Below are 144,179 nucleotides of genomic sequence, written 5' to 3' on the forward strand. Positions count from 1 at the left end.
GTTAAAAAGTATCCTCAGTAATGATAGAGTAAATGCAAACCTAGTTTATCACTTTTGTCAGTTTTAACAAACACCACTCTGATGTGCTAACCTTTCCCAGGGAGGCACTCTGCGTAAGTCAATAACCAGCCACTCTTGGAGAGTTAAGGCAAGGGCAGCTCATGAACTAGCCAACATAACTTCTAGATGTGCATATGTTTTTTAATTCCAAAAATTCTGAAAAAATGCTAGAAATCCGTGCTTGACTTTTCTTTCCTCCTTCTCTCCAGGGAAAATCTCTTGCTGAAAACCTGCCAGAGCAGACTACTTTTCTTGGCATCTCAAGGGATCATTTTGGAAAATGTTTTGAGAACACTAATTTTCATAACACTCTGGGGAAAGAAAAAAAAAGAGCCATTTTTACAAAGTTAAGGGTTTCTGTACACCCCGTTTCAGCCTTACCTCTCAAAGAAAAGAGGGAGAAAGTCAAATCTCCTTTAATGTGTGGGAGCCACCCGAGGTTCAAATCAAGAAAGAAAATGTTCCTGAAGGTAGAAAGCCTAGAATGAGAGACTCTGGGAGAGCTCCTCAGCGGCTTGGGACACCCCAAGGCTCAGGTTACCAACGACCCGCGGCTGAGGATAGAGGAGCTCAGTGGTAGAGTTGTCTAGCACATGCAAAGTCCTGGGTTGGATCCCCAGCACTGCAAAAAATGAACACAGCAAACAACCAAAGCCCGTATCATGTAAGCTTTCGGTAGAATTGTATTGGAGAATTTTATCTCCAAAAGTATACTGTGCAAAATCCCTCCAATCCTTTCTAGCAGCTAAGGTCTGGGGGCTATTTTCAATAACTAAACTTTAACTCCTTTAGTTTTAAAAAAATTATTTATTTTAGTCCTGTAAATCAAGCCTTGTTTTCTGAGACAGAAGATACTGAACATAATTTAAATTTTTTTTTAATGGTCATCAGTCAGCAAGTATGACCCTGGTCGCGTATTACTTGGAACATGGAGAAGTAAGTTCAGAAATTACTAAAACATCATTAAGGCAACCAGAAAGACTTCTGAAATAGAAGGAGGTTATTTTCATTTGCATCTCCTACATCTGTTTCCACTTCTTCTTATCCAGACTCTGATTATGTCTGGCATTCCTCCCCAAGGAAGCTCCTGTGCCTGTGGGGAACCCTCCCCAAACCCTGCCTCCCACCTGACCCTGCCCTAGAGGGGACTGCTTCAGTCATCTCAGCCCACACTGGTGGTTGGTTCCAAAATGATCATGTGATAGCTCAGGCAAACGAGGTGCTGGGAAAAAGTTTCTGGTTCCTCAGAGATGCCACAGGAAGAGTCTCTCTGGACTTTGCTGTTCCTGGCTGTGAGGTCAACTGCTACAGCTGTCCTACTCCTGGGCCGAGGATAAAGCTGTAAGTAGGAAGAGGACAGAGTGGGGAGAACTGAAGTAGTTAGGGGTCTAAGTCCCCAACCCCATCATCCTTGAAGCTTGACATTCCTCTGGACTTCAGTTTTGTCAGCCATACGTGATCTGATCTCAGGCCAGTTTCAGTGCCTGTTACTTGCACATAACAGATTCTTAAATAGAAGTTCTCAATAACTAAGAACTTCTAAATAGAACTAATAATGAAGATGAAAAAAAATGTCTATATGAAGAACAAATGTAGCATGAACTACTGGGTGAAAAGGTGAGAAACTGAATTTTGATATGACTAAGCACTTCTTCAGTGTAAATAACCAAGCTGTGAAACAGTTCAGCACCGAACTTGGAGCAAGGCATTGTCACCATCCAGGATAGTTTGAAAAGGATCAGGTAAATTAACATGTTAGGATCAGGTATGACTGTGGCCGTACCCAGCCTCAGCATAGGACTTTTTGAAAAGAATGAAGTAGATGCAACCAGTTTAAAATGGCTTTCCAGAGGCCTGGACAAGAAACCAGAGACTGTTCTAGAAGCTTTAAGAATAATAATATAGTTCCAAATGGAGGTCCAAGGACTGGACAATGGCCAGTGTAATTTGTAGAAGGCAGGTTCCGTTTAGTGAATAAATAAAAGTGGAAGAATTCAAGGAATTGGCAAAGGGCTTCTTCCCCATCTGAAGTGGTTCCCCAAATGCCTGATGTTTGGATTATGTTAACACAGGAATATTTAACAAGAGATGAAAAAGTTTAAATGCAAATTTCCATTGGAACACTAATGTGGTACTAAAAATCTGGCCACTCAAAAGGGAACACGAGTTTACTTTCTGTCTCATTAGCCCCTGGATATAAAATTTCTGAGGCCAAGGTTATTTGTGTCTTATACATTGCCTTATTCCTGGCTGAGGAAATGGTGCCTAATTCACAATATATGCAAAATAAGCATTTGTGCATGAACAAAATGAATCACACATATCTGAGTTTTTTAAATCAAATTTATTGTTGTTCTTGTTGATGAAACTTTATTTTATTTATTTATTTGTATGTGGTGCTGAGAATCAAACCCAGTGCCTCATACGTGCTAGACTGCTGTCTTTTTCTACTCTAACATCTATCAGGTGGTATCAGAATAGCTGCAGGCACTTTGGGGTGCTGGATAAGGCAAGTGGAATTGGAGATGTATTATTTTGGGTTTAGTGGTATTTATTTATGTGATTCCTAGTCACTTGTATGGGTAAAGATTTCAATGCATTCTGTTGTAGGAATGGTTTTCATCAAAATTCCATGCACTCACTATGGAAACTCACCTGGTATTATTCCACAGAGTGACCCATCTACATCTTATATCACAATTGAATATTTCACAGACTCTAGTAGAAGAGAATCAAAGTTTGAAATGGATGAATCCAGAAGCTAGTCTGTGAAAAATTCTTTCCAATCAATTCTAACAGAGGATTTATTTAATTTATTTATTGATTTCGTGCTGGGAATCGAACCCAGGGTCTTGTGCATGCTAGGCACACACTCTACCACTGAGCTACACCCCTAGCCCCAGGAGATTTAATTTTTATGGACACCTAATCAAAACAGAGTTTTTCCCAATTGGGAATACATATGAAGATACAGCAGTTCATTATTGTGTTTCTGTAGCATAAAATAAAATTATTTTTTATGGATTTGCACTTAAAGGTGACAGAATTATTCTGACACCTAGAATAAACTACCTAACCAAAAAAAAAAATCATTCCCAAAGTGGGAAATTATTGAGAGATAAGTTGCTAACATAAATAACAAATAGAGCCTTAGATTAATTATCCAATCAACGAAGAAGAGTGCATTCTAAGAACATATTTGAAAAATACTGAAGTTGCTTTATAATATGGCAACAATATTCATACAAAGATAAAATAAGGGCTGCGGTGGTAACTTGGTGGTACATTGTATGCTTGCCATGTGTGAGATCCTGGGTTCCATCTCCAATGCCACCACAGGAAAAAGAAAGAAAGAAAATATAATTATTCACAATGTACCCCTTTGACAAAAATCAGTTAGTAGTTAGTGCCATCATTCAAAGCGTATTTAAGATCAGACACTGAACAACAACAATGACAAATTGGAAATGTTCTGAAATCTTATAATTCAAATATGACAAAAATTTGGTAGATGTTTCTCCAAACTGACTGTCATCCTAAACATTTGTGTGTGTGTAATGATACCAATGATGAGCTACGAAGCTCACAGATGGTTTTCTAAATTATGAATAAAAATCCAAATTCTATCAGTCATGCTATAGGAAAGACTGATTCATTTTTGTACTTTCTTGACAAGATATATTATGAAAATCTTTGTCATATGATGAGGTAATCTTCCATTATAGACTCAAAAAGTGAAGGGAAAATTATGCAGGGCTGTCAGGAAAGTAATAAAAGTATTAAGTAATAAAAGTATTACAGAATTTTTTGTTTTGGTTTGGATTTTGTGATGCTTGTGGTATTTAAATATTTTTAAATGTATAATTTACAGGAATTTCTTTCCACATTCAAAATACTCAGAGCTTAATTTTATATAAGTGATTTTGTCTTTTTCTTTGAAAAAAGCCTCCAATGATATGAGTGTCAGATGCCAAAAGTAATCATTTATTAAGAGGAAAAGATCTGGGATCTATCTCTGCTTTCTCATTCCAGCTCTGGATGGATTAAACCATCGCTCAGATTTGGAAACACACATCACACACACTAAAATACAAACAAAATTTCTAAAATGGATGAAATGAGCTACAATAGATTTTTCACATTCTCGTTCTTTCCTAAGTAGCACAGAGATGCTGACACGCCTCTGGTTTGGTGGTGGAGTGGCAGGTCTGTGCTGGGGGTTGGAAGGTAGCTAATGTTTCCAGAATTCAGAAGCCCTCTTAGGGTTTGGAAAGTAAAAAAGTAAAGGAGAATCACTGCTTCTCTCAGTCTGTTTGGGTTGAAGGAATAAAATACGATAAACTAAGTGGCCACTTAGTATTAGCCACTGTGTATTTATCACAGTTCTGGGGCCTGGAAAGTCAAAGGTCAAGTGGCCAGCAGATTCAGGGTCCATTGAGGGCCCACTTCCTTGTTTCTAGGCGTCCCCACACAAAAAGTGGAGTTCCTTTTAATAGTTTTTCTGAAATTAAATGAAGCTGTAAGAATTAAATGGTGAGGGCCATTTTAAAGAGTAAATGTGCTTAATAATAGATGTTCTGTAAATGTTCACTTCCTTCTGAAATATATAGAGCAGGGTATCCATTTAGGCAAAGAATGTAAATTTGTTCTGGTCATAAATGCCAATGCGTTTTTATCTTCCAAGGCCGGACTATTTGGGTTATGTTTCGCTTTTTTTTTTTTTTTTGCCTTACCCTACAGCCAATGCTAAATAGGACAATGACATATATGTGCAATTTACAAAAGGAGAAACAAGAGTGTTTGGCAGCACAGCAAAAAGTGTTTAACATGGTTGGTCATCAAACACAGCTTAAGCAGTCGGAAACGTTTCATTCTCAGGCTGGCAAAGATCACTCTCTGTGGGTAAGAGGGAAAGAAGAGGGCATGTCCACAACAGGACACGTAGAATTCAAATTGGTGCACTGTTTTAGAGACCACTTTCAAAGTAGCCCTTCCCCTGCCCCCCCAAAAAACATATAAAAATATTTGTCCTGCATTTAAAGCTAAACACATGTCTACTCTGTGACCTACTAATTCTAATTCTAGTCAGTATCTACCCTGTGATCTTAAACTTGATATGAATAGAGCCTCAGTGTCTTTTTTTTGTTTCTGACTTCTTAATGTCGGTGGGATTCGTCCCACTGTTGTGTTCAGTAGTAGCCCATTCTTCTCGTTGCTGTGGTGTGTTCCATTTTTAATAGACTATTCTAATTAATTTCATTTTAAAAGACATTTAGGCTATTATGAATGAAGCTGCCATCAATATTCTTAAACATATCTTCTAGAGTTCATATGCTTATAGAAAGAGCAAGTCAACCAAATGACATTAATATTTAATGATGTATTTGGTTAAAATAGTGTCTCTGTGTAGACATATGACACCTATATACAGGCTTATGCTTAAATCTGATGAGTAGGATTAGAGGTGGGTTTCCTTTTCTTTCTCTTATTTTTAACAGTGTCTGCCACAGTATAAATTTTAGTGTTCCATTCGTCTGAGACACTGGCTAAGAGTCATAGGTTACCAGCACTAACTTAACTGTCCTTGGGTATCTGTGTAAGGGGTTGTCACTTCCTCCTTTAAGGAGCAACTAGAACATTGCTATAGATAGGGTGACAAACACATCAGTTATTGACAGACACATTCAGTTATCTGCAAAATGTCATCTGGATCAGGGACACTCATTCTGAGAACCAGGTTTCAGAATTATTTTGCAGATGCATCAAATTCCAATTGTTACTGACAGCCACAAGGACACCCTTGTGAGTGTCCCTCAGAGAAGCTTGAAGGTCCAGGTTCTGCACCATTCCTTGTCACTATTTGAGACCTACACAGAAGAGAAAGTTAGGGCATGGCTGACTGTCTTTATTAGGTTTTCTTCCTATAAACTACGAAAATCTACTGCACAGTTGAGTTTCAGTTTCATTTTTTTTCATTGCATCTCCTCTTTCCTTTATTTTTGCTTCCTTGTTTTCCATTTCTGTTTTTACCCTTTTGTAACAACGTTCACGTCCAGAGCCTCTTTGGTGCTCCCTTCCGCCCCTCACCAACCACCCCACCTCCTCTCCTCTCTCCCTCCTTCTTTCCCTTTCTCTTCCTCCTCGTCTCTCTTGAGACAGGTCTAGTGGCCTGGTTGCCATCTGCTGCCTTTTTTTTTTATGAGGTTGAGATCAGATGGCATCTAATCGATCGTCATGGTCTCCATGGTTACCAGGGTGACAGAGTACTTGGGAGAGACACATTCTCCAGCCTGGGGCTGTCAGACCATTCCTGAGAGGGGGAAAGAAAATAAAACCTCTTCCATCATATTTACACATTTACATCTTTCTCAAATGCAGTGAAACACAGGCCCTGTTCGTATTTTACATAGCTACTCAGTGGCTTGAGGGTGGGGAATGCAATGTGTGTGTGTGTGTGTGTGTGTGTGTGTGTGTGTGTTTTCTTTCTACATACATATATTTTAAAAATACACAAGGACAGCTGTAAAGATTTTTTTTAACCTGAGAACTCCACCCCCATACAGATGGATCATCACCTTATTTAGTTGCCCTTTTTCATGTTTGAGAAATAATCTAATCATTCTAATAAGTGGTCATTCTTCCAATAAACCACAGTGTCGTTTTAAAACTCACAATTGACAATTATTTGCTTCAGAAAAAGAAATGTCTCCTTACACCATTACCAGTACTTTAACCTTTGGTTAGGATCAATGGTAATGTAAATGTTAGTTGTCCTTTGGTCAGGAATTATTTATAATACGGGAAGCAGTTCTTCCCATGAAGAGCAGCCACAAAAGGTGAAATCTGAGGAACATGACCACATTCTTAATGCAAAATGTGCCTGACCACAACCGGGGTCCATCAGGCTGTTCTGCCTAGGGGTGGGCCAACTCAGAAGAGACACCCAGGCCTTACTCTAATGGAATATGACGGTGTTGACAGCCCAGGTCTGGTTGAAAGAAAAAGACCTTGATATTGAGGATAGGTAACTAATGAAACAGAGACTAGATTTTGGAGTAACTCAGAGACAAGAAAACCGAACCATCATCACACCACTAAATAAAGTTCAGACTGTAAAAGGAAGACTGTCCTTGATGTATTCACATACACTAGATGTTAGACCTGGATGACTGGGGGCTACAGGCTGCTTTACTTCCTTTCTGGTAATATATTACATTTCATAACACTTATTAGAAATTCTGCCCTTTTTTGTCTTCTTGGAAAAAAAATAATTTTAACATAGGTCTGAGAAGAAAAAAAAGGTAGCAGTCCTCCCTCCCTCGACCCTCCCTCCCTCCCTCCATCCCTCCCTCCCTTCCTTCCTCCCTCCCTCCCTCCCTTCCTTCCTTCCTTTCTTCCTTCCTTCCTTTGTCTGCTTCCCTTCAGACCTCCTGCCTCCCTTTCTGAACTGAATCTCAGTAAGATTCAGATAGATTCATCTGCAGTGCTTTGGCTGTTAAGCAAATATCACACTGATATTTGAAATAGAAATGATGCCATCAATTGGAGAAGAGACTTTAATATAAGGGAGAATAATTTGTCATGGACACAAACCCTCTTACTCATTCCGCACCTCTGCATCTTTGCTAATACCTGCCTCTTCTTGCCTGTGTGCACTTCCTCCTACTCTCCCTCTCCTTGCCGAGAGGGAGGGGGGGGGATGGCCAACACAGAATGGTCAGGAAAACTGTCTTATTGAAGTCTTGCCTACCCAGAACTCCCCATCACACAGATCTGAACTCCTAATGCTCTTTGGGTCTCTCTACCTCTCATTTAGGACCTTGTCAGTGCTACCTGATACCCTAGCTTATAAATTGGTTCTGTGTGTCTGCTGCCTCTTGTTATCTATCTACCCAGAGGGTAGATAGCTAGGGTCCTTCCTCACTTTGTACCTGGTTAGCCCTCACTGAATGCTGAATAGAACAGCAGTCTGTGGTGCCCAAAAGTCTGGCTTCCCTTTTTAAGATTAGGGACCATGTGTGGTTCCTTAGCAGTTCTTCGACCAGCAGTGCTTTTACTTTCAATCAGCCAAGAATCCTTCCTTACCTCCTGTCTGCTAAAATCTTGGACAAGCATGCTTCCAGAGAAGGTGGGTTCTACCTGGGAAGGAAATGAGTCCTTTGCTCCCTTCAGGACAACTGCCACAGCATGGTGTCAACTCACGCTTGCCTTTTGCAAATTGAGTTTGTCAGTGCTCAGCCACACAGCTGAGTGAAATGTTGTGTGATGCGGGCTGTCTCCTGGGAGAGAGAAACTGGCATAAACCACATCCTAATGGGATCCAGAAACAAAGAAGCGTGAATGAAGTGTTAATTGCATTCATAAAGACATTAACAAAGGAATTAAAATGGCAGAAGCTTCCGTCCCCCACTCAGGATTCACAGGAAAACATGTCATCTAAAGAATGCTTTAACCATAATCATCAAAGTTTATTGCTGGCCCCGTGCAGAAATAACTCTCAAATAAATATTAACTTTTCAGAGAACAAATGTTTTGCGTCTGTTACCTGGAGTCTATTAACTCACATACAGCCTCACGGACCCCACCTCCGGCTCTCTTCTTGCGCTTTGGTAGGATCTAAGTTTCCAAAGAATCAAGAGGCATTTTCAACACTGCTTCATTAACCACGAGGATGTCTCTTAACAGTTTGAACCTAATCAATCCTACAGTTCTTATTAGAGCAAAAGGCTCATTATCTGGGAGATTTTTTGCTTTTTGAAGTAAAATTACAAGACTGCGGGCTTATTGCACGGTCCCTTTTGAATATTCCCAGGATAATCTGCATGGTGGGCAACCTGGGGCTCCCTCCCCGGTCCTTCTGTGGGGGGCCCCCAGCTGCTGACAGCAGGCCTGAGCTGGCAAAAGGTCAGGAGGCTGTGTTTGACTGAAGCTAGATCACCAGAGGAATATTGAGCCTGCTTAATGAAGTCAGGGCCATGGATTTGGGGCCTTTTATGATTTTTCTTGATGCACTCAATCTCACCTTCACAGACAGTGCCACTAATCCCAGCCCATATTTTGTGGCCATGTGCAACTGGTGACTAAGGGACTAGATATATGTAAGTGAATCTCATCTAGAAGCCAGGGGCTAGAAACCTCTGTGCCTGTAACAAAACTGGAACCAAAAACCGTGTGCACGTAGTGAGCCGCGTGACATTTGATCATAGAGCAGCTCTCGCTATGACTCACAAGACCAGTTCACACCAGTTCACAAACCAATTTTTGTTTGCTCATAAGCAAAACAAAAACTCAAAGCCATTAAAACAAAGTCCCAGAATCCAGATTCAGGTACTTCTGATCATCTGCTTGCTCTTTCTACCGGGGGAGTCTAACTCTCTCAGGAACTTATTTGATTCTCCTAAGAACCCTGGGAAGGAAGACAGGCTGTATAAACAAGTGGGTAGATTTTACAGGGAGCTGAAAAGCCCAGGGGAGTGTGTGCTCTCCAGCTCATCCCTAGAATTTGGCTGCTTCCTCTGGTTATCTAAAAAAAAAAAAAAAAAAAGCATAGTTTTTGCTCTTATTTATATCATATTCAATGTTATGGCACCAACTGAACAGCTGCAGATTAAAAAGCAACAAAATTCTGGCCAGTTGTGTGTCTGGGCTGACGGACACACATCAGTCAGTGGAAGCACACATTCAGCATCTCAGGAGAGCTCACCTCCTGTCATCAGAACCATACGGATGGCGTCTCTGGTTGCTTCTATCTCTATTGTGGTCACTGGGAGTGTTTCCTCACAGACACATCCTCAATGCTATATTTGGGGACATCAGAGAACCTACAATAAAAATTCCCGGATGATACACTGCTTCGTGTTGTGCTTAGTCTCAATGACTACATGACCATGTGTTCAGGCGAAGATTGTCTTTACTTCTCATTAGAAGACGTGATGGACCAAACTTCATAATTTTCAAATCATGGCAAATTTGACATGTGTGGACATGCTACAAAGTTGTTCAGCAGTCTTTGCCAAACAATATTCTTAGTTTATCTAGAGGTTGATATTATTTGCATTTACTTGACATTTTTATAATTTTTTGTCCTAATTGGAGGGTCCTTTAGGTTGATGCTAATATTAACGACTAAAAAACTTTAATCTTACTTGTCTATGACTGGGTGTGGGATGCAAAGATGTAGAATAATTGGGGAAAAAATTCAAAGTGAGCAGTTGGTTAGTTCTACATACTCAATTTAGAAGATCGAGATTAAAGCCTTACTCTTTCATTGTAGCAAAAGAGCCGAGTACTGTTTTCTCAGTATTTCCTGGATCTGAATGAATCGCTTCTTTTTGACTAAAATTGCAGATGGAGGACATGGAAATGTTTTATTCTGTAATCATCTACTGATATTCAAAGCACTGAGGTGTTTATCTGGTAAAAGATCCCGTTCTTTAAAATTATTTCTTTTCCTCTTAACATTTGGGTGTTTAGGGAACACAGCCTGAGAGGCCACCTGAATACTGAGAACAAAAGATTTCAGACTTTTGTTCATTGTATTTGTGTTGAAATGATGAGAATCCATTCATGCTTCTAAGTTGAATTTGTGTTGATACCATAGGGCAATCGTTTATTCATTGATACACATAGAAATCCTAAGATATAAAGTTATGTTCTACCTTTATGGCGGCCACTAGCCATCTGTGGCTATTTAAATTAAAATTCATTAAAATGAAATAAAGTTAAAAACTCAGTTCCACGTTTTAGGTGCTCCATAGCCACGTGTGGCTGGTGGGTACTGCACAGGACAGTGCAGACTTATAAAACATTTTCATCACAGGGAAAGCAATGTTCGAAGGTGCTGTTCTAGAGCCAAAGATGGAACTCACACCTACCACAGAGAGACACCCCACATCTGATCATATCATGATTTGTAAAACACTGCATATGGTTTCGGTGACAGTGACTATGGGGCCAGCCTGCTGGGGTGTGGGCACGGAGGGGTGGCCCGCAGCCTTCTTCAGAGTGTGAACTGGTCCTGTGTGTCATGGGAGAGGATGAGCCAAGTCTCTGGAGAAAGGGCAGGTGCAGATGAGCCATTTCCATTTTCCACTCCCGCAACTCCCACAACCTCCCGTCCAGACCTGCCGCCAAGACGTGCTTGTACAGAAGCCCAAACCGAAGCACGTTTTGGATTAATTTTCTGGCCGTTATTTTCCTGCAAATCTATCTTGTGCCTTTGATTAAGGGCTTTCTTTCTTTTTTTTTGCCATGAATTTCAATGAATCTGAACTTAGCAGTGTTTTCTACTGGCCATGACATTTAGCACAGGCATTGACCAAAGGAAATAAGGCTTCAGACGAGCGAGGATTATAGGAGACCCCGAAAAACAGAACTGAGCTCCTGCTCTGAATATCTTGAAGCTAATGACATTGGCCCATCACCATGGACACTCGGCAAGTGAAAGTGTCCAAAGTCTGAAGTCAGGTCTCTTCCTAAAAGGAAAAGGGGGATAACACCAGAATGTTCTCCACTCATTCACCACCTTAATCTTGTAAATACTAAAAAGTGTAATAGATTGCCAATCCTACCCCTTTCTCCAGCATATCTCACTAGGACTAGCTTTTATATGTTAAGAAAGAGACTGAAGCAGAATGTTATCACGACTCTGCTCAAAATCGGTCATAGCAAGGTCTTGGGATATGCAACTCATTGCTTTTATTGCTTAATTCTCCAAAGTAGAATTGGGCACATGTTTTACACGTTTCGTCTTCTTGGTAGATGGAAAGTCCCTTGAAATTGCTAATTAAGCATATTTGCGTCTCACCCATACCTGATACAGGGGGAGGTACTCAGCACTTTGGTTCAACCCTTTCAATAAATATTTATTAACAAATTAATGTGTAAAAAAGGAGAAACCAGGTAACAAATTTGTTTTGCCTGAATTATGATCTTTCAGCCAATAGCTATAGTAAAGGAGGGAGGAAGAAAGAGGTACAAAATTTGAGAAAGAAAAAAAAAACAGATTTTGGGCTGTTTGAAAGTATATAATTTCAAAGATCCCCTTGAATTTCAATAAGGACATGATAGAAAACATACTTAAGGGCAATTGTGTATTTCAATAGAATATCCTTTCTGACATCCCCCCTGGAAGGAAGGAGCCCAAAGGGTTGCAGTAATTTGTATTGTATTATTTTGTATTAATAGCCAAATAGGAAAATAATGGAGTTAACTGACACTGGAAATGACTAACACAATTGAACCCAAGCCCGCACACTTTTCTTACAAAAGTGAATGAAACTAAAATGACCATAAGAAAACCTGGTAATCCAGCCCCACGCTTCAAATCACCCCTGATAAATTAAGATCCCACCTGATCTTCAATGTTTCCAGGAAAACAGAATCCTGGAGATGTTAAAGGTCATAAAAGGAGTTTAAAAGTATATTCATAAGCTCTTTTGGGTTTTAACAATGATGGTCACCAACTTAACACACACATTTTGTGATGTAATTTTCCAAGTCACGTATCTTTAAATCACCATGTCTCATATCTGTCCCTGTTCCAAGTGTTTGCTGGTGTCTGTCTTGCTGAAATGGTTTCAATTAGAGCCTGGAAAGAGTTGATACAGAACTCTTTCACAGTGCCTGCCAGCATGGGAATTGATTTTCAACATTGCTGTTTTTCATCCAAAAAAAAAAAAAAAAAAAATTTCCCCTTCCCACCCTTGAGTTAGAAGAGATTATTCTCAGACAGGCATTTAGCTGATTTTTAATGTCAAAGAAACTTAATTTGCAAACTCGTTAGAAACTCTTTAGTAAAAAGCAGCCTAGTAAAACAGATGATTAATATTGGTAAGCTCCTCATTTGCATATTAATTAGTCTCTCTACTCAACTAATTAAAACTGTGCTGCCTGTTTGAGGACTTTCTTCTAGAATGCTGGTCTCATTTCTGTTTAAGCTTGTATTTTAACTAAATTAAGGGTTAGTGGTTATTTTGTACTTTTCTTAATGTATTAATTTTTTCATCTGTGATACTTAGGACTCCTGAAGGTCCTACTACCATCTCCAAGCAGCCACATCATTTGCCCAAGTCACTTTTATCCCTGTTATTTCTGTGCTCTTTCAGGTGTGGATGTGGAGAAAGCAATTGGATGACCCAGGGGCCGGTAAGGACTAAGAATATGTAGGAAAAGGACCAAATTATATTTCTCTATGTTTCTTTCCAGTCTTGCTCTATAGATGTACATTTCCAGTATGTGTATATATATGTACACATTGTGCATATATATATACACATACTGGATGAGCATGCTGAGCATTGAGCCCAAGTCCTCATGACTAGTATAATCTCTTTGTTATATTTAACTACTTAGCTACTCTAATAATTTTATTTTTTTAATTTTTATTATTATTTTTTAATATCTTTATTTTATTTGTATGTGGTGCTGAGAATCGAACCCAGTGCCTCAGGCATGCCAGGCGACCGTGCTACTATTTGAGCCACATCCTCAGTCCCCTAATAATTTTTTATACTTCTCATTTTTAGTAGAGAACTACTGGGTGGGAAAGTAGCCTCATCTGTTTTAGACTCCTACCTGCAGAAAGCCTAGTTGTTTGGATCATAAGAATCCGGCTCCTTAGAGGCTAGGGATGAGGGTCAGTGGTAGAACACTGGCCAAGCATGTGTGAGCCCTGGATTCTATCCCCAATAGCGAATGACAACAGTGATAACAAAAAAAGTAAAACAGAACCTAGCTCTTATTGGTGAGAATGTGTTTCCATGACAGGAAAGACAAAACCAAACTAAACAAACAAGCAAATACCAAAAATACTTATGGAAATAAACAATCTTTGAGTACAGAGTCCTCAACTGAGATTCAAGAGAAATTAGGTTAGTGTCAATAATTGAGTGACATTGACCAAATTTGAGTGTTTTATCTAAAGCAATCAAAAATAAATATGCAAAAAAAAATATGTATCAAGAATCTGCCCCAGCCATTTTCCTGTGATACCTTCTCCCCAAACTGTTAGGTTTTTGGCTCTTCCATAGTACCTGTATTTTTTTTTTTTTCTTTTGGCACTAGGGATTGAATACAGGGCACTTAACCACTGAGACACTCCCCAGTCCTTTTTTATTTATTTAGAGAGAGGGTTTCATTAGGTTGCTGAGGATGGCTTTGAACTTGTAAAACTTCTGCCTCAGGCTTGGGTGTTTACCTTTCTTTTTAATTTTTTTTTTAAGTTGTGGATGAACACATACTTTTATTTTATTTATTTATTTGTGTATGGTGCTGAGGATCCAACCCAGCACTTCATGTGTGCTAGCCAAGCACTCTTCCACAGAGCCCCAGCCCCAGCCCCAGGTGTTTACCCTTCTAATAGTGGGTATCCTACAGTACAACAAATCACATCCTTCTTATTCACACCCCTTATTGGATGCATCTCCATAGCAGGGTCTCTGTTTTATTCATCATCATATCCCCCAGTGCCTATCCCAATGCCTGCAATGTAGCAGGTGCTAATTAAATAGTTGCTGAGTAAGTGAACAATAAGCAAATTAGTTAATACATGAATAAACAATAAATAAAGCATGTATTTCAGTTGCCTATTACCACCTTTTAAAAAAGCCCCAAACTTATAAACTAAAGGCAGACAATAATTGACCATTTCTCATGATTCTGTAAGTGGTCTGGATAGCTCTTCTGCTGCTCCACCTTGGCTCCCTAATGGCATGGCAGTCATTTGGCAGGTCTCCAGGGGGCTGAGCTCAGGTGAGCAGCTGGGACTCTGGACCTCTCGCTCCATGTCTTTCACTCTCAAGTTGGCTCCTGGGACTCCCTACTATAATGGGAGCAGTATTTCCATGTACAAACTCTAGTTAAAATTATATAAGTTTGGTGATAAGGCACAGACAGGAGCAAATCAGATGACCACGCCCAGAATCAATATGGAAGAGGATGACTCAAGGGCATGAATATTTGGAAGACCATTTGCATAGTCAACCACGTCTTATTTGACCTCAAGGGAGTGGCTATTCAAGGCAGGAGAGTGAGTACACAACTAACCCAACATGATAAATGTCAGACCAGAGCTGCCAACACATTGTTCAGGAGAAAGTATAGACAGCATTAGAGTCGGATCTGAATTAGAGCTTTTTCTCTTTTGTTTAACTGCTGTGTGACCTTAGGTAAGCTTCTTTTTTTTTTAATATTTATTTTTCAGTTGTAGTTGGACATAATACCTTTATTTTATTTATTTTTATGTGGTGTTGAGGGTCAAACCCAGGGCCTCGCATGTTCTAGGCAAGTGTTCTGCCACTGAGCCACAGCCCCAGCCCCTTAGGTAAGCTTCTTAACCTCTGAAAATACCATTATGATTCTGAAATATGGAGATAACAACTCTCTTATTTTTCTCCCAAGACTAGAGTTTTCTGTCCTGATTCTATCAGGGCAGCAATGATGACTGGAAACCACTTTACATTCCTGTTTTAAACACAATTTTGAGTTGTATATAGATGTGAGTTTTAAACAAAAATTTCTTTTTGGAGAAAAATACGGCCATTTAAAATTTGAGTGGATATTATAAGTGAAGTGGCTGCCAGCTAGAATTAATAAGAAGAAAAAATGTAAATCTAAGCGATTAATTATTAAGCACCTAACAGCCAAATATAGTACCTGTGGGCACAGAGGCCCTCTTCTTTGAGGAGGCAAAAACTAATTGCAATAGCAGAGTTGCTGAGAAGTCACACTGGGAAACATGGGGTGCACATAGCAGTTGTCTTTTCCTTTTGCTGAGCCACATTAAAAGGAAAGGTGGAGATCTAAGAAGAAAAGTATTTAAAACCCCTTGGGAAATCTATTCAATAGCTAAGCATGAAAAAAAGTTAGGTGATAATGAGAGCCAGGGAGAAAGGAGGTAATGGGGCCCTGTGAATCCTGAGGCTTTCGGTTCCTGAAAGAGCACAGCTTGGCACACAGTAGGTTCTCAAAAACAATGGAGACAACCAATTAATGAGTGAACAGATGGATGGGGTTTTCTTCCTGCAAGTTTGAGAAAGGAGGAAATTTGATATTTGTAAATGTATTGAATATAGTGCCTGTTAAGGACTGAATGTTTGTGTGTCCCCCAAATTCAGATACTGGTACTCTAGCCTCTAGTGTGATGGTATTTGAAGATGACGTCTTTGGGAGACCTTGAGGACTAGATGAGATTATGAGGGTGAGACCCTGACCTGATGGAATTAGTGCCATTAAAGAAGAGAAGGCAGAGAGTTTGTGCTCCCTCACTACACGCACGCACGCGCGCGCGCACACACACACACACACACACACACACACACACGAGGGCACAGCAAGAAAGCAGCCATCTGCAAGCCTCACCAGGGACGTTATCAGTCTGCACCTTCATCTTGTACTACAAATAAGTTACTGTTATTTAAACCATCCAGTTTGTGGTATTTTATTTTGACAGCCAGAGCAGACTAGGTTAGTACCCATACTTAAGCTTTTATATACCTTTAACTCCTGCACTACTTGCATACACATGTAATTATACAATAACACACAGGTAATACATAGTGTATAAATTCATATATAAATATCAATCAATTTAATTTTTAGAAAACCATGTTGGGCTGGAGGGTGAATAGTTCAGTGGTGGAATATGTGCTCAGCATGAGCAAGGCCCTGGATTCAACTCCCAGCACCAAGAAAATGTAAATAAAATGAGATAATAAAAAATAAAAGCCAGGCATGGTGGAGCATGCCTGTAATACTAGTAGCTTGGGAGGCTGAGGCAGGAGCATCGCAAAGTTGAAGACAGCCTCAGCAATTTAGTGAGACCTTGTTTCAAAGCAAAGAATAAAAAGGGTTGGACATGTAGTTCAGTGGTAGAATATTGCTGGGATCAATCACCAGTATCCCAAAAATAAATAAGTAAAATTAACCTTTGAATATAAAACAGTTTCTTAATTGAATGAAAAATCATACTTTTTTAAAAAATGACTCAGAGGACTACAACATCTGAATGAAGAAGTCAATATTCAAATCATGGGGTCATGCCCATGGTCCCCCAGTGGACAGGTGGTATAATATCCAAAATATAAATAGCACATCAAGAGAGGAAATCAAGTTTGAGCTCACTTTTCCTTTTCTTCTCTCTCTCTATCTTTAAAAAGAGAAATTATCTCAATTCTGTCTGCTAGAAGATCAAGGTGTCAGAAAGGTTAGTTCCCTCTGAAGACTGTGAAGAACAATCTGTTTAAGTCCTCGTTCCTGGCTTCTGGTGGTTTGCTGGTAACCTTTGGGGTGCCCTGGCCTATAGACTTATTACCCAGCCTCTGTCTTTGCCTTCACATGGTATCCCCTTGTGTTTGTATCTCTGGGTCCAGATTTCTCTTTTTTATAAGGATACTGGTCATATTGCATTGGGAGCTTCCTTTGCTCCAGTAGAGCCTCATCTTAATGAATCACATCTACTTCCAAATAAGGTTCTGTCCAGAGGTACTGGGAGCTAGGACTTCACTCCATAAATTTTAGGGGAAACAGAATTCAACCAATAATACCTAGTCCCTCCTAGCTCTACTGGTAGCATGTTTTTTTTAAGTCCATAATTTTTCTTTTATTTACATATTACTTATTATTTATTTATTTGTTTATTTATTTATTGTGCATTATAGCTATACTTAATAATGGGGCTCATTTTGACATATTCATAAATGCCCATAACATGGTTTTCTCCACTTCAATCCCCAGTGGTAACCCTCCCTTCCCCTGATCCCCTTCCTCTACTTTGTTGGTTTTTTCTTCTGTTTTTATTTCTTACTGGAAGCATTGTATTTTTATATAACATTGGAATGCATGTGGTATTTTCCCATGTGCACATAGCATAATTTGCTCAGCTTAGTTCTCTAGCTCTTCCCCTTTCCCCTCCCTTCCTCCCTCCACCTTTATCCCCCACTTCTATTCTACTGTTCTCCCTTTTATTCCCACGAGTTCCCCTTTATTAAGTCCCCTTTTCTCTCTAGTTTCTGCATAGGAGAGAAAACACTTGACCTTGACTTTCTGAGTCGGGCTCCTTTCACTTAGCATGATGTCCTCTGTTCCTTCCGTTTGCCAGCAGATGGCACTTCATTCCACTTTCTCTTGTCTTCTGTTTCTCTTTCTACCCTGGGACACATAATAGAAAAATGAGCAGAGCCTAGGTGGCCACAAACTGGGGTGTGCTGGGGGTGCTGTCGGTTACAGTGAGAGTGTTCAGAGAGGACTTAAGGCCCCTGGGGTCTGTTTCCTGCAGTGGAGTTTCCGGCAGCAGGGTCTTGCTGGGAGCTTCTGACTGGATCTCTCTCTTCCAGCGATTAGGAACCATTCAGAGATTGCTCACAAGGCCCTGGTTGTGAGAGCTCACCTACCTGAGAGGGAGCCATCCCTTCCTTGCATCTACACAGACAAGGGCAGGCAGCTTTTAAAATATCTATCCTAAAGGTGAGTGTCTCCCTGGGAGCACGATGGTATGATAAGAGTACCAGGGTATGCATATGTAACAACAAATCTCACCATTATGTATAATTATACTGCACCAATTAAAAATCAACTAAAAAAAAAAAGAATGAAAGCAAAAAAAAAAAGGTGTGGTTTATAGGGTAGTAGGATTTGGGAGACTAGGGTTACATATGATCTCCATTTCTTATTCACTGTAATACTTAGTATACCATTTAATCCTTTTGAGACTTTTTCTTTCACTATAAAATGGGGCTAATAATTTCTGTCTTAACTGCTACCTCGGCGAGTTGACCTCATAAATAAGTGAGTCACATTTGGATATGAAAGCCTTGAGTAAAATAGAACATTTTATACTAGCAGTTGACAAACTGCCCACAGATCAAAACTACCCCACGGCCTGTTTCTGTATGGGAATGGTATTTAAGGTTTTAAATGAGTAACAAGAGGAATATGAGATGTAAAAAAATGTAAATGACATTCAAATTTCAGTGTTCCTATGAGTGAGCAGAAATGTTTTTTAGTTATATATTATTGCTATTTGTGTCAAAGTTGAATGTGACCCACAAAGTCCAAAGCATTTATTATCTAATTCTTTACAGAAAAAGTGTTCAATTCCTGCTCTACATAATTGTATTAGTTAGGGTTCTCAAGAAAACTAGAAACAGCCGAATAAATAGGGTGTATATGAACAGATTTTTGTTTTTAATGGGAATTGACTCACACTAGTACAGAAATGAAGAAGCCCCAGGATCTGCTATCTGCAGGGTGAAGTATCAGGAAAGCCAAGTGGCATCATCAGACTGAGTCTGAGGGCCTAAGAAGCAGGAGTGCTGATGTCCCCAGGTATCAGAAGATGGATATCTGTTCACAGAGAGAGAATTCCATCTTCCTCCACCTTTTCTGCTTTATTTGAAGCATCAGTTGGTTGAATGATGTCCACCCACACTGGTAAAACTGGATATGCTTTACTCAGGCTAATAATTCAAATGCTAATCTCTTCTAGGATGTATTCAGCATCGTCATGATGATAGAACCAGACCCCATACACTGTCATGGTGTCCCACACAACCTTGGGTTCTGACCAAGTAACGTACTGCTCTCTGAAAGAAGTCAAGCAATGGGAGTTAGAGGACTGATTACCCTTCACCCAGAAGCTGCTGACCTTATAGAAAAGCAACGGCAACTAACAGGCACATGCTGGGCACTATTCTAAGCACCTCCCCTGTGTTACGACCCTTAAACCATCTTCCAAGGTAATTACCATAATTTATAGAAATTTCCAAGAAGACAGAAGTGAGAATGGTTAATAAACTGCCTCTGGTCACTTGATTAGTCAGTGGGGACTGAGGATTGAATCTCGTCAGTCCAGCTCCAGAGCCTGTCCTCATCCTTAATATACTGCAAAATCCAGAGGAGGGCAACAGCCCATCCAAGGCCCAGTGATGGATCTGTGTGAGAAACAAAAGCCGGAGAAGGTGCAGTGAGGTCCTGGGGAAGGCAGTTTGATTCTCGGAAGCAGTGGCCCATGTGTGGTATCATTTCTGTCAGAACAAGAATACACTCATCTGGGACTCAGAAGGCTGGAAGCTGGAGTTATGACTCACTCCCACGTGGGAAATTGTGTTCCCTGCCACCCAGGGCTCCAGTCATACAGAAGTTTTAGAGTCCAAGGAGGAATAGTTCAGGGGGAGAGAGCAATCGCTCCTCTGAATCAGAAGCTGCGGCTGCCACTCGGTCACTTTAGGCTTCTCCTGTCAATGTGATCAGACAAAAAGAGGAGCTCAGGTGCAGGTCACTGACCAGGATGTGCCTCTCCAAAGGTACAGCAGCACTTTTCTTCCCTGGTACTTCCATTTGGCATGATCTGGGCTGTGAATCTCACTTCCTTCTATTTGTTCCTGGTCATGCCTGACCCTGATTCTTCTGCCTTCTCATTGACTCAGTATCTCTTTGGAATATTCTACCCCACTCCCTGCAGCTAGCAGCAAGATCTGATTTCTGTTGTTTGTAGCTAAGGTATCTGACTGATAATATGGCTCTTTAATTGATTCTCTTTATTGTTGTTGTTGGGTTTTTTTGGTGTTTTCAATGGGTTTCAAAAGATGGCCAGAGAGCAAATATACCCTTTCTAGGGTATATTTCTAGATCATCTTTATTGAATCTCTATTTAGTTTATTTTAATTTCCAGCAAAATATACAATTTATTTCAGTTTTATACTAATTGCCATAATTGGTGAGCACTGGACAACTTGCCTGAAGGCCATTAATTTATAGACTGTCCTGTGGCTTTTGCAGCCTGTCTTGGCAAGATGGACTGCTCAGATAGTTCTTGACCTAATTATAAGTGGGAAACTGGGAAATGGAGGAAGTTTTCAGTAAAGTTGAGGGCACAGGATGCTCTGTCAAACTGACTCAAAAATCCCATGAGGACAACGGAGAAGTCCATTGGTGGAGCAGGGAGCGGGGAAGAAGGATCAGGAGAGGAGGGAAGCAGAAAGGCTAAGAGAGAGACCTAGCCTTGGAGCTCCCTGGATTTCTGAATTTCTCAGGAAACTTTGGTGGATCTGTATCTTACAACCACCTGCTGCTGCTGGAAACTCTTTTTCATCAATCTTTAGAAAGAAAACTTGCCAATCAATTTGTCTTTCCTCTTTTTAGTTTTTTTCTTTTTCCCTGTGACCTAACTAATCCAAAGGCTGCAACTAAGAGAAAAGTGGAATAGAAAATGAGGAGCCTAGACAGTCTGCAAACATAAAATCCAGACACTGAAGAGTAGAACTTGATTATTTCATGGGAGCAACCAGGCTTTTATAACCTCTCTGCTCCCCTCTGTGGATACAGGCTGAATTGAGAGTATAATTCATTCTATAAATCCCCAAAGCAGAAGTAAAATGCAATTCTTTTTATTTCTTCATGACTACCAACCAAAACATTAGTATAGTTCCTTATTAAAAAACAGATATATATGCATATGTATACCTACTTGATATACATGTATATATATGTGCATATATACATATATATGCATGTGAATATATATCTCAGTGTTTCTATAAAAAATCAGTATATGTGTGTGTGTATATTCTTATTCAAAATCTACCCTACTTAAAGTCTAAGTTTGGGCTGGGGATGTGGCTCAAGTGGTAGTATGCTCGCCTAGCATGCGTGAGGCACTGGGTTCAATTCTCAGCACCATGGAAAAATAAAATAAAGATATTGTGTCCACCTAAAACTAAAAAATAAAAATAAAAATAAAATTTTAAAAAAGAAGTTTTTCAGGCATATACATACCTGGATCCTATCTGTAAAATGCCAGGCAGGGGGTTTGACAGGAAAGCAAAGTGGGCAGTGATGCTTCTATAGGTTTTTTTTTTTTTTTTTCCAATAAAGACTCTTCAAGAGAATCTCTGTCATATCAACATGGTGCCAGCTAACAAACTGACATGGAAAGGAAAGGCCAATCCCCCTTTTGCTCTGTGACAATGACCCTGATACAAGTGACAAGTTGCTGGAGGCTCTGAGGACAAGTTTATCTCAGGCTGTTCGGCTTTCCGAACCTGTCCTCACACCTGCAGAAAAAGTTCTTTTGGGCTCCTTGCTGTCCCCTGCTCTCATCTATTATTTTTACCTTTTCTGGCACAGCAAATGTGGGTTAGTAAAAGAGAACTGGGTGCAATACTTTAGCTCCTGCACCCTAGAGACAAACTTCTCAGGTTCAAATGTTGCCTGTGTGACTGACAAATAGACCGGTCTCTCTAAACCTGTTTTCTTATCTGTAAAATGTAGGTAATATTATCAGCTTCTGCCTGGAGGACCAAGTGAATGAATTCACTGAGTGAAGTAGTACTTGTAAAGGGTATAGAATAGTGCCTAGTGCTTCGAGCCCCATAATGGGTCGTTTGCTAGATCTGTACGTAAACTTACTCCAGGGAAAGCAGAGTCCTTTACAAAAAGAACAGCCAGACTGGTCCAAAGAGAGCTGAACTATGCTTCTTGTAATAGGGATTTTTTTTTTCCTTTCAGGAAACTCCAATTTTCTAATTATTCTTTACTACTCTGCTGAATATTCTAAAGTAAGAAAGTGTTCCAATTTATAGGTGACTTGCTTTTTGAAAAAATGAAATCAAACACAGAGTGTACCATTTCAGTAGAGTTTTAATTAACTGGTAATTGTGAGCCTGAACATCAGCAAAAACAAAGGAAGGACGAAAAGATTTTGCAGTAGTTGTGGCAAAAGATCAGACTGAATCCCACTTCTGCAACTTCCGATTCTTTCCACCTCTGGCAAGCAAGCCCTTTACCCTCCTGGGTCTTCTGAGTCTACAAAATGTGGATACTTGTATCTGTCTCACAGGGAGACCCTGAGGTTAAAATAAGATAACACAGCACCATGGGGGCTCCAGTGTGTGCACCTAATATGACTCAACACATGTTGGAATTTGAATTTGGAAGTGGTTCTCCTACACAGAGCCTTTCAGTATTTGGCTCAGGACCTAATGACTTCAGGCACAATTCTACCAAGCTGGGTCATCTGATTTCCCATCTGCAACCTGCCAGCATTTCAAGAATGCTACAAGAGACAAAAAATACATAAGAAGGAGAAAATAAAAATTTTTATAAAAACAAGGCAAAATCAAAGTTTTTGGTTTAGTGGTTAGGAGTCTTTTAGAGTAGAGAAAAATAGCCCTTCAGATCTAAGTCACCTTTAGAGAACTTGCTACATCACAGCCCAGTGCAATGATTGACATTCTAGTGGTCTGAAGACTATAGGTCTCTAAGAATGTACCTGCACCCAGAGGTTTCAGGTTATTTGAAAATTAATCTCAAAAAGACTAGGAAAGAGAGAAAACCAGCTCCTCACCACTGGACCTTCAGTGATTTGAAGGGTGTGGGAGGAAACTTTGCCATAACCATACAGGGGTGGTACTTGGAACCTAGTTGAAGTCTGCTCCTATCTACTGCAAGATAAGTTGACACTGATTCCCTTTGAAGAGAAAAAGGTCTGATGTAACAGAAAGGACTGCCCAGGAAGTTGGGAATGGTCAACAAACACAGGATAGGTGTCCTGTAGAGATCGACAGGACAGAAGGCAGCAGTCCTTCATCATGGGTAGCTCAGTGGTTGGCTGTTGGAGCCAGAACAAGCCTAGCTCTTGCTTTTTCTGTTTGCATGATATCCAGTTTAATCTGTCAATCTCTTCTGTGTAAAATAAATACCTCAGAGCATTGTTATGAGGGTCATCATATTAATACACCCTGGAAAGTCTGCCTGGCACACTGCGATCATTTGACCAATGTTAGTTGTCACTGAATGTGAATACTGCACTCATCTTCCTTCCTGTGCCCCTAGTGATGAAGGATCATGTGTCTCATTTCGACTCACCACAACAATGCTACAAGGAACACCTTTACACTTCTATTTAATATGCATTTATTGAGTGCCTAATCTATCCTGGGCAATGTTTCTTTTCCGACCCTGCAAAAGTTGACCAGAGGCATATGCAATTTCATGTTTCACCAAAAGACTGGCCACTGCTCACAAATTCATACGTATCCTGGCAGTTCTTGCTTTCCCACATCTTTGTCAACACCCAGTGTTGCCAGACTCTTTAATTCCTCTCAGTGGTATCAACCTCAGCCATTACTCACTGTGTCAAAACTACATATCCTGAAACACCCAGGTGGAGACCAGATGATTTAAGGTTTACTGAGCTTTGGTTCTACTGCAGAATTTGCATAGCTCGTATCCCATCGATTCATTCACTCATGATTTTAATATCCTTGACTAGCCCTTTCTATATTCTAGCAGCAAGACATGAATGACTTGGGGTTAAGGAAGAATTGCAGGAAGGAAATGGAGAATTGTTTACATTAGCCAGTCCCCCTCTGTAATGATTCATAAGTTAAATCAATAGGGTTAGGTCTGTGGAGGCAGTATATTGAGACATCTTCTCTCAGCCTCTAAAGACATAATATTTACAGTCTATAAGTTTTTAAAGAACTTTCACAAATATTTGTGACCTGAAAAAAAATTATCTCTAAAATGACAAAAGAAAATTGTTTTATTCTTTCTTTCTTTCTTTCTTTCTTTCTTTCTTTCTTTCTTTCTTTCTTTCTTTCTTTCTTTCTTTCTTTCTTTTTTTGATACCAGGGGTGCTTAATCACTGAGCCACATTTCCAGACCTTTAAAAAACAAACAAACAAAAAATAACAGGGTCTCACCAAGTTGCTTAGGGCCTTGCTAAGTGGCTTAGTCTGGCTTTGAATTCACAATCTTCCTGCCTCAGCATCCTGAGTTGCTGGGATTACAGGCGAGCACCACTATGCCCGGCACCACCATTCCCAGCTAAAAACGTTATGGTTATGATATGCTATAGGGCAGGGTAGCAGAGTATGAAAGGAGACAAGCTTAAGAACCTATGTCAGTCCTCAGCCGGCATCAAATCTCCCTGGGAATGATCTCTCCTGTACTTTGTTCTTAGTCTACAAGTCAAATTATTTAGGAGCATTTACTCACTGAGTACAATGGAGAGTGACAGAATTAGAATGTGTAGGAAAGCTATAGTGCCACGGCCATCTATTCAGGTTTGCAAACTGTGCTTCAGATGCAGAAGGAAGGCAGAAACAGTGGGACTCTGGTCCATTCTGCTCCTGTTTGTATTTCCCCCCCATAATTCCTTATTCTTACTGGTATCAGAGCAGCTCCACCTGGTTCTGGTCAAATGTATCAAAATTCTCTGTGAACTTTTGTTAGGGAAATGGGTTCATTGCTTAATATTAGAAAACCATTATCTAACTTTATCATTTTACTAATGAGGACCCTGAGGTTCCAAGAATCTGTGTAGACTGCCTAAAAGTCTCCCGACTAGCTGAGAGCCGTGTTTCCAGAATCCCAGTTCAGGACTATTTCTCCCAGTAGAGTCTGAGGAATCATGGATGTATGGAGGCAACTTTGTTCCAAAAATTAGGCCAGAAGCTTGTGAAATGTCAGGGAGGGGTCCTGACTGTTCTTAAGAGTATCTTGACTTTCCACCGGGGTTCCATAGTTTAGAAGGCTCCCGGGGTTAATGTATAACATTTTAAAAGGGGCAAACACCACTAAATTGATTTTCAAGCCGCGATCTGTGGAGTTGAAGCAGAAAAACATAAAATTCCCTGTAGTGAATTCTATTTCATCTAGATAAGTGGAAGTAAATCTGGTAAGACCAAAAACACACTGAAAGGTGTTGCTCAGCACTTTGCCAAACAGAAGTCTCTGGAAGTTTTATTTTGTGACATCTCTAAGTTTAGCTTCATTCTCGGAGACCCTTTTCAAAGGAGGCACCTGACCAAACAAAGCTGAAGTGGTTTCGTTGGCTCACAATACCCTTTTTTCTTATAAAAACAAAGTTTGGGGTCTAGGAGAAATGAAGGGCAGTCTGCTTATAGCTGAAGTTTGACTCACATTGAAAATTGTTGGAACTTTAAAGAAAACTAACAATTATAAAGCACCCAAACTAAAATCAAGATACCTGTTTTTTTGTTGTTGTAGTTTGTTTTGTTTTTGTGAGGCAGTATGAAAATCAAGCTCAAAATTGACCCATGGTAGGCTGCTAATGGCCCTCAAGACATCCACATCCTAATCCCTGAAACCTGTAAACCTCATTCTAAATATTAATTCATTTATTCATCAAATACATATTGAGTACCAAATATGCCTTGGGCGCTGTGCTAGAGCTTGGATTAAACCGCAGTGAACAAGGTAGAGGGTCCTTTTCACTATTGACCGAGTTGTAAATGAGATAGACATACATTTACCAGTTGCAATAACAGAGTCAGGGTGACTGCCGGCAGGAGAGACAGAGCTGACCTCTCCTAAGAAGAGGCATTTCTGTTGTAAAGGTGGGGTGCAAGGAGAGTCCCACACAGAAGGGAGAGAGAGAGCTTAGTGTGGTCAAGGAAATAAAACTCACCAGGGTGAAGCATGGGGAGAAGTGGGGCACTGGCATGAGATGAAGTGAGACAGGCAGACCAGGGAGAGAAGGCTTGGTGATGAAAGGGTAGTGGCTGACTTCTCTGTTCCTCTTCTCTTAATGGAGAGCCCTAAGTGTCAGAACTAGAAAGCCGCTCTTAAAAAAAATTTCCAGTAATTAGGGCTTCACGAGTAGACATGCACAGCTTCAACTACGGAAACTTTACCTGAATCTGCTCCACTTTCTAGGAAGCACTTTAAACTTGGTCAGCTCAAGTGTTCACGGGAATCAGTTTTCTGCACTCCTTTCATTCATGCCATGTGTCTGTCGTGCCGTCTTCTTGCCAGACAGCTGTGTCTGAGGTGTTGTGTGTGTCCTGGGTGTTGAGAATAGGCGAGCCCCTGGCTGTGCTTCCATGGAGCACAGATATAGCAAAGGGCTATGAGGTCAAATGACAGGGACCAAATGAGGGTGTACCCCTGGCTGCCTGTCTGACCTAGGCAAAGGATGAAGGCTTCAGGGAAGAAGTGGCACTGAACGGGGGACTGACTGATGAGTAGAAGTTGGTCAAGCTGGTCAACAGGTGGATATAGGCACAGCAGGCCTGAAGAGGGGTATTCAGAGGAAGTGGGTACACTAGAGAGGTGAGAGAAGTGTTAAAGTACTGAATCTGGGACAGAGAGAGTCAAAGTAGGAATAGAGGATAGAGGCCTGGTGGGGTCGCTGGTTGAAAAGTGCAGGGTTTTCTTTCTTTGTTTGTTTGTTTGTTTTGTAGCAGGAATTGTACCTGGGTGTTTAACCTCCGAGCCACATTGCCAGGCCTTTTTATATTTTATTTAGAGACAGGGTCTCTCTGAGTTGCTTAGGGCCTCACTGAGTTGCTGAGGCTGGCTTTGAATTTGAGATCCTCATGCCTGAGCCTCCCACGCCACTGGGAAGAGTACAGGGTTTTGAAGGCCCTAGTAAGTGAACTTGGTCTCTAAGAACAAAGAGAAGCTGTTAATAGTTTGCGTGGAGAGACATGACAGGATGAGGCTTGCATTTCAAGAAGATCCTTTACATTTTGGAGTGGCAACTGAGACTGAAGGTAACCGGGAGTCACCTGAGAGATCATTTAGGAGTGTTCACTGGCATTTAGGGAAGAGATGATATGGGCTTGGGAGGGCAGACGGTATCTATGGAGATTTCTAATTACAGGCCCTACTTAATATTTGCATCTGGGCATGTTCACGATTTGGATTAAATATAAAGTCTTTATCCATGGTATCGTTCATAAACTGAACAGGATTTTTATTCATTTGCAAGAAATACAAATTTTGAAAAGATGTAATTGAAGTTAATTTCACTTTCAAGCACCCATTCTTCTGGAAGTTACAATCTTGATTTTGGTCAGTTTGAGATCTCTCCACTTCTTTCTTGGTTTTGAATATAAATTTGGGTGGGAAGTATGCTGAGATCTTGTACAAGGTGGGTGTGGATGGACACTCCTGTCTCCTCATTTTTGTACCCGTGTGGATCCCCTGACACATTCTTAGCGTGTCACCCCTATAGGCAAAGGCTCACCCAGGTTTCTGTAGCACCATCTTGACACCTCTACAGGCCACAGACTCCTCCCGTGTCTGAAGGGTTCTCCAAGCAACATAGAAAATGTTCTGCTTCTTCTAAATAATCTGACTATGAACAACACCTTGAGGCTCTCTCTTACATCAAATGCCAGAGTTTGTCTCCTAAACAACAGGGCTCAGTGTGCAGGATCAAGATTTTCCTGTTGGATCTTGTGGACAGATTCAAGTGATATTTTGGAGGAAAACATGATTCTATATAAGAACTCAAACTGGAACTCATGTCAGGAGTGAGGCTTCAGGAATGGCTCCTGGATTGTTTTGCAGGAGGAACTGGACGCTGCCTTTTAATGAGACAGAAACCTTGGAAAAAGAGCAGATGTGTGCCAATGGCCTGGATTCATCAGAATTACATATGAATTATAATATGTGTTTGAAATATCCAAGAAAAGATATTGAGGAAGTAGTTGGTAATTGGTAGACGTTGAATATTGGGAGAATTTGGGGACAGGGAATACACATACACACACACATTTTTTTGTTGTTGTTGGTTTGTCAGTGTAAAATAGGTGGTAGTGGGAGCTGTGGGACAGCAAGGGATCCCCTGGAGAAAGAGAAAAGAATAGAGCAAAAAGAGAAGAGGGACTTGGAAAATCTAAGGAATATCAAAGGCTGAGTGGAAGAAGGAGGACCTACTTACTAGCCATGAAGGTAAAAGGAAAACTAGAAGATTCTCAGGAAACACAAGTCACCCAAGAAGAGAAGCTCAAGAGGGTGAGAGCGTTGACAATGGTAAATGCCACCACCAAGAGGCCAAGTAATACAGAACGCAAGAAATGCCCTGTGGATTTAAAAGTCACTGGTGATCTGAGAAAGCCGTTCCAGGATATGGAAGAGGCAAAAGCCAAGAAGGTGTAAAGAGTCTACAGAGGACACCTGGTAGAGTCACCATCAACCTCGAAGAGACAGGCCTGGGGAGGAGGAGCAGACTAGTGACCCTCACTTGAAACTTCAGGAAAGCTTCAAAACCAGCTTCCAAAGGCTCAAACTGATGCCCAAGTAAATGAACTACCTTCAAGGACAAAAACTATCACTTTTTAACAAACACGACAAAATCAAATGCTCAATAAAGAAAAAAAAAACCTTTACAGTTTCTAGCATCCAATAAAATATTACTCCATATGAGAAGAAGCAGAAAATTGAGACCATAACCAGGATAAAAATAAGTCAATAGAAACACACCCAGAAATGAAGAGTTGACAGATTTAGCCCACGAGCAGAAAAGGACTTTAAATCAGATACTATAAACATGTCCATGTATTTCAAGGAAAACATCAATCTAATAAGATGTGGTAAATACAAAAAGAAAGTGTAAAGAATCATGTTCAAGTTCTTTTTTCAGTAAGTCCCCCCTCCCTGTAAATGCCAGCTCTCTAGCCTCTTTTCTGTAAGTTATTTTGTGTCACGTAACAGTATTTTTGTTTCAATATATGGAAGTATTTTAAACTTATCTTGGGGAACCTGTCGCATAACCCTAAAGAAAATTTGAAGTGACCTTGACAGGTGGAGGAGTGGGTATGGCTGTGATTGAATTCTAGATGTGCTTCTGCCCTGAATTGTTCATAGAAACTGTAAGACATCCCAGTCTCCTGCACAGAGCAGCTGGACAGGGCTATAGGGATGTTCCAGGTCAGGGGTCCTCCAGGACAGTTTGGTGTTTCCGGTCCACCTGCCTGACTGGTCCATCTGAACCCCAGGTCTAACTGTACCATCCTTACTGGTACAGGTTCCCACGACTGCTGCTCATATTATTTTTTTCCTCTCTTTAATACTTTTTGGGAGCTTTAAAGACACTTTTAAAGGTACCCTTACAATGAAAAGAGAAATATTAGTTAAAAGGAAACCATTAAAGTTCAAGAGATCATTTGAAATATTTGTCTTTATCAAAACTGTGTTGGCCATGGGTCAAATCAAGCAAATAAGGGTTAATGCAGAAAAAACAAATTTTCTCACCTACCCACTCCCTCCATCTGGGAGTCTAGGCCACCTCTAAAGATATGCATTGCATTAATATTGATCTTAAAGCTAAATGTTAATTTGAAAATCTCCCATATTATCAGCTTTTCGGTTCACATGGTAGAGAACTCAGCTGGTCCATATTACTTTAATCCATAAATCACTTAATTTCCTAAAATGTTTCTACAGGTAACATCCAAATCCTACTACAGGTAGTATCCTATTCCAAAAACTAAAAATCTGAACTCTTCCACATTCCAAAACTTTTTGAGTGCCAACACTATACCACAGGCAAAAATTTCCACACCTAATCTCTTGTGATAGGTTGCAGTCAAAATGCAGGCACTCCAAAAAGATTTTATAAAATCATCTATAGGCTATGTGTATAAGGTGGATGAAACGTCAATGGATTTCCTGTTTAGTCTTTGGTCCCATATCCCAGACATCCCATTCCCTATATGCACATACTCCAGAATCTGAAAAATAGAAGTTTGAAACACTCTGGTCCCAAGTATTTAGAATGAGGGATACTCAGTCTGTACGAAACTTAAACTTCAGAATTCCAAACTCTTCAACATATTTCTATTTACCATCTTAAATGAAAACTCATTTATTTATTCACTGCCCCATGCCAGTAAGGGAAATAGAGATCATGATTTTAGTTTCTCCCTGGATGCAGGAAAATAGAAAACATAGGTCTTAGTTGAGCACATCATGCTGCCATGCTCATATTTGGGACTAAATTCATCCTTGAGACTAAATTCATCCTGCCCTTCTCTACCCAATGTCAGATGTACCATCTCTGCCAGAACATCTCCTCATGCCAGCCACTTCATTAAGCAGAAAAGTCCTCTTTGCTTAAGTGATGTTTAATTATCTGCTTGCATTTTAATATATAACAAGTTAAAAACTAACATTGAGGCAATATCTTTCCATTATATGTTGCTCTAAGAGACACCCATCTCCTCGCCACTGAGCACATCTGTTGGGGGGGCGGGGAGGGCTCATAAACACGTAGCTTGAAGAGAGCAATGATAAAAATAAAACCACAAAACCAAAATGACTCCCTCTGAATCTTTATTATCACTCCTATTAAATTATGTTATGACACAGATATTTTGTTCCTAAAATTTCATCTCAATTTTCCTTCACCTACCTTAGTTTTTCATTTCTTCCTCGATGGACTCTGTCTCCACCAGGGGAGGAAGGTGGCAAGGGAAAGGAAAGTTGGTCACCCAGACGTCATAAATGGCAAATGCCACATTGTTAGGAACATAGCCATTCAACAGGTCAGGCTGAGACACAGCATTAACAACCCAGGCAGAGAGTCCATCGCCTACCATCATCTGTCTGAAATTAAAAAGTACCTCCAGAGGAACTGCGGAGTGCTTTGTCTGTAAAAAGTGCTAGCAACAACGGTGAACCAGAGGGACAAAACAGCCTTTGGTGGATTGTTAGGGCACTTAAGGAGGGGCGCATTGTAATTAGCCATATGCCAGACTTCCATAGACCAATGAGGAACAGGCCTGGTGGTGCCTCATCTTTGTGGCCTCGTTTTTTCAGGTCAAAAGCAGAATGGCCATGGAGTGGGGAATGACTCACCAAGGAAAGCTCAAAGCGATTCCATTCTCTGGTTTCACGCAGAACAGATGAGAACTCTACTGTGTGCATGCCTTTGTGACTGTAGGCCTGCTGCTGAGCTGGGCATATGCGCTTGGGAGAGGGAGCGAAGGCCTCATTCAGCTTACATCCCAATTCTAGAATCACTGTGGATCTGGGAATGTTTATAAGGGAATCAGAGGACAGCTGTGTTTCAAAGATAATGTTGTTACATATAAATATTTCCAGAAAAGAAAAAGAGTTTCATGGATGGAAAACTACCCAGGGTGGTCTTTGGGAGCCGGGACTGGGAGAAGCACAAACTTTGGTGAAGTTGGTTTCATGTACTACTACTCTGCCGATGTATGTCCTTTAACCATTTTATGAATATTATTTAATCTTTCTAAGCCTCAGTTTATCATTTTTACAATGTAGAGGTTGGACTTGGTGATTAAAAAAAAACCAATATATTCAAATTATATTGGTGTGTAGAAGAGAGCACCCTGCACCCCCGTTTTTTGAAAACTACCCATAACTTTTATTAGATTTGCAAAAGGTCTCAGGACTAAAAGAGGGTGAACAGTCTTGACCGAGATAGATAATCTGTAGGAATGGAAAGTGATGCTGATTATATTCAGTCTCGTGTTGGAACAGATAAGTTACAGGAGGATTTGATTTGTTCTGTTTGGCTGAGAATAAGACACTCTGCTTATGCAAATGAAGACTGATAAAGACGATGAATTTATATTTTGTAACATGCAATATGATCTTTTGGCTCAAATGTGTGTGTGTGCCAGTAAATTAGGGATTAATTTGGTTCTGAAAATCAAGCAAATGCTCTTTGTGAGTTTGTGCATGAATGCAACTTTCTACTAAGTGCCACTCACCATAGGGAGAGAAGATTCGGCAGCCTTCTTTTTAGCTAAGGCAGATTACAATGCAGAGAAGAGTCACTAGACTGAGGAAGACTTAATGGGCACCATCCTCCTTAATAATCTCAGCACTTGGTTCACCATGATTTGGGGTTGATTTTATGATCAGATAACTGAGAAAGTGTGCAATTCCCACCACCTACAGCTCCCTCTTCCTCCTTGCTATTTCCCATCCCTCCCTGAACTGTTGCCAAGAAGGAAAAGTCCTACACAGGAATGCGATCGCCACTTTTTCTGGTTTAGCACAGTGTGTATTCTTAGCCCCAAACAAGGTCCAGCACAGGATAGGTGCTCAGCAATCATTTGTGGAATGAGTGTACGGTTTTCAGAATGCTTTAGTCGTCATGACTCTGTCCTTTCTGAGCCTGAGTTGACCAAGGGCATCGAATGCAATTCTCTGAAATCCACATTGGCTTCCTATTTTCTGAAAGCAATATGAGTTGCTGTTCTTAATTTGCAAAGCCCAGTGGGGTTGAGCCTCTTGAGATGTAGGTTATTATCATTGTTCTGTGATACTCCACCAACGAAAGTGGTTCAGGCTGTTCCAGGGAGCATCCGTACATAATCCCAGGAAACTGTACAGGGCAAATTTTCATCCATTGTACTGAATCATAGCCTCGATTTATTAACCCCAGGAGTACAGCAAACTCATCATTTCAGTCCTTTTCTTCTAGTTCTAGAACTATCCCATGTAAGAAAGAGGAGCAGTAACAATAATAACAAAAAGAACAATAACACCACTGACATTTTTATTAAAAATGGGCACTCAGGAATGTATTTGTTGAATTAAATGAATGCCCTATTATCTCAGCTCAGCGCCTCTTGGACAACATGTAAAACTGGGCTCTTCAGTGAGCAAAACACTGCTCAGTTCAAGCACAATTAATGGCTAATTTCCTGAATTTTAGACCCAGCTCTACTTACTTACACCCATTTTTTTTTTTTTTTTTTTTTTTGCTAAGGTTAGAGACATGAAAATGGCCAATTTCTCCATATTAAATTTGGGTCTATTTTAATATGTGCTTTTCACCACTTAACGATGTTTTCTGAATGAAAGTTGTAGCTTTGGGAGGCCCAAAGATAGGGAAACCTCCATCTCCCGGCTAATTCCATTTTCTTTTTGTTTTTCTTCCCTTTGTCTTCTTGCTTCTTTCTCCTTTCTCCCAGATACCTCCCCGGAAATACTTCTAGCTCTCCTGTGATCTGTTTATTCCCGTCCCATTGCTGAGTTTGTATCAATTTAGTGTGGACATGGGTATTCCTACTTTGGCTGTCCTTATTATGGTGTGCTGCTGTGACAAACTATCAATAAATGCACTCTCAGCCTGATGAAGGTTTACACAGAAGAAACATGGGGGTTTTTTTGTTTTTTTTTTTTTTTTTTGAATTTTTAAAAAATGCAGTACCTCTGGGTACATTTAGGCTGGGAGAAAGCATTCATTTTCAAGGATTTGAAAGAATTGTTCCTATACATAAAGTCCATTTATCTTACACATCAAATTTCAGTAGCCATCTGGGTCACCCAATTACCATTGAAGCAAAAGACATGGCAGTGGGTAGTAGGTGCACAGGGTTTGTAGTTAAAAAAAAAAAAAGATAACAATTGATTATATTTGCTTCCAAGCTTTATGAAATTTAGCAAGTATAGTTATTTTTTTTCCCCTTTCATGAACCAAAGGGTGTTTAGGTGATGCTGTATTCTAAACATTGTTTTAAATTTTTATTATTAAAAAAAAATGTGCATTACTCCTGAGTTATAAAAGAAGGATGTAGAGACTACAAAACCACAGTAGAAAAAGACTGAAAAAGAAGAAAAATGAGAAAAAAAATGGTCAGATGGGGGAAAACATGCTCTCAAAATGGAACTCTGCTAAGAGACACAGATGCAGTACCTTGAACCTCAGGAGAGCTTTAATTAGTCTGGTTCTTCCTCCAGCGCATGCTCAGATGCTCTGCTGCAGACTGTAAATTAGGGCATGGAAATCCAGCAGGGGCCTGGGTGGGTTAAGGGGGAAGGGCAGGATCTTAAAGGGGCAATAGCTATTTAAAAGAGCAATGCCTTTTGGCCCCACCATTCCTGTCAAAGGCCCCTCCACCTTCCACCACAAACCTACTCCACTGTTGTGTTACTTATCTCAATTAATAATACCTCTACTGTTTCTGTTTGGCAACCATGACCAAAAATGGGAGTCCTTGCTGATTTCTTCCTAATCTCTAGTTGCAAAATGCAATCACTAGCAACTTTTGCAGATTTTACTTTTTAAGTATGACTTGACTTCTCCATTCCTATAGCCATTCTTCTGGCTTAAATTCTCATTGGGTCTTGCCGAGGCCCTTATAATAGTCTCTCAACAGGTGTTAGATGCATTTTCCATTTCCACTGCTGCCAACTTGTCTTATTTAAATCACGTCACTCCAACTTAGAACAATACCTCAGTGATTCCCCATTGGCTGCAGGACAGTGTCCAGCTTCTTAGCACTGCATATCTGTCCTCTGTCAACCCTGAGGCCCCATTTCAGATACTCCCCAGATTATACTTTCTGTCCTCACCATATGCATCTGGTATATATATGTCTGAGTATGAGTGAATAAAAATTGATTTTTTAGTTCACTTAAAATATACACAAAATTTTAAGGAGTAATGAAAGAATCTAACTTCAAATTAAACAATGTATTAACTATGTGTCATGTAAAATATTAATTTTAACAACTGATTTTTTCACTTGATGGACACATCATGATGTAAGGGGGAAAAATTTTTAAAGTTAAAAAAAAACATGACTCTTTTTCCAAAGCATAATGAACTCAAGTAAAGGATTTTATTCAGTTCAATAATTGATGAGGGAACTAATAGAGTAAAGCTGATTCTAAGAGCATTTCAGAAAATGGTTATTTACAGGAAAAAAAAATGTTAGATTGCTAGATTACATACTCAATAAGTTAATGCCCACCGGACAATGAAATGATAGATTATCTTTCCCATTGAATGTAAAAAACAATCTGCAAGTTGACCTGTCACTTCTGTGTCTGGGCTCTTCATGCACCCTTCTTGCTTTCCTATTATTTCTAAGTTAAGAAGAATCTTTCTTAACAATGGAAGTAACGGAAGTTTTCTTCCTAATCAAACAACTTCCTATAGATCTTCCATGTAGGTACGTTCAGCATCATTATAGTCGCTTCTTAACTAACAGAGTTTTCCAAAACAAAACACATTTATGTCTTTCTTAGTTTTTCTCAGTTTTTCTTTTAGTAGTTAAGTGAACCCAGGTCACTTAACCCCTGAGCCAAGTCCCCTGTCTTTTTATTTTTTATTTTGAAACAGGGTCTTGTCTACGGCCATACCACCCTGAACGCGCACGATCTCGTCTGAAACAGGGTCTTGCTAAATTGCTTAGGGCCTGGTGATCCTCCTGCCTTGGCCTCTAGAACCTCTGGGATTACAGGCATGCACCTGTAATAAGAGAGAGTTATTAAATAACAATCAGCCTTGTGGAAAAGTGTATGGTTATGTGGACATCAAAAATGTAGGAATAGGGGCTGGGGATGTGGCTCAAGCGGTAAACCGCTCGCCTGGCATGCACGGGGCGCTGGGTTCAATCCTCAGCACCATATAAAATAAAAAATAAAGATGTTGTGTCCACTGAAAACTGAAAAATAAATATTAAAAAAATTCTCTCTCTTTTCTCTCTCTATATTTTTTTAAAATGTAGGAATAATAATAATAATAATAATAATAATAATAATAGAGCTCTCCAAAATAGTAAAAGAGAAGGCAGTATAAAAATAGTTCTAACAACCCAACAGATGGACAGAAAGTTAAAAGAAAGAAGGTGGCAAACAGAAAACACAAAACGAGAGGATGAAAATCATTTCAATGATATCACTCCCAATAAATATAAATGAATTTAACTCTCTTATTAAAAGATGGAGACTAGCAAACTGGATGGGAAGAAGAAGACCTCTTTCCATAAAGATGCCTAAAGCAGAATAAAACCAAAAGGATGAATGTAGAATGATGAAACAAGAATCAAAGGTGACAAGGAAAACACGAATAACAACAAAAACAAGGGGATGCAGCAAGGCTAATATCAGACAAGATAAAAATGAAGACAAAAAAGCATTAAAAGAGAAAAGAGCTTTTCATCATGATAAAAAGAATGATTCAGTTAGTACTTTTATGAGCTTATAAAGAAAAAAAGATAAAGACGCAGAGTGATGATTGTGGAAGGTTTTGATACGTTTATTAAAAGCTGATATATCTATCTTACAATTCAGTAATAATACAGACAACTTTAATAAAATTAGCAAGCTTTGTCTATTAGATTATATAAAATTCTGCACCGAAGACATGGAAACCATATATTATTTTCAAGACATATAATACATTTAAAAATGACGACATATTATTGTTTTAGCTTTCTTATGAGAACAATTTCCAGTATTTAATATTAGCTTTGTCCATAAAACATTTAAATGGATAAACACCAATCAAAAAGCTAAAAAAAAAATAGTAATGACCTTTAACTGGAAACTATTTTTAAAACGCACTAACCATAGTTAATTAATTAATTTTTTGGTACTGGGAATTGAACTCAGGGTGTTTAACCACTGAGCCACCTCCCCATCCCTTTCAATATTTTATTCTGGGACTGGGTCTGGCTAGGTTGCTTAGGACCTCACCAAAGAGCTGGGGCTGGCTCTGAACTGGTGATTTTCCCGCCTCAGCCTCCTGGGCAGCTGGGATCATGGGCACCTGTGCCTGGCAGTTTATTGGTATTAACCAACAAATTACGGTCATGAAAGATTAAAACTATTTACACAAAAGTATCACTAACAAAACTAGTGAGACAAGTAGTTCTTAGAAGTGTATATCTTTCAATGGAATTATTCTTTAAAAAAAAAGAATAGAAAGTAAATAAGCTTTCAAATCCCTTAGCTAGTGTAAGAGTTACAGAGTATCAAAAGGCAATGAAAAGAATTGACGGAATCCATGAACTATATTCTATTAGAATTATATTCATATATTTCTTTATAGAAAGAGAAACAACACAAAAGTTGGTTGTTTAAAAGAATTACAAAGTAGACAAACCTCTAGACAAGACTAATAAGAATGCGACAATAAAAATGAACAATATTAGGGACTGGGGATGTGGCTCAAGCGGTAGCGCGCTCGCCTGGCATGCGTGCGTCCCGGGTTCGATCCTCAGCACCACATACCAACAAAGATGTTGTGTCCGCCGAGAACTAAAATAAATAAATAAATAAATATTTAAAAAATTCTCTCCTCTCTCTCTCTCTCTCTAAAAAAAAAAAAAAAAAAAAGAACAATATTAAGAATGAAAAACGGGACATAAATACAAAGAGAGCATGATTCTTACAAACCCTAAGAGAAAACCGTGAACAAGCCTATTTCAAAAGCAACAGAAAAACTAAACAAGCATTTATAGAAATAAATAAGTAAAAGTGGTATTTCCCTTTCCCTCTCCCAGCCCCCACTAAAGAGCATCCCTGCCCCCAGAATAGACTAAATCTATATGGTTCAGAGAGAGCAGCAAGGGCAGCAACCCATAAACTACAACAGACATAATAGTTAATGGATAATTTCTGAAGCATAACAAAGATGCTGGCAAGCCAAGGACAGTCCCAGGTCACCACTTCTATTCAATACTGTATCAGGGTCATTGTAGGGACAACAGAATATTATACAGTTGTTAAAAAGAACACTTTGGCTTGAGAGGGAGGCATCAGGGGACTAAGATGGGCCATCAGTGTCCCTCGGCCCTGCCCTGCCACGTCTTTCCCTACCTCTCCAGCCCCGCAGGCAACCTTTAAACACCTGGGTGCCCATCACTTGCCCTACAGACTATTCTTAGCTCTCCGTGTTGACTTTGCGCCTGCTGCATACTTATATAAGCGAGTGTATCTCAGGGCTCACGATCACTGGCTGACGTGTCTGGGCACTTCACCCAGGGCCAGCACAGAAGAGGGTGGGAATTCCACCCGGCCCCGCGCCCTCCCACCCGCGCGCTCCGCTGGTCAGTCCAGGCCCCCGACCGCGGCGGCCCGAGAACCGGGCGGCGGAGCGCGCACGATGCCGCCCCTCCCGGTGTTTCTCCATCCCAAAGGGCGCCTCCCGCCGCACCCACTTCCTCTTTCCTCTCGCTGGAGCCGACGCACGCAGCGGTCGCTCTCAAAAAATTGTTTCTGACAGGAAGCCCGGAGGCCCGCGGGGAGGGCCGCCAGCCAGCCCCGCATCCCCAGCGCGCGGCGGGGTCCCAGCCCCCGGTGCGCCCCTTGGCCCCCGAAACCGGCCTCCGCGCGCCGCTCCCCGCCGCCTCCACGGCTCCCCGGGCTCGCGCGGCGCCGGCTCCGGGGCGCGGGGCCATGGAGGTGGAGGAGGCGTTCCAGGCGGTGGGGGAGATGGGCATCTACCAGATGTACTTGTGCTTCCTGCTGGCCGTGCTGCTGCAGGTGAGTCCGCAGCCCCCACCTCTCCTCGAGGCCGGCCCCGAGGCCCGCGCCCCGCGTCCGCTCCCGGCCCCGCCCGGCCCAGGCCCGCGTTCTGCTCCCCGCCGGGGTGGAGCGCGCGCTGGGGCGGGGCAGGGCGCGGTGGCCTGGGTCCCGCGACGCCGCGGTCGCCTGCCGGCCGCAGAGCCTCGCTGGCTCGACTCCGGCTCCCACCCCGCCACCTGGGGCGGTGGCTGGAGGGTTTAGGGGAGGCACTTGAAGCCCCCAGGCGCTGGTTAGTGAGGGAAGCCAAATACCAATACCTTCTGAAACAGGCTGCAAAAATGAAAGGGAAATGTTACTGTAACCTGTGGCGCTGTCCCCTTGGCATCTAGGACACAGAGAAGGCTCTGATGACAAACACACTAAAGGCTGGATCTAGGGTGGCCTCCTTCAGCTCCGGGCATCTACTGACCAGCCTTTTCTGGGTTTCAGGGGGTCTTCCTGTTGCAGGGGCTTGCATGCATAGGGTTTATTTCTAAGTTCTGCTGGATCATTCAGCCCTCAGGCCAGCCTTGGGTTGAGAATTTTATAAGCCAAATACTGCCATCTGCAATATGTGGTTACCAGATGGAATCCCTTCTTTATTGTATAGAATTCTCAGAACCTGCTTGCACATCCCAGCTTAAAAAATGTGGGTTCCATATGCTTAAAAGATCACTACACATTAGCTTCCAGGCAGGCATTTACTCCTCTCTCGCCAACTTAAAGGGCCCATTTGACGTCAGTTGCTTCTTCCAATATTCTAAAGGCATTTCATTCAGATTCCTCTATTAGTACCTACTAGAGCCAGCCACTTACTTACTCATTCTTGCAGTCAGAACATTGAACCGTGCGCCTTGCAGGTTCTAAGCACAGGAACACAATGCTGAACAAATCAAGGCCCCTGCCTGCAGGAGGCTGGCTTTCCAGCGGTGGTGGGGTGTGGCAGGCTGACAGTTAAAAAGCAACTAGTTAACACGTGTTGGTAGTTATTCTGCAGGAAGTACAGGCTGATCATGGGCATAACCTCTGGTCCACCAGTTGCTTAAGACTCACCTAAGGCGGTGGCGCAACAGGAATATGGGAGGAGGTAAAAGTTGACTTTTCATCCTCTTTTTCCATTAAAATGTTCAAAAGTTCAGTTGATTTCAACACCAGCAGGGGGGAAAAAATGGTTCCAATGATGGACTGAGTGGTGGAGACAGTTCTTTCTTGTAGTAGAACAAGTTTTCAGCTCCCAAATACATGGCATTCAGAAGTTCTTTTAAACTTGTTTTAGGTTTTAATACACTTTTTCTGTGGAAGAAATATTTTTATGCTGAATCATGAGAGTAATTAATACAGAGAAAATAAAATCACAACCATGATATCTGATCTTAGTTTACAAAAAAAAAAAAATTTTTTTTTTGAGAATATTCTTGTTCTAACCAAGAATTCCGGGAACATATTCCTTCTCTGAGCAATCCCACCTCCCTATCCCTACCTTCCACTTTCCTGTGTTATCCTCTTCTTACCAAGCTAGCCAGGTATCCACTGACTGAGAATAAGCTAGTCTTGAGTGGTATTGTACTGAAAAGGCGAGGATTCTGGGTCAGGACTTGTTGAGTTTCTCTTATTTACTTTTATTTATGGTTGACCTAGTTTGTTGAAGTTTGCTACCAAAAAGTTCCAAGCCCGTGGCCATGATGGTTCACTAACCCTTGGCTGACATATGATCCGTGTTTGCCACACAGGGATCAGGTCCTGGAGTGTTGTTGGCAATAAGTGACTGTTGATCTTGTAGGTGTGGGCTGGGCGGGCACCTGGGGCGGGCACCTGGGGCGGGCACCTGGGACGGACACCTGTGCCACTGGAGGAGTTCAGGCCGGAGCGAATCCTTCACAGTCCCCACATGATTGTGAGGACTTAACTTCCTCGTTGATGTGCATGATCCAAGTGGCCATAGGTCCACAGAAAACAGTCCTGGATATGAGAAGGGATTTCCCCAAACACCTCTCTACTGAGACTGTGGCTGGAGATTTTTGGGGATAGAGGAGTTGGCCTGTAAAGTGGGAGTGCTGGGAGACCTATGACACAGTTGTATCATGGATGAATTCATCTTTCTGGTGGGGGATGGGGAAATGTTCCCCCACAGAGGAAAAGTAAGAAACCCTTTTCACAGAATTGCCTTAAATGGAAGGAAATTGATGTTTGTCTGTTTTTAACACCAAAGGACTTTTCTTACCATGGAGCAGGGAAGGTGCAGATCTGCGGAACAGAAGCTCTGATAGAGCAGGGGAGCATCACTTCAGCCTTTTCGCCTCTGCGATTTGATAACGACTCACGACAGCCAGGGCGCACAACACTAGAGGGACAGAGATGGACACTTGATGGCCCTTTTACGTTTTCATCCTTGGGGAGCATTGTTTTTATTTTTAAATTTTTTTTAAACTCCCTTTGCTTCAAATACATCAAGTTCAGACTAAGAGAGCAAAACCATATCCCACAGCAACTCTGAAGGTCCTAGGCGAACGGCTTTCTTGAATTACCAAGAGCATGGTGTATATTATCAAAAGCAGCCACACTCTCCAGTTTCCTTGGCTAAGAGACTTCCCTTCACCCGCCTTGCAAACACAATCTTGAATCTCTGTAGTGGTCAGCTCTCAGACACATAAAGAATAGATGAAGATTTTGTCGATTTCTCTTTGGCACGATTAGATGCGGATGCCTTCATGACACACGTTCCTGGTTTGAAAGTACATGAAGAAATACGAAAAAGATTGCCTTATATAAAAGTAGTCGACTTATGAATAAGCAATAAGATTTACAATTTTAACAGAAAAATTCTTACTATCAAAATATACACTTGCCTTCCCTAGGGGAAGAGTTATTTTTGGTATTCAAATATGAATAATTCTGTTTAGTTTATGCTGTTCTCTTCTCCAAGGTGTGTTAGAGCTGTTGCCATCATCACCGTGCGGTATTTGCGTTTGTGTGTGCGCATTTGCCACGCTGTCTGGAGGAGGCAGGAGGCAGTAAAATTCTTGTTTTTTTTTTTTCCTTATCTTACACATAAAACAAAAATGGATCCTGCTTTCTTTGTTCTAAGCCAGAGGCTCCAGCCCCTTCATTTTCCTTAGGATCATGAATCTTAGGTTGTAGTATAATCTGCACAAAATTGGAACTGTTCATTGACAAACAGGAACATGTACTCTGTAACATGCCTTAGTTTCAACAGCCAAATTGTGATGCGGGGCTGTGAACCTTGTCTTGAGATACGGTATTCTGATGGGCATGAATGCATTGATTTTTATGTAAACCCTTAAAACTCTCAACCTTATTTTTCAAACCCTAGCACTACCAAGGCATTAATGGTGCTGTGCAATAAATATACTTTTTATGGCATTTTAGGAAGTGAAATGAGTGAGTCGGTATTTTTCAGGAGAGGAACCTATCCTAGTCAACACACGAAAAGATGTTTACCTTCAGTGGTCATCCAGGACGGGTGTATTGAATGACTGTGACATACCATTTCACACTTCTTATATTAGCAAACACTAAAAAGTCCATCCGTGTGATGAAAATGAGCAGAAATAGGAACTACCTAGTTTAGAGAACAATATGGCACCATCTAGTAAAATTAAAACCCGGTGTTTGCACCAGGGGCATGCCAGTAGTGTATCTTGAACATGCATATAAGAGTTTATTACTGCATTGTTTTTATTTTTATTTTTTTGCCATGATGGGGATTGAACCCAAGGCTTCACATATTACCACTGAGTGACACCCGCTGCCCAGGATTTCTTTTTTTCAATTGAGGTGAAATTCATATAACTTAAAATGAACCATTTAAGAAAAACTGACCATCTTAAAGTTAACAATCCAGAGACTTCTAGTGCTTTCACCGTGTTGTAAAACTATTATCTCTACCTAACACAATATGTGACCACTCTAAAAGAGACTCCTCAACTCATCGGACTGTTAGTCCCCATTTCTCCTCCCCCAGCCCCTTGCAACCACAAATGTGCTCTTTTGTCTCTATGGACTTATCGATGTCGCCTATTTAATATTAATGGAATCATACAGTGTATGACCTTTTTTAACCTGGCTTCTCCTGCCAGGTTCATTCACATTACAGCACATACCAGTATTTCATTCCTTTTTATGGTCAAATAATATTCTTATATCTACGTGTACCACAGTTGTTTATCCACTCATCCATTGGTGGACATCATTTTTTAATAACAAAACCCAAGAAATACTTTCAAAGAGATGTTAAGGTGTGATATATATTTGTTAGACCACAGCAACTAAAATGAAATAACTAGATCTTTATGTAACTCTACAGATGGACCTCTAAAACAATGTTAAGTGCAAAAAAAGGCAGAGATAAGTACAATATAAATTTTAATGTTATTAATATATCAGATATTCTTAACATAAAATTTAAAGCACATGAAACCATATTATATATGGCTTATGAATGTATAGAGACCATTTAGACCAAGTCATGTGATTGGTTGCCTCTTGGGAAGGAAAAGAAGGGGTGGAATTTGGGTGCGGTATAAAGGAAGATTTCATCTGTATTTGTAATACTGCATTTAAAAAAAAATCTGAAGGATATTTGATGAAGTTTTATCCTTTGTTTGTTGTCATGGTGGGTTTGTGAGTCTTGTTTTGTTCAATTTGCTATGTAAAGATAAGAAATTATATAGAAGTGGGAGAGAATGCTCCAGTTTTCTGGGTGAGTATAGTGTTTATTCTTTTGTGTTGCTATCCCTTAAGTCTTTTTCTATAGTGAGTTGTCATTTAACACAGGAGGGTAGGATGGAGTGAGTTTTGTGCAAGGTGCTTTATTAAACTTTGTGTTGAACACAACTCACCTTCCCTTCCTTTGTCACTGTGTCCTTCCCTCCACAGGAGATTCCTAGGTAGACCACATTCTTGATGAGATATGACTGAGATGATAACTAGTTCTTCTAAATTCAGTGCCGTACCCCAGCGACCGAGTTCATGCCATAAACAAGTGAAGATCTTATATATGACAGTCATTGAGACCAGCCTTGGGCACCACCAGGGTTCAGCCATGGTGGGAACCTGTGGCATGAGTAAGAGCTTATTCATGGTGACTCTAGCGCATGTTGCTGCTCCTACCCTCACAGTTTTCTTTTGATCCTCAGACAGTGACCTGGAGCTTGGATCCCTTGAGAGTTTAGGATGAGTTGGGGAATGTTTGCCTGGTGTTCCTTCCACCAGTTCAGGTGGGTGGGGCCACGCTGCCCCCCTGAGACTCCTAGGAAAAGTTGTCTTTAGGTAGGCACTGCCCCCTGGTGTAAAGCAGATGAAGCTGCACATCTGTCAGACATTTCCTTCCAGGGAGGCTATGGAGATGCAGGAGGCCTCCAGAAGATGTAGAGGGCTCCTTGGGTTCAGAATATTTCAAAATGTGGGGCTATGCTTTGAAAATCAGATAGTCTTATTCTTTTGAAGCACCCAGACCCCCAGTCGCATGCCCGGCAAGGCCCCCCCCCATAGCTCTCTGACATGTACCTAGAAAAAGAAGGTATTACCTTCCAAGTTAGCACGAAAGAAGACTTAAAAATATAACAGCCATGTGAATAGGGCAGAAAGAACACTGGACTTGCATGCTGTGCCACTGTGCTGCAAGGGGGCTGGTGACCTTGGGCAAATGACCCCTCCATCAACTGCGCTCTTGGAAATGGCTGGGCCGTGAAAGTTTAGTTTGTTTTGTGGGTTTAAGATTTCTTAAAGTTGTCTGGTACCCTGTAACTAATGGGCCTCGAGCTTGGTTCCTCACGGTCGTTAGAGGCTGCCTTAGAAGAAAGAGGTCATCAAATCCAAAGACATATAGAGGTTGGCAGCGTCCCCTCCGACTTCTTTGCCCTAACACTCAAACAAACAAGGGCCTGCATTCTTGGGAATCCTACAGTACTCCGCAAGCAGTAAATGGAATTGTAGACTTAATGGAAAACAGAAAAGAAAAGAGAAAGGGATCACCAGAATTTTGTACCACCTGGAGGTAAAATATGCTCACCTTTTTGGTGTATAGCTTTCCAGACCTTCTATCATATAAATATGCACCCTTGTCTCTTTTTTTGCAGAAATGTGTATTAACACGCAATTTTGTGGCCCAGCTACATTTCACATGCCTTGCTGAGCTCATGGATGAACTCCCTTGTATTTTTTTAAAGGCTTATATATAGCATATTATTATTCTTTGATTACACAGGTTGTCCCTCTTTTTCTCATTTCAGAATCCCACTTGGCCTGTGGTGTTGGGCCATTCTTTTGTTCTGGATTCACTTCTTGCCTGTGGATAGATTACTACTGTCTTTAAATCCAAATTTCCAGTCCTCTCATTCCCCTGATGAGTACTGTTCCCACATCATGAATAAACATAGAGGTCATTTGATATAAACTCTCCAAATTCTTTGCTTCCGAATTTATTTTTATCCTCACCTAGCAGGTTTCTCCACAGAGAAGTTCCTTCCCTGTCAAAAGTCAGCGTCCAAGAGGAAGACATATTTCTGCCCTCTTTTCAGTGATACCGTCTCACCATTGTTCTTGATTCCAGGTTACCCCCTCTGCTATTTCTAATCCCATCTCCAGCTGCATTCTCTTGATGTCCTAAAGAATAGCCTGTGCAGTAGAGTTGGAGGCGTATGGATATTGTATTAAGTAGCGTTGACCTATCATGTGAGAGGGTGATTTCTTTTCCACTTCTTCAGTCCCTTATTGAAGGGGAAAATCTCATTTGGCACTAGCACTTCTCAAAACATCCACAGATATTTCTATTTTAACAAAGGGAATAAGCTAGAATGGAAGAATTAACGGAGGTTCAGACTTTGGCAGAAAACATGACCTAATACCATCATTCTGTTTCATCCTATTTGTTATTCATTTTTAAACCAGGAAACATTTCAAATGGAAAAATACAGAGATTAATGTCTGTCTCTCTCTCTCTCTCTCTCTCTCTCTCTCTCTCTCTCTCTCTCACACACACACACACACACACACACACACGCATCTACTTCCAGATTTAGTAAATGCAAATATTTTACCATATATGTTTAAGGTTGTAGGAGTCATAGCTCAACCAGAGAGGCAAGGAGCAGAACCCTAGAATGGAGATGTGTGCGTGTGTGTGTGTGTGTGTGTGTGTGTGTGTAAGAGAGACAGAGGGGGAGAGAGAGAGACATTATGTATATACTGATGAGTGATACATTATGGAAGTTTGACCTCATGCTCTTGTGGCAGCTGGTTGAGCAGCTCCTTTAAGGCTGTGGTCTCAGCATGTGATATGGAGCAGGACGCCTGCAGGGCAGGCTCCTGGGAGGATAGATAGGAGCTGGAGTCCATCCGAATTGACTGGCATTGGTGCCATTCTCACTGCCTCCAACCTGGATGGAGTGAATGCCTTTTAGACATACCTGGCCCAGGAGTCAGAGAGGCAAAAGGAGGATACAGAAGAAGGGGGAGGAGTTGTAGGACCAGCTTCCATGCCACACCAACTGGGTGAGCCAGCCAATGAATGACAGAGTATGGGAGGCATGAAAGCACCTGTCCCGAACTTCTGAGCCTGTAAACTAAGAATAACCGCTCCTTCAGTTTCACATCCATCTTGCCTGCAGATATCTCTTAGGGCCAGCCTTAGATGAAAACATTCTAGCCAGTATGTGGCTTTTTAACCGTGGGTTTGTTGTTGATAGTTCCATCTGACAACTGATATCTGTATTGACATCAAATCTTATTTTTATGTTAATTTACTTAAGTTAAAAACTCTGAATGATTTGCAAGAAGACTAGTGGGCTGGGGACACGACTCAGGGGCAGAGGGCTTGCCTAGCATTGTGAGGTGCTGGGTTCAGGCCTCAGCACTGCAGAGCAAACAAAAAAGATTAGTAAATAATATCACCCAGAAGATGGACATCCCAGTCTCTCGTAAAGATACGTGAAGAACTGATTTTGGAAAAAACTGAGCTGGCCCTGTCATGAGACATAAAACCCTAAATATGTGTTCCTTACTCTCCTGACTCTGATTAGGTAGTTGCTCTTGCCGAAGAATTCCTTCCCCTGAGTTCGGTTTTAATTAATTCCCCAGCAGTCTTCACTACCTTACTCAAGTGCGACATTCACAACTTGCCCCTACTTCCCGTGGGTAGAATTCACATCTCCTTTTTCCTGTGCTCTCTTGAACTTGGTTTCTATGGTGGCTCACTGGGCTCCCATCACAATCTGCCCTGTGTTTACAACTTTGGATGTATTTGCTATCTTCACTGGAAGGTGTGTGCCTCGAAGGAAGGGACTGCTTCCAATCCTTGTTGGTTATCATCTGAGGTGCATAATACAGTGTGTTCCAAAGTGTTGGCGCTTGCTAAAATCAAAAGATTTCAATTAAAATTAAATAACAGAAGGAGGGCCAGGTGCGGTGCTGCACACCTGTAAATCCCAGTGACTCAGGAGGCTGAAGTTGGAGGATTGCGAGTTCAAAGCCAGCCTCAGCAACTTAGCAAGTTCCTAAGCAACTCAGTGAGACCCTGTATCTAAATAAAATACAAAAAAAAAAAAAAAAAAAAGTCTGGGGATATGGCTCAGTGGTTAAGCGCCCCTGAATTCAATCCCCAGTACCAATAATAACAATAACAACAGAAGGAAGGTGGTCAGGTGGTGATATTCCCATTTTACTTGAGATAAACAGATGTGTATAAAATAATTTGTCCAGTCTTAGTTAGTGGTGGTAACAAAAACTAGGTTCAAGAACTACTGGTTTTCAATGCACGATTTTTGTTCCAGCATTCTATGAGGGGTTGGTTTAAAAAATACATATGATAGGCTGTTATATATGATTGGTGTGTTGGGTGTTTGGAATGGATAAAGAAGAATGTTAAGGTTTTTTCCTAAAGGACATAAAAAGTCATTAGAAAATTAGAATTTGACTCAATCTACACAAATAATGACAGAAAACAATATTTTGCCTATTAAGTAATCCAACCAACTGATGCTTCAGAAATTAAGAAAGGAGACTGCAGTCTAAAGTGGTTATTGGAGACTTCAGAAAGACAGGTGAGATTGAGATGAACTTTGAACCTTGGGTTGAGAGGGTTTGAAATTAGGAAGGTCATTTGAAGTGGAAAAACAACATTGGAAAAGGTATAGAAGAGGGACTACCCTATACCCTGGCCACATAGAATGTGGCCCAGACACATTGTTGGATGTGGTTAGAAATGCAGGGTCTCAGACCCTACCCCAGACTTAGTGAGTCAGACCCTGCCTGTTAAGTTGAAAAGACTGGCATATACTATTTGTATCATGCTGTACAATTTCCTGTCAATTAGAGAAGCATCCCATTTGACCCTTAGCAGGGGATAGTTAAAATGAAGGCTTTAGATTAAAAGGTACCATTAGCATCCATTCTTATTCTAAGAAAACCTGAAGTTAGAGAGGTTTGAATTTGCTCAAGGCTGGCTGGAGCTGAGGTTTAGACTCAGGTATGCAGATTCACATGCTTTTCACCTCTCACAGGGAGTTAAGTCATGTTTGGGGGATTGAGGAGGTCTGTGCAGACAGCTAGAATGTGGATTAATTGGCAGTTGAGCCATAGGAAACTTATCATTTGTCTGTTAATATGCTTTGACCAGAATAGTTTCATGGGGTGTTTCAGGGAAGTTGATTCAGTGGTGTGTTGTGGATGGATTAGAATGGGGACGAGAGAGTACTCAGAAACACCAGTTATTGGGAGTGTGAAAGTACGTTCCAAATTTTAAACACAAAAAATAGGTACTAACAGTAAGTCAGCCAAGCAGAATTTATCAATGTCCCCTTTGTGCTGGGCACCGGGCACGTGGTCCTGCCTTCGAGATTAGTAGGGTCTTGATTACGTCATGCTTTTAGGATTGGGTCAGGTGGATAACTGAGAATAGCAGAAAAGACTAATAGTAATGACTACAATAAAATCATCTTTGATTTTTGTCTCCTTCATTTCCCCTGAAAAAAAAAAAACGCTCTGGCCTCAAGGTCAGTTAGCTCCCATTCTCACCCTGGTTCAGCTATCGGTGTTAAAGGAGATCGTGAAGGATCCCTTAATTGCTCTGTGTCTCATTTTTCCTGCCTGCAAAACAGACATCACACCTGACCATGACTTTACATTGAAGCTGTTGTGATGAGATAATTTACAGGAGATGCTTCCTCCCTTCCTTGGGAAGCATGACAAAAGCTCATAATGGTGATAATATAAAATTACTTTTCAAACCTTCACTTTTTTGAAACTTTTAAAATTCCAATCCCCTGGTGCATTTTAGTCATTTTTCTAATTATAATTACATTGATAGGGAGGGGGAAAAAAAATCCAGCCATCTGTGGCACTTGTTCTTCCTTCCCTGGAGGTAGAGAGCCGAGAAGATAATGATTTATTCGAGATGTTGTTAGTCCTACTCGGAAGGAGAATGGATGGTGGTTTCTTATGGTGGCTTTAAGGCCCATCTGCTGTGGGTTGCGATTTCATTAGACAGAAATATGTGGGTGAATGTGTACGTGGTCGTGGTAGAATGATAGTAGAGAAAAGAATGAGAGAATTGTGGTGGTGGTGGTGGTGGTTGTTCTCTGGGGAAAAGGAGCAGGATGTGTGAGTTGTGTGAAATTGTCATAGCAAAATTAAGGAAAAGAACCCTGTGTGAGGGTGGTGCATCCCCAGGGCTAGTTTAGTGCCAAGCCATCTTTGACTTCCTGTGACCATATGACCCATGGATATAGAGGCTCTGGTATTAAGGACTTGACATTAGGCTGTGATTGGAGGTTAAGACTCTCCTCTCTACCCTAATCTCACAGTGCCCCTTGGGTAGCATTATCATGCAGTCCCTTTCCTGCGTGCCTACTCAGTCTCCATTATGACCAGCAAGACTGAGCAGGACATGGATTTCGAGCTGTCACTGAGGCGGGCACTGTCTAGAAAGGTTGCAGGTTTCTGACCTTTTTGGTGACAGGAAACTGTGGCCCCGTGTGTTCTGCTGAGGACCTTGGATGTGCGTGTGGACACGTATGTGTCTATGTGAGTGCCCCCAAATACACACACTTGTGCATTGGGTGGGCCAGAGGGACACTGAGAGTGGTAGGAGGAGGGCAGAGAGGATGAGATAGGTGGGAAGTGCTTAATCTGCCTGTAGATTGCTAGGAATGAAACTGGGTAAAGCTGGTTAATACAGATAATGCTGATTAATTAGGTTTCACTGTTCCTTTTATTATAATTTTTTTTTTGTTTGTTTTTTTGTTTTGGAGATTGAACTCAGAGACACTCTACTACTGAGCCATGTTTGCATCCCTTTTTTTTTTTATTTTGAGATAAGGTCTCACTAAGTTTCTTAGGTCCTTACTAAGTTGCTGAGACTGGCCTCAAACTTGAGGATGAGGTCCTGCCTCATCCTCCCGAGTCACTGGGATTATAGGGATGCCATGGCGTCCACCTTTTCTACGTTATGACTAAAGTTGTATGCTAGCACCAATTCTTGGTTTTTGAACTATTTTCTCCAGATTGTGATGTTTACTAAGAATGGGGCCTTCGTAATGAAACATGTCTCCAACTACAGGACCGTGTTTGGAGCATTTTCCCTTCTACCTAGAACATTCCTTATCCTGGGACAATCCAGATAAAAATGTGAAGTGCTAACAGATCCTCAACAGGAATTGACCCTAGTGGTGGCACGCAGTTAGCATTAGAAAAGTGTGTGTCATTATCACTAGCATTCTCTCGGAGCCATTTTTCCATTCCCTTGTTAAATGCGTAGGTCCTGGGTTATTTGTTTTGGAAGCCCAAAAGGTGAATCGGCACATGAATGTGCAGTGAAGAAAGTGATATGTGCTCTAGAAAAGTCTAGATGGAACTTTGTAGGTGAGCAGGAGAGGACATCTGGAGAGGAAGGCAAGAGGCAAGGGAAGGTGTTATCCGAAGCTGCATCTTGGTGGAGGGGGAAAGTTCAACCATTCAAGTGCCTTCCAGGTGAAGTGAATGGTATGACAAAAACAGAAAAGGGCACACTCAGAGAGGACACGTGGCTGGTTTGCTTTGCCTGATTGAAGGCTGCACGTTCACGGGCACATATGTTTTGAGTCATCTTCTCTGTGTTCCTTGCCCTGTGTTTTTCATTTCTTTCTACCCATCAATTAAATTTCAGCAGATTGTAATTGGGGTGGGGGGGCAGTTACTAGGTGGACGAAAGTGGCTTTGTAATTTTAGCGATTGCAAAATGTGTAATCAATGTGTTTTTGCAATGATGAGGGTCTTTATTTTTATAAACTGATTGCCTCCTATTCTAAAATGTCCTTAATAGTACACAAATTGGGACTAGGATGCATGTAAACCTAGGGACATGTTTTTCTTTGCATCTTATAATAAATCACCACATGCACCAACTGACTTGGGGCTGCTTTGTGCATCTCCAGAGGTCCCCACAGTCTACCCACTCAAAATAGATTGGGGCTTCCTTGCATCTTTTCAGCTTTACCAAAAGAATATTAAAAAAAAATCCATCCTGGATTTTTGCATTAGCTTTCTGTTATAACGCCTGCAATGTCATGACTCCTTTTCTCTTCCTTTGACAGCAATCCTGTCATCTAGTGGCGATAGACTGCTCTCCTTCTGATTCATTGAGCTGATTGGGGCCACACCATTCATTTAGCTGAATATGCCCCTACAGAATGGTGTACAAGGGGCCCCAGGCTGGAATTCTCTGCAGACTGGGGAGGAGATGGTTGGGAAGTCTCTCCTGTGTGTGCCTCAGTCAGCTCATCCATCTACTGGGCACAGTACCACATGCCAGAGAGAAATCACATTTCTTCATGGTTTTTAGACACTTGCTTTATTTAAAGATATTTGAAGACATCAAGTTCAAAGTTAATGGGGATTGTTTCTTAAATAAGATCATCACACTGTGAAGCAGACTGATTATGTTTTCTTAATAAATGTTAAGCTTAAAATAATTGTCCAATAATGAAAGCCAAGACAAATGGAAATCTATAGCATACAAAGGCTCTATAGGACAGCTCGTAAACCCCGTTGTAAGTACAGAGCCTAGCACAATCAATGACAAATGACTTGTATGCTCAGTAAATATTTCTGGGATGAATGGATAAAATATCTTTTCTTTGGTAGAGAACAATTATGATTAGATTAAGCCAATATTAAATGCAGGTGAAGGTTGTGAAATGAATATCTACACCTGGGATTTTGAAATTCTTTAAATCCTGAGTTGTATGTCGTATCTTCCATTAGTATCTATGGAAGTACACATTATGCTTTGCTTTAATAAAGCAATACTATATATGCTGTTTTCTGAGACATGCAACTGTGCCACTGGGTCTTCTTTAGATCATGAGTCCACGGCCCGGTGCCTGGTTATCTGAGCAGCAGATACAGTGTTGGAGAGGAAGTAGCAGGGATGTTGGGCTTTTAAGTCAGAGCCCATAAAGTCGGACCATATCAACAGAGTCCTTAGCATCAGCTCTGTCTCAGAATAGATAGGAAAACACCCTGAAGAAGCATAAAGTGCTCTGTAAGTGGGCTGCTGTTGGCCTTCTTCCTTGCAGAGGACGAAGCTTCCTTTTCACACGATTCTCCTTGGTTTCTGATGTGGCCCATTTCTGATGTGGCTCCTAAGACCACAAAAGCAAGAAACAGACCCCTCAGGGTTTGCAGGCATCCTGAGTTTTCCACCTACATGGCCCATCAACAGCGTCTGCTTTTGTGTGTTTGCTCTTTCAGCTGTACGTGGCCACGGAGGCCATCCTCATTGCACTGATCGGGGCCACACCGTCGTACCACTGGGACCTGGCGGGACTCCTGCCCAACCAGAGCCACGGCAACCACTCAGCGGGCAAAGACGAGGCCTTCGGGCAATGGCTTCTGACCGCCAACGGCAGCGAGATCCACAAGCACGTGCACTTTAGCAGCAGCTTCACCTCCATCGCCTCTGAGGTAACCTCAGGCCACGCCGGTCACTGAGGGACTGCCCTTCCTCCTGGGAGGGAGCCACTCTTTTTTGTCTCGTTGGTTTCAATCTGAGCCACCTCTTCAAGTAACTTTCTCATAAATTAAAGACGTAAGGTTTTTATGTTTCAAAGGAGAATATACTATAAAAACACATTCTTTTCCCTTCTCCCTGCCCTTGGGAGAAGTGTGCATCTCACCAAAATTAGACGGAATAAGATAGAAGCTCCAAAAGAGCTCATTTCAATGATGGCGTCCAATTCGAAAGGGAATTAAAACTTTCATCTCTTTTCCACCTATGCAAATGTTGGTAAAGTAAAGAAAGAGAAAGGCACTGGCCCATCTGCAGCATCCTGCTTTCTTTCATTTTTAAGTCAGTCCCGTGGGTAGGTTCAAGGGGGCACCCTGAACGTGCCGTCTACAGTAGAGATGGTGCTCCCAGGGCAGGCAGGAAGCCCTGCCGTGAAGGAAGCTTTGCTAGCCAAGGGGAAGGCTCCGGCCCTGAGCCAACCAGAGATAAGCTGAGGGCAGACAGTCTGGAGAGGAGAAGCCCTGGGATGGAAGGGGCTGGAAGCACGAGCACCGGTTTAAAACTGTTGAAATGCTCCTGTCTTCTTTGCCTGCCCCACATAAGCCATCCAGATGCCTGTGGCTGCCTGCTCTTAGGCACAGAGTCTGACACGTGCCTTGCTGTCATCACCCGTCCAGGCCTGGAAACCGCCCTCCTGTGCCTGACCGCCCCACCATGACCCCAGCCACACTTTCCTATTGTTGGAATTTTTGATTACCATCTGTTAGGTGATGGGGCTGAGTAAAAAGAGACAGCCCCGAGGGTGGTGTCTGCTTGGCCTGTTCTTAGGAGTCCCCCAGGAGAAGGGATAGATTAACTTCTCCAGCTATAGTAAAGCAGCATTTCCAGCAAGAACCTGGCCATGTCACTGCTCAGTCAGAAACCTCCAGCGATTCTCCCACTGCACACAGCACAGAAAGACCCTGAGGCCCGGCCCACCTCACAGGTGGGTCAGGGTGGACTTCTCCACCTCCACTCTGTGCCTCAGCCCTGCCCATCCCTTTCCCGGGAATTTTTACTGTGCACCCCGCATGCCCTGGGCCCTTAGCCTGAACCTGTTACCTGGGGCATGAATGCCATGACCACTCACCCTCGCCTCTACCCAGAGGTCCCAATCTGCCACCTAAGGGCCCACTTTCATTGTCACCTTCTCTGGAAGTCTTCCTAGCCCCACTTCCCAGGAGTACTCTCCTGTTTCTGCTCTAGTAACATTTTGAGACTAATATGTCACCGACTCTTATTTTTGGTTCAACTCTTTATTTTTTAAAAGGTCTTTGAAGTCAGAAATCATGTTTTGGTCATCTTGGAATCCCCTGGGCTACTCACAACAGCAATAACCATGACCACCACTAATCTATTAAAATAACCAATAGCATTGCAGAACGGTGCTGTCTGCTAGGCATTGTGTTGTTTACAGCCCTTACCCTACTTAATTCTCACAATAATTATGCAGGAGGCATTATTTTCTCCATTTTACAGATGAAGAGGTTTGAGACTCTGGGAGGTCAGGGTTAGCTAATAAGGGCAACGCTGGTATTTGAACCCGAATTCATCGTAACTCAGAAGCCTGTGCTCTTCATTACTGTACTTTCAAGAAACTTATCCCATCCAAATTGTATTCACATTTCTTAGGTTTGTTTTTGATAGCTAACAGTAGCCAAATAATTTTTTTTCAATCTTTAATTTTCAACTGATAGGAATTTCAGGAATACTGTGACTACCCTTATATCCTTTCATTTCTCTGTGAATATTTTGCTTTGATAGCATTGTTTTTCTCTAAGCCATTTTAAAATTGCATATATCAGTCTTTTTTTACACTCCAATACTTCAGGGTGTGTTTCCTAAAAATAAGGAAATGCAAGAATGCCACAGTACAGTTTACCAATTAATTAAGTTTAAGTTTTCCTTAAACAGTCGTCAATTTTGATTTACCACCAACATCCAATTTTTGTCGCTTGACCCAGTATTGTCTTTCATTGATTTTTTTGTTTCCTAAATGTATTGAATCTGGTTCAGGATCATGTATTACATTTAGTTGTTTTAGCTCTTCAATGTATATATGTATATATGTGTGTGTGTATGTGTGTTTGTGTGTTCGTGTGTGTGTATACACACACATACACACTCTCACATACCCCTAGTCCTAGGGATTAAATCCAGCATGCTAGACAAGTGCTCTGTCAGTGAGCTATATCCCCTGCCCTTTTTATTTTTTATTTTGAGATATGTTCTCTTTAAGTTGTCCAAGCTGGTCTCAAACTTGTGATCCTCCTGCCTCAACTGAGTGGCTAGGATTACAAGCAAGCCTCTTTGTGCCCAGTTTATGATTTTGGTATTTTAAAGAATCCTTACCCCTTTCCTGTTTAAAAATAGCAATTTTTATGGGGGGGGGGAGGGTCTATCTGATGATGGCTCATTCTGGTTGGTTATGCATCCCTGGTCAGAATAGTCCATAAGTAACATTGTGTCCTTCTCAGGTGTCACATCTGGAGACACACAATATCCATCTGCCCCTTTTTGGTGATGTTAATTTGGATTATCCATGCTGGGTGTCAGCTGAGTTCTCCCTTATATAGTTATATATTGTTTCATTTCAAGGAATAAGTACCACTTTTAGATTGTGTAAATTTGCTGTTCTTTATCAGATCTTAGTGTCTATTGATGAATCTTGTGTGAACCAACCTAGACAACGATGGTGGCAAAGTGATATTTCTCAACCCAGCCCTTCCCACCCACTACTAGTCGGCATCCTGCTTCCTGCTGCAAGCAAGAGCCCTTTCTTTCTCCCTAGTGTGTGTCTGTTGGCCTATACATCTATCTGTCACGAGTGTGTACTCAGAGATGCCTGTTCTTTTTAATGATTTATAATTTATTATAACCCTTAATTATTTTGCTGCTCAGATTATCCCCAGTTTACCAGTGGGAACTCCTTCAAGCTGGCTTTTGTGTCCTTTTTACAATTTTTAATTAAATTTTTTATTTTGAAATAATTATAGATTTACATGCAGTTGCAGGAAATAATAAAGAGAAACTCTGTGTACATTTCCCCAGCTTCCCCAGCGGTAACATCTTTCCAATAATATCGTAGCTCAGATGCTGACATCGATACAGCTAAAGCACCAACATTTCCATCACCACAGGGACCCCTCTAGTTGGCCTTGTGGAGTCATACCCACTTCCCTCCCATCCCTCACCCTTTTCCTAACTCCCAATCTGTTCTCTTAAACCATACTTTTGTCATTTGAAGAATGGTTTGGAAAATGGGATTACATTCTTGGATCCTTTCTGGATTGGCTTTTTTATTTATTTATTTATTTTTTACTCAGTATAATTCTCTGCAGATACATCCAGATTTAGTAATATTATTTAGTTACTTAACAAGGCTTGGACTAGGGTAGATTGATTTTTGATTTATTTATTATTGTTTTACTGTAACTATTTTAGAACCTTTTTTAGTGATTCTTTCGGCATGACTTTACATATACATATTTATCACAGTCTACTGATGCAGTCAAATTAACAGGTGAAAGAACAAATAGAGACTCCGAATCACCTAAGGTCCCTTTACTCCTACAGTTCATAATTGTCTTAACTACATTTCTTATGTACTTTTAGAGCCACACTGTACAGGATTAGAATTTAACATATCAAATAGAATTTAGAAGAGAAGGAAAGTCCATTGTGCTTACCCACATTTTTGCTGACAGTGTTCCTTCATCCTCACTGATATTCCAAGATCCCTTGTGAAATGTTTTCTGTCTTTTTAGAAACCGAATAATTGTTGTTTTATTTTAAGGTAGTTCTGTGGGCACAGAAGTCAGGATGTCTAGACTTCTCCTTCACTTCTCGTTCTCAGAGGTTTTAAAATTCCTGATTCCTATGTTGCTTCCTTCTGGCCTCCTTGGTTTCTGATGAATAAGCTGCCTGCTATTTGAATTTCCCCCCATACCACCCCAGTAGAGGGATGTCATTTCTCTCTTGCTGCTTTCCAGATGTTTTAGTTTTGTTTTGTTTTGTTTTGTTTTGTTTTTTTGGTCTTTAGTTTTTAGGATTTAGACTATGGTGTTCCTGGGTGTGGATTTCTTTGGAATCTTCCTCTTCATTGTGTTTTTCCGTTCTAGAAACTTCATCTTGTTCTTTTATTATAATTTTCCCTTTCTTTACCAAGACCTTTTCTACCTTTGGCTGTCTTTTCATTTTGTAACTCATTTCAAACATTTTGTAAATGCTCATTGGAGCATTTTTTTTTAAGAAAATATTGTTTTTAGTTGTAGTTGGACACAATGTCTTTATTTATTTACTTTTCTGTGGTGCTGAGGATTGAACCCAGTGCCTCACATGTGCAAGGCAGGCGCTCTACCACGGAGCTACAGCCCCAGCCCATCATTGGAGCATTTTTATGATAGGGCTTTCACACAATTGTTAACTAATTCCAGCATCTCTGTCATCTCAGTGATTTTTTTTTATTCCATTGATAGAGTTTGAGATTTTTCTGATTATTGGGGTATGACATTATTTTCATTTGAAAACTATAGATTTGGGGTATTATGAGATTCTGGGTCTCATGTCAACTTTCTGCTTTTGTCGGCTTTCTGTGACACTGTTCTGGTGGGGAAAGAGCAGGGCTCCTGGTTACCACCAGGTGGTGGTGGAACACGTCTTAGTGGTCCACACTGACGCTGGTGCTGCAAGGGTGGCTGCTTGGCAGGAATGAAAGTGTGGCCTTCCCTGGCACCTCCTCGGTGAGCTTGGGTCCCTTGTCAGGTGGCCAGGATGGAAGCCCGTGTTCCCCACTCGGCCCTGGCTTGTGTAGATGGGATTGAAAACGTGGTTTTTGTGTGGTGATTAGAGTAAGCAGTTGCTACCTTCAGAATCCTTTTGTCTGTTCCTTTTGGAATTTCTCCAGCACCTGGTCTTGAATATGTGAGGCCATAAGGAACCAGGGAACTCACCCCTGGGTCATTCCTAGGGTCCTAGGTCCCCAGCTGGTCTGCTCTCTACCTTTCAGAATTGTCCCGTGTTGGCTTTATATAGAAAGCCCCATGTTTTTAGTTAATACTGAGTGGGACAAATCAGGAAAATATGCCTGCTTTGTCCTCAGGAAGTGATGCCTTCCAGTGTCCTCTGGATCATTTTTTTTTTCCCTCAGCACGTCAGAGAGTTTTGGCATGACAAGCTACCCCAGGTTCATCTTGCTCCTGCCTTCCCCAACCATGGCCTTAGTCATTTCTCCAGGAGGCCCTGGCTCCATTTAGTACCTCCTGAGATTGTGAAACGGTGAGGGTTAGTTATAGGTCTTCTTTCCGAGAACTCCCTTACCAGACTAAATTCCGCTACACTTATAAACATTGATTCACTAAATCCTTACCATCCACAAGCACACAGTAAACTGTATTATAGCCTCGAGAACCCCAGCTCTTTGGTCTCCTAGGTGTTCTGAACATGGTTTCCATGACAGGTCCCTAGAGGAGAATTCCAATGTTTCATAAGGTGGGATACTGACACCACCCTCCCTCCTCCTCCTCCGCACACCACTGCCCATGTCAGGAAGAGAGAAGCTTTCAGAGTTCATGATGGACCTGGGAGGGGTTTTTACCCCAGAATGGTATAGACCACCTTGGATTGTCTCTGGCCATGCAAGGGTGGGGGTCTCCAAAATACACTGAGCTTATCCATGTGTCTTGAATGCCTTTATTTTCATCAGCAATCACCCACTTTTCATAACACGGCTAGTCAACAGACCATTGTTTTTGTGGTGAATTTGTGAAGTGCCCATTGTTGATGGAGGTGATGATTACAGAGGCCCTTGTGCAGATGGCCTTTCTGAAGTGAAGACCAGCTGACCACTACCGGACAGTGGTCTTGCTCAGACTGCTCATGGTACTGGGGTGAAAGTGTGACCTGGGTAATAAGTAAGCAAGTCCCACTGTACTTGCTTAATACTCTGAATTATTTAACATAGCAGCACTCGACTTCAGCAGAGCAGGCCCTCAACAAATTTTAATGGGATTTGAATGAAATTAATGTTAATGACATCCAAATTTAGGATCCCGTTTAGGTGTCACAGAAGGATATCACTGTTAGCAAATGTTCTTGGAGCAACTGCTGCTCACCTCATGCTAGAAAAGTCTCCACCGAAGGAGGGAGAGCTGTGAGATGCTACACTTCAGGACAGCAACGCTTGTCCCGGGCTGCATTGAAAGCTCACAGTAAACAGTACATGCTGGAAGACTGAAGACGGGGAAAAGGAGAATCAGCCAGAGGGAGCCCAGAGAACCCCTTCTCCCAAGATAGAGTCGGTAGATGGAGGAGAAATGGGATGTAATGACTTCCCCAGCAAGTGTTGAAGATCTTTAAAGTGGCTCTGAGAGCCAAAGAATGAAGGGCTCAGATGGGTCTCACCTTTCTATGTGGGATGTAGCTGTGTATTTTCCTATAAATTAACACCTGAGATAGAGAACATTTAAAGAATTTGCCTTAAATCCTGTCCCTAATAAGCTACTGTTCTGGGACTCAATGAGTCCATCTTCTTTCTATTACACTATTTATTTATTTAGGTATTAGGACTGAACACAGGGGCTCCTAACCACTAAACCACATCCCCAGGCCTTTTAATGTCTGAGTTTGAGACAGGGTCTTGCTAAGTTGCTTAGGGCCTTGCTAAATTGCTGAGGCAGGCTTCTGAATTTGCAATCCTTCTACCTCAGTCTCCTGAGTCGCTGGAATCACAGGCAGGCGCCACCACCCCCAGCTTATTTTTATTTATTTATTTTTTTAATAGAGGCTTTTAATTTTAAATGGTATCTTAGATGGCATGCCAGTGTGTGAAAGAGCTACAGACTTTGCTGTTGTCATTGGACAGGGACTGGGTCCAGGCAATCCTGCTGCTGCCAACACTTTGCAGAGTCCCAGAAACACAAAGACAACAGGGCAAAGAACTCCCTCTGACTGGGCCGTGTGTTTGTTGACAATAAAGTGACAGGGAGTGCCTGATGGAAGTATGTGCCAGGGGCAGATTGGCAAGAATGTAGGCTAGCACCATGACCGTGGCAGGATTGTTTATGGTGCTTGCATGTTGGGCTGAAAGCTGGGTTAAAAAAATAAATAAATACTCACCTTCTGGCTGCCAGCCATGCTCTTGAGAGTGCCTTTGCCAGAGAATCCTGGGGGAGAGGGAAAGACACCACTAATGTTGATGTTGTGGCTTGCAGATTTTGGAAAGGACACTGGCTCATAATTGCTGGGTGACTTGCCTAGTGTTCCCTAGCTGGTGAAAGTAGGGGCCTAGCCACTGGTTCCTGTGACACTTCTACTGTGACACAAAACAAGCAGGAAGGGAGACAGGGGGCTGTCCTCCATGAATGGGGTCATGCACTTGGCTGCTCTAAGGGGTTGGGACTCAGGATATTTGTATCCGACTTGGGAGGAGCCGGGCAAGTGGTTCTGCACACACAAACTCAGGGACAAAGGAAGTAGAAATGATTCAGTTCAGCTTTATTAACTGCTAAGCCTAAACATACACCTTTCCTGATAAAACCGAAAACAACAAAGGGGCACTAGCTAAGTCCTCTGCTTCTTAGCAGGTCACTGTGCAGCCAGAGCCCAGCGGGGATTTGCCCAGTGGCAATGTTGTCACCCATTTTTCCTCTTAGGGAGACCTAGTAGGGATCTAGCTTCCCATTTTTAATGCAGAATTGCTTGGTTTTGCCTGAAGTTCTTCTGTTTTATTTGGAGGTACAAGTGCAGGGTCCATGCCTTGTGCCCAGTCTGCTCATGTGAGTTACCTTTGAGTTCTTACTGTCAACACCTGCCCTGGATGCTGGAGTCCTGATTAGGTGGTCTTACAGTGGCTGGTATCAGTGGCATCCAGTTTTCCTGCTGCTGCTGCCAAAACCACAAGTCAATAGAAACAGCAGCAGAGTGCAGAATGACAGTAGTGCCCAAGGATCAGCCAGGGCCAGCAGTATGGCAGGATGGTGCATCAGCCACCGCTTGGCCAGTGTCCTTCAGGAGCTGCTGGCCTCTGCACGGAGTTGAGTTCATCTGCATCTTGGTGAAATGCAGTTTCAAATCAAACTCCCACTTAACTTCTTAGCATTCATTCAATTTTGATTGCCTCTCTGGTTTTTCAGTTGATTCACCAATCTCCAAAGTGGGAATGTTGAGACAATCTTGGTATATGGGTAACATAATATTTGAGTCTTACTGAAATTCTTTAAAAAACCAAAAAAAAAAAAGTCCTCTTTATCTTTCTCAAAAAACTCCAAAAATAAATATTAAGACAGTCTCCAGAACTCCCTAGTTAGGATATTGTCTTTAAAATACACATTTTAGAACTTCTGCCTTGCATTTTATTGCACATGGGTCAGGCCTTACAGAACTTCTTTATGGAGAGTTTTGGGAAAGGTGAATAAGAGGTGAGGTAGATGTGATTAACTAGGTATTCAATGCAAAAAAAAAAAAAAAGAAACCTTTAATCTAGGAGTCTTGACTATTCTAAAATGAGCTAATAGCCATTGGGGTGAATTTATGTAGCAAATTGCTGTCTGCTGTATTCAAATTATTCCCTGAGCTCTGACTCATACAGAAAGCACCAAATATCATGGAGACACACAATTACCATGCTTAATTAATGTTTGCAACCAAAAAGTGTAAGGTTGGAATCTTTAATATCATTGTGGATATTGAAGAGCTGAAATTGACTGACTATTATCTTGAGATTAATATATTTTTCCCAAAGCCATACCCTGGGGTCAAAAGACGAGAGTATTAAAACTATTTGAAAAATTCACTGCAATTAATTGCTTTAGGGGCTAATTTTTTAAAATGTCTCGCTTCCTTATGCCTGAACTACTGATGGCTATAGCCTGCACACTTCACCCATTAAGTGGTAATTCAGAGTGACAACTACATTGAAATGAAGCAAGTTAGTTAATCACCATGAAACTGTTCCCAAAATACCCTGTCCACGTTCTCCCTCATCACAGGAGGACTTTGATTACCCAATTTTCTCCTGAAGTGACATTTTTTTTTTCCTGTACAAAGCTGTAAATAATTTTTATGGGAAATACAGGACGGGTATCAGTACCGCTCAGAAGTTTTCACAGCAGAGCGGTAACAGGCTCTGTACTTGTGTACAACCCTCAAGGTCACGATCAGGGGTGTTGGGGAAGCCTCTCTTTGTCCCAGTACTGCACAGGCTGGGAGTCTGGGCTATGCTCGTTGTCATGTGACCTGATTTTCCCCGAGGGTCTCAGTGCCACTCGGACCTGTAGTAGCCTCTGCCTGGCTTACAGGTTCACTGATATGCTTTGAATCATCCATGGCCTGTTGCTTGTTTCCCCATGATCATAGGTGTTTCCTCTCAGGAGAGGTATTTGTGGACCAATTAGGTGCTTTCAGTGGCTAAAGATAAAACCACAGTCTTCTAGATGGCAGGTTGGCCGTAGGAAGAAGGAAAACCCCTCAAATTCCCAATATCCTTCTACTTCCTTTCTTGAGAATGTCCTTTGGTAGCTCCAAGGAGAAGATGGGCAGTTCAGTAGGTCCCTGCCCACCTTGTAAATTTACAGCTTGATGCTTGAGGTCGTGACATGGAGATGCTGTCCGTGAAGATGCCTGTAAGACTAGGGGATTCACTCCTGTTAACATAAATAATTCGGCAAGTGTGTAATGAGTTCTGGCAGACACTGTGAGATTAGCACCGGAGATACAAATACGCCCTTAAGAAGCTCCACGCATCGGAGGGAGAGACCAGTGGGCGCAGGGTTCAACACACATTTTATTAGAAGCAAAAGTAGGAAATGTGGCAAATAGGAGAGACGGTCAGCTCTGGGGGATGAGCTGGGCAAGATCCAAGGAGTGTCTTGAGGATGAGTAGGAGTTCCTAGGGGGTGAGGTGGGGTGGGAAGTAGAGACCCAGGGCATGGCACATATGAGGAATAATAAGTTCTTATCAGGTCAGGTTGTCTGGTAAAAGTGGAATGAAAAAATCTGTTTTTTTCCCCTTTGGTAGCCAGGCCCTCACCTGGACTTCTGCAGGCTGTGGCCCCATTTTTTTTCATTTGTAGGTAATGCAGGGTCAGTCACAGGCCCTGAGCCAAAATGAGGAGGGAAGACAAGAATGAGCAAAGCCCACATGTGGGAGGAAAATGGCCCAATGCTTGTAAGAGCTGAGTGCCAATCATGTTTTAGGTACCATCACTGCTCCATCTATTACAGTGGTCTGTGCTTATACCACGTTCATCCATTTTCATTGCATGAAATGTCACCATAAACCAGAAGAATAAGTAAAATGGAGAAAATAATGGGCAATTTAAAGTAAGGAGAAAACTGAAGCAGAGACAAACTTCTGATCTTCACCGAGCCAATGAGAAGTTGCTCAGACACAGGCTGGGTGTGGCCTCGATTTGGTATAGGAGAGGTGCCTCCTGCTCTTCCGTCTTTCTGATCCTCGTGATCATCTTAAGAGACATCTGTTATAGTCTCTGTGTTCTGGTCCTGTAGGGAAGGATGAGGCCGCACAGGGTATTCAGGGAAGAAGGAAAAGAAAGAAACCTGTGGTCTGTTGCTTCGTGTCATGTGGGTACACCAGAATGTCACACAAACCCTAAAGAATAATACAGGTACGGTTTAAAAATTAAAAAAAAAAATAATTATTAGGTATTTGTATTTAAAACACATGCTGTGGAATGAAATAAACTCTGAGACAAAAGACCAGCCAAATATGAAAAAGAACCTTGAAAACCACTTTGGAAGTTGACTTTGAAACATTCTCTTCTCCCTCGCCCCAGCCTTCTTTGCACTGTTTTCCACATGCACAGGCCACGTGGAAAGACCTTCACTTTCTGAGTGATACCCAACCTCTCCCTTTTCTCCTCCTCCTTTCCTAGCAGCATCTGATTCTGATACTCTAAGTCAAGGATGAACTTGTTCCTGGTATTCCTTCTGATGCTGATATTTTCCTATAGTTTCCTGAATGGAATGTGTGCTGAAGATGAAAAGGAGGGTTTTTTTTGTTTTTTTTTTTTTTTTGCATTGATGGGAATCGAACCCAGGGCCTTGTGCATGCTAGGCAAGCACTCTACTACTGAGCTACACCCAAAAGTAGCCCCCCCAATAGCATCTTTACTCACTCTATTGTACTTTCTGTACAAAGGGAGGCTGTGAGGATGGGAGGGGTGTGAGGTGTGCAAGTTGGTCTGGCTGCATGATGCATCTACATTTTTCATGATTCAGCTGCTCATTTTGCTTTCAGGATTATAGAAACACACAGTCCTTTATTTTTTCATATTATGATTTTTCTGCCAAGTCAAAAAAAATGATTGATTGGATTTGGGACATTCCCATAAAGCTTGAAGTTTGATGAATTCGAGAGGGATGCTTGACTTCCTTTAAAGCTCGTCTTCAAGCCTCACTCCGCCTGTGGTTGAGCTGGTCTATTCCAGTGGCTTCAAGTAATTCTTATTCATGGACAACTCAGCAGCACAGATCTCCCCTCTGAATTCCAGGTCTCCGTGTCCAGCCTGAATCCATTCTGCCCTTGAACCCCCAACCTTCCCAGGGCTGCCCTGGGTCACTAATGGCCTTTGATGAAAGGCCTTTTTGCTGCTGGTTGCCACCTGCATTCCATGCTCTGCATTGCAGCCAGAGCAGCTTTTCTTAACAGGCACCGGTAATTTATCCTTACTGGGACATGCCGTTTATGCTCAGCCTCTGAGCAGTAGCAATCCAAAGATTAAACAACAACAACAACAACAAAAAACCTTCCCAAGTGTCTCACTCATACCCGGCCAATAGTAACTCTGTCTCAGCTCTCCTCCCTTCTGCTCGCCTGTTTTTTCCTCTTTTAGACCTGGAAGGCTCTGTGTACACCTGGTGCTGTGCTCACACCTGTCTTTGCCATATTTATGTTCCTTTCATCTCCGATGTGAGAGGCACCTGCTGTTACTTCTGGCCCAGTTGTGCCTGATTTCCTCTCAGCTCTGTTTCTTTAGAGGAGGGAATGATCGCATCAGAGCTTTTAGTGGGATGGCCCTCAAATCCTCTTTGAAAACGGGATACGATAAAAATGCTCAACTCGTGAACTCGATTTAGTGATTGTGGTGAGCCCAGGAGCAAAAATACAGATGTTGATGATAAAACGAAAACAGATTCAGATAGGTCAGCCTACGGGACTTTGTCTTTATATTGCTGCCTTTTCTGTCAATCTAGGTGAAGAGTGGATTTTTTTTTTTTTTTTGCTTTTTCAATTTGCAAGTGATTTTTCAATTGGAAATTAATTAGCATAAAAGCTTATTCTATGGCTTTAGAATGTGGCCTGCCATTAACAAAAACTTCAAGAGAGACATCGCCTTAACGACCTCTAGACGGTAAGGGCTTGAATGATTGACAAGTTTGTGCTTTTAAAATCTAAATCCTCATAAAAAAAAAAACCAACAACATTTCTTGGGAATGACAGTCATATTTAGGTTTATTAGGCTTCAGTTTCTAGTGTGCTGGTGATATATTGATTCAGATTTTACCCTGGCACTAAACATTGACCGACGGGACAAGAAAATGAGCTAGCGATTGGGTCCACTCTGGTAGGTTAACCTCCTTCCCAAACTTTAAAAGTAGATCGCTCCAATACATTTTCTTTAAGACTGTAGGGATTGCCGATGTAGTATATTTTGTCTGAGCCTTGACAAAATCAATCCCTTTAGATCACATAGTGGGTAAACATTAGTAGGATCAACATCAAAATGGCATTTTATTTAAAAAAAAAAAAAATATTTAACTTTGAAAACAAAACATTCAAACCGGAATCTCACTCGCATGTTGTGTGTGGGGCTTTGGAAAAATAGTTGTCAACACATAGTTCCAAATCCTCGAGTTGGCCACCCTGCACCAGCCACCTCCATTCATTTAGCTAGATCTGGTCGGGAGATCTCCTGGGTTCAGCTTCCCATTCCCTGATTTACTTTTATTCAGGCCAGCTGTGGCCTCCACACCAGTAATCCCAGCCCCACAGGAGGCTGAGGTGCAGCATCGTAAGTTGAAGGTCAGCCACAGCAACTTAGTGAGACCCTGTCTCAAAACATAAAAAATTAAAAAAGAGCTGGGAATGTAGCTCAATGATAGAGCTCCCCTGGGTTCCATTCCCAGCACCACAAAAAACAAAACAAAATAAAACAAAAACCGAACAAACAAACAAACAAAAAACACTTTCCCACTTGTCTGTCACTTCATGATCGTGCTCCAGGAGAAATAGGGAGATGCATTCGCCCAACCAACACGGACTTGAAAAAAAATCATTAGAAATTATTTTTGACACTTGGGAACTGGCAGCCTGAAAATCAGAATTTGGATTTTGCTGGTCAAACATCTCAGGGGCTATTTCTTCCTAAAACTGCTATCCAAGTTGACAGCCATCCAGTTGCTGGAAGAGTGGCATTATAGTCTTTTTGATGGATTTGAGAAATTCTACAAATGTGGCCAATAGAATAGTTGACGATAGAGTAGCCAAATTAGCCACTTCTTATTAAGCGTAAAACAGATCAGTGTGAGCCTAAATACTTGGCCCCAAAGCAGACTAGCAGAAATTGAAGTGCAGAATAATCAAGGCTAAAGTTGCAGGCCAGATTTTAAAAGCACGAAAACATCAAAACAAGCAGTAAGAACATGAAAGACATAAAAGCATGGACATCTTGAGTTTTAAGGTATTAAATATGAGTAACGTTAGGCCTTGTTCATTGTCCATTGTAAGAAACAGGACATCCCTGTAGCTGACACAATCTTTTCTAGGACAACCTGATATCTTAAAGCAATTCATTTTTAGACCTGGAAAAACGTCACCGTATGCATGCCTCTCGAGTTGAAAATTCTTCCTTGAAACGATCCATGTATCCAGAATAAAGTTTTTGTTTATTTATTTATTTTTCATTTTTTTTTTTTAACAAAACAAAATTTCTCCTTCAGGTGCCAGAACTCTTTTCATCTCTTTTATATGAAACTTAAAAAATGTGCCCTTTCTTTCACAGATCTTTAAATCCCAGCATGTTAACATGATTGAACCTTTTTGGTGACCCAGGCCATACTTAATATGGTATGGTAACTGGAGGCCTTGAAGAGGTGAGAGAATGTTTGGAGTAGAGGCACAGAGAGGAAGGGACGTGGATGATAAGGGGTGGCAATCTGAGAGTGCGGAATCTTCAGAATCAAGATTTTTAGAAGTGATGTTGTTATTGAAGGTGATAAAGCCCAGTGCTTATCTGACTGCCTGTGAGAACCATCTGGAGAACGAGGGCCTCCCCCAGGTTCTTAGGAACTCAGACTCCTTTCCGCTCTTGATTTCAAAATTGCTGTTTTCTGGCCGCTTTGTTATGTTCCCCAGAGAGGGCTCCAGCTTTCTCCTGGACATTCCAAACAGTGGGCTGGAAGAAGGGGGAGAGGCTAGATCAGCCGACTCACAGACAAATTCTTGGGGGTTGTCACCCACTCCCGTTGCCCAGAACTTGACAACATGGCCATACCATCCAAAAACTGTAAGGCCTTGGGATGTCTCGTCTTCATCCTGATTGGGCATCTGCCCAGTGACACCTGCTGTTAGTAGAGAAGAAGGGAAGAATGAATGTGCCTCAGGAGGGTCGTGGGTTACACAGTCTGATCATCTGAGCTTCAGAGGAGCTGTTAATTTTGAAATTGTATCTCTCCTCTCCTCCCCGGCACTCAGGTCCCTCGATGGGAAAGGAAAAGCAGCTTCCAGCTGAGAAGGATCCCGTAGGAGACAACCAGGTTTCAACCAGGGCAAGAATGGGAAATGTAGAGAAGTTAACAATAAAAAGGATGATTTTAATGGCAACAGTTATTTACTGCCCACCCCCATAGCTTGTTTTGTTTTTGTAGCCACCGTGGATTGCATTATCATGATAATCACTCCTTTGCAAATACACTTAGTTGGTACCTTCTGCATTCCATAGTACTCTTGGAAAATCCCCAACTCTGAGTGAGCTCAACTGTCTCTTCCTTCTCATAAAATTAGTAGCTACAGAGCTTCAGTGAGTTTTCAACATGGTCTGAGAACCCTGCAAGGTCTCCCTTGGGCAGGCCATGGCCCACTCCTTAGAAGATCATGGTTCCCATCTTCTTCTAACTCCTTCTCTGAGTGCAGAAGTGTCCTAAGCCCCAGCCCTTCTAGCTGACCTCTCCTGTGACCTCAGGAAACAAGTCCCCATGCCTGCCTGGCATCTCCACTTAGGTGTTTGTAGGCATGCTGTCCCTGAGCACGTCCAAGCAGGGCTCTTGGTTTCCCACACAGACCCAACATCTCTTGCAGCCTTTACCATCTCTGTAAACGTCACAACCACCCACTGGACGGCTAACATTAAAAGCTCAGGTGCTGCTCTCCCCACCCCACGCCATCACACCCCAGGCTTCCCCAAGTCCTGTCGGTTCTGTCTTCACGAAGAGTATACCAGTGCCTAGGTCCTCTCCCAGTTCTCAGGGACTTGGGCTCCTTCCAGCTTGAGCCCACCATCCCTATTCATGATGCAGCCCAAGTGCTTTGCTGCTTTGAAATTTTCTCCACCAAAAAAATTAATCCAACACCTTTAAGCTTGACCTCCTGCAAAGAATCAGGACATGGACAAAATGCATCCATTTTTTTTTTTTTCTGCTACATTCTGACAGGGGTGACCTTTTCAATTCCTAGTAGAATCTTCATTTCCATCTGAAACCTCATTAGCATAACCTTTGCTCTCTAGATCAGCATTCTGGTCTTCCACATCCTCATCCAGTTCACCCATTAAGCTCTGCTTGCAGCATTCTAGGTGTTCTCTAGCCTACTTCTCCAAATTTTGCCAAATTCCTGTCAGCTAGTTCCAAAGGCTCCTCCACATAGGCAAAACTGTTAAAAAGTGGAGAACGGCTCTGCTTCTCAGTATTATTTTTCTTTGTTAGTCAGCTTTCTGTCACCATGACAAAATATCTGAGATAATTAACTTATTAAAATAAAAGGTTTTGGGGGCCTGGGATTGTGGCTTAGCGGTAGAAAGCTCACCTGGCACGCGTGAAGCCCTGGGTTCGATCCTCAGCACCATATAAAAATAAATAAAATAAAGGTATTTTTTTTAAAAAGAGTTTTTGGCTTGTGGTTTTATTTTTTTAAATTTTTATTTATATTTTTATGGGGCTAGGGACTGTACCCAGGATCTCACACATGCTAAGTAAGTGCATAGAGTTACACCCCAAGCCCTGACTCATGGTTTTAGAAATTCTAGTCCATGACATAAGCTGGACTCATTTCTTTTAAATCTCTGGCAGGGGTGCTCAATGACAGTGCTAGGCACTTCCCCAGTGACTTAAGACCTCCTGCTAGGCCATATCTCCTAAAGGTTCCACTTCTTCCCGGTATCTCCACCCTGGTGACCACGCCTGTGCACCTGGGTCTTTGAACACCAAAACTATAGCAAAAGTCTAGGAGAATCAGCTAATTCATTGAACTTGCTAGAAATTTCATGTGAAAAATGGGGGATTTCAGAGGCAAGCCCAGCATTAGGGAGGCGGCATCATCCTTATCTATGTCCTGATTCCCGACTCTTGTCTTTTTTTGCCTGTCTTGTCAAGGTCTTTATCAAACCAGGCTTATAGGAAATACAAGGGAAGGAGAGAAGTCAAACGCGCTTTGAAGTCATAATAACTGGTTGTCAGAGCGTAGAAAAGGGGTGGTTCCAAGGAAGGAGAAGAGCAACCAAGGAGGGTAGCAATGTGCAAGTTCTCCCCAAGAAAGGGCTCTGCACACACCTGTCGTTGCTGGTCTAGGAAAGGGGCTGGGTAGAGGAAAGGTGAGCAGTCTCTTGGTTCTCTGAGGTTACTTCTGTGACAACGTTGGACTCTGATGCTTATAACCAAATATCCCAGCACATCCCTAGGTGGGGCTTCAGATAACTAGGTTTAAGGATGATGGCTTTCTCTTGAAGTTCATAAATTGCCCTCAAGTAGAAAACGGTAGAACTTAAGGATGTATTGTTGTGGTGGTAAATACATGTGACATAAGCTGACCCTTGTAATCATACCTAAGCCCACGATTCAGCCGCATTCAGTACATTCACATTGTTCTACAACCTTTACCTCTATCCAGCTCCAGGATTTTCTCATGGTTTTAAAGGGAAACTCTGCTCCCATTACACAATGACTCCCTGTCCCCACTCCCCTTAGACCCTCATTACCACTATTGTACTTTCTGCCTCAGTGATGTTGACTCTCAAGGTACCTCATATAAGTGGAATAATGTAATGTTCATCCACTTGTGCCTGGCTTATTTCACTTAGCATAATGTCTTCAGAGTTCACCATGAATGAATCAGAACTTCTTTCCTTCTTAAGGCTGAATAATGGTCCATCATATGGAAATAGCACATTTTCTTTTTTATCCATTCATCCATGGATAGGTTGCTTTCACTTTGACTGTTGGAAATAATGCTGCTACAAAGTCGTGTGTACAAAACATCTCTTCATGCCTCTGATTTCAATTCTTTTGGATTTATACCCAGAACTGGAATTGACGGATCATATATTTTGTGTTTAATTTTTTGAGAAAAATACTCAAGGGATTTCAACCCTACTAATCTGTGGAACAAAAGGAGCTTTCATTTATTTCTTTATGCCACGTGATGTGTGGGTAGGCATCCGATAAATGGAAATGAAAGGAAGGAGTCTCTTCCTCTTAAGAGACATGGAGGTTTAAGATAAAGAACAGATCCAACAGTTATGTAAACAATTAGCGCTTAAAGGCTGCGTTCAGTTCCTTAAGAAGGTACGTGTGGGGTGCTCTGGGAGCACATTCTACCAACAGTGTTTTCTAGCGTTCCTTAAGATGCAGTCTCCTTTAAGATGTCCTTTAAGATGGTGTTCTACAAGTCCTAGTTAATAGTGGAGCACGTGGTGGAGAAGTTACAGTGTGCAAGTTTTTGAAATAAATTTGGTTTTGCAATAGCTAACTCAATCCATGTGTTGTTTTTTTTTTTTCTTATGACCTAAATGTCTCTTCTTGTCTCTTCTTCCAGTGGTTTTTAATCGCCAACAGATCTTACAAAGTCAGTGTGGCAAGTTCCTTTTTCTTCAGTGGGGTGTTTGTGGGCGTGATCTCTTTTGGTCAGCTTTCAGATCGCTACGGAAGGAAGAAAGTCTATCTCACAGGTAATCTATCAGTGTTCATGAAATGAATAAGAGGATGGGTTTCCCGGAGACTCTTAGGGAAATAAAAAGGAGGCTGGTTTCTCAGAGTTCTCAGGGCATTGACATGGGGACACAGATTGTATGTTTATTATACTGGCAGAAGACCAAACTGCAAGCAGAGTGAGTTCTGGCTTGTCAGTGACTAATCCCCCTGGTTAAGCCTAGGTATCAGCGTTAAAAACTTTTGTGGGTGATGTGTTTCTCTGCAACCCCCAAATTGCAATGGAAGCCATATTTCTCAAAGAAGCAGTGAAAGATTTGAGACAGTCTTCCATATCCATTTCCTCATCTCTCTCTCTGTTGATTCATTTCAAATGAGCTCTACAGGACTTGGCATAGTCTCTCAACAAGCTGAGTATAAGCAAATATTTTTAATTTCTAGCATTTTTTTTTAATTTAAAAAATTTTTTTAAATAAAAAAAATTTCTAACATTTATTATGAATAATTGAAAGCTGTGTGTGATTGACAGAAATTATGTCACCAAGCCAGTAAACCTCTGTTGTTTTTTTCTGTCGTTTTCAAGAGAAACTGTTGGGAAAAAAAAACATGGCTCAGAAAATTTAAGTTTACAATGGATTACTTTACAGACTAATGGATATAATTTATTACTTTCATCAAATGCTATTTTGCCTCTGAATCATTGAATATTATTCCTTTTTTTCTAGGTTTTGCTCTTGACATCTTATTTGCTATCGCAAATGGATTTTCCCCTTCATACGAGTTCTTTGCAATAACTCGATTCTTGGTGGGCATGATGAATGGAGGGATGTCGCTGGTGGCCTTTGTCTTGCTAAATGAATGTGTGGGCACCGCCTACTGGGCACTTGCAGGTACTGCCTAAATCCTTGCAGATCCGAATGTGGTGAGTTGCTCTGCAAAACCTTGCAGAGAACTAGTTTAACCCTAGAGTCTGAAAATGCATTTGGACTTGAGGCACTTAATCCAACTACAGGTTGAGTAGCCCTGATCCAGAATGCTTGGGACCAGAAGTGTTTCAGACTTTTTCAGATCTAGTGGTATTTTTGTATTTATAATGAAACATGTTGGGAATGGAACGCAAAGTTTAAGCACAACGTTAATTTATATTATACTTTATATTCATAGCTGAAGGCGATTTTGTTCAATATTTTGAGCATGTCTGCATTTTGACTGTGACTCCTCATGGGAGATCAGGTGTGGGAGGTATCATGTCAGTGCTCCAAAACTTTTGGATTTTGCAGTATTTTGGATTTTGGATTTCCAGATGAGGAATGCTCAATCTGTATTAAATTTGATTTTCTGAATTTGTTTTGTATAACATCAGATAAGTCATTTTATTCATATTCCTTGGTAAAATGTCTCTCCAGGGCTTGTACCACAGATGGTGACCTTGGTACTCAACTCACAGCCCGTCTGCATTTTGTTGTGGAGAGTGCTCAGAACAGCATTAAATGCTATTTAGCTTAAAGTGGGAAATACTGCAGAGATAGAAAGTACTAGAACTTCTTTTCTTGAAGCCTTCTTATTGTATTTTGTTAAATCCTATTTCGTAGCCTTTCTCATTTTTACTGTTCTCTTCAAATCAATAAATGATATTGTTATAGAATTTCTTTAGTTACAAAAAATTGCAAAATGAGGTTCTATTCAGTTTTATTTTTAAAAATTCCATCATTTCCTCAAGAACTAATATATAGTTAAAAATGATTTTAAAGGATTTTTTTTTTTTTTTACTTAAAATACAGTCTTGGATAGTGTCTAAGACTCTACTTTTTGGATTATAGGTTCACAGTGATACCTCTTTGCTTGTTTCACTTTCACTTACTTGACCATCACTAAGTACCACTGATATTCATAAACTGATAGTGACTCACAGCAGTGTTTCTAAGTGAGGATGTCTTGAGAGAATGCCATTGTCGCTCCTTAGAACTCACATGCAGTGCCACCTTCCATTTGTTGAGTGCCTGTTACAGCCAGGTGCCACCCTAGGCATTTGACATACATCTGTAATATTTCCAGATCTTACCAATTAAGAATTTCTACCGTCATTTAACGCTTTCGGTTCCACCTTGTCTGTAGCAGCTGCCAGAGTGTACTTATCCCCTAACCCAGCTCCTAAGCTAGGACCAGTGAGAAACTTCCCTCTGAGTTTTCCATTTGTATTGAGACATTGATATCATGGGGGTGGGAGGATGAGTGAAGACTGAACCCAGGGCTTTGACCTGCTGAGCAAATACTCTACCAGTGAGTTGTAACTCCAGCCCTAATGGCATCTTTCTAAATAATATGGTCAGACTAATTCCAAGGAACTAGTGAAGTGATTGCAGCTGTATGCAGGGCAGGAACAAGGGCACTGTCTCTGGTTTGGGCTGTCCCGGGGCCCAGGGTCTAGTTCTTGCTCACCTAGAGCATCATGACACCATGTTTGTCACATGCCTTGTACTTTGCTCTGAGAAGAATCACATTTAACTTGAGCTGTTCCATGAAGATGCTCTTGTGTGAAAGACATCTACTGCCCTCCCGCTGCCAGATTATCTGATTATTCCTGTCCTGTGGCCTATGTTGGTTAAAAGGAAAGACCTCCTGGACTCTCGTTTCCATAACAGTCACCTAAAGCCCTTGAAAAAAATTCATAACTAAGTGCTTTCACCTCTCATTCTTGTCCTTGAAGCAGGGTTAAGATGAGGCAATTAAAATTTTTGTAGCAAAGAAAAAAGGAAGGAAGGGAAAAAATAAAAAAATAAATAAAAATCAAAAAACTGTAACAGTGGAGCCAGGTGGTTGCCAAATTCAATGTGAAATTCAGAGTATGACAGAGTTCCCTGGAGGCCAGGACTGGGACCTGCACCCAGGACAAAAGGAAGGCTCATCTAATGGAGCCCGGAATGCTTTTGTGTACAGCTTCCTTTTTCTCCCATGAACCAACGTCTTTCCCCAGAATTTTATCCTGGACCCTTCTTTTCAAGTTGGTTTCTCTCCAGCACAACCTTACACACCCCTATGACTTCAAATATGCTCATGAACTGCAAGACGTTGGAAAAATCGGTTAGAAAAATCAATGCTTGATAGCTAAATAGTATTTTTTAGTATGTATAAAATAGCGTGTAAAGTATGTACAAAAAAGGCACAAGTACAAACTGAAGGGATCCATTTCTGATCAGTGTTGAACAGCCTACGAAGAAGGAAACTATGGATTATGGTAGTTACTGAGAATTGAAATATGAAGTCGAGTACTAAAGCTATGAAAAGCCTGTGCTAGAACGTTGGTTATTTGTTCTCTTAATACCTTCTCAGAACAAAGAGAATAGATCCACACAGCAAATGTAAAGAATACTACGGTCCCACCTGCCCACCGACGACGGTGGCTCACATTTTGCTGAGTGTCCTTCTGGAGCTCTTCCTGTGCCCACCATTCCACAGCACTCACTTATGAAACAGACCCTGCCACGTGTCAGACACAGCTTTTTAGAGCATTTTAGATCAAATGGGTGGACCAGATAGGGGGTAGGTGGGGGAAGGTCCTGGCTGTTAAGAAGCTGATCCTGTAATTTGGAGGCGATTTCAGATAACTCTAAGGACAGTGAAGAATGTTAAACAGGGTAATGGGCTAGACAGAATTGGGGGACTACTTACGTGAAATAGAATGGTTAGAGAAAACCTCTCGTAGGAGTTTGATCTAAGATGTATGATGAGGAAGCCCTGGACATGCGAAAGTCAAAAGAAGAACATTCCCGCCAAATGGAGTGGCAAAAATCATGGCCAGAGGCAGGGAGGAGATTGTTGGGGGGTCTGAAGAATGCGTGGAGCTGCAGTGTGGAGAAGTAGGGGGTGGACAGGAGTGAAGTGAGCAGGCTTGGGGGGCACCTAGGGCCTGGGACCTAGGGCCTGTGATAGGCCAAATGAGGATTTTTTTTTTTTAACTCAAGGCACAGCCAGAAGCCAGCAGGGTGTATTAAACAAAGCAGTGATAGGCTCCAATGTACTGAAAGGTTACTGTGGTCGGCGTGTGAAGAATGAACGAAAGGGGAAACGAGGGGAAGTAGAAATTGAGGGGTCACCTAGGAGGCTGCGTCGTTGACCGTGTAAAACAGACAGCGACTCCGAGGAGATGTGAGCCCTGGAGGAGGAGGAAGAGGGGCATCTGAGCTGGAGTTGGGTGGGACATAACGTCCTGAAGGCTTCACAGAGATGAGACAGAGAGACTCAGGGGGACCTCGGAGTTTGTGTCTGGAAACTGGGAGGGTCCTTGGTGCCATTTACCAAATGAAGTCTCATCTATTTTCTAACCTGCCCAAATGAGCTCTTGCTGAGTCCAAATTGAGCAGGAGTGGCAGACTTGAAATTAATTAGAAGCCAGCAGAAAAGAAATCTGGGAAGTGTGCATCAATACCCCCAAGGTCCAGGGATAGTCACCGAACCACCCGTGGTGCTCCAAAACTGCCATGGGCAAAAGTGGTGATCTGAAATGTTTGTTTTTAAAATATTAATCATTTGAACGAAGTAGCTGAGAGTTTCATTGCATCTTCAGCTCCACACCTTGTCTCCACTGTCATTTCCAAGCACACACGTGTAGCTTCTTGCTAGACATCAGATGTGACTGTCTGTTGTCCCTCTCTGCCTGGGGTCATGTCGTCACAGTATTTAAGGCCACCAGCTAGATACCTTTGAATATCATTTCCTCTTGTTTGTCATATCCAGTTGGTGCCAGTTCTTACTGATTGTGACAGAGACTCAAATCGTAAGAACCTGTGTATGGAGGGAAATCATTTGATTAACCACCAAGCCTTGGAGCCAGGCCTTGGAGATGCTTGGAACCAGGAAGTGAGAGGCTTCTCACCTCTGCTCCTTATCGTCTCTGGAAGCTTCCTCTGCTCAGTCAGAGATGGGTCCCAGCAGTTCCAAGTCCAGTATTTAAAATCCTGGGTAAGAGCTCTGACTGGTCCAGCTGGGGTCACCCTGGACTAGATTGACCCTGGCTGGCAGTACCACAGTGGAGATGAAGTGGTAGGATCAGTTCTCCAGTAAAGTGAGGTGGGGGGATTCTTGAAATTAGAAATGAGAGCTAGATAGAAAATATTCAAAGCCAGGTGTGGTGGTTCAGGCCTGCAATACTAGCAGCTCCAGAGGCTGAGGCAGGAGGATCACAAATTCAAAGCCAGCGTTAGCAACTTAGCAAGACCCTGTAACTAAATAATATATAAAAAGAGTTAGGGATGTGACTCAGTGGTTAAGTGCCCCTGGATTTAATCCCTGGTATAAAAAAAAAAAAAAGGAAGAAAGAAAGAAAGAAAAGAAAATTCTGAAATAGCTATGCACAAGAGACTTCCAAATATATTTTTTTAAGTTAATTGACACAAAGAGCTAAACCTATATTACAACAGAACAATAATTGTACACACTAAAATTTGTCGAACATGTATAATTTCATCTGCAATGAACAAAAACTACCATTTTTTTTAGGTATTATTATTTATATCTTAACAATGAGGAAACCTTGGCTCAGAGACATTTAGTGATTTGTCCAAAGTCACACAGGAATAGTGGCAAAATTAGGGTCCAAATTTGGTTCCTCTGAAAACATCCCATGCCTTGGACTGTCTTCCTTTTGCCGACATTGTTGTGAGTGGGTACTGCGTGCTCAGGACCATTCTGAGCCGTGACAAGAAGCCTTGTTGTTGGGAGCCAGGTGCTCTTTGACGCACTGTAATGAACCTGTAATAGGTATTGATTGTCTTAAATTTCCAGGGAAATAACACTGTCGCCATTCCCTTACTCACTGGAGTTTGAGCACACTGCACAGACTAGCACATTAGCTCTTCTTTGTGGCTCTCTCTTTTCCTTGCTCAGGCAAACAGTATAGAAGTCAGTGTTTGTTTTTTTGTTTTGTTTTGTTTTGTTTTGTTTTGTTTGTTTTGTTTTCATGATGAACTATGGACAGAAATCAAAGAAAACATTTGTTTTACAGGATTCTTGATGAAATTTTTGTAATAAGCTCAGCAAAGCCCTGTGGCTACAGATGTCCACAGAAGTTATTTTTCCGTAGAAGGGAGACAGTAGAGAGGAATGGTACAAAATGCAGAACCACCATCCAGACAGACCTGGGTACAAGTCCTGGCCATGCCCTACTCAGCCCTCTGTTCCTGGACAGTTTCCCTGTACCTCTCCGAGCTACTTTCTCAGGTTAATAATTATACCTGCTTTGTAAAACAATATATGCAAGACCATTAATGTTCAATAAATAGCAGCTCAATAAATAACTAACAGTGATCAAAGCAGTTAGAGAAGGTACATCAGAGATATAGATTTTGTGAGAATATTGGACAAGCCGGCACATTTAATACCCACCTCAATACTCATTTCAAAAAACATATAAGATTTTTAAAAAATTCTATGGCTGGTATTTTTTTTTATGTTCTGGTTAGTAGAGACAGATAAGAAACAAATAAATACAAACTGTCATGCATCTGATGGTGATGAATTAAGTAGGGAAGGGTGATGAAAGAATAGGGCACCAGGCTCTGGTTTAAGACAGGGACTTCAAGGGCATCCTCTTTGATAAAGATGGAGGCCCAGCATTCCAGTCACCATGTGGCCTAAAAACCTGCTCACCCACACACTGCCAAGACTCCGCCAGAGGCTCAGGCAGATGTCAGGGTAACTCCCAATACCAAAAACATTTGGCCAAACCCTTCAAACTCATCCTGTGTACATGTGGTCTGTGTTCCTCTCTCCTTCCTCCATTTCCACTCATTTTCTGGCCTCTCTTTTTACCTTTTATCCTCTGAGGCTGAACATTGGTGTTGGTTTTTCTCTTCTTCTGTGCCTCTCACACTTTTCAGGCAAGGGCTGTCATCTCGTGAGTACAGTTGGCTCTGGGACTTGGGGTTGGAAATGGGACTGCAGACCAAGCTTTCTCTGGTGACCTTTCTCTTTTCCCTGCATTAGGATCCATTGGCGGCCTCTTCTTTGCCGTGGGCATCGCCCAATATGCCCTGTTAGGATACTTCATCCGCTCCTGGAGAACCCTAGCCGTCCTGGTGAACCTGCAGGGGACAGTCGTCTTCCTCTTATCTCTGTAAGTAGCTCTTCTTCCCAAGAGTTTCAATCCAGTGAGCAGAAGGGATGTAAAAGAGGATGCAGGTCAGCGCTTGGCGTACACTGACTTTGGGGGAGAACTGACCTCTGCAGGTGATCCAATCCTTGGCCGCTCCTGGCATGAGAGATGGATGCCGCTTAGTTAGTTCAGAATGCAGGTACCTCTGTTTTAGATAACCACTCAATATGCTGCCTTTAAACTTCAGATTGTTGGCATAGGGTACCAGTTTTGTTTTGTTTTTTTAACTCAATGCCTCAAGCTTAAAGATCTTCAGGCTGGATCAGACCATGGGCTAGGAGTGGCCCTGAGGTATGATACTGTGAGCCAAGTATTCAAGTTGAATGTGTTTGCTAAGTGAACTAAGCCAGTCCCCCCCAAACCAAAGGCCCAATGTCATCTCTGAGATGCAGATACTGACTCAAAAAATAAGGGAGAGGAGGGCAGCATAGAAGTTCAATGGATTAGATAAAGGGGAATGAAGGGAAGGGAGGGGGAGGGGAATAGAAAAGACAGTAGAATGAATTGGACATAACTCTCCTGTGTTCACATGTGAATACACAACCGGTGTAACTCCTCATCGTGTGCCACCACAAGAATGGGATCCTAATTAAAATAAGTTATGCTCCATGTATGTACGATATGCCAAAATGCACTCTACCGTCATGTGTATCTAATAAGAACAAATACAAAAAAAAAAAAATGTGGGGGGAAAAATTGTGTAGTAGCAACTGTTTAACCTGAAGATGAGTCTCATTTCAGGGTCCCTAACGTGCACTCTGGAAGAGTCTCAGACGTGGGGGATGCCCTTAGAGTGCAGAGCAGTACCAGGCTGGCTCCCTGGTCAGGGTGGGTTCTATAAATAATGGCCCAAAGGGTCACACTGTGACAGTGGTGGGCCACCCACGTTCGCCCATTTCATCAGAAGTTTCAGTGTGTCCTATCAAAGGTCTTTCTTACCTGAGGGGTCCAGTTTCTAAGTTTACTCATTAAAATCCTTGGCATGAACGAGGTTTTCATCCCATGGTACCAGCTTTCTTCTGTACCATAAGACAAGAGAGAGAGAGAGAGAGAGAGAGAGGTGATAATATTTTAATTCAGGTGGCTCTTTCATTTAGTAACTCTGCACCCTGGTTCTAATTTGACCTTTCATGGGGATCCAACTAAAATTTGCTCTCCTATGCAATAGTCATCGTTAACCTGGACTAAAGAAACAAAATTCATGAAAACTATTTATTTATGTGAATTAGAGTGAGGCAATTTTATTAGAAAGGGAAACCCAGCAGTATTTTATTAGCTTCTATATTATACATCTTTGAAAAACAATAAGTGGGTGCCTACTACAGGACGTAGATTTAGTAAGAACTCATGTAAATATTTTTTTTTTTTAGATAATTTTGGCTTTACTATAAATTACTGCAAATTCTTAATATTTATTTTTAGTTCTCGGCAGACACAACATCTGTTGGTATGTGGTGCTGAGGATTGAACCCCGGCCACACGCATGCCAGGCGAGCGCGCTACCGCTTGAGCCACATCCCCAGCCCTCATGTAAATATTTATGAATGCATATGCTTTCAGCTGTAGGAGCTCGGGCTTCCCCATGCAGTCTGGCTCTCTCCTCCAACAGTCGTGTGAATTCCATGGATAATCTACACCATTCTGCTCTCATTTATCTGAGTGAATAGTCTGAGTTGGTTTCTGCTAGTGCTAGGTAGGGGTATCTCCCCACCGGAAAATGAATTCAGGTCGAGAGCAGTGGAAAATAGAGGGAGGAAGACGCATGCAATTAGATATCGACTTACTCCAATCCTGGAGCACCCAGCGTCCCACCGATGGCCTCCCGTGTGTTTCCCATCTTTCTTTCCTGAATTCTCCAGCACATAACCGGTCTCTTCAGGGGCCTTTTATTTCTGCCTCATCCTTGCCTCTCTGAACCAGGAGTCCTCAGACAGAAGCAGGCTCAGCTCCACAGTGCATTTCCCCCAGCCCCAGAGCCCAGGGCCTTCCCCTCAGTACAACCTTGCTGTCCATCGGACAGACACAGGCACAAAGATATCCATAATGACTTTCACAATTGGCCATCATCAACATTATTTTAGAATCATCTGTTGCTTGTTTACCAGAAACATTTTTACCTAGCTTAACATTTCCTTATTTTGCTGGGCACCATGGCCCACGCCTGTAATCTCAGCGGGCTTGGGAGGCTGAGGCAGGAGGATCACAAATTCAAAGTCAGCCTCAGCAATGGCGAGGCACTAAGCAACTTGGTGAGACCCTGTCTCTAAATAAAATATAAAAAAAATAAGGCTGGGGATGTGGCTCAGTCAGTGTCCAAGTGCCCCTGAGTTCAATTCCTGGTTGAAAAAAAAAATTATTTCCTTATTTTAAAAATATTTGAATCTAAGTAATTTTATTTTTGCTGAAAATGGGTGCCTTCTTAATTTACAAAGATTTGCCATCTTGAAAGATAGTCACAGAACATTTTTTGAACAAAAGGAACATTGCTGCCTTAGCCTTTTAACTTTCCAGTGTGACCATGGCACAGGTGACCATGCCATCAGGAAGAGGGCAGTATGTTCAAAGATCTGCTTTTCCTTTTAAAAACATGTCTTACTGTTTTGTTTGTAGAATCTGCATGTGTCCAAGCTCATACTCTCAAATATGTCCACAGCAAGTCAGTGACCCTTCAAAAAAGTGAGCTATTGGCCTCTGAAAATGCAGAGAAACATAAAGTACTAAATTTACACCATCAAGATAAAATTTTCCAAGTAGAAATAGTTTTGTTAACTCAGAGTTAAATTTCCAAAGCCTGAATGACTCACACATATTATCTTCAAAAAAATGCTTTTTACACTTTTAAAAGTAATTTCTTATTGTTTATAAACAATTCTGAATATACAGAGAGGCTTGGAGGAGAGGAAGACTTACATTCCCCAAAGACAATAACTGTGAATATTGTTGGTATATTTCCTGCTGGTTCTTCTTACTCCTTCCAATCCTGTACCATTTTAATTTTTATCATCTTTTACTTTCTCTACATAGTTTTCACAATCTTCTTCTTTAGACCTTTTTCTTTGTATTTAGACTGATCAGTTAGTTTTACTCAGTAGCTCATACATGACCAGGTTGATCCAATTTATCCAATCAGCAGATTAACATTCAACAGAACAATTATTCACTTGGTTATTTTCTTGCATGTCAGTATAATAATCAAATGGCAATAAAGAAGTAAATAAAGGAATTTTACAAATTGTCCAAAATAGCCTTCAATCCTGTTTTTATTGACCATCAAGTGTTATGCATGAATATTCTCTTCCTCGGTTGCAAAACTGCTGGGAAAATTCCTATTTTTTTCCAGTGTCTTTCCTCTCAGCACCTCTCATGTCAATCTGAATAAAATTAAGACTTTTTTTTCCCCTTCAGTGCTGGGGATTGAACCCAGGACATTGCACATACTAGGCAAGTGCTCTCTCACTAAGCTAAATCCCCTACCCCTGAAAATTCTTAATAAATGTTATTGACAGAGTAGCCATCTATTAAGCTTTTAAATCCTATACTGTTTGTTGCCAATTCACCATCTTATTGAAAGGCACAGGAAATTCTAAAAATCACCTTAAATACCTAATATTATTCACCCAAGTTTCATCTTTGGCAGGAAATGTCAAATTCGATGTAAATAACCTTGATGTTGTGTTTAGTAAACAAGGCTTCCACATTCCTACAGTGGCATTGTTGTCTTTGAGAAGTTTTTGGAAAATATATTCATGATTGTGAAGAAGCAAAAAAGAGCTACGTAATATTGAAGTCTTGAAACTGTGTAAGAAATATAATTATTCAACACTTTGTGGTTATATTAGAAAATAACTGTTGTTTGGTAACTAGAAGTGAACCTGAAAATAACTTTTTTATTCTTTAAGGCTTATGTAAAGATCAAGAAGTTCCTCAGGTGTGTTGGATGATTTAAATATTTTGAAACAGTAAACAGTCAAAAGTAGCTAAGATGTAACTGTTTCATTTTAAAAAAACATTTTTTTTTAGTTGTTGATAGACCTTTATTTTGTTTTATTTATATGCGGTGGTGAGAATCGAACCCAATGCTTCACACATGCCAGGCAAGTGCGCTACCACTGAGCCCTAGCCCCAGCCCTCACTAACCGCTTCATTTTTATGTGTGGTCTTAAAATAATGTCTCCCTCATAAATTGCATATCATGATGTTAGAAACACTCCTTTTAAAAAATTTGTTTTCCTAATGCAATAATGAAGATTTCTGTCTTCACGTAAAACTTTTTTAGAACTTAAAAAAAACGCACCATCTCTAACTCATAATTCTAACAACTCTTGTCCCCTGATCCACGAAGAATCTGCTTTATTCAATACTAAGGAATTGCCATTCACTTATTAAAATTGATTTAAAAATAAATGCAAGCTGGTTACCTTTATTATTGATATTTTGAAAACACACTCTTGGTTTTGGTTGATAGAGTGGGCCCCCCTAATGTTGGTGTGAATGTTGAAAACAGCCCTTTCTCTCTTTCTCTCGTATGTCATCAGGAGAGCCAAGCTTTAAAAACCTAAGGCAGAATGCAGCTGAGGTGAGGGACCTCGTGTTCTCATGGGTGATTTGTGTCCTTCCTCTGCCCATGCACCTATATGAATACACAGCCTTTAATGACGTCTCTTTCAGATTCATTCCTGAATCACCTCGTTGGTTATACTCCCAGGGTCGACTGAGTGAGGCCGAAGAGGCACTCTACCTCATCGCCAGGAGGAACCGCAAGCTCAAGTGCACGTTCTCACTCACGCATCCTGCCAACAGGAGCTACAAGGAGACTGGAAGTTTCCTGGATCTGTTCCGTTACCGAATCCTCTTAGGACACACCCTCATCCTGATGTTCATCTGGTAATCTCACATAAAGGGGTGTTTTGTGGATCTTCAACCCGAGGTTGGGTAATCTGTTCCTTCTTCAGGTTTATAGAAAGCTTTACCTCTTGACAGCAGGAGGTTGTTTTCCCCAAGACAGGACCTGTCCCCCGGCACCTGGTATGTCCCACTCAGCTCTGATTTTGCAGCCCCATCTCTGAAGCAAGAGATGATGGTACCTGCTGGGCATCGTCCTAAATTTGAGTAATGCTTGCTGATGAGGCATTTAATGTGACTATGTAAGCCCCACCCTCAAGAGAAAGAGGGCTGGAGAAAGCCAGCAAGCTCAGCAGAACCTGAAGAGTTCTACCAGCATTTAGCCTACCTGTGATTCTGGCACCAAGGGTGTTCCAGCAGTGCCCTGGGCCCCATGTTGTGTGGCAGTCCTGCTCACCCCCTCCCTGAGATGGGTGAAATGCTATCCCTTGCGTAGATGGGATCCCGGACAGTGGAAGTGAGGGATCCAAAGCCATGTATCAGATCAGTGAACGAGATGATTAGTACTCTGTGCTCCTGAATTTCTGATTCCTTAGCTTATTCCCATCTTAAAATGCCTCTCAAAATGCTCTCAGTGTTAACGTAAGTTCATTCAGTAGTTGAAGATGGTTCCACTTAAAGAAGGAAGGGTTAGAAAAGCAAAAAGTAGATGGGCACTACCATGTGTGTTTTGCACATGTGTTTTAATATTGGACATTCTGCTGGAATTTGTTTTAATATTGTATATTCTGCTATAAATTTGACCCTGGACTGGGCATGATTATTTAAAAAAAATTTTTTTTTTTAGTTGTAGCTAGACACAATAACTCTTTTTTGTTTATTTAATTTGTTTACGTGGTGCTGAGAATCAAACCCAGTGCCTCACACATGCTAGGCAAGCGCTCTACCACTGAGCCACAGCCCCAGCCCTTGGGCATGATTATTATACATCACAACTAAAGGATGATTGTGCTGTTTATAAGCATTTGCCATGAAGGGTGCATAGAAACCCACATTTTCATGGAAGAATAAAGGAAAGTGACTTTACATAAAAGCAGTTGTGTGTATAAAGCTGAAAAGAAGAGTTGCTTGAGAATAAGAAGCTGAGAAGGTGTTTTTCTGTATACTGAGTCTCTTTTCCTACCCAGACAGTGACTGCCCCCTGGATGGTCAGGGGCCAGGTCCTACCAACTGCTGCCTTCTCCACAGAACCAGCACAGTGTAGGGGTATCACAGATCCATAATGCTGAATGGAAGATACAGCTTAGAAACATGAAAATCAAGAGAACCTTTGAAAACCAAATCTGGTTAAACACCAAATCTGATTTGGTGTTCACTTATTTAAAAGCAAATATTTATGAAGTCTGTTCAAGTTACTTGGGGCTCTACAGAACTCTGCATTTGTAAGTCACATAGATAGTCAAAACCCTCTGCATTGGAGGAAGCCCCTATTTGAAGATTTTTTACTGTTTTTTATTTTTGTTTAAGTTTTTTTTTTTTTTCCTAGTTATATTAACTTCTAGATTCAGGCCTTCGCCAAATTAAAACAAACAGAAACCAAGCTAAGGGACAGGGAGCCTGTCCCAGTTTATTTTATTTCTTACACAGCCAAAGATACTCTTCTCAAATAAACTTCTTCCCCCTGGGCTTGGAATGTTCAAAGATGCAATAATGGAGCCAATGTCATTTGACATACTGCCATTCTTTTTGAGGATGTTGTAAAATTCGTAAATCTTTTCTGTGCCTCTGTCATTGAAGAAAGCCTTAACTAGGGAGTAAAATTATACCTCTGTATTTAACATCTGTTCCTTTGCTTATTTCCTGTGATAGTGCCTTTTAAAATGGTTCTTCAATGCCCTAAATATACTGTTAAATATTATGCAAGGATCTTAAATTTTGTTTGGTGCACATAAAGAGGATTGAAATGATTTTAATAGCTGTAATTATGGATCCCAACGACCAAGTCTGCCATGAAGGCAACTTGCATAGGAGAGGCCCAGCCTCGGGGACTTGGGGATGATCAGGCCTTTCATACCTCATGTTCTCCTGTTCTCTTTCACCGCCAGCTTGTCACTAAATTCCCCTATTGTCCTGCACTGGTTTTGTTTATTCTTGTTCTGACTCAATACCATCCCCAACTATGGCTAGAATCACTTCACTGGAATTTCTATCTTAAATGCAGTGTAGACACATTAACCCAGACCACCCACAAAGAACATTATGTGAGAGAAAGGTCTCTCCTACGGGTGGGAAGCATTTAAAGGGTATTTTAGAAAACTGCATGGATTTAAATTTGTTTAGCCTTTTGCTCACATGTGCGATGCCCAGAGTAAAAGGAAAGTGGGTAAATGAGTGTCCCTTTGCATCTGCTTCTGTGATGTCCTGGCTACGGGACTGCTCATCTGCCTTCATGCATAAGGGAGAGGAGCAGGGTGCACTTGCTCCAGGGCTTCCTCTCTCCCTTCCTCCCCAGCCTTTTCTCCTTATATCTACCGCAGCCTAGTAATAGGCCAGGGCACTTGGCCCCTTTCTCTGTTTTATTGCTTACATAGCAATTTATGGTTTACAAAATATATTCAGATACTAGTAAAGCCCAGTTTCAGTTTTTTTAAAATTTGTTCTGTTTTATTTTTATTTTAATATGCAGTTTGCTAGACACAAAAGTTCCTGTTACCGTCTTTGCTATTTGGAGCTTCAGGTTGGCACTCTGATTGGCCAAACTGCCTAGCTTTTTAGTTCCCAACTTCAGGGATACACTTGGTGCCTAGCACAATGCCTGCCATCTAAGGAGATGCTCCCTAAGTGTGTGTTTCAGAAATGATATGCATCAGTAAATTAGTAGCTTTTCAAAGGGCTCTTCCCCAGTTGATCCTTCTGGAGGATCCTGCCTCTGCTGTGACCCCTGAGTTTTCTTGCCTGTTCTGAGTCTACAGCATGTGCACCTGCTGAATGCAAGAAGAGTTAATACCCGGGGTTGGAAATTCCTATATCCCAGTGGGGTGGAGTGCCTGACATTTCTGGCCTACAGGTGACCCACTGAAAACCCATCACTTCTCAGTTCACGCTCTCCAACCATCCTTTGTTGATTTTTCTCCATGGGAAGACTTTTCCAGAGTCATTCTGATAATATCACAAAACCAGCCTTAGGCAAGTGTTCCATACATTGTTGAATTAAATGAAGGAAGAATGGGGTCATTGTTTTCTACTCAATGCAAAAATGCTTGAGAAAGCACAAACAATATCTTTTCTCTTGCAGGAGCTAGGCCTCCATTTGCTTTATATAGTATATAGACATAAATCATTTCCAAAGCCACATCATGTTTTTGTTCTTTCCTAAGATAGAAATTTACATGAAGACAGAAAGCTTTGCAGGAGAGTCAATCTTTTTGTGTGCAGCAGTTTGCATTATATTGAACCAATTCTATTTTAATCTTCTCCAGCAAACTTTGACATGTTTTCTGTTGTCTTGTCTTTTCACTTTCCTGGTCCTTTGACACCCCCCCCCCAAACTGCAGGTTCGTGTGCAGTTTGGTGTATTATGGCCTCACTCTGAGCGCAGGTGATCTAGGTGGAAGTATTTATGCCAACCTGGCTCTGTCTGGCCTCATAGAGATTCCATCCTATCCTCTGTGCATCTACTTGATTAACCAAAAATGGTGAGTATGGATGAACATGAAGTGCACCATAGAGAAGGTGTATGGGTGGCACACTGACTTGCTTATATACATACATACCTAGATATTATCATTTTTTTCTCTGTAGATAGTATCTGCTAATCACTGTGGTGATTAAAGTTTCTTTCAGGCCAAATGCATTTAGAATACGTTTTTTGGTGCAATACTTCTTTAGATTCATATGTGTGAGTTTTTATATAAGGCTTTAATGCATTATTGAAGACACCATAAGATGAGGGGGGTTTTAGTAGTCTCTAAGTACATTGTTAGGCCTAAGAGATGGGGTTATCAATATAGCTAGAATTTCATCAACCCAATTCATAGTATTTATGAGGTTTTGTAAGTAGGAAGAAAAGTGAGGGAACTAGAAAGAATTTTCTTACCTCTTAAGACCCACTTTGTTGAGAGGAAGAATAAATACCATCCTGCTCTGGCTACTTATGGTCAGTGGGCACAACTTTGAAATATATTTAAAAAGTTATTATGGAGCTCCCTTTCCTTGGGTTTTGTAAGATAATTCCTATTATTTAGCCCCTGACCATAGCAACTAGAACCCTTTTTTTGTTTGACCTAGGGATCATTTGGATCGTACCATTTCTCATTCTTTGGAAATTATCATTGTAACTAAAATCGGGGGTTGGCATGGCCCCGATGCTGTTGTCATGATGTCTACAAAACTATGAAGGGCAGGTCTGGGTCTGTTCAGTTGGACCCTTTTCTCACAGGCAGCATTCCAGATACCTGGGCTGCCTCCTGCTGGTGACTGCGGCTTACTCTCATGGTGGTCCAGGAGGCAGATGAGAGAGCATGCTGGGGAGTCTTTCCCTAGCACCCCCCGTGCTGCTGTAGCTTCCTGTGCATGCCTGGCAACCACTGAGTGTTACCAGGAAGCTGTCCATGGGCATGTCCTGGGTCTTTGCAATCCCTAGGGCCTGTCATGGTACATGTCACTTGAAAGACACTCAGTACTGGCTGTTACATTAAGCAAAATGATGGAGAAAAGAAGACTAAAGACCCTTCCAATTTCCCAGCAACTTCCACCCAGAGCCAGGATTTAAATCTGAAGCCAAGGGAAGGATGCTGCCTTTGGGGTCAGGCAGACCCAAATTCAAGGCAAGGCTTCACCAACTGTTAGCTTTATGACTTTGGCAAGTTCCCTCACTGAGCCCCCCACTGTAGTCATTCTCAAACGAGGTATTATAAAATCCCCCTGGAAAACTGTTATCAAAATTACAATGTTGACATTCTTAGCAGGGTACCCAGTATGTTCTAAGTAAATCCCCCACATTCTGGTCAGTAATTTATACAATGTTCCTAGATGCATATTCCCTTTTTACCTCTATGGGAAAGGTAGCCAAAGTTCAGATACATTAAAGTTAGTTTTAGAAACCTGATGTGATTTGTCTACTAGATAATTATTCACTAGATAATGGATTTGTGGTGTGAAACAAACAGATAACGGAGCCAGAGATTACAACAGACTCTTCTAATGAACTTGGAGTTCATGGCATAAAATTAAAAAACAAACAAACAAACAAACAAAAAAACCCCCTCACATTTTCACTGTCTTTCCAGAAATGAATAAAGTAAGAGGAGAAAGGTAAAATTTTTTATACATAGATAAAGGCCATTCAATAAGTAGAGTTAATAGATCTACAACACACAGCCTAAACAAATAGCCACATTTAAAATCTAATTTTGATTCTTGTGTACCTAAAACAATTGACTTTGTTTAGGTATCTGTTTTCTGCTTAATTGCTCTCTCTCTCTCTCTCTCTCTCTCTCTCTCTCTCTGACACTATGTGTATTCTGTGTGTAAAATATGTCAGCTCATCTGTCCATTTTTAATTTAGACAAAAACATGGTGAAGGAAGATCAGTATCGAAAAGAAACCATGAGAGAGAAGAGGGAAGGGAATGGGAAAATACTGGGGAATGATATTGGCCAAGTTACATTGGTATACTGTGTGCATGGACCACTACATAACAATAAATCCCACCATTATGCCTAACTATAGTGCGCCAATAAAAAATATGGGAAAAAAAAGAAAAGGAAGGCATAATATCTTACTTCCAAGACTAAAGCTCTTCTTTGAAAGTGATTTTAAGGTGTTCATTCCATTTCACTTAATTCTAACCCACGAACAAGACTTTTTTTTTATTTGCATTTTGAAGAGAAAGAGACTTTTCAAAACATTGTTTAAAATTGTTACTTAAATAAGATTCAGGTAACCAGAAAATGAAACGAAATAAAACATTTCGTTTTCTTTTTCAGTTTCATCCTCTAGAGGATGAAGAATGTAATTGTGTGCCTATGGTTTTATCACTGGGATTATATAAGATACTATGTGGAGAACATTTAAAATAGCATCTAGAATATAGTAGACACTCATGGAAATAGAATGATTGTATGTCCTTCCTGTTCTGTGTCCCCAGCAGACTCACATTTGCAACCTATTCCTTTAAAAGAGTTGAAACTGAGGACATTTAGATAGGAAAATTGGGAGGAAGGAGCAGATGGATTTATAAGATTCTTAAGAGAAATGTGTGATTTTTCTATTATTTAGGTTTGGTCGGAAACGGACATTAGCAACATTTCTGTGCCTAGGAGGACTGGCTTGTCTTATTGTAATGTTTCTTCCAGAAAAGAAAGGTATGCCTTTCAAATTTCTACAAGGGTTTTGAACAGCACTTTTATTACAATGAATCTCAATATAGTAGAGAGATTACCATATGCCATGCTTCATTTCTGTGATTGCATATTATTTAGCAATTGTGTAGGGTATAATGGGCCAGATTCTTTCCATTCCCTAAACTATTCTCTGGGTGAATAATGTGCTTAGAGGTGCACTATTAATTCTCTCAGGCTATTAAGCTACCATCTGGGGTGTCTGGGATGCAGTACTGGTGATGTTAGAGTTGTTTATTTGATGAGGAGGAGGACCGGTTAGTTCTGCACAGAAAGAAACTCCATCCAAGGCTGCAAGTTACACTCACTCCAGCCAGTCCCGAGACTGGAGATTGGAGACAACAGTTCTCAAAGGTGGCTTTGATTTCTCAGTTTCTCTATCAGTATACCACAATAATAATAACAACACAACAGCCCCAACAGTAATAGTCCCTGTTGGTCACAATGAATATGCTCTTGGTCTTTTGTGAAGGGTGCATATGACACCTTCAGGACCCTGTTGTATTTTCTATATTCATAGCTTTGCTATGCAGACACAACTGCAAAAAAATGTCTCTTAGCTTCTTCATCTAACCTGATTACTGCTTCAATATAGAAATTCTGTGGATACTGCAGATTTTTTTTCTTTCTTTTGTCTTTTTTTAGGCTGGGAATGGGGTGGGGGCAGCTTGCACACCTGAGGCATGCCAGTTGCTGGGAACTGTGGTTTTAGCTGCAGTTTTCCATAAGTACTAGTGGGTCTCAACAACTGTCTTTTATGGTGCTTATGGTATAACCAAAGCCCTGTTTGGGGAGGGGGGGGCTTTTGGATTTTGACAGGGCTATATCCTGGAGCTTGCACCCCAGCTAGGAATGATTATGAGATGGTTTGACAGAAAGTTTTGACAGCTACTGGAAGTGCATGGAGAAGTCATGTCACCATCAGAGCCTATCATGTATAAAATGCTCCTTTCGTAAATTGCTTCTCCTTGAACTCGGGTTGTGCTGTTGTCTCACGGGGAGGCCTGTGAAGCTGCCTCTTCTCCTTGTTCTCTGTTCCTACTCTGCTCTAGGTCACCACTGGAAGGTCTGAGCCTTGATCCAGAGTGCAGGTTGTTTGAGATTTTATGCAGTGTTTAGTGCAGCCTAACAGTGGTTTTCATGAAATCAAGGAAACTAGAGAATTCAGCAATTTTGCCCATTTCTTAACATCTAGCCACACCAGTGCCTCTGTCCGTGTCAGGTTGAGGGGACACTCTTCAGCCCTGCTGGGGGCTGTGGGAACCAGGTGCCCTGTTCTGTTTATTTGGGGCAAGAAGTGATGGGTTTCAAATCACTGTGGCCTTCTGCTCAGCAGTTTGTTTGGGGGAGGTACCTTGGGAACTCAGCCTGATGTTCCATTTATCACTTCATAGAGGAAAACATTTTGTTGTTAGTGTAAACACACCTGTAACCGTCACACTTCCAAGAGCCAAGCCAGTCAATGTCTTTCTCCCTCCCACTTCTTTGCACTCTGTAGGTAATCCACCCTCTAGGACTGGCCCTTTCTTGAAATTATCTCTTATTTTAAATAACAAAACAAAAATCCAAGGTGAAGGCAGATGGCTAGCCTCCCCTCTCTGCTCTGTTCCAGTCTGTTTTAAGAAAGCCCTGTGAACCCTTTGTTGGTCACACCCCTTGGTGGACACCAAGTGAGAAACAGTGTAGCAGAGTGTCTTTTGCAGGCTATTCAGGTGCCGCAGGAATAGGATACCTCTATTATACTCAGGAAAAGTGGATATCCAGTCTATTTTTGAAGATTTTTCTGGGGAAGAAATTCTGTAATGTCCCTTATTGAATTATTTCTATTTTTAATAACCATTACTGTTAAGATCATCCTCTTCCACTACACTTGAGCCCATTTCCTTTCACTTGATTCATCACTGGAGATGCGGAACAGATGGTCACCTTTTTTTTTTCTTTCCTGCATAATCCTTTCTTTATTTGCAGAGTCCTCTAGCTAGGCCTGAATCTTCTTTGAGCTAAAAAAAAATTTTTTCTTTAAGCTTTCTTTAAATCATTCATATTTACTCTTGAAAATATGCTGTCTGCTATCTTTTAATCTGTCTTTTTAAAGTTTTAGCTACATGTTCTGAAAATTTTGATAAATACATATGATGAAAAAGAGTCAGCAGTTTTGGGGACTGGAATTGTAGCTCAGTGGTAGAGTGCTTGCCCCTCATGTGTGAGGCCCTGGGTTCGATCCTCAGCAGGTTTAGCACTTTTAACAGTTCTGTTAACCAGTTTTAACAGTTCTGTTAGCGTCTTCTGTGACTGGGAAACATTGATTTTTCTCATTACTTCAAGTGCTCATTTACCCTCACCTTTCCCCACCAAATATGCCTACATTCTCTCTTTTCTGCCAACTCAGCCTTCTCTGTCAATGGTGTGCATGATGGTGGTACTGTATGTCCAAGGCATTTGTGGATTCAGTGACAGTATATCTGCAGGGGAGACAATTAGTGAGCTAAAAAGTGAATTGTCTGGCATTTTGAGAACTGTGGTTCACAATGACAAGGTGATCATCCCTAATCCAAACATTTGAAGTTTGAAATGCTCCAGAATCTGACACTTTTGAGGACTGACATAATGCCACAAGTGGAAAATTCCACACTGACCTCTTTGTAATGAGCAGTGTTCGAGATACATATGATTTTTGTAAAAATATTGTATAAAATTATCTTCAGGGTATATGTATAAGATGTATATGAAACACAAAACTTGGGTCCATGCCCGCAGTCTGGCTGGGCACAAAATCACGAGCCACTCAAGCAGGAACAAACTTTATTTCCAAAACTTCCGCGAACACCACGCACGCGGCCTTCTCCCAGGCCACACCACACCAACCAGAAATCCCTCCTACCGCACTTCCCCAACCAATGGGAACTCTCCGGGAGTCCCCATCGTCATGGTGTGTCCCCCCCTCCCGAGAGCTCCAAAGTAGCAGGCCAAAGTAGCAGGCCAAGGCGGACAGCAGGGGTCTAATATCCAATTGAATGCACATCTTAACATAATCATTATCATCTCAGTGGCTTGCTGGTGTCACCTTTCAATCAAAAATGCCATGCGTCATTCCAACTCGGCTATGGCTCTTAGCAGGTCTATCTCCAAGATATCTCATTATGCACAAGTAAATATTCCAAAACCAATTAAAAAAAAAAAAAACAACAACAACAACCTTGAAATACTTCTGGTTCCAAGCATTTCAGATAAGGGATGCTCAGCCTATACTAGTCAAGTTCCTTACCAGGTATATACTTGCATATTGATTAGCCTCCAAATACATGTTCTTGTCTAGGAATAATGTTAGCTAATATTAGCAGGTAGTCACTAATTTTTTTTTTCCCCACAGATGGGTCAGCAGATATTTTACCTGATCTGTGTTGCTCTTTGGAGGATCCTGAGTGTGTTAGCTTTCTGTTGCTGTGGAAAAAAAAAGAAAGAAAGAAAGAAAGAAAGAAAGAAAGAGAGAAAGAGAGAAAGAGAGAAAGAGAGAAAGAGAGAAAGAGAGAAAGAGAGAAAGAGAGAAAGAAAGAAGGAAGGAAGGAAGGAAGGAAGGAAGGAAGGAGAGAGAGAGAGAGAGAGAGAGAGAGAGAGAGAGAGAGAGGGGAAGAGGGGGAAATAAAAGAAAAAACAAAATGAGAAAAACAATTTAAAAGGAGGAAAGATTTATTTTCACTCAGGGTTTCAGAGATTTCCATCATGGTCGCTTGGTTCTATGACTTTGGACCTGAGATAAGGCTAAACATCATGGCAGAGAGTACGTAGTGGATCCAAGCTTTTCACCTCATGGCTATTGGAAGAGAGAGAGACAGACAGACAGACAAACAGACAGAAAAGGGGCTGGGAACAAGATATATCCTTCAGGGTCCCCAGTGTTCTACTTCCTTCAACTAGGGCCCAGTCCTAAAGTCTCTACCGACTCCCAACAGTGCCGCCAGCTGGGAACCAAGCTTTCCATGCATGGCATTTGGGGGGGGCATTCCAGATCCCAACTAGAACATTCTACCCCCGTCCCCAAATTTCATGCTTATCTCACAATGCAAACTGCCTTGGGTCCACTTTCAAGGGTTCCCCATAGTCATCAACTTTGTAGCACTGCTCAGAAGTCCAAGTCCAGTCTCCTCTGAGACTCGAGATAAACTCCTAGCTGTAAATCCTTGTAAAAATAAATAAATAAATAAAATTTTCTTTTTTTTCACAGTGCTGGGGATTGAACCCAGGGCCTTATGTATGCAAGCAAGCACTCTACCAACTGAGCTGTGTGAGTGTGTGTGTGTGTGTGTGTATTTTATTTTCTATATATAATATATTCTTTGAAAAGAAAGTTCTAGGGCTGGGGATGTGGCTCAAGTGGTAGCGCGCTCGCCTGGCATGCGTGCGGCCCGGGTTCGATCCTCAGCACCACATACCAACAAAGATGTTGTGTCCGCCGAGAACTAAAAAATAAATATTAAAAATTCTCTCTCTCTCTCTCTCTTTAAAAAAAAATAAAAGAAAGTTCTAAAATGACTATGTACATTATATATAACAATTTGCTTTTGATAATTGGGATAAGGTAGATAAACGATCTACAAGGTCCTTTCTTATTATATTTAAGTGCTATTAAAAACAATGTGTTTGAGAAACTCTGCCCTCGAGCCTAGCTAGATTCACACCCAGGTTTTTGTAAGAGCAATTGTTGATGGCATCTGTGGGCAAGAAAGGACATGGTGGGGAGGCCCTGGTGCAGCCATCTCTCAGGTGAGGTCTCCTGCAGTTTGTGGCTCCAGAGCCTGTTCTCCACCTGGAGGGCATTCCATCTTCCTGGGAGGTGGGACAACACCTGGGGGCTCCTGGAGTTTACCATGTAAGCCCTGGATATTTTCTGTTTTCCTGAATTCTTGCCTTAGTAACAAATAGCTACTACCCTCAAGACTTTTAAATAACATCATATTTCTCATGGAAAATAATAAAACACTATGATGAATGACAAAAAAAAATATGAAAAACCTAGTTAAATACTTTCAACATGCAATCGTGGGACGGGCACAGGATCAACTTCTCATTCTTACAGGGAAGAACAGTGGAGTAGAGAGGAGGGGGGGGACCAAAGCGAGACTGAAACCCTAGCAGGGCAAGCATTAAATCCCGTGGCTCTGGGTCCAATATCTGGGGCACGTGGTAGAGAGATATGGACCCCAACAGTCTAGGGCAGCCTCACCCCCTGAGTCCTTGCTGGTTGAAACCCTTAAAGCCTCTTTCCTAGACTGACTTTTCATGCTGCCAACAGCTTCCCATGGTGGGTTTTCGACGTTCCTGGCAACTGTTCACTTCCTGGAGTCTCCACTGCGGTTTTCGCTTCACTCTGAATAGCATAACACATTGCCCTCTCGGGGGGCTTCCGGCCCCTGCACCAGCTCTGCTGCACACTGTCTGAGATCCCAGGTCTTTCTCTGAAATCCAGGTAGAAGTCTCTGTGACCCGACAACTCTTACATTCGGTATGCCTGAGAAACCAGCAGCAGCCAGGCCCTCTTGGACCACAGCTGCAGTAGCCTCTGGGTGACTGGATGGCTGAACACAGTGGAATTAATCCTAGGGAGATAGCCTCCTAGGCAGCTGTGGGGGAGCAGGGCTCTCTTCTCAAACCAGTGTCTTTCAAACACATTGGTAGAGTCTGGCAAATTCTTGAGATGTCCTCAAGGTATCTTTCCAATTTCCCCCAATGCAAAGCTCTTGGTTTCTTTTTAGCTGAGTTGATATCTTCAGCATCCACACCCTCTTCAACTCCAGTTTTACTCGCCCAAACTGCAAGTTTTTGAAATCTTCTTGCTCTGCCTTTTGTTCCCAATTTTCTGCATAAATCTGTCTGAAAGCAGCCAGCAATACCCATACCACAGCCTAAATATTGTGCTGCCTTGAAATTTTCTCCACCAGGTTAATTAGTAGCTCACCCTTAAAATCAGGCTCGCACAGAGTCTTAGGACATGATCAAAATATAAACAAGTTTTTTTTTTTTGTCAGAATGTAACACAAATGGCCTATCGTTCAGTTCCATAGAGTCCCCATTTCCACATGAAAGCTTACAAATGCAGCCTTCGAGGTCTGTGTTCTTTCCGGTCTTCTGAGCTTATGAAATTCTAAGGTTTCTTTAGCCTGCTTCTTCAGAAATTTTCAAACTTTACCCACAAACCAGTTTCAAATACTTCATGGTCAAGTACAGTCATGACAATGATGCCACTTCTGGGCACCCGTTTTCTGTGTTAGTCAGCTTTCCATCACTGTGACAAAATATCTGAGACAAACAACTAAAAGGAGCAAGGATACATTTTGGCTCACAGTTTCAGAGGTTTCAGTCCACAGTCTCTTGATTTTTATCACTTTGGGGCCGAAGGGAAGGATGAACATCAAGGCAGAGAGCTTGTGGTGGATCCAAACTGCTCAACTCGTGGTGGCCAGAAAGGAGAGAGTGAGAGCGAGAGTGAGAGTGAGAGAGAGAGAGAGAGAGAGAGAGAGAGAGAGGAGGGGGACTTGAGACAAAATAATATACCCTTCAAGCATACACCTCCAGTGACCTACTTTCTTCAGCTAGGCCATATTCCCTAAAATTTCTACCACTTTCCAGTGCCACCAGCTAGGGACTAAGCTTTCAGGGCATCAAGGACATGAGCCTTTGAAGGACATTCCAGATTCAAACTATAACACTAAGCTTCTTCTGAGGATTCTTTGTTCTGAATTCTTTAATGTCTGTGATGTTCATGAATAGCATCTACTTCCTGGCCTCAGAGAGCCTACAATGTAATAAGGGAAATAACTAATCCAATAGTAACAATAACAGAGACAGTCTCAGAGGAGAACTAACAGCAAATGCGGTGGGAACTTGAACCTTGGGCCATCATAATAATGAATCAGCTGTGTTCCTGCTTTAAACAACTGTAGCATCAGACCAAAAATACTTAATGATTTAATAAATGTTGATTTTCAGATATTGGACCACAGTCTGCAAGTGACAGTGATCCCTGAGAAAAGACAACTCACCAAAGTGAGCCCTGAGTGTCCTAGCCCAGGTTTCCAAGACACAGTACAGGGATGGACTACAGTAAATCCTAGCATTCTTACTGAACGGTAGAGAGATTGGTTGAAGCTTGCAGTTGCCAAAATGGTTAAAGTTGACTGGGCAAACTGGGTGCAGCGGCTCACAACTGTAATCCCAGCAACTCAAGAGGTTGAGGTAGGAAGATCATGAGTTCAAAGCCAGCCTCAGCAACTTAGTGAGGCCCTAAGCAACTTGGCAAGACCCTGTCTCAAAAGACAATACAAAGAGGGCTGGGAATGGGAATGTGGTGCCCCTGCGTTCAATCCCTGATACCAAAAAAAATATATATATATATATATATTACTGGGAACAATACTGGAGAGAAGTAAGATACACAAAGGAATACACAAAGGAAGACCTTCAGAGATCTGCAGAAGGAACCTCTAAGTTTATCTGCTTACTGATCTTTGCATTCACTGAGATGAAGTCCTAAGGCAAGGGAGAGGACACCAGACAGGGGCAAGCACAACCACAGAGCCATGAATGCTTTGGGTTCTCTTTAGCCAGACATTAAGTATTGGACAAGACCTGCTGGGTCAAAACAACCCTAAACTACACACTGTTCTGATTCCAATTAACTTAAGTGCATCAGAGAACAAAGACCAAACAATATTTAAAGGACTGCAATTAACTCCAGCACCCAGCAGTGTAACATTCACAATGTGTGGCCTCCAGTCAGAATTACCAGGCACGCATGTAAGCGGGGAAATACCTCCACGCTAGAAGAAAAATCAACAGAAACAAATCTAGAAGTGGCCCAGATGATAGAACAAGGAGATAAGAACATTAAAGCAGTTATTATAAATATGCTTCGTACATTTTAAAAAATACAGGAAAACATAATCAGAATGAGCAGGGAAATTGAAGCCATAAAATGCATGCCCTTTTAGAGATAAAACATAATATATATGGAAAAAAATATAGTAGATGAGACTAACAGCATATTAGAAACTACAGAAGAAAAGATTGGTGAATTTAAAGATGCGACTGAAACTAAAAAATAATGATTGAATAAAAAAGCATTCATTTAAAAAGGCTGTCTTTTCTCCAGCATGTATTTTTGACACCTTTGTCAAGTATCAGATGGTTGTAAATCTGTGGATTTGTCTCTGTGTCTTCTGTTCTGTTCCATTGGTCTTCTTGTCTTTTTTGACCATGCTGCTTTTGCTACTCTAGCTCTGTAGTATAATTTGAGATCAGGGATGGTGATGCCTCCTGCATTATTTTCTTATTCAGAATTGTTTGGGCTATTCTGAGTTTCTTATTCTTCCAAATGAATTTAAGGACTGATTTTTTTCTGTGAAGACTTCTGGGAATAATTTCATTGGTATTTGGATGGGGATTGCATGGTATCTGTACATTGCTTTTGGTAGTATGGCCATTTTGACAATATTAATTCTGCCTGTCCGTCACTATCTCCTGTGGTCTACTTAAGTTCTTTTCTTGGTGTTCTATAGTTTTTACGGTAGAGATCTTTCATCTCCTTGATTAGATTAATTCCCCGAGTATTTTATTTTAGGTTATCGTGAAAGGGATGATTTTCCTGATTTCTTTCTCAGCTGAATCATTGTTCAATGATGCTGGGAAAACTGGATATTCCTACATAAAAGAATAAAATGAGTTTTATCTCTCACTGTGCACAAAAGTTAACTAGAAATAGATCAAAGACTTAGGAATTAAACCGGAAATGTTTCAAAGCTAGAAGAAAACAAAGGGTAACACTCAGTTACACAGGTGTTGGTACTGACTTCCTCAACAAGACCCCTGAGGCTCAAGAAATAAAACCAAGAATCAGTAAGTGGGATGCCATCAATTAGAAAGCATCTATGCAACAAAGGAAATGATTAAGGGACTGAAGAGAGAGCCTATGGAACGGAAAAAAAAAAATATTTTCCAGCTACTCCTCTACCAGGGGAGTAATATCCAGAATACATAAAGAACCCCAAAGACTCAATGCCTCAAAAAAACAATGACCCAATCAACAAATGGGGAAAAGAACTAATTCTCAAAAGAAGAAATACAAATGGCCAACAAATATATGAAAAAAATGTTCAACATCTCATTTTTGAAATGCAAATCAAAACCATACTAAGATTTCCTCTCTCTCCTGACAGAGTGGCAATGATCAAGAACACAAATAATAAAAAGTCTTGGCGAGGGTGTGGGGGAAAAGGTACACCAACAATGGTTGGTGGGATGGCAGATGAGTAGAACCATTCTGATGGGAAAAAGTGTGGAAATGCCTCAAAAAACTAAGAATGGAACTACCACGTAAACCCAGCTATACCACCCCTTAGTGTTTATCCAGAGGAACTAAAATCAGCATACTATAGTGGTATAGCTGCTTCAGTGTTTAAAGTAGCACAATTCACAATAGCCAAATTTTGGAATGAACCCAGATGCCCATTAATAGATGAATGGATCAAGAAAATGTGTGGTCTATATACACAATGGAGCTTTACTCAGCCACAAAGAAGAATGAAATTATGGCATTTGCCAGTAAATATATGGAAATGGAGAAAAACATGCTACATAAAATAAGTGGAATAAAAAAAAAAGAAAGAAAGAAAGCCAAAGACCAGCAAAAGGGATTGTGGCTTTTTGTCCAGCCTGTGAATTATAATAAATGACGGGTAGCTATCTTAAAGATTTTAAACATATAAGCAATCAAACTTTTGCTTATGATCATCTGGTCAATGAACCAAATGAGTAAGCTGATTTTTTCCTATTTTGGGTCAGTGAGAGTCCTATAACATATTGGCACATTTTGTTCTGGGGACCCAAAAGGGCTCTCAGAGAACTAGTCATGAACATGAGGTCCTCAGTACTTGCATTATTAGAATAAATTTCTAACCTCACTGAGTTCAGGACTTTGAAAGATATATAAGTGCTTGGGGAATCCCCTTTATAAAAAAAAGATATTTTCACCTTGATTTTTTCCTTTTAATTACTTTTTTTCCTAAACCATTACTTTGAACATGGATGAGGGGCAGCCAGTCATATCTGATGTTCTGTCACCCAGGTGAGGAATCCAGGGGAACACCTGGTAGCTGCAAGCCTCCCTGAGCCAAGCCAACAGCCCTGCAGCTGCACAGGCAGGATCCGATCCACAGAGCTGCCTGGAGTTGACACAGCTACTTTGGGGAAGAAGCGAATTCCCCCAGGTTCAAGTAATGAGTGCAGATCTGTTGGCAGGAACATAGGAGAGAAATCTCAAGCAGCAGATGGGGTGTGAGACTGATGGGGACACTCTGTGGGCGCATGGCTGTAGCCAGGCTCCCCAGATGTGCCACAGCCTCACACAGGAGTCTTCTTCCAGCTTTGGGTCTTGTGTGGGGGTGTTCAGAAATAAAGTTTCTGTGTTCCACCATTGGAATTTAAATTTCAGGACAGTAGTCCTTTTTGTGTGTTGTTAAAGATGTTGTCAAGTGCCTCTGTGTGGTCGGAAAGATGACATCCCCTGAATGGAAACCCATTTCAAAAATCATTTGTAGTCAAGCAGATGTGCATATTTTTCCTTGCTTCGGTGGCACCAAATACCTTTTTTTTTTTATTGTTTTCTTTTTTTTATTGGTTGTTCAAAACATTACAAAGCTCTTGACATATCATATTTCATACATTAGATTCAAGTGGGTTATGAACTCCCATTTTTACCCCAAATACAGATTGCAGAATCACGTCGGTTACACATCCACATTTTTACATAATGCCCTATTAGTAACTGTTGTATTCTGCTACCTTTCCTATCCCCTACTATCCCCCCTCCCCTCCCCTCCCATCTTCTCTCTCTACCCCATCTACTGTAATTCATTTCTCTCCTTGTTTTTTTTTTTCCCATTCCCCTCACAACCTCTTATATGTAATTTTGTATAACAATGAGGGTCTCCTTCCATTTCCATGCAATTTCCCTTTTCTCTCCCCCAAATACCTTTTTTTTGACTCAGTTTTCTGGAAGACAGTGATAAATTTAATTTGCCCTCATTCTTGGCTTCAATTAGATCTTCAAAAGTCCATCAACAGGTCTTTGGGTAAATGCAGAAGGGCCTGATTCTTCTTCCCCCAAGACCTTGTATCTTAAAAATACAGACTACTTAAAAGAGCTAACATCTTTTCCTAAAAATCTTGGCAGAAGAGGAAAAAACAGCCCCAGATGGTCAAATGGGGCAGAGGGACCACTGTATCCGGATTCCATGTTAAAGTTGATGAAGATTTATTTCGGTCAATCAGGGAAGGTGAAACTTATTTTTTGGAGCAAGGCATATTATAAACCTTCCTCCCAAGAAGTCGGGAGAACATGAACTATCGTAGTTCTGCCACTTGTCAGTGCAACAAGTGTTTAATGAACAACAATATACCTAGTCCTAGGCACATGCAGAGGAAAAGAAGAGATTCCAATGTTAGCCCGAGGTGACTCAAAAAATATTTTTGGACCAGCGAGATGAAAAAAGTAAGTAACCACAAGGTAGTCTCTGAGGCACAGCCACAGAATGAATCAGAAGGTAGGGACGGTGGAGGTCAAAGGATGGAGAGAATATTTTATTGGAGCCATTTAAGAGAAGAGTGGTTTATAGGAGCCACACAGTCCCAAGGAAGGGAACAAGGGTGCTCCACTGGGCAGAAATGTCAAGGAGAATTCGAAGCAATTACCTACTGTGATTAGAACATTGCTATTGACCTTCCAAAGTAGGAACTTCGGGAGGGGATGGTATTGGAAACAGATGGCTGTGTGTTTTAGGGCAGGTGCATTTGAGGATATGGAATGGTGGCTACTCCGTGGTGACATTTTGAAAGGGAAAAAAATCATTGCTTCTCAGAAGGAAAAAAAAAATGACTATTTGGAAGATAGAAGCAAATGGATTATAGGAGGGGAGAGGTTAAATTTGTTTGGCAGGCAATAATTAAATGGTAGACTCTCAGAGAGCATACATGTTAATAAAGAGAAGAACCACAAGCTAATTGATAAGATACTTGATAAGAAAATGAACTGGCATAAGATATGTTTTTGCATTTTATGCAAAAAAACAAAACATCAAGGAACTTAAATACCATTACATGAAGTCCTACCTGGCCACAGGCCCAGAGCAACAGGGTCAACTGATCATGGCCTGAAACCTCCCAAACTGTGAGGCCTAGTAATTTTTTTTTTCTTCTTAATAAGCTGATTGTCTCAGGTATTTGTTACAGGAACAGAAAGCTAACCTACCAAGGAATGGGAACTGTTCCGGATCTTCCGTCTGTCTTCCCTCTGTCAGGGCGGGTCCTGCTGACGCGGTGTTACATCACTGATTGAAGAAGACCAGGAAGAAGAGTCGAGCGGCACCCTTAGTAGATGAGCTTACTTCCTCCAGGGCAGAAGTTTTCAGGGGCTTTCAGGAATGAGTGCAAGTTTTATCTCACCAGTGTATCCGATCCCCAGGGGACAACCCAGGCATGGAGGAAATACCGAGTGTGTGTTTGTGACCACTCCACCTTCCCAGTGGGTGTTCAGTTTTGCTGCCTCTTTGCTGCTGGAGTTTTCCATGCAGGCCTCTCCCTCCTTCAAAAGGCAATGTGTCCTTTGAAGGGATTGTGGTGCGGTGGACCTCACGGGTGTGTCCTGTCCTCCACAGACACAGGTGTGTTTGCAGTGGTGAACAGCCGTTCCTTGTCCCTGCTGGGGAAGCTGACCATCAGTGCTGCCTTTAACATTGTTTACATCTACACCTCGGAGCTCTACCCCACCATCATCAGGTACGCGTTAGGTTCGGCCAAGCCCCCTCCAGACCTTCTGGGTTTGCTTACACCAGACTGACCATTCATTCCTCGCACTGGGAGTCTGTGGGGCAGCAGCAGCTCCTCAGAATCTATGGGCTGCTCTTCACCTGTGTGGCTTGGTCCCAGCTGAACTCCCCTCATGTAAATCATAAGGTTTTACATGCTCCACACTAAACACGTCCCGTCATCCAAACAGGGCTTGGTCCTGGTTTTATTTTGTTGAATCTGGTTTATGCATTCACCCATCCAGTGTCAGGCATATAAGTGACAAGCAGACAAGGTTGCTGTTCTCACAGAGGCTCTGTTTTAGCCCAAAATATATTAATTATGTTTAAGTGTACATTTTAAAACATTATACCGATCATCTCATACAGTCGTAAGTGAATGTTAGATTTCTTTCCAACGTTCATTGTTACAGGTGGTTTTAAATGAGTTGGAAGGGAAGATGTCAAAAAGAACGTATTCTGTCCTAAATTTCCCCTCATAAAATAAGTCTGAAAACAAGAAACTAATTCAAATTTAAAGGGTGGCCTGGGATGCAGCTTATACCTTTCAGAATGACCTCAGGGGGCTGGGTCAGGTTTTTCTCAAGCAGTCCTTTCCCAGTCTTTTTGAGGATCATTCTAAGTGGATCCTTCTCATTCCCTTAGCCATGCAATAAGACCAAGGGTTCTTTCTTCCTCTTAGTTTAAAATCCCTTTCCCCAGTAACAGATCATATTTCAGAGATTGGCTGCTCATTTCCTGATTATTCCCACAACCTAGTTTGTCCGGCTATTGGCCTTGAAACTAGAATGTTATCCAAACTAGGGCAACTTGAAAGCAAATGTGGACATTATTAACAATGAGGCTGAGACTACAGAGTGGTGTATGGCCGGCCACCCTATCTAGAACTTCTGCCCTTCTCCCTCCCTACCATCCTCTTTTCTGCCCCCTCCCAACAAAAGGAATATTCTGGGTTACCTGACAGTGTACACACAATCGATTCCTATTTATGTTCTGAATTTTTAATACTTGAATTTAAATAAATGGTCAGACTTTTGGGAATATGAAGCCCTGGCTCTCTACGGCTATATTAACTGATTGGAGACTCCAGACACAAAAAAACATAAAAGCATCAGATAACAGATGTTCATTTCTACTTCATCCTCTATAGATGCACTAATATAGTAGTTATTATCCTCATGTGATCATTTATTTTTTAATTAATTAATTATCATTAGGTCTATGTGTCAGCAGAATGCATTTGGATTCATTGTGCACCACTGCAGCACAACTTTTCATTTCTCTGTGCACGATGCAGTGTTGCACCATATGTGCAGTCATATGTGTACCTGCGGTAATGATGTCCATCTCCTTCCACCATCTTTTTTAAACTAATTAAAATTACGTAAACTAAAAATTCATTTTCTTGTCCTCACCAGCCACATTTCAAGTACTCAGTAGCCTCATGTGTTCAGTGTCTTCTGTATTGGACGTCGTAATTACAGAACACGTCCAGCATCACAGAAAGTTGTAATGGGCAGTGCCGCTCTATAGGATACTGTGCTTCCACTTGGGTATACACTGTTCTGGGCCTATTTTACTCCCCCAGCCCCTATACACACACCACACACAAACACAAACGTGCCCGCACATGTGTATATACTGTCTTTAAATTGTCCCGCTGGAACCAACCTACTGATATAATTTTTATTTTCCTTTTTCTTATGCTTTCAGGAATGTTGGGCTAGGAACGTGTTCCATGTTCTCCCGAATTGGTGGGATTATTGCTCCCTTCGTCCCCTCACTGGTTGGTTTGTACCTCCTAATTTTTCTTGATTCTCTGCTTTGGAAATGCTTGTGCTTTTGCATAGAGAGAGAGGTAACACACAGATGCCGGTTAAGATCAACAGACACAAAAATGAACATATGCCTTTTAGATTAAGAACCCAGTACTCAGTCTAGGCAGAATGGATTGGTTTGCTTTTACCCATGAAGGATCTGAGCTTTTGTTCCTCTGATTTCATTGGAGGGTCAGCTGATGCTAGGTCGTCTCCTTCCTGTGTCCATTCATAAGTTAATCAATTAGTAAGTCTTCATGAAGTGCCTGCTTTGCTCAGGGCTCTGTGCTAAGCCCTGGATGCATGTCATCACGTGTAACCCTGACGATAGCTGTATGAGGTAGGTGTCATCGTCACCCCTGTATTAAAGATGAGAATGCTACAGAAACAGATTAAATGTCTTCCTCTCACACCATCTGGAAAAGAAAACTAGAGAAATATGCCTAGCAGTCTTCAGATATAATATAATGTATTTGTTAATACACACACACACACACACACACACACACACACACATTTACACACACACACACAATTTTGGGGGCATTTTCTAGGTTTCATAGTGCAAAAAAAGGGGAGAGACTGAATGACAGCCATAAAATCCTTCCAGTCTTATAATGCTCAGGTTCTGGGTAGGAGCCCCAGGGCCCCATGCAGGTCTGTCCTTGGTCTGATCTGTGGAAAGGTAACCAAGGTTTGATGTAGGGCTCCTAGACCTTCTCTGCGGACTACTGTTCATCACTCAGGCAGCTTAACCCCCCACTTCCTAGTATGGGGTGACTGAAATGTGACCCTTATCTTTTTTCTTTTCAGAGTTGCAATGTACTTCCTTTCCCTGAATATATCTTTCCATGTCCCATGCGCAACTTTAGGTCACGTAACTCTTCTTACGGAGGAATCATGTTAATTCCATAGTTGTATTAGGCAGAACACCTGTGGGACGCGAGGCGTATATTTGGTAAAACGACCTGACTTTGGGTGACTGTTCCTGAACATTGTAATCCCCAGCATCCCGTCTTCCCCTTCCCGCAAGGAGGAAAAGTGCTGTGTTCCCCTTGCCGGGATCCCACAGTGCAGGCCCTGGGTTTGTGTGCAGTAGGTAACATGTGACGAGAGATCTCTCTCCTCCCTCTTGTCCCTATCCTCTCTCCTAACTCTGTTTTCCCCTCCCCTCTCCTGCTTCTTTCATCCTCTCCATCACCTCTTCACTTTAGAAAAATTAGGAAAAAAAAAATGGTCTGAGGGAGAATCCTCATTAGTGCCCACCAGAATTTGCAAGTCCAAACCAGAAGATCATAAACCTTAGCACATCTGTACAGGAGGAACTCTAGAATGTCACTAGTCGGCTCCAATGGCGGCGAAGCAGCATCTTGCCATCTCTTTTTTGTGTGTTTCTTTGAACCTGTTTGTATTGAAAGAGAACATTAGCTTTTCCTAAGAATATCTTTTGAATCTCTGAAGCAATTGCTTATAGGGCCAGCCTTTTACCGTGTTCAATTTTAGTAGTTTAAAAATCCTATGTAGGTAGTAGTATTCTTTTCAGGGATTTTATCTCTTTAATCCCTGGGTCCCTCCATAAGGGGTTAAAGTATATGGCATGGTTTGGCTGATTTCAGAACAGAGAACTTTAAAGTTCATCCTCAGCAAATATCTTGGGGTGTCTCTCCTGTGAAGAGCACGTGGAGATCACTGTTAGGAACCACTTTTCCAGAGAACAGAAGCTGGGTACCAGATTTCCTGTGAACCCTTGCATGGCCTGCCCTGGCCTCCTGTTCCACCGTATCCACCGCTGCGTGAGGTGGTCCCATGCTGTGGGTCCACATTCCTTTGCTCCCTCTTGATTTACCTGGCCCCGTCTCTACATGCCAGAGGCATCACCCAGTGATTTCCCGGAAAAATTCTCTATGAGCAAAGAAAAGGTGGATTATGGTGTAATCTAGTGGGAAGCCCAGACTGGATAATTAAACATGACAGTTTCAGTCACGAGACTGCTTGATGTCATGCGCAGAGGAAACTGACACTGAGTTTCCTTTGTTCTGGTCCCACTCTCTGCCCATGCAGAAATATGTGCAGTGGTCTCTCCCCTTCATTGTATTTGGAGCCACGGGTCTGGCCTCGGGCCTCTTGAGTTTGTTACTGCCAGAAACTCTAAATAGCCCGTTGCTGGAGACGTTTTCTGACCTTCAGATGTACTCCTATCGTCGGCTGGGGGAGGAAGCCCTGTCCTTACAGACCTTGGATCCTCCGCAGGTAGGGCTGAGAATCTTTATCTTAACTGTTCGAGTCTTCTGCTTGGATGATGGTTGTTGTTAAAAAAAAATAAGAAGAATGTTCCAGTTAGATTCAGTAGAATGGAAAACAAAGGTGGGATCTGATAGCAGCTGATTTTCAGAAAAAAATAAAGAGGTCTGATGATTCGTTAGCTTTCTTAGAACACTTCGGGGACTACTTAAGGGAATAGATGTCATCAAAACACATGTGTTATTTGGAGGGCTAGGTGATAATTTTCCACTCTCGGAATGTCATGACATCATTTCTCTGCCCTATCCCCGTTGTTTCCTGTTTCAGCCTGCAGACAAGGAGAGCCCTGTAGGGAGTGAGAGTGAGGAAGAGGAAGAGTTTTACGATGCAGATGAAGAGACTCATATGATAAAGTGAAAAAGAGCCGGGACCGTGCTCAGAAGCAAAGGTTCCTCCTCTTGTACACCTCTGGCCACAGCGGGTTCCCAGGTGGGTCCTGGGAGAGCCGTACCAAGACAGGCTTGGCTTGAACAGGCACAGCTGGGTGTTCAGCATGAACTGATTCTTTTCAGGCACAAAGGAAGTTGGAGAAGAAATTTCATAAGAGAATACCTCACTGCACCGAGGAAATCGTTCTGGTCTAAAATTCAAGTTTGGTTCAGAATCCTCACCTCGGGCCACACAGCTCCAGTAGTGCGCATTCCAGGGTGACGAGGCTGACTGGTGTCTAGAAGTTGGTTCATGCTGCTCTTCCTTCGGCATGATCTGGAAGCAGATATGTAAAATGTCTCACCATTTGGGTAGGATTTGATAAACTGTCTAAACTGTAGTCTTCATATGATCTTCCCACATCGGCTCCTATGACTTGTTCCTCCTCCTTAGGAATATTCTGATACAGGTTATTTTAATTTTGTGTCTAAGGAAAAGCTCTCAGAGGCCATATGGTGTCCCAGCCGCCCTGCCGCCCCCCCCCCCGTGTCCCCTCCCCCCATACCCCCCTGCGCCGCCCCCCCCCCCCCAGCTTTACCTAAACTGATGAAATTTGAGTCTTCAGTTTGGTTCTCTCAGCCCCGTGGTTGACTTGGCTCTTTGTGCCTTAAGTCCCTGAGATGATTCCCTAGTGAAAGCCCCACAGCTCCAGAGCTACTGAGGATAGTCAGAGGTGTGGCTGTGGCCTGGTAATGACCTTTGTGGCTTCAAGGAGCTGATTTCCCACTTACAAGCACCTCCAGAAAAGTTTCCTTCTGGGATTCGAGTACCAGCAATAACTCCCAAATCAGGCACAGTCATCAAAGCTTCCCAAAGGCAGAGGGCAGTTAAAAGGTGGATTGTCGAGTATTTTCTTTAAAAAGAAAGATGCGGCTTTTAATAAAGGAGCCAGGAAAATTATCTTTCGAAATTTCTATTTGTTTTCGCTTTCCGTGTTATGCAATGAGGAACTTGGGCAACGTTTACTATTTGAACTCTTGACCTGGATAAGCCCTTACCTGTTCATCAGAATAGAAAGCACAGTAATCTCATAGGAAACTTTGTTTTTTTTTTTTTTTTCATAAAGTGATTCTCATTTTCAGATGAATTAAAATCATCCTTGTCCTCTAAAGTCACATGCTGGAAATATCTGTTCCCCATATAACTTGAGTATCATCTCTATCATCTCTAATAAGAGTATAAGCCAGGAGTCAACAAGCTTGGAGAGCATTCTTTATGGTACTTATGGTACTTTTTTTTTTTTTAAAGAGAGAGTGAGAGAAGGAGAGAGAGAGAATTTTTTAATATTTTATTTTATTTTTTTAGTTATCGGTGGACACAACATCTTTGTTTGTATGTGGTGCTGAGGATCGAACCCGGGCCGCACGCATGCCAGGCGAGCGCGCTACTGCTTGAGCCACATCCCCAGCCCTACTTATGGTACTTTCCCAACCAGAAAAGTTTGTGTTTTCAGAAATTCAAAAATTTCATTTCTGCCAGTCTCTTGGAGAAAGGGAAATTGTGTGAGAGGCAGGGGTGTCACTCTGGGTGCTGCTTGATGAAGTCACTTTCCTCCCAGTTGGCTCCAGATACACTTCTGTTCTCTTCCACATGGACTGTCGGCTTCTTGGTTTGTGCTCTACCTATCTGTACCTTGGGATGTGTAAAACGTGCTTTTACAAAGTTCTCTATGTCCTTGATTATGTATTGGGATCTTCATAGACAGGCATCCTCTTTACTCTTTCTCCTTGATATGCTTAGAACATTGGCCTAGACAGAGTAAGGACCTGCTACATCCTACTGTTTCTAGCCATCAGGGAGATGATGGGACTCCTCCTCGAATCAGATTTGCAAATCCCAGGCAAATCTGACTCACAGCACCAAATTGTAGAATCCTGCTTCTCTTTCTCTGGAAAATGGAGAGCTGCCCACCATCCAGGGAGGGAGAAAGAACGAACTTACATAGACACTTAGAAGTTCTTATTAAATGGTCAAGTATTTGAAATAAAACAATAAATCAACATATATATGTATATATATATATATGTATATTTATATATGTTTTTGTTGGCTGGAGCTGTCTTTACATCATAAGAACAATGTATCTCTTTGTAGGAAATTTGGACACTGGAAGTTATAACATGTATTACCCATTGGCCTGGAGACCATCCATGTTATGGCTTTCTCCCGTGAAGACTGAGAGTCCATCTCTTTATTAGCACTGGGGTTCTTGCTGCTTCTAGCTAAACAAATGGGTTCAATTAATTCCATTTCTGGGTTTCCTCTTCTCCAGGTAGGAGGTAGAAGTAAGGAGGGAGGGATCCACAGTCCGAATATATGTTGTTGAAAAGGCTGGGTTGGCTGTCTCATGTCAGAGGTATTACTAAATTCTGTTTCTCTCTGGATAATCCTTAAGCAAAGTTTAATAATTAATATTTGTTTTTTGTTGTTGTTGTTTCTACCGACTTTAAAATAATAGATTTTTCTGCATTTGGTAATGTTGAAGAATATTGTTCATAAAGAATGTACACACGTATATCTGTACATCAGTTAAATTATTGAAAATTGGTGGTAACATATCATTTACACAGATGATTTGTAAAAAAAAAATCATGCTTTGTTTTTAAATTTCATTCAAAATTAAATTTCTTTTATCCTAAAAAGTAGCAAGAAACAATGTAAGACAAATAAGAAATCTAAAGGTATTTAGAGCCAAAGATCTAACTGATTAATGTTGTAATTTCCTGATTTTGTGAGTTAAAACCATGGCCCATTGAAAAGCCAGTGCTTATCTTTTGGCTGATTTCAAACAATGTAGACATTCTTTAATATTTATAAATGAGCAATAAGCAAAATACAACAAATAAGAAGAAAACAAAAGTTTCTGGGTCACTACTTACATTACTATAACCTGAACAGACATTTTATAGTTGCCATCGATGGAGATACTTTTAGTAAATGATTTATATTATAAACAAATGGATACTGAACTAATTGTCACTATTATATCAGAATAAAATACAGGTTTTCAGTAGGACTGACTTCTTCGTATAGATTCTTTAAATCATAGATCCTTACATTGAAAAGATATCTAGAAAGGATTAGATTTTTTAGGGGCTTTTTGTGAATTTAATCAAGGATCATGAAACAGAATTGTTCTTTTGTTCTTACAGGATGTGTCAAGATGTGCAATAGCATCTTTGACAAATACAGAACTTGCTAGAAATCATGAGCAATGTTTGGGACAGGGATTATAGCAAAGCTGGAGAGTCATAGTACAAAAGACAACTATAAAAACATTTTTAGAAAGAGAAGAATGCAAAGATGATGCATTGTGGAGAATCCAGCACATCAGAGGAGAAAGACCTATTATCATATCAATAGATATGTAAAGATTGCTGACAAAATTCATCACTCATTCAAAATAAAAACTATCAACAGACTAGGAATATAGGAAGTGCCCCTAGAAAAATAAGGGACATATGGTAGTAGCTATGGTGAATTGTCACACAATATCTGTTCACCCTGCTGATACCTTGCCTTCAAATTTTCTTGATTCTGACCCACAATAAGAAATGCTTTTTTTTTATATATTCATTCTCTATTTCCTTCCCCTTACAAATTTATACACATATATAAAATATCCTTAAAACATTTGTGTGTAAATGATATGTGTAGCTTTCATAAAACAATACTTATTCTTGCTAGGCACACTGATAATTTATAATTTGTTCTGTTTCATTTTTTTAAACTGCCATTTGTGATCTACCCATTAGATCAATTTCAACTGCAGTCAATTAGACTGCAACCTGTAGTTTGAAATCTACTGTTCTGCTCTATCTTCTTGTATTATAGATGCTTTAAGGCTAAAATGTCCATTTTCTGAACTCCCTTGCAGCTAGGTTCTCAGTGCAATTTAGTTTCAGTTAGATACAGATAAAATTTGGAATGTGGGCACAACAGGGAGTCTCTTCTGCTGGGATTCACAGTGATGAGGCCATTTGGTTTCTCTGAGGCAGGATAGTAGAGATGTTGACAGGAGCAATGTTAATTAAAATTTTAACAAGATTTTTTTTTTTTTTCACAGAACTTGGAATAACAATTCTAGTATTCACATGGGAAAGCAAAATATCCCAAATAGTTAAGACAACCCTGAAAAAAAAATGTAAACAGAAGGAAATACATTTCTCAGATATCAAACATAAAAAGCTATAGTTTTGGTCAGCAATAGACAAGTAGATCAATGGAACATAGAGAGCTTCCAGAAAAAGGCCAAACCCATGTAACAATCATGCAATTTTTAAATATGTATCAGTGAGAAAAGAGCAAACTATCTATAGGGGAACAACTGGGTTTCCATATCAAAGAAAATAAAATTAGATCCTCCTTATCATAACGACAACAAACATTCCAAGTAGATTGAAGACCTAAATGAAAAAAACAAAAAAAACTTTAAAATTATGAGAAAATGATGTAGGGCAATAATCTTATGACTCAGGGGGATAGGTGAATTTCTCAGATAAGAAGTGAAGAGTCAGTCGGGGGTTGTAGTTCAGTGGTACAGTGGGTGCTTGCCTCTCATTCATGAGGTACTGGGTTCGATCCTCAGCACCATGTAAAAATAAATAAATAAAGATTGTGTCCATCTACAACTAAAAGAGATATTTAAAAAAAGAAGTGAAGAATCACAAAGCCTTGGAAAATGATATATTTGCCTCTCTAAATTTAAAACTCTTTTTTTTCTACATCAACAAAAATACCACAAAGTTCAAGAAAAGCACTAGATTAGGAAAAAAAATATTTGCAACCTCTATAACAGACAAGGATTATTATACTGAATATATAAGAATTACTGCAAATCAGAAAGAAAAGTGATAGGAAAGTTTACAGGGAATATGATTAGACAGTTCAAGATGAAAAGATGTTCAATCTCACTGGAAGATCAGGGAAATGCAAATTGAGACAACATTAAGACATCATTTAAAATCCATTAGGCTGGGTAAAAAATGAGACTATCAAATGTTGAAACCATGAGGTAAAAAGAATTAACTGACATCCTGAGAGAACCATAAATTGATTCATCAACTTGATTGTCATTAGGAAGTCAAGTAGAAAATGTGCATATTCTATGGTTCAGAATTTCTGCGCCTATGTATATGTAACGGAACAGTGCTTTTAGAACTTTTTACTGTAACCCATTGTAAGAAAAATGTTTTGCACAGGGACGCCCAGTCCACCCACCTACATACAGATTCATATGTATCTCTCTCTACATGTAACTGATTAGTTTTGTAAAACAATAAACAACCTGTAGTATCTGTACTGTTATATTTTCTATTCCATTTTACTTAAAAAATAAAAGAATATTGGTGATGACTCCCTAACATGATTTCACGGTTCACAAATGAGCAAAACATGCAGTTGGGAAAAGTGAAACATGAAATTCTTATTTGCTTTAGTTCTTGCCTAGTACTTGAGCAAGGACATGTGGACAGAGTCCATTGCAGCTTTATGAGGTGTGAGAGGATGAAATTACATGCACATTTCTGTATACAGCAGAGAAATGGACATGTACAGTTTTATGTTTATGGAATGGAATGCAAACATAAAAGTTCTATGTATTATTAAGGTATTTGGGTCTCAGCAATGTTGAACAATATGTTGGCAAATTTTTGCTAACTCCAAATCATGTCATGGTTAAATTCTCTACTAAGTGACTGGAAATACTTGCTAAGTAAAGAGATTCAGTGTTTTTTTGTGCCACACTTTATGGTCAAAATGATATTCTGGAAGTCTCACTGTTATTCCCACCTGGATAAAGAGGTATCCCTCTTCATGGAGAAAGTCCGCAGATGCAGCCACACGTTGGTCCAAATTTCTCCTAAAAAAGAGCTTTGCATTTGTAGAAATATCTGGACAACTCCTAAGCCAAGACTCCTAAAGCTCTGTGTTTTAAAGTTGAAAAAGACATTTTGCAATAAAATATTTTTTTATTCTTCAATAAAATAGTATTAATAGGATCTCAGTCTAGAACTGGCAGAGCAATTGGTTATGAATAGAATTCTTACAAAATTGCTTTGCTTTGCTTCAAAACATAACTTCAGGATGCTGCCTGAAATGATTGTGGGTGGTGGGCAAAAACTACACACACTCAACTTAAGAGTTCAATAAAAAATTTACCTAAGCAGATCCTCTAGCAACCATGGAGTAGCAGGGAGCTTGGGAGAGGAAACTCACTGAGTCTGTGAGGGTCAGCCTGTGAGGAGAGTCAAGCAGCCCAAGGACTGGATCCAGATGGGGCTAACAAGATACTCACCACTAAGGAACACTTAAAAGTTGGTGAGTATCTGTCGCATCCAATGAATGGGGTTTTAGAACTATTGAGACTAACCTGTTTTTGATTGTGATAAAACAACAGATTCATTTTGTTTCCCAGTAAATATAGATGCTGTTTACCTCAATCCATAGGATATTTGTCTTGCTGTTGTAGGTGGTATTCTCCCATTTAATTGTGTGCCAGGCTCAGATTATGCATATATGATTAAAAAGATGAGGGACTTTATATTGTCTGCAGTTGGAGCATATGATCTGCCCAACAACCCCCCCCCCCCCGCCCCACTTGCCTTCTGTAGATCTTTTGCTGGGTACTGAAGAAAGCACTAATAACCTGAGGACTCCATCTAAGATTTTATTGACTTGACTTAGCAAATGCTTTTTATGAAGCTTCACATGCACACCCATTTCCTTTGTAATACAAAATAGGAGCGGTGACCTGAAGTGAATTATTATGTCTGTAATGTGCTTGCCTCTAATGCAGCATAGTTAGATTAGAAAATTTAATTCTGAAGTTTATAGGGAAAAATTGTCAGAAAACAAGCAGTTTGATTTCAAATAATATTCTTTTCAAATTATTTATTGAAATTAGTTTTTCCATTATAGTTTACTCTGAGTGGACATCATAATCAAGGAAGAGGAGGAGAATGAAAAGTAGTTTGCTTTGATAGAAGAACCGTTGCAGAAAATACGTGGATATGCCAATCAAATCCACTTTTCCTTAAAAAATGCTCCCAAGGGTCTTTCTAGTTCTCATAAGTAATAGGGTATTGTATTAGTTTCCTATTGCTGTTGTAACAAATTACCACAAACTGTGACTTTGAACAGGACATTTACTCTATGACGATTCTGGAGGTCAGAGTGCAAAATGAGTTCTAAGACTTTCAAAATGAAGGTATCAGCAGGGCTGTTTCAAGATTCTTCAGGGGAAAATTCATGCCTTGCCTCTTGGAAGTCCCTGGAGGATGCAGCATTCCTGAGTCCTGACATATCACTCCTATCTTGGCTCTGGGATCACGTAGCCATCTTCCTACTGTGATCTCCTGCCTCCCTCTTAGGTAGATACTGTGATTGTTATCAGGCCACCCAGATCATTCAGGCTAATCAGTGAATCTGAAGATCATTACCTTAATCACATCTGTGAAGTACCTTTTGCAATAAAAGGTCACATTCTTAGGTTCTGGGAGTTAGAATTCGGATAATTTTGGGAGCTATTGTTTAACAGATGTCTACCACAGATGTCTTAAAGTGTGTGTGTCACTAAGATAGTCTCGATATGAAGAATCTGGCAGTCTTTGATATATATGATAAGTTGAATGGAATGATTTAGCCATCATCTAGAGAAGCCAGACCCAGACCATGAGAAACTCCCCCAAATCAGCATTTATTATTGATCTTCTCTACCCATCTGGCTATGCAGGAAGTTTCTCACAGAGAACTATTATTTCTTACAGTTTGAAAGAATAATATGCCTAACAAAAGAATATGAACCTAGTAAGTCTTTGTTTCTAAGTTTCATTTCTTGTTGTATCTTTTTTGCTTTGTTTTGTTTTCGTTTTTTGGTGCTGGGGATTGAACCCTGTGCCTTGTCCCTGCTAAGCACATGCTTTACCACTAAACTACACCCCTGTCCTTAACATGTAGCAGTTGCTTTATCAAAATCCATTCTAATATTACTTATACTTTTGTTATGTTCTCTTAAATGATCCTGTACTTTTCCACTATAGCATTACTGAATGATTTAATAAACAACCATGTCTTTCTTCCTGGGCCAAAACCTCTAAGAAGGCAGGATACATGCCTTTCTTTTTTCTACTACATTGGAGCCCATAACAGTGGACCAGTGTGTGCTAGGCATTCCTGTATTTTTGAAGGAATGCCTGAATCTCTCACTGTTTTTTCCTAGGAGTTCTAATGCAGCACTGATCTAAGAGGCAAACGTGGACTGTATCGTATCCATCTTAATAACCCTAAGAATTCACAGAGTACAGGAGACACGATGAACATTTGATTTTTAAAGGCATTGATTTAACTGATCTATCTAGTCCTATATTTTCCCAAAGTCAATTTGAGAAAAGCCTATGGGTAATTTTAGCTCTTAGATAACTAGAATGACCTCATTCCTCCTTAATCTTATCATTAGGCAATCTCACCATTTTCGGCAAGGTCATAATCAGGATTAAAATACATTCAAAAGAAATATTCTATTTTAACAAGGTTGAAAATGTCCACCTCAAAAACAGAAGTAAGCAAAGAAGGATTAATTCTTAAATAATAACCTTGTGTATGTACTTATAAATTTATCAGCAAAATACCATGTGGTTGGGCTGGGGATATGGCTCAAACGGTAGAGAGCTTGCCTGGCATGCGCGGGGCGCTGGGTTCGATCCTCAGCACCACATAAAAATAAAATAAAGATGTTGTGTCCACCGAATACTAAAAAATAAATATTAAAAAAAAATTCTTGGGGCTGGGGATGTGGCTCAAGCGGTAGCGCGCTCGCCTGGCATGCGTGCGGCCCGGGTTCGATCCTCAGCACCACATACAAACAAAGATGTTGTGTCCGCCGAGAACTAAAAAATAAATATTAAAAATTCTCTCTCTCTCTCTCTCTCTCTCTCTCTCTCTCTTTAAAAAGAAAAAAAAATTCTCTCTCTCTCTCTTAAAAAAAAAAAACATGTGGTTCACTGAGTGCAGAATAAATGGATTCTGCCCACATGGGTGTGCATGTGTATGTAAAGCTGATATCTCTCTGTCTTCACAGACTGTCTGCTTTAGAGGAGTTATTGGCATAATCACCAAGTTTGTCATATTCATGTCTCTTACAATAATTCATCTAAGAATAACTTGTAAGAAGTTCAGCGATGCTGTCAGTGTGGTTCCAGGCATTTGAGGATCAATGCATTTAAGAGGAATCATTAGGCGTTAATGCAGGCGTTCATACATTTCTCTGTCTGCTAGCTCTAGTAGTTTAATTAGACTACAGGTCACCTTTGATGTGCCAGAGGAAGGCTTGGTCAGAGGAATGAATTCCTACCTGAAAACAACTGGGGAGGAAGCCTCAGGGAAAGTCGATCGACTGGTTATGTCCATTTCTTCATCCTGCGACATCCCCAAAAGGTATTTATTAGTTGGGAAGTAAGTTCCAAAACATCTGTAAAACAAAGAAAATGCATCTCAATGCCCTGGGGCTGTTGAATTCCACAGCTGTTGACTCACAGATGTAAGCAGAGACCTAACACAGCAGACACTCTTTCTCAGTGAAGGAATTTACAATCTTCTCATCTAGTCCACCCGGAGAAGGAAAGGCCCTATTAAGGAGTCAGCTGATGGAAGAAGAATGGCAAGCTGAAGGGCTGGAGGGTGGGGCGGGGGCAGAGAGCCTTTGGGGACCATGTGATGGAGGAGCAAAGTTAGAGGAATAAAGTATTCCAGCGAATCAAGCAGAGGAATTAAGTCATTAATTAATACGCTTAGCCGGCAGAGATATCTATCACTAGATGATGCCCAGATGAGAAATAATAGGACAGTCTAGGATTTGTTTGTCTTGGTTCCCTTTAAGCATTTCAAACCACCTCACAGCGCCGGAAGCTTATCCCTAGGTAGAGATGCATAAAAGATCAAAAGATTTATTGAGCTCGTTTCTAGTATTCCAGAGATTATTTCAGGAAAAAAAATCATATTTATTTATTCATCAGCTATTTTGGGTACCCACTGTTTGCCAGGACTTTTTCTAGGTACTGGATTTAAAAAGATAACATGTATTTTTGTTCTCTTGGGCTTCTTTTTCCTTAGGCTCTGTTTGACAGGGAGGACAGCGGCGTCATCACTGCCATGCACTGGGTGCCAAGCATCATGTCACCACATTAAGTACTCTCCGCGGTTGTGTGATATGACCCTCACAGTCCTGTTAAGTAGGTGGGTAATCCCTGCTCTGTGGATGAAAGGTGTGGAACTCAGAATGACTTTCTTGGGGGTCAGAGCTAGTGAGTGGCCGTGCCAGGCCTAGATCCCATTTTTCATATGACAAGTCCCATACACTTAATTACCCCTTCTACCCCGCCTTCCGTGGAAGAATCGACTCAAGAGCAGAAGGGCCACTTCTATTTCAAACAATATCAGAAATGGCTCCAACTCCTCCTCCCTGGCTTTTAGGACAAGACTAGACAATATTTTCAATTTTAAAAAATTAAAAAATAAGTAAATAAAAGGGAAAAAAAAGGCAATATTGAGAAGCAAGGGTATTGGTGGAATCCTTAGTAAGCTGTTTTGATTAGGCTCCTGGAGGCAGACTATTTTTTAAGAAGAGTTGTAATTATTTAAAGATTCCCCCTGTTTTTTTAGAAACATGGAAATTTTATTTTTCCAGAATTAGAATTAAATCAGTACAAAAATAACATTTGTCATTCGATAGCATAGATTGACTGAGAAGCTTGTCAAGATTCAGATTCCTCAGGAAGGGTCGAGTCCAGTTAGGATCTCCTAGAGAAGGTGGCAGAATTCCCCGTGGCCATCTCTGGGGTACCTTTGAGACTGCTCTCACTCTTCACTTTGGGGAAACAATTGACCTACCATTCTACTGAGTACATTCAGGGAAAGCTCACTGAGGGCACAGTAGTAGGCTCAGGACTGTCACAGATCAGTGAGGTGTGTTTCTCCAGCGGTGAGCCTTCCCAGGGTTGGACCTGAGTGGGATGTGTCAGCGTAGGAGGTGCGGAAGGCTAGGGGAAGGGACTTAAGTAGCACAAAGGTGAAAGGCCATAATGAAATCAGAGAAAAGGCTCAGGTCTCCAAGTTTGTGGGACTGGTTAGTAACGGAAACGTGTTTGCTTTCGAGGAAGAATCTCTTGAGAAATGAGATCTCAGGCTGAGATTTCTGTCAGGCTTTCAAGGCAGTCTAAGTCACATAACTTCTAAAATTGTACCGCACCCTGTGCTTTGATCATGCCCCTGCCTAAAACCTGTTACTGACAGAGAAGAAACACCTGCTGTCGGTCATTTCCTCTGGTAAAGCCTCCCCCCTTACCCATCAGCCCCATTTCAAAGCCCTGGGCCAACAACCAGGTCTTCCCAAGTGCCTCCCATTTTTCTTTCTTTCACGTTCCTCATTAGATATCTTTATTTGATACTCAATAACTTTTAGCTTTGGATTTGTTCAAGATATTCCCAAAAGGCATTTTGAGTACTTTCGGAACTCTTCATAATCAACAAGGTGGAAAAATAATGGGTTTCAGAATCAGAGAGACATCCTCGCTTTTCTCAAACACAATATAAAATGTTAATAATGCCATCTGTATTCTAAGTCTGTTTGGTGGATTATGAAGCAATGTGTTTGTTAAATCCCAACTGTCACATAATACAGCACAGCTTCAATAAGTGGAACTATCAAAGATCTTTTTTTTTTTTTTTTTTTTTGACACCAGGATTCAACTCAGGGACATTTAACCACTGAATCAACATCTCCAGACCTTTTAATTTTTTTTTTTTTTAATTTTGAGACAGGGTGTCAACAAGTTGCTAAGGTTGGTTTTGAACTCGTGATCCTCCTGCTTCAGCCTCCCAGATTGCTAGGATCACAGGCATGTGCCGCCACTCCCGGCAAGAATTTTTAAAGATTTTTAAACAAGGCTTTAATGTACACATATTTAAAAGTGAATTTTGTTTTGCTTTGTTTTTTGCCCAGGCACAGGGCATACACTTAGCCCCAGGTACTTGGAAGGCTGAGGTAGGAGGAACACAGAAGTTTGAGGCCAGCCTGAGCAGCTTAATGAGACCCTGTCTCATAAAAAAATATTTTAAAGTATTCTTTTAAAGTTACAGCTTATAGGATAGTGCTATACTTTTCCCCCCAAATGCAAATTGCTGTGAAATATTTTAAGAAAACATATTTCTACTTGATCCACTTCATTTGCCAACTAATAATGGAGCTGAGGAAATAAGATTTGTATCTGATCCTTGGCCTCCTCTTTTTTTGCCCTTGAAGATCTGTCATTTTGGGTGGAGGAATGTCTGTTAACTGCCTTTGCCCTGAGGGAAGCCGACTTCCCCTCCCTTTTTCCTGAGGAATCCTTGTTTGGAGAGGAGATTGCAGCCTCCTGGTGGGGAGGAGTGGAAGGATTATATAAAAAACAACTTTCTTGGGCCCTGAATGACAACAGACCTGCTTTCGTTGTCTTGGGAAGCACGTTGGAGGGGTAAGTGTGGGAGAGAGGTAAATGGGCTCTCTCTCTCTCTTTCTTTCTCTCTCTCTCTCTCTCTCTCTCTCTCTCTCTCTCTCTCTCTCTCTCTCTCTCTCTCTGTGTCTGGGGGAGAAAGCCAGAAACAGAAGCACTGGCTGCATCATACTCAGGAGAGAGAAGGACCCTTGAAGATTCTCTCTAGCTACCGTGCGCTCAGGACAGGTGATCTATCTGTTCAAAATACCATCTATATTTAAGTTATGGAAATCCCAGGAAAGTCTTAGGCGAATGGACAGGAAGCAAACTCTGATACACATCATAGACACATCACAGAAGGCTGATGAACAAGTCTCATTTTTTTTAGAGACGAAAGTACGTTACCAGACTTGGGTTTTTCATCCAAGGGTACTTTTCCACTGAGCTCCATTCCAATCCTTTTACATTTTATTTTGAGACAGGGTTCTCTCTAAGTGGCTCAGGCTAGTTTTGCACTTGTCAACCTCCTCCCATATTGCTGGGATTGTAGGTCTTTTCCACCACGCCCAGCTCTACATTATTTTGAAAGGCTTCAAAGTCTTGTGTTATATGGTTGGATTACAACTTATTTAGCCAATGTCTAATGGTTGCATGTTTAGCTTTGTTTTCCCTCCTGTAATGAGGTAGATCATACCTTCAGGGTTTCCTCCAGAGAAATTCCAAAATGCAAACATGGGTCAATGGGCAAAAATTTTTAAAAGTTCGTTGAAAGTCTTTATTATCAGATTACACTGTCGTTGTTAATACAGTCTCCTAAATGCTGGGAACTTTTTCTGATCTTTGCCAGACTCAAATAATGGAAGGTGGGGGGCGGTTATTTGGTTGGATGAAGGAATTCTCACTGTTGGGACCTTCATATGCACCTTGCTGGTTACTAGAGATGTAACTGCCGTTTGTGTTTTGTAGCCATTTTTACTTTTCATTTTCTGCTCATTCTGTATTTTGAAATTATGTTGTCTAGTTTTGAAGTTTGAAATTCTTATTCAGTGAAGTCTTTCTGTACCTTTAGCATAAATTTCTCATACGGACAAGTTCAGATAAATGTTCATTCTTGTTTTCTTTGTTTTGACTTGTCCTGATATTTAACTTGTGAATTTGCTTGGAATTTGTTTTGGTGTATGGTGCTGTATGGGGGCCTGGATTTCCTCTTTCTGACTGGGCTGAGCATTTTCCCTGGCAGGATTTGCTCACCATCTCTAGTCCCACCCATCAGGAAAACCCTGCTCATCTCAGGTCCCTAAGGGCCCAGCTCTACTGGATAGTCATAAAGGTTTAGGCAGAAAAGAGGTGGGGTGGGAGGAAATTTGTCTTCCACATGATTTTCGTAATGCAGATTCTTTTCTGTTCTTAATTCTGTTTCAAATTCCTTTTGGATTATTATTACTTTTTCTCATACTCTCTCTTTAACCAAGTTCAGCCAGATGCCTCTTTATCTCTTGTCTTACAATGCCATCATTCACCTGTTTTGTTTTTTTTCCCATTGTTTTCCTTGGATTTTTTTATATTCTGTGAAGCCAAAGCTGCATACATATTCTTTCTCAGAGTAAACCTTTCATAAGCATCCTCATATCCCACCACCTTTCTGTGTTTTAGGTTATATGATATTTTCATAGTCTCCTGTTAATTGTTCACTGATTCATGAACCAAAAACACAAATCCAGCTCCGATGTTTGCCAGAAAACTTTGTTGGATTCTTGTTGGGTTGGTTTGTCTTGTGTGCTGGGCATCCAAACCCTTGGCCTCCCACTTGCTAGACAAGTACCCTACCACTGAGCTACACAGCCAGCTCAGATTCTTGTTGGATCCCCTTACCTGGAGGTTTAGACGTCTACTCCCTAGATTTTAACTTTGGAAAGTGGTTAATAGAAGTTCCCCTGTCCTCCCAGGGCTTGAATGGAGGACTTACAGAGCTGGGGCGGCAGGCCAGGTCAGCAGGGAACCTTCCAAGCCTGGACAAGCCACTGAACCAGGATCTGGTTTGTAGCATTTAATTACCTGCTTGGTCAGCTGATGAGTGGTTGGTGTGGCTCTATGTGGGTTCTTCCTAGTTTATTCTCCCCAAATCTGGAAGGATCACTGTCTGGCTGGGCTTTCTCCTTTCTAGGCATTTCCAGTGCAGCAGCTTCTGAGACTGGTGCTTCCAACTGTGGACTGTGAATAGGGGTGATGTACTTCTCCTGGACTGGATCCCACCCTCTCTTTCCAAATTAAGGGTTACTAAAGGTTTGGGAAGAATTCATACCAACCTACTATAACACATATCCAATTCTCACTTTTTCAGTCAGTTGACCTGGGTTGAGAGTAAAAGAGATTTTGATGCCTAGACTTATTTTGCCATTTAATTTAAAGTCTGCTGTCATTCAATGGCCTCTGGCCTTAATATCTTTACTCTCCTTACATTTTTTTTTTCTGCCATCAGAAGGATTTGTTTCCAGATGCAAATGTTATTATTTTATCCCCCAGCTTAAAAACTTCCAATGTTTAGAGGCGGGAGAAGAGAGAAAGAGAGGAGGGGAGGGAAGGGTAGGGGGAATGGGGATTGAAACCAAATTCCTTGCATAAACCCAACGACTATCTATAATTATAATATTTTAATTAAAAAAAAGAAACTCAGCAGTGGAGCTAGTTACAATTGAAGGATCAGAGGATAATCTGAGCCTCTTGAGATAGCCGTCAGTTTGCATAGGAGGCAAGTTTGGTTTCATTCGGGCTTAACATTAACATTCCTGGCAGGCTGTCTCTGGGTAGGTGACACCAAGGTCCTTTATCTCTTGGAGGCAGGCTCAGCCCCACCCTCTTGCAGATACTGGGGCGTGGGGGCTGGGGGGACTCCCATTGGTTTCTTTACCTAAGTTACAAAGTTCATGAACAAAGTTCATGTTACACCCAGCTATAATTTGGATGCTGCTGATCTCCAGAGACTCAAATCATTTCATGTTCCCTAGCACAACAGTGGCAACAAACCCCTTCCAATTTTTAAATATCTCATGTTGTATTCATTTTTAATTTTTATGAAATATTTGTGGAAGAACATTATGCAGAACTGTAGGAAAAGAAAAGTCTCTCTGATACGAAAAGTCTCTCTGATACGTCCGACCTTTAAGGATATAAGGCTGGTCCAGGAGACAGAAAACCGTAATTGTCATGAACAATTGCAATCCAGTTTCGGCAAATACTACAGTATAGGTTACTAGAAAACAGAGAGAGTGCTGTAGGAAAGTTATTAGGCCTCCATTTCATGGAGACAATAATTCACAGGCCTCAAAATTCACTCCTTTAAAATGGTTTCAGTATACTCACAAGTTTGAGCAGCTTTCACCACTAATTTCAGAATGTTTTTGTACACATACACACACACACACACACACACACACACACACAGGACCAACTTTGTACTCATTAGCACTCTCCATTTCCACCTGTCCCCAGGACCTGCCATTACTAATCTATTCTCCACCTCCATGAATTTACTTATGCACATTTCATACAAATGGAATCATACATGTAGACTTTAGTGTCTGACTTCTTTCGCTTAGCATAATATTTTCAAGGTTTATTCATGTTGCAGCATATATCAGCACCTCGTTCCTTTTTATTGCCATTTTACGAGCATACCACATTTTAATTTATTTATTCACTAGTGAAAGGGCATTTGGATCATTTCCACTTTGAGGGCTATTATGAATAAAGCTGCGTTGAACACTCATGTGTGAATTTTTTGTGTAGATATATGGTTATAATCTGAATATTTGTGTACCTCCAGATTTATATGTTGAAATTTTAATTATTAAAATGATGATGTTAGGAGATGGGATATTGAGAAGGTGATTGGGTTATTAAAATAGAGTCTTTGTGACTGAGATTAGTGCCCTTGCTTCTTCTGCCATCCATGGGCACAACAACAAAAGGGCCATCTATGAACCTAGAAGTGGGTCCTCATCAGACATCAAATTTGCCAGTCCCTTGATCTTGGATTTCCCTACTTCCAGAACTGACAGGGATAAATTTCTGTTGTTTATAAGCCACCAGGTCTGTGGTATTTTGCTACAGTATCACAAACTGACTAGGGCAATATGTGTTGCTGCTTTATATGAGAAAACCTCTGTGTAACTTTTTGAAGAACTGCAAAATTGTTTTTGCAATGCGGTTTCACCATTTCTATGTTTCCACCAGCAATGTACGAGAGTTCTAATATCACCCCATGCTCTCTAAAGCTTGTTGTTGTCTTTTGGATTATAACCCCTCGTGGGTATGAAGTGCTACCTTGTGGTTTTGATCCATGCTTTCCTAATAACTGATGATGTCTGGCATCTTTTCATGTGCTTCTTGTGCATGTCTATGTGTCTTTTCTGTTGACATATATATTTAGATACTTTGCCCACTTTTAAATTGATTGTCTTTTTAAGTTGAGTCTTAAGAGTTCTTTATATACTCTGGATATCAGACTCTATCAGAAACATAATGTGCAAGCATTTATCCCATTACATGGGTTTTCATAGATTGCTCATGTTTATTGAAGCACAACAGTTTTTCACTTTTGTGAAGCTTGATGTATCTGTTTTTTCCCCTGTTTGGTTTCTTGTGTGTTGGGTGTCATATATAGGAAGTCATTGCTGTTCCAAAGTCATGAAGTTTTGCACCTATGCTTTCTGCCGAGGGCTTTATAGTTTTAGTTCTTAGATGTAAAACTTTGTTTCATTTTTAGTTAATTTTGCATATGGTTCAAGGTAGGGACTAAAATTCATCCTGTTGCATGTGGAAATTCATTAACCCAGCACCATTTTTGAAAGGAATCTTTTTAAAAAAATTTTATTTATTTATTCATTCATTCATTCATTCATTCATTCATTCATTTGTTGGTACTGAGGAAGGAAACTGAGCCACATCCCAGCCCTTTCTTTAAAAAACAAAACCAAGGGGCTGGGGATGTGGCTCAAGCGGTAGCGCGCTCGCCTGGTATGCGTGCGACCTGGGTTCGATCCTCAGCACCACATACCAACAAAGATTTTGTGTCCGCCGAGAACTGAAAAATAAATATTAAAAAAAATTCTCTCTCTCTCTCTCCTCTCACTCTCTCTTTAAAAAAAAAAAAAAAAAAAACCAAAAATGTATTTTTACTTAAAGATATGGATCTTGCTAAGTTGCTGAGGCTGACTTTGAACTTGTGATCCTCCTGCCTCAGCCCCCTGAGCTGCTGGGTTTATAGGCTTACACCACTGTACCCAGCAAAAGGACTATTCTTTCACATCAAATTTGACACTTTTGACCATAGATATTTGTTGTTGTTTTTTTCCTGGAACTTGACTTCTATTCCACTGTTCCATTTATCTGTACTTATGCCAGGACCACACAGTCAGGATTACAGTTGGTTTGTAAGAAGTTTTGATTAGGAAGCACGAGTCCTTTAGCTTTGTTCTTTTGCAAGATTGCACTGACTATTCTTTGTTCCTTGTATTTTCACATAAATTCTAGAATCAGCTTGTTAATTCTGCAAAAACAAAAAAAAAAAAGAAAAAGAAAAAATAGCAAGTTGTTGTTGTTTTGTTTTTAGATAAGCATTGTATTGTGCTTTACCTATAGATTAGCTTGGGGAGGATTGTCACCTTAAAAATAGCAAGTCAGTCTTCAATCTATAAGCAGAGAATATCTTTGTACTTATTTAGGTGTCCATTTCTGACAATGATGTTTAAGAGTTTTCCATCTACAAGTCTTATATTTCTTATGTTAAATTATTCCTAAATATTCTTTTTGATGCTGTCATAAATTGTTTTCTTAACCTCAATTTTCAAACTCTTCATTGCTAGTATATAGCAATAAAGCCAATTTTACTGATTTTCTTATATTGATTTTTAGTGTTGCATCCAACAACTTTGCTGAACTCATTTGTTAGCCCTAATAGATTTTATGTGTGTGTGTGTGTGTGTGTGTATGTATGTATTCCTTATGATTTTCTTTATACAAGATCACAAAAATAGAGATAGTGTTACTTCTTCCTTTCCAATCCAGATGCTTTTTCTTTCTTGCCTAATTACCTTGTCTGGAATCTATAGACCCAGGGAGAGTGACCATCTTTGTCCTGTTCCTGATCACAGGGAGGAAGCTTTCCGTCTTCTCCTATCAAGTGTGTATTAACTGGCATTTTTCTCAGATGGCCTAACCAAGTCACCAATTTATTGATTTTTTTCAATTAAAAAAAAAGTTGCTATATTTTAATCTGCATTTTTTTGAGAGGATCATGTGGATTTTGTTCTTTATTCTACTTGTATGGTGCATTATACTGATGGATTTTCATTTCTTAAAACAAGCTTGCAGTCTGGAATAAATCCTATTTGATCATGGCATATGGTCCTTCTTATATGACACTTGATTTGGTTTACTATTATTTTAAGAATTTTTGAATCCATATTGATAGGGGATATGGGTCTGTACTTTTCTTTGATTTCAGTGACCTTTGTCTGATTTTGGTGTTAGGTTAATACATGTCTCAGAAGATAGGTTGGGAAATGTTCCCTTCTAGTCAATTTTTGGAGAGAGTTTTAATGATTCGTGGGTTTTCTTTTGAAACATTGGTAGAATTCATCTGTGAAGACTACTGATTCTGAGCATTTCTTTCTAGGAAGTTTTTTTGATTATTAATCCAATCTCTAATTGTTACTGTTATTCACATTTTCATTTCTTCTTGAGTCAGAATTAGAAGTTTGTATCTTTCTAGAAATGTATCCATTTTATTTAGGTTTCCCAATTGGTTGGCATCCGATTGCTCCTATCATCCTAATGCTTTGTATTTCTGTGAGATCAGCAGTGCTGCCCTTTCACTCTTGATTTTAGTATTTTGAGTCTTCTCCCCTTTTTTTTTCTTAGTTTTTTTAGATAAACGTTTGTCAATTTTGTTGTTCTTTTTCAACAGTTTTTCTTTTCTTTCAGCTCTGTGTGTATATCATCTCACTGGCTCTTGCCTCCATGCTCTCTGATAATGGTTGTTAATCTTACTATGAGTCACCACTCTTGAGACTTTGAAGATCTCTTTGGGTTTCAACAGTTTTATCTGTGTCTACGTATGAATTTCTTTCAGTTTTTCCTAGTTAGTGTTCATTGAGCTTCTTAGATGGGTAGACTAGATTTTTTCATCAAATTTAGGAATTTCTCAAATACCCCTAGCCCCCTTTTTTTCCCTCTCATTTCTTTCTGAAATTCCAAGTATGGATTTATTTATATGCTTGATTGGGTCCTACAGATCTCTGAGGCTCTGTTAATTTTTACTTACTCTTTTTTATTTTTCATTTGTCACACTTGTTCATCTCAATTCATCCATCATAATATAGTTCATTAGTTTTTTTTATTCTTCCTGCTTAGATCTGATGTTGATCCCTCAGTGAGTTTTGCACTTTAGTCATTATACATTTATCTCCAGAGTTTATATTTGGTTCCTTTTCACAAGTTTTGTCTGTTGATAATCTCTATTTGGTAAAACATTGTTCTCATAGTTTCCTTTATTTCTACTTAAAGTAGCTGATTTAACATCTTTATTATATATTATATATTACATTTAATGTAAATAGTAATTTACTATATATATTATTATATATTATACAATATATATTAATAATTTATATATATATATATATATGTATATAATGTAATAAATAAGTCTGCTATCCCTTGGGAAAAATTGATACTGAGAACATTTTTCCTGTGTATGATTATCATATATCGTTTCCTTGCATGTCTTATAATTTTTCGTTAAAAACTGGACATTTTAAATAATGTAACATGGCAACTCTGGAAATCAAAGGCCCCCCTTCTCCACTGTTATTGTTACTATTTATTATGATTAGTTGATTAGTGGCTTCTAAACTAATCTGCAGGATTATTTTTGGTTGCGTGTGAGTACTGAAGTCTTTGTTAATTTATTTTAATTTATTGTCAGCTAATAATTAGAGATGTTCTTATCCATCAAGAACCAGTTAGTTTTCCAGGCTTTGCCAGGTGACTCTGTCATGTGCTTTTTGGGGGCATGCCTTTAACAACTGGCCAGGCTGTTGGCAGTTCTGCCTTAGTCCTCACTTCCTGCTTATGCAGAACCTGAAGTCAGTAGAAGTGAGAGCCTGGCATCTCCTCAGGTCCGTTCTGAGCGTGTACAGCTCTGGGCCTGTGCAAACCCCTGTGTATATTTCCAGAGATGGGAAATGTAGAAGCTTTTCAAAGTCCCCGTGGACGTCTCATTCCTCAGCTTTTCCTCTTAGACTCTGGTTAATGTTTTATTCAACCTATTGTCCATTTGTTCGGGCAGCCGTGAAGTTAAACAGTTGTTTATAATTGTTTTTTTAAATGCCCTCATTGGAATACTGTTCGCACAGGGGAAGAGGGGCCATGAATCAGGTAGAACATAGACAACAAATGTGGTCTCCTGGGGGTTGACTAGCCAGGTCAATAATGGTAATTCTATGAAGAACTCAAGTCCTTTTTTTCTCCTCTGGTGCTCCCAAGATGCTAGTTTTCACCACAAGTAATTTAGGCTACTGCAGAGCGGGAGAATGAAATGTGGAACAAGTTAAAACACCACAAATATCATTCTTCTAATCAAGATCCAACTATATTTCTTGAACAAATGCTTCCCATATTATTATAAATCTTTAATTTCCCAATTTCTAAAAAAATATGATTCTGTCACTTTTTGCCAGTTTTCTCATTACTTCTATGGATTAGGGAAATTTTGAAGGTCTTTCCTCTGCCATTCTTATTGGCTTCTCTGACCTCCATGCTTTTGAACCTGGTTCCTTTCTGCAGCACCCTTCTCTTCCTAAGCTCTCTCATGAATTCTTGCACTGATTATTACTCAATCTACATGTTCCTAATTCAATGAGGTTTTTGTTAAAATTCCAGCCAATATTTATTTCACTTATACTGATCGTCAATCCCAATGCATTCTCCCTTATCACTATGATAGCCTTCACAGTTATTGCAATTAAGTATCTGTGTCTTAAAGAGAATTCTTTTCATTAAAAAGAATTAAAGAGAATTCTTGTCATTAAAGAGAATTAAAGAGAATTCTTGTCATTAAAGAGAATTCTTTCTGCTGCAGCTCTTCAGAATGGTACCACATTTAATGTAAAGAAAAGTGTTGCTGGGTGTGGTGACACAAGCCTACAATCCCAGTAGCTTGGGAGGCTGAAGCAGAAGGATTGCAAATTTAAGACCAGCCTCTGCAATTCAGTGAGCCCTAAGTAATGGAGCAAGACTGTCTCAAAATAAAAAGGGTTGGGGATGTGACTCAGTGGTAAAGCACCCCTGGGTTAAATCCCAGGTAACAACAACAAAAAAAGAAAAAAAGAAAAGAAAAGAAAAAGAAAGAAAAAAAGAAAGGTGTTATCCATGTTCTGTAGCTTCGCTTAGATGCACACAGCTATCCTTAGAGACTTGACTTAAGGCCTTAAAAGAAAATGTAAAAACCACTTACCAAGAGAATAAAACCAAGTTATTGGTAGACCTGCAAATGGCAGACAGATATGTAAATTATGTATTCTTCTGTCTGTCTACCTAGCAGTCTTTCTGGGTGCATTTGGCTCTTACCCAACTCTTGGTTATAACCTATGTGAAGAAGAATTACTTTGTTCCCATCTTTGACCATAAGTACTCATTCTTTAGTAATTTCGACCATGGCTTGGTATATCATCATCATTAACCTGAAATGGTTTAAAAAGATGTTTTGGTTGTGGAAGCTTCTAGCAGTGGCTAATCAAAAGGAATTGTATGCGCTGTACTGGGCACCCAAGCTAAGGTACAAGGAACTGCGGATTTGGTTGACCAATGTGCCATTTCTTTCATTTACTTTGTGATAGGGACTCTGTATGATTAATTTGCTGCCCTGTGTCATTCAACATTGCCTTTTATCTTAGATCATTCTAGGCTCATTTAATGATTGAGAGAGACTTAATAGAGAAGCTGAGGATTTGTGTAAGCTTACTCTTAATTGGATATTCAAAAAGAAACCAGAATCCAAACAGGCCTTGTTGCCAAGAGCCCTGGAACCCTTAGATCCCTCTAGGGCTAATAACTGGCAACCTAGAGTCATAATATGACAAGAATTCACCAAGAGACGAGATCATTATTTGAAATAAGGCCACATGAGTTAGAGATATGTCTTCCTTTTTATTTCTGATTGACAGGGGCCTCACTGCTTATAATTAATAAAGGCTGTCACAGTGATAAGGGAGAATGAATTGGGAAGTGGCTGTGGTAGGCAGTGTATTATGGAAGAAGGGAACCTCACCTACATATTGTTTGTTAATAGGACTTTGTGGATAGCCTTTCTCTGAATAGGGCTCAGCAGGTCCTGTTGTCCCTCCTGATCCCAGAGTGCAGCCTGAAGTCAGTAAAAGTATTCTACAGCTCTGCAAGTCAGATCTGTCCCTGACTCCTTGTTTTCTCCTGACCCCAGAAAGCTTAGGTTCTGAGGGCAGAGACTCAGTAGCAAGAAAAATTTGGGGGTTTTTAGGACAAGTTTAAGAACTAAAGCCAGATGGAAAACAGCTGTTTCAGTTGGTACTGGTCACTGGGCACTGTGTTCCGCTACTTACCTTTATGAACTATTTAAAAATAAAGACTAATTGATGTTTAGGTATCCAACATCATTCATTGCTTTTCTATTCTTTCCTGTCTCTGTTGTTGTTTTGTCTGAATGAGCTGACCTTGATCACTTTTATTAAAAGAGTCCCTGCCCAAAAGGCCAAATCTTGTTTTTTCAACACTTGTTGGAGATGACAAACTCCCTGAAGCCTATGGTAAAAAGCCACATTTTCCTTGGCATTTGATTTCCTCAATCATGTTTCAGGAACAAACATTGTGGTTTCTGAGTGGTGAAACTGAGAAGTGAGGTCTGAGTGTTCCCTTTGGTGATGATGGGAAAATGAGGAAAACTACCCCATTCTCAATAGCTTCAAAAAAAATAAAACACTTGGGAATCAACTTAATGAAAGAGGTGAAAGATCTATACAATGAAAACTACAGAACCCTAAAGAAAGAAATCAAAGAAGACCTTAGAAGATGGAAAGATCTACTTGCTCTTGGATAGGCAGAATTAATATTATCAAAATGACCATACTACCAAAAGCACTATACAGATTTAATGCAATTCCAATCAAAATTCCAATGACATTCCTCATGGAAATGAAAAAGTAATCATGAAATTCATCTGGAAAAATAAGAGACCCAGAATAGCTAAAGAAATCCTTAGCAGGAAGAGTGAAGCAGGTGGCATCACTATACCAGACCTTAAACTATACTACAGAGCAATAGTAACAAAAACAGCATGGTATTGGCACCAAAACAGACTGGTAGACCAATGGTACAGAATAGAGGACACAGGGACTAACCCACAAAATTATAATTATCTTGTATTAGACAAAGGCACCAAAAATATGCATTGGAGAAAAGACAGCCTCTTCAACAAATGGTGCTGGGAAAACTGGAAATCCATAAGCAACAAATGAAATTAAACCCCTGTCTGTCACCATGCACAAAACTCAGCTCAAAGTGGATCAAGGACCTAGGAATTAAACCAGAGACTCTCTGTCTAATAGAAGAAAAAGTAGGCCCTAATCTCCATCATGTGGGATTAGGCCCCAACTTCCTTAATAAGACCCCTATAGCATAAGAATTAATGTCAAGAATCAATAAATGGGGTGGACTCAAAGTAAAACATTTCTTCTCAGAAAAAGAGACAATCTGTGAGGTGAACAGAGAACCTACATCTTGGGGACAAATTTTTACCCGACATATGGGTGGAGAAGTTTTATCTTTTTCAGGAAAGAGAGAGTATGATGTCCACTGAAGTCTTTGTGGACTTTCTTAGCTTCCCTCAACCCTTGGAAGAAAGCTTTTACTTTGGTAGATGTTTAATTTGGATGCTGTAGTAATCCATTTTTCATGATGGTAACAAATCCCTGAGGCTAGGTCCTTTGCAAAGAAAAGAAGTCATGGGAATGGAAAGGGCGACTAGATGGGATGTGCAAGATGAGCAAAAGACAAAACTCCACACCAAGGAAGGAAGAACTAGAGGGAAGAGATATTCAGTGGAAGAGGAAGAGACATTGCAGGTGAAAGAGATGGAGAACCCAGAAACACCACAGAGACACATAGTTTTTCTGAGATGATGGTGAGTGGCCTGGGGTTCAGATGGACCTCACTCTGGTAGCAGTCTGTATTCCAGAAGCCTGTCAGAGAAAGAAGTCCCTCCCCCAATTTCCTTTCCACCGGCAAAGGAAATGATTGGCTCCTTTCTAGGACAACCGAGGTCAGGTACTTATAAGAACTGTTAGCTCTCAGGCTCACACACCATCCACTGGGAATGGAAGACACTGAGATCAATCCATGGAGAAGCCAATGCCACAATTTCCTATCAGAAGCATCATCAAGGAGCTGAATGGAGTGGATCAATCAGAAAAGCCCGTGCTTGGGTAGACAGTGCTCAGAATCCCTGAGAGAAGTTCATTCCAGGTAAAGTGCAGGAAGAGGTGTTTCTTAGACCTCCCTTCTTCTTTGTAGATCCACTGCTTTCAACCAAAAATTAGTGTATAATCTGATCACCTCTGAACTAGCCCCCCACGTGGTTGCTCCAGGCCTCTACCTGTCGCTCAGGCTGTGTCCTGCACTCATGCCTCGGTGAGGGGCAAATTGGGCTGAAATCTCACGGGCTCTTCTCACTAATCCATGTGCACTGGTGTGGGCTGCTTCTTCCTGGAAGATCTTTCTCACACAGGTGTGGTCAGCTTAGTCAACCTGGGCCCTGGAGGAGTAGGTAGACCCAGAGAGGCTGCCTTGTCCCCTGACAACCTTGAGCCAGACACAGTCTCTGTCCTCAAGGTTAACAGATGGATAGAGATGGATAGTTCCATAGACAAATGCAAAGTAAACACTTCAAAGAACAATTACTATCATGTCAGCTTACCCTTCAACGTCCTTCAAAAGCTCCTCTTGCCTCCCTTGCCTGTCCACCACTCCAAGCTAACCTGTTAGCCTCCAGGTGTACTTCTTTGACCACTGTCGCTGAGCATGTCTCTAAGTTGTTACCTCTGCACAGAAGTTGTCTCTGTCTGGGGACACCTTTCCACTTACCTCCCTTGACACTCACCTCTTTGTGCTCAGCCTTCTCTTCCAGGCTTGCTAGCAACTTGTCTGGTGCATCTGGGACTTGATCCAACCAACCCAAGGCTAAGCATGCCCCCTCTTTCTGCTTTGGCCTTGACTCAAATTTTACCTAAGCAAGAAACCTATGGGATCATTGCATTTTTCAGCTCCTGCACCAAACCTGTACCAGGTGAAAAAGTGCAATGAGTTTGGTTGTATTGTCTGAAAATTATTTTAAAATTTTCCAATGTGTTTTCAACTATTTCTGTTAAATGCTTGCCCTTGAAATTGGATAGCAACCTAGAAAAGTTAGATGTGAACCGAGAAATGATTTATGAGTTCTATTACTGCCTCTGACCTACATATATTTTTGTTTCTTTTATATTTATGTCTTTCCTTCCTCTGCATGATACATCTTCAAAAGGGAAAGCAACACCAAAATACATACTTCACAGTCATATTAATAATATTTTCTTACTTCACACATTTATATACTGATTTGCTCTATTTTCTAATCATGCAGACTAATGTCGCCAAAAATAGAAAGCAAATTAAAAAGAAGCATCAAAAACAAGTGCAATTTTGTTGTATTTTTAATAGCATTTGTAGCATTCACATCTTGTTCTAATTATAAGTAGAACATGCTCATTATAGAAAATATATAAAAAGAAAAGAGCCATAATTATTCCACTATCCAAAATTAACAACTTTGATCTATCTATGTTGTCTCTCCCTCTCTCATGCTCTCTCTCTCCCCCCTTCCTCTCTCTCTCCTTTTTCCTCAAATCCCTAAGAATTTCCAGAATGCCTGTTTATTAAAATGTATCGCTCAGAAAGAGCACCGTTCCAGACAGTAACAGGACATTTTCCTATCTAGATTGCTCCTCCAGGTTTTTCATTTACAACATTAGACTTTACTTCTCTAACTATGTGAGCAGTCTGATTTTAAAATCATCATTAACATTTTAATTAATAGCAGTATTTCATATCTAATGAAAATTCGAAAGAGTGACTATTTGGTTGCTTCACACAGCAACCAAATTGTATTACTCGTTCCCTCCTTTCATTGTTGAGTAGTATCCTGTGGTGTGGTATGGAGGTACCATAGTTTGTTTATTCATTTGCTGTTTGAAGAACATTGGGGGAGTGCCTAGCTTATGACCATCAAAGAGTAAAACTGCTATCAATGTTCATCTATGGGTTTTTGTGTAAACTAAGTTTTCATTTCCCTAAGTTATATACTTCCCTAAGTTATATAGTGTTTATTAAAATGTATCTCTCAGAAAGAGCACCGTTCCAGACAGTAACAGGACATTTTCTTATTCAGATTGCTCCTCCAGGTTCTTCATTTACAACATTAGACTCACTTCTCTAAATATGTGAGCAGTCTGATTTTAACAAAAGAAATCTTTTGTCTACATGTTTATTTTTATGCCAATATCATGTTTTTGTTGTTGTTGTTGTTACAACAGCTATATAGTATATTTTGAGTGGAGTTGCTATGGATCATGTTAAGTTTATATGTCATTTTGTAAGAAATTACCAAACCATTCTCCAGAATGGTTATGCCATTTTGCAGGCCCATCAGAAATATGTGGGTATTCCAGTTGTTCTATGTACTTGTTAGAACTTGGTATTGTCAGTATTTATTTTAGCCATGCAAATGGGTATGTAAGTACTAGTATCTTATGTGTTTTTAATTTGCATTTTCCTAATGGCTAATGTTGAGCATCTTTTCATGTATTTATTTGTTATCCTATCTGTTGAAGTCCCTTACCAATTTTTTTAAATTATAATTGTTAACACATATTAATTATACAAAATAGTGGGTTTCTTTGTGACATTTTCATAAATGCATATAGATCTATCTATCCCTTTACCCATTTTTAAATTGGGTCATCTGTCTTCTTTTTGAGTTTGAGTCTTTTTTTTATATTCAAAAGACAAATCCTTGTTGAATATGTAGTCTTCAAATATATTCTCCTAGTCTGTACTTTGTCTCTTTGTTCATTTGATTGAAAGAACAGAAGTGTTTTGTTTTCTTTTACCTCTTTTTAAAGGTATTTGAAGACTTTTATCCATTTTCATGAAATCAACAATTTTCTATTAACTATCTACTGATGAGATTAGTAGTAATATTAACAAATGGGATTTTAATATAGTATATTTATAAGATATGTATAATTTGGTGGACTATATTTCCAGAAATAAAGCATGATACACAATTATGCATAAGTAAAAGAGACATTCAAATAGAAGAATGGATCTTAATATAAAGTTGCTAAAAGTTCATTGATACAATTTTAGATTACATATTTAAACTAATCTTTGGGAAACTACCACATTTTGAGATTTGGTCTAGTTTCAAAGATTAGCCAATGATCTTAAATCACTGAATAACTGAAATGATATAAAAAGACTGTTTAAATAACATTCTTCTCCTTTTCTTATTCTTTTAAAATTATAATTGTTAATGTATATTAATCGGAGAAAATAATGGATTTCATTGTGACAGTTTCACATGGGCATATAAAGTCCTTTGATCATGTCTACCCTCTCTCTATTACCTCCTCTTACCTTCCCTCTCTGTTCCTCCTGGTCCCTACCCCTTCCCTAACAGTTCTCCTAATACTTTCATATCATCTTTTTCCCCTCTAGCTTCTACATATGTAGTTCTGATTGACGTTTCCTGAATATCTAAAGAAGTTGTATTTTTTTCATATATTTATTGGTTATAGTTTGCACATCTTTTGAGAAATGTCTATTTAGCTCATTTGCTCGTTTATTCATTGGATTCCTTGTTCTTGGTGTTACTTTTTGTGGAGTTATTTATATATTCTAGATAACAATCCTCGTCAGATGAATAGGTCACAAAGATTTTCTCCCATTCTATAGGTTTTCTCTTCATTTGTTGTGTGTTTCCTGTGCTGTGCAGAAGTTTCTTAATTTGATGCCATCTAATCTGTTAAGTCTTATTTTTATTTTCTTAAGTTATTGTAGTCCTGCTCAAGAATTTTTGTTCCCTGTGCCGGTATCTTGAAGTATTTTCCTCTAGTTTTTTCAAAGTCTCAGGTCTTATGTTTAGGTATTTGATTCTTTGGTGACTTAATTTTTGCACATGTTGACAGAGAGGGCTCTAGTTTCAATCTTCTACAAGTGGAGGTTCAGTTTTCCCATCATCATTTGCGGAGGAGACTGTTTTCTCCAACATATTTTTTTGGCTCTTTTGTTAAGCACCAGATGGCTATCGATGCATGGGTTTATTCCTAATCCTCTTTTCTATTCTTTTTGTCTACACGTTTATTTTTATGCCAATACCAAGTTTTTGTTGTTGTTGTTGTTGTTGTTACAATGGCTCTATAGTATATTTTGAAATTGGGTGTTAAGAGGTGTCCACCAAAAGCTTATTTGTGAGACAATATAAGAATCTTCAGAGTAAGATGATTCGAGTATGAGGTTTGTAACCTATTGATGGATTAATCCACTGATGTGGATTAGTGGGCAGTAACTGTAGGCTGGAAGGGTTTGACTGAAGGAAGTAGGTTACTGGGGATGTGACTTTGAAGTTTAGATTTTGTTCTGGTGAGCAGGGCATGCGTGCATGCACGTGCTCTCTCTCTCTCTCTCTCTCTCTCTCTCTCTTTCTCTCTCTCCCTGCCCCTTACCTCCCCCCCCTCTGTTTCCTGATGCCATGACCTGAGCTGCTTTCCTCTGCCCTACCCTTCTGCCTAACCTTAAGCCCAGAGCTATGGAGTTGGCCAATTATTGACCGAACATCTGAAACCATGAGCCAAAATAAACCTTACCTTCTCTATGTTGTTTTTGTCAGATCTTTTGGTCATATTTTGATGAAAAATTGACTAAAACATTGGGTATTGTGGATTATTCCTTTTACTCAGAATTGCTTTGGCAGTTCAGGGTCTTTTCTGTTCCCATGTGAATTTTAGGATTGGTTTTTCCTAGTTTCGTGAAGAACATCACTGGTATTTTGATAAGGATTGCATTGAGTCTGTAGATCACTTTTGGGTATATGGCCATTTTAACAATAATTAATTCAATCTATGAACATGGGATATCTTTCCATTTTCTATTGTCTTGTAGTGTTACTTTCTGTTTTCAGTGTTTTGTAATTTTCATTGTGGAGGTCTTTTACCTCCTTGGTTAGGTGTACTCACTCCCTGGGTTTTGTTGTTATTACTTTATTTTTTCTTTGTTCATCATTTTGTTTGTTTTGAGGTTGTTGTGAATGAGATTGTTTTTCCTGATTTCTTTCTCGAAGAGTTCATTGTTGATGTTTAGGAAAGCTAACAATTTTGGTATGCTCATTTTGTATCCTGTTACTGCTGAATTCTTTTATCAGTTTTAGAGGACTTGAGAGATTCTTTAGAGTTTTCTAGGTATAGAATCATATCATCAGCAAACAGGGATAATTTGACTTTCTCCTTTCCTATATATTCCTTTTATTTATTTTCTTTGCCTGATGGATCTGACTAAAGTTTATAGGACTATAGTGAATCAGAGCAGTGAGAATAGACACTTTTGTCTAATTCCTAAATTTAGAGGAAATGCTTTCAGTTTCCCCCTATTCAGTATGATATTGGTAATGGGTTTGCTATATATAGCTTTGATTATATTGAGGTATGATGCCTTTATATAATTTAGATATGTTTTTTATTGTAAAGCAGTATTGAATTCTTTCTCCTATTGAGATGAGTGTGTGATTTTTATGCTTGATTCTATTTAAAATGTGAATTACATTTATTAACTTGCATATGTAAAACCAACCTTGCATCCCTGGAATAAAACCAATTTGATCACAATGTACAATATTTTAAATGTGGTGCTGAACTCAATTTGTAAGTATTGTGTTGAGGAGTTTTGCATCTGTGTTTATCAAGGATATTGGTCTTAGTTTTCATTTTTTGTTGTGTCCTTATCAGTTTTGGGTTTCAGGGTAATCCTGACTTTGTAAGATGATTTTGGAAGACTTCCTTCCCTTACCACTTTATAGAATACCCTGAGAAGCACTGGCATTAATTCTTCTTTAAATGTCTAGTAAAATTCAGCTTTTCTTTGTTGGGAGAGCTTTTGTTATTTATTCAATCTCATTGCTTATTATTGACCTGTTTAGTTTTTTTTTTAATCCTCTTGGTTCAATTGTGATAGATCTTATGGGTCTAGAAATTTGCCCATTTCTTCTAAATTTTCCATAATATTGGTATATAATTTTTTCAAGGTATCTTCCAGTGAGCCTCTGGATTTTAGTGGTATCTGTTGGAATATCTTATTTTTACCTCTAATTTTATTTATTTGAGTCTTCTTTTTCTTTCTTTTAGTTTTGGTAAGGGTATGTCAATTTTATCTTCTTGAAGAACCAATTCTATTTCGTTGGTCTTTTATACTATTCTTTTAGTCTCCATTTCATTTATTTCGGTTCGGGGGTCTTTATTATTTATTTTCTTCTACTGATTTTAGGTCTGCTTTGTTCTTGTTTTTATAAGGGCTTGACATGCATCATTAGGTTATTGGTTGAAGATCTCTCTATTTTTTTTAACATAGGCACTTATAGCTATAAACTTCCATCTTATAATTGCTTTTGTTTGTCCCACAGGTTCTGACAGGTTGTCTTTTAATTTTCATTTGATTTTAGAAATTTTTAGATCTGACCTCCCTGTCCCTAGTTTCTTTAATGACTCACTGCTCTTCAAAAGTGTATTGTTCAGTTTCCATGTGTTTGTATAATTTCTACAAGTTAAAATTTCTCTTATTTTGATTTCTAATTTCATTTTATTATGATCTGGTAACATGTAAGATATTACTTCAGTATTATTGTAGTTGTTAAGATTTGCTTTGTAGCCTAAAATGTGATCTGTTTTGGAGAAGTTCCGTGTGTTGATAAAAGGAATGCATACTTATTTTTAAAAAATAAAAATTGGATGAAATACTGTGTAATCTGTAAAACCCATTTGATCTATAGTGTAATTCTGCTCTGCTGTTTATTTTTTCATCTGGAAGATCTATCTTTTGGTGAAAGTAGGGTATTAAATGGCCAACTATTATTGTATTGGGGGTCTATCTTTCCCCTTATGTCCAGTAATTTTGCAAAATTGGGTGCTCTGATGTTCAGGGCATATATACTCACAATTATTATATTTTCATAGATTGTTCCCTTTATTGGTATGTAATGGCCTTCTTTGTCTCTTCTGACCCATTTTGGCTTGAAGACCATTTTCTTGTGGATCTGACTATAACTACCTCTCCTTGCCTTTGGATTCCATTTCATTGGAATATAATCCTCCATCTTTTTACTTTTGGTCTGTATGATCTTGCTGGTGAGGTTGTTTCTTATAGATAGCAAATAGCTAGGTCTTACTTTTTAATCCCATTAGCTTTTGATTGGAAAATTTAGACTATTAATATTCAGGGCTATTAGTGAAAGAAATGAACTAGTTTCTGTAATTTTATGGTTTTTTCATTCGGTTGCTCTGAGAATTCTATATTCATTTTTTTTTCTCTTTAGAGGTTTGATGATTTACTAAAATAATCATATTTAAATCTCTCTTATGTGGTTATGTATCTTTCTTCCTCATCTGGGTGTAGGATTCCTTTGAATAATGCTGGATTAGGGGTCTTGAATTCTATTAGTATATGTTGATCTTTAAGGTCTTTATTTCTTTCTTTATTCTGAAGGATAACTTTACTGGATATAGTCATATAGGTTGGTAGTTATTTTCTTTCAGGAATTAAAATGTGTCATTCCATGCCCTTCAGACATTTTGAGTTTCTTCTAAGAAATCTGCTGCTATTATAATGCTTTGTTCTTGTTACCTTTATAAGTGACTTGGGACTTCTCTCCTGCATCTCTCAATAGTCTCTATTTTTTTCTTATTGTGTACATGGGAAAGTTTAGCTATAATATGTCATGAATAGGTATCTTGATGTCATTCCCAGAATTTGGTAATTTTCATGGTGTTATTTCACTGAATATTATTTCACTGACATAGGTTTTCTATGTCATTGGGCTCTGTGTCTATTTTCTTCTCTAAAAGTCAAACTTTTAATTTTTTAATGTTACCCCAGAGATCTTGTATGGTCTGCTTATAGTTCCCTTTTCTCCTTCTCCTCTGCCCCCTCCTCCATTACTATCTTAATGTGCTGGTTTCTTCACTTTCTCTTCAATATCCTTCTGATATTCTTTCTTCCATTTGATCTAGTCTATTGGTGAGGATTCCAATGAGTTTCTTATTTGACTTATTGAGCTTTTCATTCCCAAGTTTTCTTTTTGGTTCTTTATCAGAATGTCTATAATTTTATGGAATTACTTCTTTATTTATTTATTTATTTATTTTTAAAGAGAGAGTGAGAGAGGGGAGAGAGAGAGAGAGAGCGAAAGAGAAAATTTTTTCTAATATTTATTTTTTAGTTCTCGGCGGACACAACATCTTTGTTGGTATGTGGTGCTGAGGATCGAACCCGGGCCGCACGCATGCCAGGCGAGCGTGCTACTGCTTGAGCCACATCCCCAGCCCCGGAATTACTTCTTTATATACTGCACTGTCTTTCTTAACTCATTCCACTGTTTATTTTTTATCTTCTTTGAATTCATTGATCATTTTAACAATCTTTTAAATTCTTGGTTTATCACTTTATCCACTTCAGTATCTTTGGATTCAGCTACTAAGGATCTAGGAACTTTTAGAGGAGTCATACCTTTTTATTTTTCCCTGTTTCTTGTGTTTCTATATTGAGATTTGTACATTTGTTAAGATGCATATCTCTCCTACATTTGTGTGAGGGTCTTCTTAGCAGCCTTCTGTTACGATGTGCCCAGGAATATTGGTTCGTCATGGAGTGTTGAGTTTAATTCCGAATGGACTTTTTTATTATAGTTTCCCAATGGCTCCTTAGGTTTTGGCTCCTTGGTTTTGACTCTGGGTGCACTGTATTGGAACCTGAGAGACACACTTTATAGGTAAGAGTTGTGTGGTTCATTTTGCAAGTTCAGGCAAGTATGATGTAGACAGTGGTGTATATGAAATGTAATCTCTATGGTTACTCATCTGGACTTGTCAGTACTGTGCAATCTGAGAGGGTTTGAGGAAAAACTATGCTAGAGCTCCTTATCGGTGGGATGGCCACAAGAGTTGTGTTAATTTCTCTCTGTTGTTACTAAGAGGTGAAAGTCCAGTAGTGGTCTTCAGTCCCCTCCCCATCTGTGTCTACGTGGGGTTGGGTCATCAGCAGGGGACTTTTGTCTGCCTTATTCTTTATGTTGAGGTGTCCACCAAAGTTTGAGCAAGACAAGGTCATGGATAAAATAAAGTGCAATATTTCTCAACTGACCTGGGGCTATAGCTCAGCAGAAAGACATCCACCCAATGTGTTTAATCCCACTTTGAAAAGAGAAAACCATCAGTAACAACTTAAAAGCAAATCAGATATAGACATATAATAAAAAAGTATTTAAAACAACATCTACAACACCACTATCCAGAGAAGACAGGATCAATAGCAACATAAAGTAGACCAAAAAGTGAAATATTAATGAAAGTAAAAAATAATAAAATAATTTTTTTTAAGAAAGGGAAGGGAATACAGAAGAAGTGAAAAGAGAAAGAAAAGAAAAAGGATAAAATGAGTAAGAAGAAAAGATGGAAAAAATCAAAAATTAAAACCTACATAAAATTATAGATGAGTATGAAAAAATAGAGAAAATAAACAATGCTGTCAGAAAACACAAAAACAAAAATCAAAGATTCTTCTTGCCTAGGTTTTTGGAACGGATGCAACTTTCCACAACCTCTAATTTTGGAATCCTCTGTGTCTGGAGATGAAGTGTAGTTAGGCGGAGTTGTTGAGCTATAGCTACAATTGGTGTGCTCCTTCTTAGGGCCAGACAAGCCAAACCTGCTAGGGTAACATGCAGAATGAATCTCCTCCCTGCCCACTGGTATAGCCTAAGGCAAAGTTGTCTGCATCAGGGCTCTATGCCCTCCAGAGGCCTCTGTGATTGCACCAGGGATGAGGGACCCTTAACAGTATGAGCGGCCTGCCAGCCAAGCTAACCCGAATACCCTGTGAACCAATGAGTTTGTATCCCCTTGATCCAGAGACCCCTTATCCATGTGTTTGGAGGTGTGGCAAATGCCCAAGCCTCAAGTCCATATCCTCTGCCTCAAGCGTGTAGCATCCAACCCAACCAACACTGTGGTGGGGAGCTACAGGAAGCAACCCTTGCCCGGTACTGGGAACCATGCTCCTGGCTTCATTCCCTGTGTAAATCCACACACTTGGTCTGCTCCCTTCACCTCGTAGACTGCTTGTTCCACTGCCAAGAGTTCCAAGTAGGAAGCTAGTCACTCCCCTGAGCCCAAAGTGTCTCTCCAGGTTGGGCACCTGCTGAGCCAATGAGAAGATGAGACTGTGGGTCTTGGAGACATAAAAGGTGCAGGGACTCTGAACTTCCAAGTAGCAAGCTAGACCATGGTACCCTTCCTAAGATGGCTCTCCATCTGGGGACACCATGTGAGTATGCTGGGAAGTGCAGAGGCCCTCTTCTCCAACCCAGACCCCAGGTCTCCTGTGTGCTAAGTGGGCACTGCACTGGGCACTCTCCTGGAGGTCACCAGAATGGGCTCTCTGTTCCATGGCTCCACGGAAGGGGTGGTTTTCCTCCCTGCAGATGAACACTGGGACGCTGTTTTATTATTCTAAGACCCAATGTGTATGAGTTTCACCTGGTCATTGCCTTTCTAGAGATGTGCACTCTAGCACTTTCCTACCCCCGTCCACACCCCAACATGCAGCTCCTGTTTAGTTCAATTTCATGGAGACCCTCTGATCCACCATATTCCTGTCTCTCAGAAGTGTCTTCATAAGTGTTATCTTTTATGGCTTATCTGTTTGATGTCATTTCTAAGAACTCTGTGTAACTCCGTGTTGCAAAGGTTGACCCTATATTTCTTCTAAAATCTTTATAGTTTTACATTTTTCATTGAGATGTATGATCCATCTCGAGTTGGTCTTTATATAAGTTGCGAGGTGTTTTACTTCTTTTTCTATGGATGACCAATTGTCCCAATACCATCAGTGGAAAAGAAGATCTTTTCCTACTGAATTGTGTTTATACTTTTATCAAAAAAATCAACTTGCTATATTTGTGTAAATCTATTACTGAACTTTTCTGTCTTGTTCAATTGATCTCTGTATCTATATCTTTACTCTGGGTCTCTTTTGACTGAAAAGAAAAAAGGACAAATTTGCCATGAGTCATGAGACTAGAGGGCAGAGCTGGGAAGGAGGACTGTCCCTTTGTTCCCAAGAACCAGCAACAATTAATTCCTTTAACCTGTTCTTTCCTTCCTAACTCAGCCAACTCAGAAACTGAGGTGAACAGTTCAACCGAGTTGCCAGTTAGCTTCAGGTATAACAAGCAAATAAAACCAATTGTCTGCTTCCTTAAATGGTTCTCTTTTTCTCACAATTCTTCTGGTGGTTAAAACTTAAAAATAGACTGGCCTTGCATGATTCAGAGTATCGGGAAGAGGATTGCACCCTGACTTCAGGAAAAATTTTCAGACGAAAATACATTTTTTTTTTCAACCAAGCAGGAAGCTATGGAAATAGAAACACCTTTTAGTATTTGATTTGAAAATAATGTGTCAGTCCAGTCGTAACAGTAGTTTCATTACGACAACAACTGGTTTCTGTTAACAATTTTTTTTCCTGGGTTGCCTTCTGGCCTGAATTGATTGAACAAGGAAAATCCAGAATAACTGAGGTGCACAAGATATAAATGGATGGACACTTGGACAGATGGAAACAAATCTAGATATTCTCTCTCCCCGCAGCCCAAACTGGGATCATTCATTACATACTATTTTTGTAACGAAACCAGGTCATCTTTGCTGCATAGGAGTTGACAGTTTCCATCCTTTCTCATCCATCACAGGCTGTACAAGTGATGGAACTGTTGCTGTTCAGTAAACATTTGTTTCTTCCTTTGGGCTGATGCTGGAGGGCTACCCCTCTTTCTGGATGTGTTGGGCTAATGATTGCTGCTAAGAAATAATGTGCTTCTCTGTTGAAATGGCCAGATAGAGCTATGACTTTTACAAAGACATGTGGGGTTTTGGCTTCCAGGACCTGCATGGCATGTTCTAATTATTGGGCAGTTTTTCAGCATGCCTGACAGCTTTAGGCCACAAATAGCGGCTTCCTTCAGGTGCAAGCATATTTTATTCTGTTGCTTTGCTCTTTCTGAGTGGACGTCAGCTTTTCCAAGAGACATTGCCCTATTCCCTTTCTACCTGTGTTAATTGTGTTCCCAGATGAACCAATGAAAGCCTACTCATTATTCATCTTTTATTTTTCCTCACTTTTTAAAAAAATGCCTGTAGATTGGGCTGTTGAATGGACAAATCGGAGAGAGGACATCTTAGTT

At 40.6% G+C, this 144,179-nt stretch overlaps 1 protein-coding gene and 1 non-coding gene across 2 annotated transcripts; one reads left to right on the top strand and one right to left on the bottom strand.

The window, feature by feature from the left end:
- Positions 1 to 2,881: 2,881 nt before the first annotated feature.
- Positions 2,882 to 2,953, bottom strand: Trnaa-agc (transfer RNA alanine (anticodon AGC)). The gene has a single exon. It is a non-coding gene; the product is annotated as a tRNA-Ala (tRNA).
- A 36,032-nt stretch (positions 2,954 to 38,985) lies between these two features.
- On the top strand, positions 38,986 to 107,353 carry Slc22a15 (solute carrier family 22 member 15). Its single transcript, XM_026394172.2, has 13 exons — positions 38,986 to 39,072; positions 52,840 to 53,052; positions 71,178 to 71,310; positions 72,016 to 72,180; positions 78,272 to 78,401; positions 83,109 to 83,324; positions 86,837 to 86,977; positions 89,562 to 89,647; positions 102,388 to 102,508; positions 104,251 to 104,323; positions 106,416 to 106,604; positions 106,923 to 107,043; positions 107,168 to 107,353. The coding sequence occupies exons 1-12, from the start codon at positions 38,986 to 38,988 to the stop codon at positions 107,010 to 107,012; spliced, it is 1,644 nt and encodes a 547-aa protein (XP_026249957.1). The 3' UTR covers positions 107,013 to 107,043; positions 107,168 to 107,353.
- The last annotated feature ends 36,826 nt before the right edge of the window (positions 107,354 to 144,179 follow it).

This window comes from Urocitellus parryii, chromosome 11 (genome assembly GCF_045843805.1).
Source record: "Urocitellus parryii isolate mUroPar1 chromosome 11, mUroPar1.hap1, whole genome shotgun sequence".
In the NCBI taxonomy this organism is placed as follows: domain Eukaryota; kingdom Metazoa; phylum Chordata; class Mammalia; order Rodentia; family Sciuridae; genus Urocitellus; species Urocitellus parryii.

Excerpts from the sequence above, each read along its gene's own strand:
- Slc22a15 (XM_026394172.2), top strand. The coding sequence starts at position 38,986 with ATGGAGGTGGAGGAGGCGTTCCAGGCGGTGGGGGAGATGGGCATCTAC. Across the intron at positions 86,978-89,561 it reads TACTTGATTAACCAAAAATG|GTTTGGTCGGAAACGGACAT; the intron begins GTGAGTATGGAT and ends TCTATTATTTAG. Across the intron at positions 104,324-106,415 it reads CTCCCTTCGTCCCCTCACTG|AAATATGTGCAGTGGTCTCT; the intron begins GTTGGTTTGTAC and ends CTGCCCATGCAG.